General features: G+C 44.0%; 1 protein-coding gene across 1 annotated transcript; it reads right to left on the reverse strand.

Annotated features, from left to right (window-relative positions):
• Window positions 1-45094: 45094 nt before the first annotated feature.
• On the reverse strand, window positions 45095-89728 carry MCM4 (minichromosome maintenance complex component 4). The gene is made up of 17 exons (XM_075826263.1): window positions 89621-89728; window positions 81314-81387; window positions 71870-72034; window positions 71607-71770; window positions 71427-71528; window positions 69162-69257; window positions 68941-69036; window positions 67398-67536; window positions 52296-52516; window positions 51234-51354; window positions 50504-50763; window positions 48592-48957; window positions 48277-48404; window positions 47971-48178; window positions 47002-47230; window positions 46029-46162; window positions 45095-45536 (listed from the first exon to the last, which is right to left on the reverse strand). The coding sequence occupies exons 2-17, from the start codon at window positions 81381-81383 to the stop codon at window positions 45444-45446; spliced, it is 2592 nt and encodes an 863-aa protein (XP_075682378.1). The 5' UTR covers window positions 81384-81387; window positions 89621-89728; the 3' UTR covers window positions 45095-45443.
• Between the last annotated feature and the right edge of the window lie 54451 nt (window positions 89729-144179).

A 144179-nucleotide genomic window follows, 5' to 3' on the forward strand; every position in this document is an offset into this window, starting at 1 on the left:
GCTCAGTTGACGCTATTCATTGCAGAGCAGTATACTTTCACCTTATATACACAAAAAAATTACATAATCACATGAAATTGAAATTAAATAAAAATATATAGTTTAGACATCCATATAAAAAGTGATGATAGACAGTCCCTATTTTGGATTTAGAGATCCATAGGGCAGTCAATAATTTATTTAACATATTGAGATATGTGAACGGGTCATATAGAGATGAATTTGTCTCTCTTCACCAGAAAAAAAACGGGATCCTTTACAAGGGGATGCAATTTCTGGAGGATGCTGAGTATATAATGATGATTATTACTATACAAAATGGTCATAGGTAAATAGGAATTACAGCTATTTGTGCGGCTGCTTTAGGGATAAAATATCAAACTTTCTGGTGTTTTATACTACGAAGTGCAGTTTTCTTTGAAAGACAGATTTACCTCTGTCGCTAACTCAATCTCTGATATAAAATATGGAGTATGGAGATACACCTTGTCTGCTATCACGTGTTGAGAGCTATCCATCAAAAGATGAAACTAAAGCCTGAAGGGATCATTCGAAAGCAGATGATTCCTTATAGGGATCGTTATAGGAAGGTGTTCGAGATTGAAAATTCTTCATGGGTGTTAGAGAAATTAAAAGTCTGATAGATGAATTTCAAGAAGGGGAAGGAAGAACGGTGAGCGAAGATGGAGAGAAGAAATCAGGAGCTGAAGGCGGATGGTCCCGTAAGTATAATTTATCTTTAGCCATGTTAGTTGGTATATATTATTTTACTTGTTAAGTAGAATATTTTTTTTCAGATAGTTAATACTTTCTGATTAATTCTTCATTTCTTTATTCTCTAAACATGCTTCTTTTTAGTATTTTCATTTATTTTTAAATACATATTTATTTTTGGGTATTGGTACCTCAGATCTACTTGACTTTACTCACGGCACACCTTGCCCCTCCTCGGCATCCTGCTTTAACTTCTCCTTCTCCTGGCAGGCTGTCAGGGAGGGAGAACAGTAGTAATACACCGTGTTCCAAATTATTATGCACATTGGATTTAAGTGTCATAAACATTTAATTATTAGTTTTTCAATTAAACTCATGGATGGTATTGTGTCTTAGGGCTCTTTGGATCATTGTAATCAATCTCAGACACCTGTGATAATTAGCTTGCCAGGTGTGCCTAATCAAAGGAAAACTACTTAAAGGAACAGTGTTACCACAATTTTTTTTTAATATGTTAAAGATGTTAGTGCTTTATTAAAAACGTTTGGATTAATTTGTGTGTTTGTGTGTTACTTTTTCTTATTTTTACACTTTTTCTTCCCTATGGGGGCTGCCATTTTTTTTTCCATTTCTGTATGTGTCGATTAACGACACATACAGACATGGAATACGGCAGCCACAGTCCCATAGGGACTGCGAACGGGGCCCGTTCCATCCACTTCAATGTACGCCGTCTGTGTGGGAACGGCGCATGCGCCGCTCCCACACAGTCCAATTTGAAATGCGCGCCGTCCGGCGCCATTTTCCTGTGGACCGGAAGTCGCGGCCGGACAGTAAGATTACTACTTCCGGTCGCGGCTTCCGGACTTGTGCACTTGAACCAGCGGCAGCAGACGAAGCGGACGGGCAGGAGGGAGCCGCGGCGGCAGGAGCAGCTAAGAGATTTCTATGTATGTTCGTGTTTGTGTGTGTTTACTACTGTATGTAAACCTACTACACTGTGTGTTAGCTCAAAAAATGGCGACACACAGTGTAGGAGGTTAGACCGTTCAATCCCCTCGTTTATCCCGGCACTAGCCAGGATAAAGGAGGGGGGGATGCTGAGAGCTCACTAGAGCGAGGGCTTTTTACCCAATTTTGCAGCATAAAGCAATGTTGCTTTACCACATGCAATGCTGCAATTTTGGGAATGGCTCCATCTAGTGACCAGCAATGGGAAATATTATAAATTAGAATCCAATTGAATCCAATTTATAATATTTCCTGACTCGTGAAAATAAATAAATAAATAGAACAATGTTTAATCACCCACACACTAATTGTTTAACTAAAAAAAAAAAAATCATGTTTTGCTGCCAACACATTCCCTTTAAGAAGGACATTCCACATTATTAAGCAGGCCAAAGGTTTCAAGCAATATGCGAAAGAAAAAGGATCTCTCTGCTACCGAAAAGCGTGAAATAGTGCAATACCTTGGACAAGGTATGAAAACATTGGATATTTCAAGAAAACTTAAGCGTGATCATCATACTGTGAAAAGATTTGTGGCTGATTCAGAGCACAGAAGGGTTCGTTCAGATAAAGGCATAATGAGGAAGGTTTCTGCCAGACAAATTAATAGGATTAGGAGAGCAGCTGCTAAAATGCCATTGCAAAGCAGCAAAGAGGCATTTGAAGCCGCTGGTGCCTCTGGAGTCCTGCCAACCTCAAGGTGTAAGATCCTCCAGAGGTTTGCAGGTGTGCATAAAGCTATTATTCGGCCACCCGTAAACAATGCTCACAAGCAGAAACGATTGCAGTGGGCCCAGAAATACATGAAGACTAATTTTCAAACTTTGTTTACTGATGAGTGCCGTGCAACCCTGGATGGACCAGATGGATGGAGTAGTGGATGGTTGGTGAATGGCCACCATGTCCCAACAAGGCTGCGACGTCAGCAAGGAGGTGGCGGAGTCATGTTTTGGGCTGGAATGATGGGGAGAGAGCTGGTAGGCCCCTTTAGGGTCCCTGATGGTGTGAAAATGACCTCTGCAATGTACGTAGAGTTTATGACTGACCACTTTCTTCTGTGGTACAAAAAGAAAAACCGTGCCTTCCGTAGCAAAACTATCTTCATGCATGACAAAGCACCATCTCATGCTGCAAAGAATACCTCTGTGTCATTGGCTGCTATTGTAAAGGATCTGTCAGGCACATCTTCTGTGTCAACGCCCATAGGTAATCAGTCTGCACCTGCTTCTATGTCTGTGAGACTGACTCCATCTTCCACCACTCAGGATGGCAGGCTTAGGAGTGGGAGAGCCTATCACAGCCTGGCCAGACGGAGCTAGCTCCCGCCCCCCTCTGTCTATTTATACCTGCCTTTCCTGTTCCTCCTTGCTTGTGATTCTTCTCTGTTTGTTTCCTGGCCCTGCTGCAGCTTCTTGTACTACTGATCCTCTGCTTGTGATTGACCTTGGCTTTTCTGACCACTCTTCTGCTCTGCGTTTTTGTACCTCGCTCATCTCCTGGTTTGACTCGGCTCGTTCACCTCGCTTGTTGCTCACGGTGTTCCCGTGGACAACTTCCCATTTCCCTGGCTTCTTTGTACCCTTGTCTGTTTGTCTGTCGTGCACCTATTGAGTATAGGGACTGTCGCCCAGTTGTACCCCGTCGCCTAGGGCGGGTCGTTGCAAGTAGGCAGGGACTGAGTGGGGGCAGATTAGGGCTCACTTGTCTGTTTCCCTACCCCGACATTACAGCTATGGGCATAAAAGGAGAGAAACTCATGGTGTGGCCCCATGTTCCCCTGACCTCAACCTTATTGAAAACCTTTGGAGCATCCTCAAGAAAAATATCTATGAGGGTGGGAGGCAGTTCACATCAAAACAGAAGCTCTGGGAGGCTATTCTGACATCCTGCAAAGATATTCAAGCAGAAACTGTCCAAATACTCACAAATTCAATGGATGCAAGAATTGTGAAGGTGATATCAAAGAAGGGGTCCTATGTTAACATATAACTTGGCCTGTTAAGTTTTTTTTGATTGAAAGAACTTTTGATTTCTGTAAATATGACCTCCTGATGCTGCAAATTCAACAAATTACCATTTTAGTTCTCTTTACAACCTTTAAAATGTTTTGATCTCTGTTGTGCATAATAATTTGAAACAGTGCATTTTGAGTTTTTTACTTCTAAAAAAAAATCTGTTATCATTAGGAGGTTTGTTCAATAAAATTTGCATTATACTCCAACGGTTGATGGCTTGAAGATTATACTGACTGTCATTTGCATCGACTATTTAGGAAAATCAGCGAAAAATAACATTTGAATAATAATTTGGAACGCGGTGTATATATATATATATATATATATATATATATATATATATACACACACACAGTCCATGAACCGCAGATTACTTGTTCTTTCTTGCTTGGAATTTCTTCCTCTTGAGTGGCGTCAGCAGGTCTTTCCAGTGGCCGATCCAATTTTAGCAATAATTTGAAACAGTGCATTTTGAGTTTTTTACTTCTAAAAAAAAATCTGTTATCATTAGGAGATTAGTTCAGTAAAACTCGCATTATACTCCAACGGTTGATGGCTTGACGATTATACTGACTGTCATTTGCATCGACTATTTAGGAAAATCAGCAAAAAATAACATTTGCATAATAATTTGGAACGCGGTGTAGAGATCAATGGCAACGGATACCTATTTTTCACCATGATCTGGTTGAGACCCCGGTAGTCGATGCAAGGATGCAGAGAACCATACTTTTTCTCTTGACGAAGAAGAACCCGGCTCCTGCCGGGGAGGGAGACTTCCGTATGAAGCCCCTCTCCAAGTTCTCTTTGACATGGACAGAGTCTCTGGCAAGGAGAGAGGATATACCCTACAACGGGGAAGGAAAGCACTAGGAACTAGGTCGATAGGACAGTAATATGCCCGGTGTGGGGGCAGCGTCTCCGCCTCTTTCTTGCTGAAGACGTCAGAAAATGCAGAATAATGACCAGGCAATCCTGCTGTAAAGGATCTGCCAGGCACAGCGGGGTTAACTCCCAGAACTAATCAGTCAGCACCTGAGAATACTTCCCTGAGACTGACTCCTGCTTCCACCATTCAGGCTGGCAGGCTTAGGAGTGGGAGAGCCTATCGTAACCTGGCCAGACTCAGCTAGCTCCCGCCCTTGGTTCTATTTAAGCCTGCACTTCCTGTCCCTCGGTGCTTGTTATTGCTTGTGTTTCCCTCCTTGTGGTTTCCTGGCCCAGCTACAGCTCCTGCTATTTTTGATCCTGCTCCATACAGACCCTGGCTTACCGACTACTCTTCTGCTTTTCGTTTTGTACCTCGCACACTCCTGGCTTGACTCGGCTCGTTCACCACTCTGGTTGCTCACGGTATTGCCGTGGGCAACGGCCCCTTTTCCTTGCTTGTGTTCCTTGTATGTTTGTCGTGTTTGTCGTGCACTTACTGAGCGCAGGGACCGCCGCCCAGTTGTACCCCGTCGCCTAGGGCGGGTCGTTGCAAGTAGGCAGGGACAGAGTGGCGGGTAGATTAGGGCTCACTTGTCCGTCTCCCTACCCTCTGCCATTACATAATAACAAGCCCATACCTAGTCTACCCCTGGTCCCTGACACCACTATGGATCCCCGTGAGACCCTGGCTCAGCAAATGCAGGGTCTCTCCCTACAGGTCCAGGCCCTGGCTCAGAGGGTCAACCAGCCTGATGCTACCCTGGTAGTTCCCCTCACCGCACCTCTTGAACCCCACCTCAAGTTGCCCGACCGGTTCTCAGGGGACCGGAGATTCCATTTTTGGGTCAAATCCTCACTCCTCATGAATTCCGCATGGACCCCGCCAAGATTCAGGCTGTGGCGGAATGGGTCCAACCTGCCTCCCTGAAGGCGTTACAGTGTTTTTTGGGGTTCGCTAATTATTACAGGAGATTTATTGCTAACTTCTCGGTCATCGCTAAGCCCCTTACGGACCTCACTCGCAAAGGTGCTGATCTCCTCCACTGGCCTCCTGAGGCTGTCCAGGCTTTTGAGGTCCTTAAGAAGTGCTTTGTCTCGGCCCCGGTGCTGGTTCAGCCCAACCAAATGGAGCCATTTATCGTGGAAGTTGACGCATCTGAGGTGGGAGTGGGGGCTGTCTTGTCCCAGGGTACCAGCTCCCTCACCCATCTCCGCCCCTGTGCCTACTTCTCCAGGAAGTTTTCGCCAACTGAAAGTAACTATGATATTGGCAACCGCGAACTCTTAGCCATTAAATGGGCATTTGAAGAGTGGCGCCACTTCCTGGAGGGGGCTAGGCACCAGGTAACGGTCCTTACCGACCACAAGAATCTGGTTTTCCTAGAATCTGCCCGGAGGCTAAACCCGAGACAAGCTCGATGGGCGTTATTTTTTACCAGATTCAATTTTTTGGTTACCTATAGGGCTGGGTCTAAAAATATTAAGGCTGATGCACTGTCGCGTAGCTTCATGGCCAGCCCTCCTTCGGAGGAAGATCCTGCTTGTATTTTGCCTCCAGGTATAATCATTTCCTCGATCGATTCTGATTTAGTCTCTGAAATTGCTGCTGATCAAGGTGCAGCTCCCGGGAACCTTCCTGAGAACAAGCTGTTTGTTCCCCTGCAATTCCGGCTAAGGGTACTTAGGGAAAATCATGACTCCGCACTATCTGGCCATCCAGGCATCCTGGGTACCAAACACCTCATTACCAGAAATTATTGGTGGCCTGGGTTGCCTAAAGACGTTAAAGCCTACGTCGCCGCTTGTGAGGTTTGTGCTAGGTCCAAGACTCCCAGGTCCCGACCAGCGGGCTTACTGCGTTCGTTGCCCATTCCCCAGAGACCTTGGACACATATCTCCATGGATTTTATCACCGATTTGCCTCCATCCCAAGGCAAGTCGGTGGTGTGGGTGGTGGTGGACCGCTTCAGTAAGATGTGCCACTTTGTGCCCCTCAAGAAACTACCCAACGCCAAAACGTTGGCTACCTTGTTTGTCAAACACATCCTGCGTCTCCATGGGGTCCCTGTCAATATTGTTTCGGACAGAGGGGTACAATTTGTTTCATTGTTTTGGAGAGCCTTCTGTATGAAGTTGGGGATTGATCTGTCCTTCTCCTCTGCCTTCCATCCTGAAACCAATGGCCAAACGGAGAGGACTAATCAATCCCTAGAACAATACTTAAGGTGTTTTGTCTCTGACTGTCAATTTGATTGGGTCTCTTTCATTCCCCTCGCCGAATTTTCCCTTAATAACCGGGTCAGTAACTCGTCAGGGGTCTCTCCTTTTTTTTGTAATTTTGGGTTTAATCCACGGTTCTCCTCCGTTTCACCTGGTAGTTCCAACAATCCTGAGGTAGAGGTCGTTCATCGGGAACTGTGCACAGTCTGGGCCCAGGTTCAGAAAAACCTAGAGGTGTCCCAGAGCGTACAAAAAACTCAGGCTGATAAAAAACGTTCTGCTAACCCCCTGTTTATGGTCGGGGATCTGGTGTGGTTGTCGTCTAGGAACTTGCGTCTCAAGGTTCCGTCCAAGAAGTTTGCTCCCCGGTTTATTGGGCCGTATAAGGTCATTGAGGTCCTTTATCCTGTCTCCTTCCGGCTGGAGTTACCCCCGTCTTTTCGGATACACGACGTGTTTCATGCCTCCCTCCTCAAACGCTGCTCCCCGTCCTTGGCTCCCTCGAGGAGACCTCCTGTTCCCATCCTCACCCCGGAGGGGGTGGAATTCGAGGTGGCCAGGATTGTGGACAGCAAGATGGTCCAAGGCTCCCTCCAGTACCTGGTCCATTGGAGAGGATACGGGCCCGAGGAGAGGACTTGGGTACCCGCCCGGGATGTTCACGCTGGGGTATTGGTCAGGAGGTTCCACCTGCGTTTCCCCAGTAAGCCAGGTCCACTTAGAAAGGGTCCGGTGGCCCCTCATAAAAGGGGGGGTACTGTAAAGGATCTGCCAGGCACAGCGGGGTTAACTCCCAGAACTAATCAGTCAGCACCTGAGAATACTTCCCTGAGACTGACTCCTGCTTCCACCATTCAGGCTGGCAGGCTTAGGAGTGGGAGAGCCTATCGTAACCTGGCCAGACTCAGCTAGCTCCCGCCCTCGGTCTATTTAAGCCTGCACTTCCTGTCCCTCGGTGCTTGTTATTGCTTGTGTTTCCCTCCTTGTGGTTTCCTGGCCCAGCTACAGCTCCTGCTATTTTTGATCCTGCTCCATACAGACCCTGGCTTACCGACTACTCTTCTGCTTTTCGTTTTGTACCTCGCACACTCCTGGCTTGACTCGGCTCGTTCACCACTCTGGTTGCTCACGGTGTTGCCGTGGGCAACGGCCCCTTTTCCTTGCTTGTGTTCCTTGTATGTTTGTCGTGTTTGTCGTGCACTTACTGAGCGCAGGGACCGCCGCCCAGTTGTACCCCGTCGCCTAGGGCGGGTCGTTGCAAGTAGGCAGGGACAGAGTGGCGGGTAGATTAGGGCTCACTTGTCCGTCTCCCTACCCTCTGCCATTACACCTGCCAAGGACCAAGGCAGAGGAGGCTGAACCAAACAAATCTAGGCATACCACGCAACAGTTGAGATACTCGGAGCCCCACTGGAGAACCTCTACAGAATTCCAGTCCAGGACTGGGGCATGTAGTCGTAGCCAAGGCAGACCCAGCAGCACGTGGTTGACGGCCTTGGGCAGGACAAAGAACAAGAGGACCTCGGAGTGAAGGGCTCCCACTTGGAGCCTCAGCGGCTTGGTTACAGCTATAATTGGGACTGGCAGAGGTAGTCCATTTACAGATGCAACCATCAACGGCCTCTCCAGAGGGGTAGTGGGCAATTGGAGAAGATCCATCAGGTCTCTACGAATGAAATTAGCAGATCCAGAGTCCAGATACGCAGAGACCCAATGCGTTTTCACGCCGGACACTATTGTCACGGGAATGGATAATTTAGACGAAAGTCCTTCTTGACCCAAGGTTGTCTCTCCCACCAACCCTAGGCTCTGGGGCGTTTGGGGACACAGACGCACAAGATGGCCTCCGAGGCCGCAATATAGACAGAGTCCCGAGATGCGTCTGCGTTGTCTCTCCTGGGTAGATAGCTTAAACTGGTCCGTCCTCACAGACTCCTTAGGAGGATCGGCATCTGAGGACATCAGGGGTTGCTGCAAAGTAGAGACTGGACTAGGGAGTCCTTTCTCCCAACGAGCTTCTTGGAGCCGTTCTCGGAACCTTATATCAATCCGGGCGGCCAGAAGGATGAGGTCATCCAGGGTAGATGGTAGATCTCGGGTGGCAAGTTCATCCTTAATCTTAGGAGACAGTCCCTGCCAGAATGTAGCCACCAGGGTCTCATTGTTCCACAACAGTTCTCCCGCCAAGGTGCGGAAGTGGATGGCGTTCTCGCCACGGAGGTGTCTCCCTGGCATAGGTTTAGCAAGGAGGTGGCTGCAGTCGAGACTCATCCAGGCTCCTCAAACACCGTGCGAAATGTCCGGAGGAACCCCTGGTAGTCACGGCTTTCTGGTTCTTGTCTCTCCCAGATAGGATTCGCCCATGCAAGGGCCCTACAAGTGAGGAGAGAGACGATGAAAGCAACCCTTGTGCTCTCAGACGAAAATTCCCTTGCATACAGGCTAAAGTGGATCTGGCACTGGTTCAAAAATCCACAGCAGGTCCTTGCGTCTCCATCATAGGGGTCAGGAAGTGGCAAAGAAAATCGGGAATCAGGACTGCCAGGAGGTGTAGTCAGAGGATCCGTACTGCCAGGAGGTGTAGTAGGAGGACCGGAATCTTGCACCTCCAGCCAACATGCAATAATATTCAAGGTCTGCAGGAATTGGTCCTGTTGAGACCGGAGATCTAGCATATTCGCCCGCATCACTTGTGACATCATCATGGTCTTGGATTGACCAGCAGGGTCCATGGCCTGAGCATACTGTCACATTGGGTACATGGACCCACTGGGCCATACCGCCATGACGGTATGGCAGCTGGCCAACAGGACACAGGTCACAGTCTATAGTTCGTATAGTGTACCTGTGGTAGCTCAGACAGTAGCAAGCAGTGGCGTAACTACCGCGGTAGCAGCCGTAGCGGCAGCTACGGGGCCCGGGGCTTGAGGGGGCCCATGCCACCAGCCGACACGCACCCCATATGCCCGGTGGCGCCGCTAGCAGCCGTTATGGCTGCTACAGCGGTAGTGCCGCTACTATGGGGCCCGCACCGCCGAGCCTCCAAGTATGGGCTGGGCGACACAGGCCCTCTCATGCCTGTAGGTGTCGCTAGCACCGGAGGGGGCCCAGGTGCTAGCGGCAGCCAAGTACATGCATTAGCACTGAATGGCCGGGCATGTTGCCCGACCATCCAGTGCCTTAAAATGACGCTGACTGGCTAGTGGCGCAATGACATAAACGCGCTGCTTCCATGCTTGGAAGGTGCTGATTGACGGGGAAAGTCATTCTGCCCTGCCAATCAGCGTCATTGGACGACGCTCGTTCAGCTCCAGCAGATATGCTCAGAAGAGAGCATGTCTGCATCGCCAGTGAACAGCGTGGGAACGGGATCATGTGAGTATGTCAAGTTTATATATTTTTTTCTCATATAAATGTGAGTGGCATTATCTATAGTGGGGTGGTCTATCTACAAGGGGGGTCGTCTTTATGTGGGCCATTATATACAGGGGGGTCCATATGTGGGCCACTATATACAGGGGGTCTATATGTGGGGCACTAGCTACAGGGGAGGTCTGTATGTGGGGATGTGGGGCACAATCTACAGGGGGGGTCTATATGTGGGGATGTGGGCCACTATATACAGGGGGCTCTATATGTGGGGCACTATCTACAGGGGGGTCTATATGTGGGGCACTATATGTGAGACACTATACGGGGGTGGGCTATATGTACAGCACTACCTATAGGGGAGCTATTTTTTTTGGGGTACTTTCTATAGGGGTGGGCTATATGTGGGACACTATATAAAGGGGTGGGTTACCTGTGGGGCACTAGCAGCAGGGTGGCTATATGTAGTGCACAGTCTACAGGGGTGGGCTATATGTGGGACACTATATACAGGGGGAGCTATATGTGAGACACTATCTACTGAGGTGGGCTATACGTGGCTATTATAGTTAGAGGTGCAGTGTATGGTGCTTTATTATATTTAGAGGTGTTGAGAATTGTAACTTTGTTTATAGGTGCAGAAATGTTTTAAAGGAACAGTGTCATCACAATTTTTTTTTTATATGTTAAAGATGTTAGTGCTTTATTAAAAACGTTTATATTTATTTGTGTGTTTGTGTTTTACTTTTTCTTATTTTTACACTTTTTCTTCCCTATGGGGGCTGCCATTTTTTGTTCCATTTCTGTATGTGTCGATTAACGACACATACAGACATGGAATACGGCAGCCACAGTCCCATAGGGACTGCGAACGGGTCCCGTCCCATCCACTTCTGTGTACGCCGTCTGTGTGGGAACTGCGCATGCGCCGCTCCCACACAGTCCAATTTGAAATTGGCGCCGTCCGGCGCCATTTTCCTGTGGACCGGAAGTCGCGGCCGGACAGTAAGATTACTACTTCCGGTCGCGGCTTCCGGACTTGTGCACTTGGACCAGCGGCAGCAGACGGAATTTTGCAATGCTGCAATTTTGGGAATAGCTCCATCTAGTGACCAGCAATGGGAAATATTATAAATTAGAATCTAATTTATAATATTTCCTGACTCGTGAAAAAAATAAAAAAAATGTGAACAATGTTTAATCACCTACACACTAAATGTTTAATTAAAAAAAAAACAACATGTTTTTCTGGCAACACATTCCCTTTAAAAGTGAGAAGCTGAAGACATCTGAGCGGAAAACTGCAGAAATGGGTCATGGCCGGTAGAAATCCATCATAGAGGTCTGGACCGGAGGGAGAAGAAAAGAACTAGAATCTCAGACGTCACCGGTGAGTCACTTAATGTAAATGTTTATTCTGCCTCTAATCAGTATTGTAGTCAGTGTGTGATCTGCAGCGAGAACGTTATGATATGATTTTTTTTTGTGAAACAGCATCTCCCAGCATATCCTTACCATTGTTCGGGCCATGCTGGGAGCTGTAGTTTTACGCCGTACAAACCTATATGGCAGGGGTTGCACTAAATTGAGCTGTATTTGTTCTGGTGTTGTATATATGTACTGATCTTCGTTCTGATGCTGTATGTAAGTACTGAGCTTGGTTCTGGTGCTGTATATACGTACGAGATTGGTTTTGGTGCTGTGTATATATGTAATGAGTTTTGTTCTGGTGCTGTATATATGTACTGAGCTTGGTTGTAGTGCTGTATTTATGTACTGAGGTTGGTTCTGGTGCTGTATTTATGTACTGAGGTTGGTTCTGGTGCTGTATATATGTATGGGCTTTGTTCTAGTGCTGTATATATGTACTGATCTTGGTTGTGGTACTGTATGTATGTACTGAGCTTTGTTCTGGTGCTGTATATATGTACTTAGCTTTGTTCTAGTGCTGTATTTAGGTGCTGAGCTTTGTTGTGGTACTGTATATATGTCAGAGCTTGGTTCTGGATCTGTACTTTATATAGGATATATTTATAATAACAAAATTGCAGGGCAGATGGAATTGTTCTCAATACATTGTAAATTTAATAGGAATCTGTCAGGTAGTTTTAAAGAGGCTCTGTCACCAGATTAAAAATGCACTATCTCCTACATCATTTTATCGGCGCTGGAATGTAGTTAACAGCAGTGTTTTTTTATTTTTAAAAACAATCTTTTTTCAGCAAGTTATGACCTTTATTACATGTATGCAAATTAGTTTCTTAATGCCCAAGTGGGCGTTTTTTAACTTTTAACCATGTGGGCGTATTACAAAGAAGTGTATGACGCTGACCAATCAGCATCATACACTTCTCTTCATTACACCGAAGCTTGTTTCACTGAATAGCGTGATCTCGTGTGACGTCACTTCCTCCAACAGGTCCTTCGTCTCTAGGGAGTTCTATATGCTTACCTGCACTGTGTGATGCTGCCTCCTCTGCTGCAGATCCGACTACTAACTTCTCATACGCCTGGAGACGATTTATGTTCAGTCTTCAGACGCAGGGATGAAGGACCTGTGGGCGGAAGTGACGTCACAGCGTGGTCTCGCGAGATCACGTTGTTCAGTGAAACAAGCTTGGGTGTAATGAAGAGAAGTGTATGATGCTGATTGGTCAGCGTCATACACTTCTTTGTAATACGCCCACTTGGTTAAAAGTTAAAAAACGCCCACTTGGGCATTAAGAAACTAATTTGCATAAATGTAATAAAGGTCATAACTGCTGAAAAAAGATTGTTTCTCAAAATAAAAAACTCTGCTGTTAACTACATTCTAGTGCCGATAAAATGATAAAAGAGATAGGGCATTTTTAATCTGGTGACAGAGCCTCCTTAACCCCTTGAACCGCCACCATGCAGTAATACATGACCTGACAATATTTCCAAACATTCCCTTGTATGTTTTTTTCAGATGCAGCAAAATGCTTAAAATCCACTTCTAAAACGACACACACTATATGCTAATTACTCATTAGAGGGTCATGGGGAAGTGCCGCTATCCTGAAGAGTCACATAGTCCTGCCTCCAAACCCACCTTTCCATGTTTGAGTGACATCTCCCTGGCTGATACAACTTTCTCGGATGCGCCATTGCCTTGTGCCACTATACACAAAGGGGGGGGGTGCTGTGTGGCACTATACACATGGGGGGAGTTGCAAGGCACTATACACATGGGGGGACTGTATGGCACTATTTACAAGGGGGAGGGCTGTGGCTCTATCTACAGGGGGCTGAGTGTGGCGCAATCTACAGGGGTCTGTGTGCTGCACTTTCTACGAAGGCGGGGCTGTGAGCACTGTATACAAGGGAGTGGGGCTGTGTGGCACTAAATACAGTGGGAGGTGTACAGCGCTATATACAGTGGGGGCTTTATGGCAATATCTACAGGGGGGCTGTATGGCACTATCTACAAGGGGGAGGTGGGGGCGCTATCTACAAATGGGGTGTTACACTGTCTATAGGCGGGGCTATATAGCACTGTCTACAGGGGGGCTGTATGGCACTTTCTACAGGGGGCAATATTTATAAGGGGGGCTGCTTGCGGCACCCGGGGGGGGCCCCGGTCAAGAGTTTGCTATGGGGCCCAGTCTTGCATGTGTTACGCCCCTGGTAGCAAGACAGTTTCGGCTGGGACTAGGCAGCAGGCAGGCTCCAGGGGTGGTGTAGCAAAACAGATGTGGTGTACAGCACAGCACGACTTCAGCTCAACACGGTACTTGACCAGGATAGCACGGATACAGGATACTGGTAGCAGGAATGGGAAATACTGAGAACTGGGAAACACTAGGAGACCATTTGCTTAGACATACTTGGATAACGACAACAACGCTCAGGCATTGCAGGGAAGGGCACAGCCCTTCTTATAGCCCAGGGTGCTCTGGCAGCAATCAGCTCAATTTCCCACCTGTGTGTGCTTTGGCTCCTTAAGTCTGGACTGAGCTCGCGAGTGCACCCTGGTGGTCACTGTGGAACAGGACGGCCGCATGTGCAGACAACTCTGGAGTGAAGGGTGTCGACTGGATTGGAGGAGTTCGTGGTCAGCGACCACGGACGTTACAGTTACTAAATGGGGAAATAGGATCTGGACTCTCACACGCTCAGCCGCTCCCCATCTTGCCAGGTGAGACAACTGACCAGCTATATAGTACTATAGGTGTTAAAAACAGGAAATCCCATTATATTGCATCAAGGGCCTTAGCAGCATCTAGTGGACTGCAAATTAGTGAACAGTCGGCGGAGATTAATGGCTATGGCTTTGCGAGGTATAAAGCCCTTCTGGTCCGGATGTATCAGAGACAGTAAAACCATATGAAGCCGTCTAGCCAAAAGTTTCACCATGACTTTAATGTCAGTCTGGAGGACTGAGATGGGGCGGTAGGAATCGCATAATAGAGGGGTTTTAACCGGTTTAGGCAGTACTACTATCGTTACTTCCCTCATTGAACGGGGCAGTTCACCAGAGTCCAATGCCGCCTGGTAAACATCCAAGAGACGGGCAGCACGAGCTCTGTAAAATTCAATAGGCAGGCCATCACTACCGAGTGATTTAGACATCTGGGAGGACATGTATTCCAGAATCTCCTGTGCAGTAATGGGGCCATCTAAATATTCCCTGTGGTCAGGCGATAGCGAGGGAAGAGTTATTTGATCTAGATATTTAGCAATTTCTGTGGAGGTAGCAGAGATGTGTGAGGAATCTAATGTTTCATAATGAGTGAAAAGTGGATAAAATTACCTGTGGGTCAGAGGACTGGGTACCGTTTGAAACTTTGAGCCGTGATATCACAGGGGGTTCCCTATCAACCTTGGTTATACAGGCCAAAAGTTTACCACTTTTTTCGCCGTGTTCATAATATGTTTGGAAAAGAATGATCGTTTGGAAAAGAAAGTCTTTTTTTTGTTGTACAAACGAACTTTGAAAAGCCATTCCGATTTATGATCCCCAGTCGGATCATTGATATACTGGAGTTCAGCTGCCAAACCATCATTAGCCATTTGGAGTCCATTATGTGCCAAACCTCTCTTCAAATCATTAATTGCCACACGTGCATATGCCTTGAAGGAGTCTCACACAACCAAAGATGAAGCACTGCCGTCATTGTCAAGAAAAAACTCATGCCACTTAGTCAGGAAAAAGTCACATGGGGGAGAATTTTCAGCCAAAAGGAGTTTTTGTTTTTTGGGGGGTATATTTGGGAGCCTAACACGCAGATGACCAGGGGAGTTACATAGTTTGTACGGTTGAAAAAAGACACATGTCCATCAAGTTCAACCAAGGGATGGGAAAGGGGAAGTGGGATGGGAAAGGGGAAGTAAAACATTTCTACACATAGGAGCTAATATTTTTTTGTTCTAGGAAATGATCTAAGCCTTTTTTAAAGCCATCTACTGTCCCTGCTGTGACCAGCTCCTGCGGTAGGCTATTCCATAAATTCACCGTTCTCACAGTAAAGAAGGCTTGTCGCCTCTGCTGGTTGAACCTTTCTTTTTCCAGACGGAGGGAGTGCCCCCTTGTTTTTTGAGGGGGTTTTACATGGAACAGAATTTCACCATATTTTTTGTATGTGCCATTCATATATTTATATAAGTTAATCATGTCCCCCCTTAGTCGTCTTTTCTCAAGGCTAAATAGGTTTAGTTCTTTTAATCTTTCCTCATAACTTAGATTCTCCATGCCCCTTATTAGCTTCGTTGCTCTTCTTTGTATTTTTTCCAACTCCAGGGCATCCTTTCTATGAACTGGAGCCCAGAACTGGACTGCATATTCTAGATGAGGCCTCACTAATGCTTTGTAAAGTGGCAATATTACATCCCTGTCCCGCGAGTCCATGCCTCTTTTGATACACTACAATATTTTGCTGGCCTTTGAAGCAGCTGATTGACACTGCATGCTGTTATTTAGTTTATGATTTACAATTACACCCAGATCCTTCTCATCAAGTGACTCCCCCAGTGTAGCTCCCACTAGGACATATGATGCATGCAGGTTGTTCGTACCCAGGTGCATAACTTTACATTTATCTACATTAAACTTCATTTGCCAAGTGGACGCCCAAACACTTAGTTTGTTTAAATCTGCCTGCAATTCACAAACATCTTCCATAGTCTGAACTATATTGCATAGCTTGGTGTCATCTGCAAAAATAGAAATAGTGCTATTAATCCCATCCTCTATATCATTAATAAATAAGTTGAATAATAGTGGTCCCAGCACTGAACCCTGGGGTACACCACTTATAACTGGGGACCATTCAGAGTAGGAATCATTGACCACAACTCTCTGGATACAGTCCTTGAGCCAATTCTCAATCCAATTACAAACTATATTTTCTAAACCTATAGTACTTAATTTACCCATTAGACGTCTATGGGGGACAGTGTCAAATGCCTTTGCAAAGTCCAAAAACACTATATCCACAGCGGCCCCTCTGTCTAGGCTTCTGCTTACCTCTTCATAAAAACAAATCAGGTTGGTTTGACAGCTTCTGTCCTTTGTAAAACCGTGCTGGCTGTCACTTATAATACTATTTATTGTCACATAATTCTGTATATAGTCCCTCAATAGCCCCTCAAACATTTTCCCCACAATTGATGTTAAGCTTACTGGTCTATAATTACCTGGGGAAGACCTAGAGCCCTTTTTGAAAATAGGCACCACATTTGCCCTGCGCCAGTCCCTTGGCACTATACCAGTCATGAGAGACTCTCTAAATATTATGAAGAGGGGGACAGAAATAACTGAACTAAGCTCCTTAAGAACTCTAGGGTGTAACCCATCTGGTCCCGGGGCCTTGTGTACATTTATTTTATTTCATTTAGCTTGCACCATATTTACATTCATCCAATTCAGTATATCAACTGATATATTAACAGCACTGGCAGCGGCTACATCAGCTGCTCCTTCTTCTGTTGTATATACAGAGAGGAAGAACCCATTTAGTAACTCTGCCTTCTCTTGATCCCCTGGGACCATCTCCCCATTACCACTATCTAAGGGTCCTACATGTTCAGACCTTGGCTTTTTTGCATTTATATGCTTGAAGAATTTTTTTTAGGATTTGTTTTACTATCCTTGGCCACCTGCCTTTCATTTTGTATTTTTGCTGATTTTAATATCTTTTTACAGATTTTATTAAGCTCTTTATATTTTACAAAGGCTACAGCTGTACCCTCAGATTTGTATTTTTTAAATGCCCTTTTTTTGTCACGTATTGCCCTTTTTACAGAAGGTGTAAGCCATGTGGGGTTTAATTTTAGTCGTTTATACTTGTTACCTGCAGGAATAAATTTTGCACTATAATTACCCAAAGTAGATTTGAAAATCTCCCATTTATCCTTTGTCCCATTATTTAACATTAGTTCTTCCCAGTCTATATCCTGAATTGCAGCCCTCATCCTGGGGAAATTGGCCTTCTTAAAATTAAGTGTTTTTGCCCTCCCAGCCTGTGTTTGTTTTTTACAGTATAGGTAAAATATTACTATATTATGATCACTGTTACCAAGGTTTTCACGAACATTGACATTCCCAACAAGCTCTGCATTATTAGAAATGACAAGATCCAACAGAGCTTCACCTCTAGTCGGGTCTTCCACAAACTGGCCCATAAAATTTTCCTGCAACAGGTTGAGAAAATGTCTCCCCTTTGCAGTTGAAGCCGAACCATGACACCAATTAATATCCCGGTAGTGATCTGAAAGGGGCCTGGAAAGATACTCCGCAGAGTCCACAGCTGTGAGGAGGGAAGGGTGTACTAGCATTAAGTCAATACGGGATAAAGCCTCAAATTGAGGAGTGAAGCAAGAATATTGTCGGGTATGAGGGCTTATAATTTTCCAGGCATCCGTAATATTGAATTCTAAAAGGGGCTGGAGGGAGGAGGGAGCCGGAGTTTTGGGATCTTGGCCAGGGCGGGGGAACTTATCTAAATGCTTATCCCAGGTGGAGTTAAAATCACCCAGCCAGATACTAGGTACAGACAGGTGACTGGTTACAAACAAGATCGCATTAATAGTGGCAAGGGAAAAGGGAGGAGGAACACAAACCCCTATCAGGAGAAATGGTTTATGACAGTGTATCAAAACAAATTTACCACTCGGGTCTGAGGATATATCTACCAGTTGAAAGTGGATAGAGCGTTTTATCAATATTGAGACACCCCTGGCCAAATTAGCGAATGTGGAACATATGACCAACCAATACAAGGTCTATTTAGAAGACGGAGCTTGTCATCCATCATGTGGGTCTCCTGAAGGCATATAATATCACAGTCATGCTTTTGTAAATACCGAAACACAAGGGCTCTCTTAATGCGGTTGTTAAGACCTCTTACATTCCACGTTAAAAAAGACACAATGTCAGAAGACATGGTAAAGGGCAAATGTGCAAATCCAGGCCCAGCCGTTCGGGACGGACCAGAATATGAGCAGCATAATATAGCTGAGAACTGAAAAAAATTAGAAGCGTGACATGAATTGTGGAAACAAACAAGTAAAACAAGTCCTCTCCCCACCCCACTATCATGCATGCAGGCATGAAGTCTTGGATCCCTTAAAGCAAAAGTAGTCACAACAACAGTAGCACAAACCACAAGAAGTAACTTTCAAATAGCATGTGACAGAAGGGTGCAAGGGCGCAAACCCCCCCTAGTAGAAAAAGAATACAGAAAAATGAATGTGTCCATACGGTAAACGAACGATCCACAGTTCCTTCATAGAACGTCAGAGACTAGAAGTACTCCAGAAGCTTGGAACCGCAGGGCAGTAGAGATAAACAGCTATAAATGTGAGCAATTAAACATCCGGATGACAAGGAGAACCAGCTTGACCATGAGGACAAGTTTCCAACTACTCGAGGACTCCTTTTGGAGTGGTGAAGAAACGCAATCTGCTATCCACCAAAACTTTGAGCTGCGCAGGGTACATCATAGCGTACTTGAGATCAAGTTCTTTGAGCTTTTTCTCGGCGGTGAGGAATAAAGTTCTCTTCTTCTGGACCTCAATGGAGATATCCGGGTAAACTGAGATCTGTGAGTTGGCATATGGAATTGATCCTTTTTCTCTTGTGAGTTTAACCCCTTGACGCATTATCACGTACATGAACGTGATAAGTGTCATATGGAGGTATAGAGGACGCTCATGGTCTGAACGCTTTCCATACCCTGCAGGTGTCAGCTGTGTTTTACAGCTGACAGCCCAGACTAACGGCTGGGAACAGAGATTGTGCTGTTCCTGGCCGTTTAACTCCTCAAACGCTGCGGTCAATTGCGACCGCAGCATCTGAAGCGTTGAAAAGAGAGGAACAGCCCCCTTCCGACAGCTCATTGTTATGCCCACACCGCGATTGTGGGGCGCCGATGGTTGTCATGACAGCCCAGGGGCCTAATGAAGGCCCCCAGGGCTGCCTTTTGTCTGCCTATGTTAAGCCGAGTCTCTGGCATGGCTGAACAGAACGCCGTAAGAATGACAATATACTGCAATACATTAGTATTGCAGTGTATTGTACCAGCGATCTAAAGATCGCTGGTTTAAGTCACCTAGGGGTACTAATAAATGGTGTAAGACAAAAGTTTAATAAAGTTATTAGAAGTGAAAAAATACAAAAATATTAAAGATTCAAAAAACCTTTTCCCAGTTTTACTCTAAAGTAATGTAAAAAAACCATAATTGGTATCACTGTGTCCGTAAAAGTCTGAACTATTACAATATACCATTATTTAACTCGTACAGTGAACGCAGAAAAAAAGCCAAAAATGTAATGCCAAAATCGCTGTTTTTTGGTAAAAAATTAGTAACAATAAAAACTACAGCTCGTCCTACAAAAAATAAGCCCTCAGACCGCTCAATCCATGAAAAAAAAAAAAAAGTTATGGCTCTCCGAATGTGATGAAACATAGTTAAATAGTTTGTACGGTTGAATAAAGACACATGTCCATCAAGTTCAACCAAGGGATGGGAAAGGGGAAGTAAAAAATTTCTACACATAGGAGCTAATATTTTTTTGTTCTAGGAAATTATCTAAGCCTTTTTTAAAGCCATCTACTGTCCCTGCTGTGACCAGCTCCTGCGGTGACTATTCCATAGATTCACAGTTCTCACAGTAAAGAAAGCTTGTCGTCTCTGCAGGTTGAACCTTTCTTTTTCCAGACGGAGGGAGTGCCCCCTTGTTTTTTGACAGTGTAGCTCCCTCTAGGACATATGATGCATGCAGGTTGTTCGTACCCAGGTGCATAACTTTACATTTATCTACTGTACATTAAACTTCATTTGCCAAGTGGACGCCCAAACACTCAGTTTGTTTAAATCCGCTTGCAATTCACAAACATCTTCCATAGTCTGAACTATATTGCATAGCTTGGTGTCATCTGCAAAAATAGAAATAGTGCTATTAATCCCATCCTCTATATCATTAATAAATAAGTTGAATAATAGTGGTCCCAGCACTGAACCCTGGGGTACACCACTTATAACCGGTGACCATTTAGAGTAGGAATCATAGACCACAACTCTCTGGATACGGTCCTTGAGCTAATTCTCAATCCAATTACAAACGATACTTTCTAAACCTATAGTCCTTAATTTACCCATTAGACGTCTATGGGGGACAGTGTCAAATGCCTTTGCAAAGTCCAAAAACACTATATCCACAGCGGCCCCTCTGTCTAGGCTTCTGCTCACCTCTTCATAAAAACAAATCAGGTTGGTTTGACAGCTTCTGTCCTTAGTAGAACCGTGCTGGCTGTCACTTGTAATACTATTTATTGTCACATAATTCTGTATATAGTCCCTCAATAGCCCCTCAAACATTTTCCCCACAATTGATGTTAAGCTTACTGGTGTATAATTACCCGGTGAAGACCTAGAGCCCTTTTTGAAAATAGGCACCACATTTGCCCTGCGCCAGTCCCTTGGCACTATACCAGTCACGAGAGAATCTCTAAATATTATGAAGAGGGGGACAGAAATAACTGAACTAAGCTCCTTAAGAACTCTAGGGTGTAACCCATCTGGTCCCGGGGTCTTGTGTACGTTTATTTAATTTAATTTAGCTTGCACCATATCTACATTCATCCAATTCAGTATATCAACTGATATATTAACAGCCACTGGCAGCGGCTACATCAGCTGCTCTTCGGTTGTATATACAGAGCGGAAGAACCCATTTAGTAACTTTGCCTTCTCTTGATCCCCTGTGACCAACTCCCCATTACCACTATCTAGGGGTCCTACATGTTCAGACCTTGGCTTTTTTGCATTTATATGCTTGAAGAATTTTTGGGGATTTGTTTTACTATCCTTGGCCACCTGCCTTTCATTTTGTATTTTTGCTGATTTTATTACCTTTTTACAGATTTTATTAAGTTCTTTATATTTTACAAAGGCTACAGCTGTACCCTCAGATTTGTATTTTTCAAATGCCCTTTTTTTGTTATATTGCCCTTTTTACAGAAGGTGTAAGCCATGTGGGGTTTAATTTTAGTCGTTTATACTTGTTACCCTTAGGAATAAATTTTGCAGTATAATTACCCAAAGTGGATTTGAAAATCTCCCATTTATCATTTGTACATTGACATTAGTTCTTCCCAGTCTATATACTGAATTGCAGCCCTCATGGGGAAATTGGCCTTCTTAAAATTAAGTGTTTTTGCCCTCCGAGCCTGTAGTTGTTTTTTACAGTATATGTAAAATATATCTATATTGGGATCACTGTTACCGAGCTTTTCACGAACATTGACGTTCCCAACAAGCTCTGCATTATTAGAAATGACCATATCCAACAGAGCTTCACCTCTAGTCGGGTCTTCCACAAACTGGCCCATAAAATTTTCCTGCAACAGATTGAGGAAATGTCTTCCCTTTGCAGTTCAAGCCGAACCATGACACCAACTAATATCCCGGTAATTAAAATCTCCCATTATCACTACAGTACCAGCCTGTGCAGCCCGGTCCATCTGTTTATATAGCTGAACTTCCATCTCCTCAGTTATATTGGGGGGTCTATAGATTACACCAAAAGTAATTTTTTCAGTGTTTACCTCCCTTTGTAATTCCACCCACAAGGTTTCAACCTCCTCACAATCTTCACCCTCTAATGTCTCGTTCACACTCACCTTCATATCGCTTCTCACATACAGACATACACCACCACCTTTCCTATTCGCCCTGTCTTTCCGAAACAGTGTAAAACCCTGTAGATTTACAGCCCAATCATGTGAAGAGTCCAGCCATGTTTCAGCAACACCAACTATATCTATATTTTCTTTCAGTAAATGTGAAAAAACGGGGGTCCGCGCACAAAATATAAAATAAATAAATAAATAAAATATAATAAAAACCCATATAAATTTGGTATCACCGTAATCATATTGTGCTGCAGAATAAAGTTAAGTTGTCATTTTTACCGCACAGTGAAAGCAGTAAAAACGAAATCCAAAGAACCATGTAGGCACTGCACTTTTTTACAATTTCAGCCCGCAAGTAATTTTTTTTTCAGTTTCCCAGTACATTATATGGTACTTTAAACAAGCCCATTAGAAACTACAACTCCTCTCGCAAACAATAAGCCCTCACACCGCTTTATGAATTAACGCGGGGAGTGAAAAATGAAAACTAAAAAATGAAAAATGGCTTGGTCCTTAAGAGGTTAAGGATAGTGTCCCTGGCAGAGCTCCCGGAGGTGGTGGTTTGGACAAAATACGGTGCCCCCTCTCCATTGCAAACATAACTGAGAATTTCTCTCTGCCGAAGGTGGTAGTGAGCAGAGTTTCTAAGAAGGATTCAGGAAAGGAGACTTCTGAACTCGCTGGCAAGCCTATAAAGCGAAGTTTACAGCACCTCTGTCTGTCTGTTCTCTTGATTGTCCAGATGCTGATGTAGTCTAGTGAGGCCCTGTTCAACATCTCCAAGACGTCTAGTGAGTGGTGGGACTTGGTCCACCAGAGTACTGATGATTCTCCAACTCCGTCACCCTTTCTCTAGTGTGCTGTGCATCCTGGCGTAGCAGAGAAATATCATGTTAGATGACAATTGGGACAGGGAGATGATGGTGTAGTGGGTAGGAGATAATAATGGAGGGTGGATGACACTAAAGAAGACATTATACTAGGGGGATGATAACTGGGGGAAAAGAGGATATCTGAAGGGAAGGATAGAGGAAGGAGAGAGGATACCTGGGGGAGGGGGAGAGATCTTTAAGGCTATGTACACCTTTTTTTTATACAAAAAAGTTTATTAGTGTGTGTTATGAAACTTCATAAATGCCCCCCTCCCCTGGCTGCCACACACAGCCCCCCTGTAGATAGTGTTCCCCTGTAGATTGTGCCATACAGCCTTCCTTTAGATAGTTCCATATCCCCCCACCTCTCCCTTGTAGACAGTACCATACATCCCCCCACCTCCCCCTTGTAGATCGTGCCATACAGCCCCCACGTCCCCCTTGTAGACAGTGGCATGCAGCCGCCACCTCCTCCTTGTAGACAGTGCCATACATCCCCCCACCTCCCCCTTGTAGATCATGCCATACAGCCCCCTACATCTCCCTTGTAGACAGTGCCATACATCCCCCGCCTCCCCCTTGTAGATCGTGCCATACAACCCCCACCCACCTCCCTCATGTAGACAGTGCCATGCAGCCCCCACCTCCTCCTTGTAGACAGTGCCATACAGCCCCCCACCTCCCCCTTTTAGACAGTGCCATACAGCCCCCACCTCCCTCATGTAGACAGTGCCATACAGCCCCCACCTCCCTCATGTAGACAGTGCCATACAGCCCCCACCTCCCCTTGTAGATTGTGCCATAAAGCCCCCCACCTCCCCCTTGTAGACAGTGCTCCCAAAAAAAAAAAAAGTTGCACTCACCGATTAACTTTTTTGCTCCACGACAGGATCCTTGCGTCGGCCGGGGTGATCCTGTAGCCTAGTACAGAGTTTCCCAACATTTTTGGACTCGAGGCACCACTGGAAAAATACAATTTCCTCAGGACACCCCTATCAAAAATTGTTTAAAGAAAGACAGAAAACGGCTAAAAACAAGCACTACACTCGTAGGGTATGTTCACACAGCGTTTTTTGCAAGGCAAAAAAAATCTGCCTCAAAATTCCTTCAGGAACTGACAGCGTTGCTTGACCTTTTTTTTTTGCGTTTTTTTAAGCCGCTGCAGCTAATGCAAAAGATGCAGGGAAAAAAGCACCAAACGAGCGCCGCAGGTATTTACTGCCCCCTATTAATTTCAATTTGAGGTCAGAGGTGGAAACCACTTGAAGACCATCAGCCCCCCACTCTCATCAAAATAATCATCGGCCCCCCACTCACAGTAAAATCATCATCAGCCCCCCCACTCACAGTAAAATTACCATCAGCCCCCCACTCACGGTAAAATGACCATCAGACCCCCACTCACGGTAAAATAACCATCAGCCCCCCACTCACAGTAAAATGACCATCAGCCCTCCACTCACAGTAAAATGACCATCAGCCCCCCACTCACAGTAAAATGACCATCAGCCCGCCACTCACAGTAAAATGACCATCAGCCCGCCACTCACAGTAAAATGACCATCTGCCCCCCACTCACAGTAAAATTACCATCAGCACCCCACTCACAGTAAAATGACCATCAGCCCATCACTCAGATTCCCCCTGTAGGTAGTGCCAGACAGCCCCCTTGTAGGCAGTGCCACACAGCCCCCTTGCAGGTAGTGCCACACAGCCCCCTGTAGGTAGTGCCACACAGCCCCCTGTAGGTAGTGCCACACAGCCCCCTTGTAGGTAGTGCCACACAGTCCCCTAGTAGGTAGTGCCACACAGCCCCCAGGTAGGTAGTACCACACAGTCCCCAGGTAGGTAGTGCCACACAGCCCCATGGTAGGTAGTGCCACACAGCCCCCTGGTAGATAGCATCCCCTTCCTGTAGATAGCGGCACTATAGCTCCCTGAAGGAGCGGAATCCCCCTGTGGCCGGGGATTCCGCTCCTGGAGCGCTCCGCTTAATGTCTCTGTCCATATATGGACAGTGACATCAGGGGTAACTCCTGAAGCAGAATCCCCGTCCACAGCGTTGCCGATGCTGTGAACGGGGATTCCACTCCAGGAGAAGCCCCTGTCGTCTGTATCCATTTATGGACAGTAACGTCAAGAGCTTCTCCTGGAGTGGAATTCCCTGGTCACAGAGTCGGCAACGCTGTGGACGGGGATTCCCCTTCAGGAGTTGCCCCTGATGTCACTGTCTATATACGGACAGAGACATCAAGAGGAGCGTACAAGGAGCGGAACCCCCAGCCATACAGGGGTTTCCCTTCAGGGAGCTACAGTGGCGCTAGTAGATTGCAGAGCAGGGGGATACCTCCTTGCTCTGCTATAGTACGCCGCCGGCCATGGGGGGGCCGTATCGACGGGCATCATGCCCGGTGTCGCCACCCATGCTACTTCCTGTTCTCCCAGAAATTCCCTCCTTCTTCCCCCACTGAGCCCTGGCACTGTCTCTCCACCTTGCCCCCTGATACCCACCAGCTGTCTCTGCCCTGCCCCTCCAAATAGACCCTAATATTTTGCTTTTTAGAGCTGCCTTACCTCCCACCCCTATACTTTGTGCCCGCCCCAACAGTGAGGGGGGCCCCAGACTCCTTGGCTGTATGGGGCCCAGAGATTTCTGATGGCGGCCCTGGGCTTCCATACATGGCCGACCAGGAAGCCATTGCTAGTCCTCCTGGCTGCCATAGCAACCATCGGCACCCCGCAATTTCTCACGGGGGGCTTGTGGGGTGCAGAGGGAGCCACCTCCGTCAACCACTTAAATGCCGCTGTTGCTATTAACAGCAGCGATCGGAGGTAACTGCGATCACCGCCATTGCAGTAGGATGTCGGCTATATATTACAGCAGACACCCGCTGAAGATGAAGCGAGCACTGCTCCTGTTCCCGCTTCATCTTCAGGACGTTACTGTAAGCACATTTGCAGGTACGCACTGCTAAGGACGTACAGTAACGCCCATTTGTGTGAAGGGGTTAAATAATGTGTGCGTTTTCTTCTGTCCTAGTAGGAAAAGTGTGTGTTGACCCTTTGGTGTATGCTGCCTCAGGACTCATGGAAAGGAAAATTTTGGTATGTAAATTTGAACTATATATACTATAATGCAAGTTGTTTTTCTGGGTCTTTCTTGACCTTGGAGGGAAGGAACCAGTTTGGTGGAGGGGTTTTAAACTCCAAATAATATCCTGTTTTTATAATACTTCGGATCCACTGATTTGCAGAGGTTTTCCTATTTTAAAAAAAAATAGGGATAGGTGACCTCCTGCCCGACTCCCTCTGGCATCATTGCTTGTGATCTTTATATTTTGGATCATTCCGGGGTCTGAAAAGGAATCCCTTGTTCTTCCTAGATGAGTGGGTAAAATAGGAAAGAAATGGATCTTCTGGAGGCGCTGCTGCGTGGAACGGTCAAAGTAGAATCAAAGAAATTCGGTCCGATATAAATAATGTTTTATTTAGAGCAGAGTGGCTACGCGTTTCGACGCCGGACTGGCGTCTTCATCAGGCTGGATGAATTAACAGGAGATGAGCAGGTATATATACAAATATTGGGATGGTCATGATTGGACCAATTCAGACAGGGCTGCTAAAAAAAAACGCCAAAAAAAGGCAGGTTAAAGTTCAGAGCAGACAGGTAAAGAATCAACACAATTGCAGTGTAATGACATGGTGTGCTAAAACCGATCAAACAAAGCAAGGTAATGTGAGAAATACATGATAAGAACATTGGTATACAGAAAATTACATAATTGATGCGGGAAGTACATGCAGGGAATTGGGATGAAAAAGTTTAATAAAACCATACAGTAACAGTTAAAAAGGATAATATATATGAGACATATTGGTACCTGCTGGATTTGAATACGTGGGGACAATCTATGTGTCAAAAGTAAAAACAGAAACGGCCGTAGCCAGGGCGACTCCAAACAGTATGGGGGCCGACAGGGTTCAAATAACGATGGAACGCATGGTGGCACGCAACCGCGATGGATCGCGTAGCGTTGCCCGGATGATACAGAGGAACGGAAGGCTGACAGAGCGCAATGTAAAGGCAATGAGCAGTAAGTGACGAATTGCTACATTTGAATGGATACATATTGGAGAGGGAAAAATGAAAGATATTAAAATGATGAAACTATTTATAATAATAAAAAATGTTATAATTGCTTTCGTGTCAATTTGAACGTTGCTAGGTAACGCAGAACACATCTCAGTGACCAAGACAGCCCGGTCGGGCTACGGAAGCCGGGGATGGTCAGAAAGGAAGAAAAGAGAACGTAACATAAAATTTATGTATAATATGAAAAAGTCTTTTCAAAGTAGTTAAACTTGCGTATTACAATAGGTAATGATCAGTAGGGTAAAAAAGAGATGATATGTAAGATATATAGGCAGTACATATGTTTAAAACTGCATTAAAAAATGTTTATAAAAAGACAAATTTATCTGTTTGATTTTGAACAATAAAATAAATGTCAGTTAGTCCAATGAGGACTCAGAGATGTCATTTAGGCCCCCTGCGTGCAGTGTTTGCATTTTAAATATCCAAAAGTTTTCTCTTTGTTTGAGTTTACTAAACCTATTTGGGACATCTGGATGGATATTCTCGATAGGTGTAATGGTGATTTTACTAAATTGACAGTCATGTACCTGTGCACAATGACGGGAAACGCGATGTTTTAAAAAACCAGTGTTGACATTGAATCGATGCTTGTTTACTCTAGTACGAAGGCATTGCGTGGTCCTGCCTATGTATTGTAATTGGCAAGGGCACTCCATTAGATAGATCACGTATGAATTGCCACAGTTGAGGAATTATTTAATTGTAAAAGTTTCCTTGGTGACCGTAGATGTATAGGTATGTTTTTTATGTGTGATATTGTTGCAGCAAAGACAGCGTGAGTGACCACACTTGTAGGAGCCAGTAAGATTGGAGAGAAAGTTTGTCCTAGGGAATTTTGAGGTTTTGAAATCTGATCCCTTTTGAGTAGATTTTCTATTGAACTTCCTGGGACAAAAGGAATCAGGTGGTCTACTCTGGGTAGGGAATCCCTTTCTCCTATCTGAGGCTCTCTCAAGGAGGTTGTCCAACAAAGGACTAAACAAAAAATACCCAGAACATGGAATGGAGCAAATCTTCCCCTTTGAGCCGGTCTCCTTTCCATCTTTTCAGCCAGATAGCCCTTTTGGCTGAATTTGAAAGGACCGCAGATCTAGCCAACAGGCGGACCAAATCAATCAATGCATCGGCCAAAAAATCTGCTACCTTAGATGGTACTTTTCCTGGCATGAAAGGATCTGCTCTTTGGGAGTTTTGTCCCTAATATGCAGTTCTAACTATGAGATCCAATTTAAAAAAAAAAGACCTAACCACACAGGTATCAGCAATACCTGGTTTGAAAGCCCCTGTGGGCTATTTTAAAATAATAGTCTGCTTTAACTAAATCGGATCAGAAAGGGAGCCCAGATCTTCAAATAAGGCTACTATAGATATTAATAGATATTTTGGCTACTGGGGCATCTAGCCTAGGAATATTATCCAAATGTTTGCAGACTTCTTCCTCAAATTGATATTTCCTTTTTAGGATCTTAGGTATGCCAAACTTTGTCGGGATTTTTTAACTCGCGTTTTATAAGGCTGGCCACATTTTTATGGATGGGAAAGGTTCTCAATTTTCTCGGTCCAAGGCTCTCAAACGTAATATCTTGGCCCGACCGGGGTTCCTTGGGGTCATCAATAGTCATCAATTAGTGGCTCTGACTGTCTTAAGGAGCAGATCCACATCCTCAGCAGAGAACAGATACTTTCCTTCCCAGTTTTCAGAGTTGGCAGAAGAGCCTAGCTTTCCCTCTAACACCTAATTTTCTTCGCTAGAAGAGTCAGATACGCATGTCCTGCCAAAAGAGGTAACTTGGTAAATCCTGCTTCTTCTTTTGGGACTTAATGGAATTCCTAACCTCAGCCCGTACCATATCTTTCGTACTAGAGGCAAGGCTAGTGGATTCGACTGCAATAACTTTTTCTAAACACTATCGACAATCTTTGTATAAGAAGCTGCTAGTTTGTTACACACAACACACTCCTTATTACGAGACGGAAGCACCATAGTGTGTCGGAAGCCGCGGAACGCCGAGCCATGCGTTCTGGCTCCCACTGAAGAGAAAACATGGAGCCGGATGACAACACAGGAAGATACCATTTCCCTCCAGAAGAGATCCCATCTGCGGCAATATCCGGACCACCTATGCAGAGTGAAGCGGTGCCCAGGAGAGGAGTAACCTGCCCTGGCTCAGGATTGCTCCTGAAGAGACTTACGCCTTTAAAGTACCCCTAGGAGTCGAGGTAACTACCTGCTAGGGAATCTGCAATCCAGGAGAAGTGTTCATCAACAGGAAAATCCCATCCAGAGGACAAGAAACCTGAATGGGTATGTGGAGGTGTGTCCTTTTTTATATCTGGCTTCCTATCCAGCAAATGGGATGTCTCTCCAGGGTTGCAGTCATAGGTGAAGGGGTAAATATATATACCGGTGGACTCCTGGTTCCCACCGGCCCTTCTTACAAGCTACGTTCACTTCCGGACACCGAAAACCTTACGGTTGCAGTATTTTGGGCTCCCCAACGTCACTTCTATTCGCTCGCAATAGATCCTGCCTGTACCTGAATAAGATGGCTGTGGCTATTCTGGGCCCAGTACTGTCCATCCTCACCGGGAAGGTTCAGCACACCAGGTTTAGCTCTGTTTTGGCTTGCTAAACAAGTGGTTTGAATATCAAGTGGCGTTACAAAACCGGATTGACTTGCTGTGTTCTTGTGCGACAAAGTGTGGGATATTCTTCCTTCCTGCTGACCAGCTGACTAGGGGGAGGGGTTATCTGGTCCCAGGTGGTATATATTAGCACTCAGGACTCTGTAGAGCCTGCTCTGTTTTGGCTTGCTAAACAATTAATTGTAGATCAAGTGGAGTTCCAAAACCGGAGTTAAAGCCCTGTAAGTACTCTTTTCTTTTACTTTAACAACTGTTTGATTTTTTTTTTTGTAACTGGGATAATGGACAGCAAGATTGGAGGTTTTCTTCACTGCAAAGTTTGCCATATGTATGCACGACTGGAGCCGGAGTTCCAGGGTGAATACCTCTGTGGTAGATGTGAGCATGTTGGTCACCTGGAAGCTCGCATTAGAGATCTGGAGGAGCAGAATGCAACACTGAGGGCGATAAACAATCTTGAGCGGAGCATGCTGCTCACTGAGCACGCAGTTAGTGGGGCAGAACTGGAGGGTGAAGACATGGGTCAGCAGGACCAGGCAAGTAGCTGGGTTAATGTAGTTAGGGGCAATAGAAAGGGGTCCAAGAAAAGGAAGGGCAATCCTGTTTCTGATATCCCAAGCAAAATTGTGTCGGTCTCAGAAATGGCAGCACTAGTGGATACTGATCTCCCTAACAACCGGGAGAACATCCCAACTAGTAGTCGACGGGATGGTAATGCAGGTAAGGCACGACAATTGGTAGTTGTAGGGGATTCTATAATCAGGAAGACTGATAGAATAATTTGTCGCTAAGACCGCCTCAACCGAATGGTTTGCAGTCTCCCTGGTGCCAGGGTTCGGCATGTGGTGGAACGGGTGGATAAATTACTGGGAGGGGCTAGTGATGATCCAGCTGTCGTGATCCATGTGGGTACCAACGACAGAATAAATGGTAGGTGGAGGAGCCTTAAGAATAATTTTAAAGAACTAGGCTACAAGCTGAAGGGAAGGACCTCCAAGGTTGTATTCTCAGGAATACTGCCTATGCCATGCGCATCACAGGAAAGACAGCGGTAGCTCAGGGAGTTAAATGCATGGCTTAAGTATTGGTGTAGAGGAGAAGGCTTTGGGTTCGTAGAGCACTGGGCTGACTTTTCATTGGGGTGCAAACTGTATTCTGCATATTTGCACCTAAATGGAAGGGGGTCCGCTGTGCTGGGGGAGAGAATTCTAGCTGGGGTGGCAGAGTATTTCAACTAGGGTTGAGGAGGGAGGTCAATGTAGAAAATAAAGGGGTAGTCAGGTTAGAGAGGGGTCAGACTATATTGGTGGGGGAGAAAGACTGTGGGGAGAGGACTAGACAACTGGATAAGGAGATCCTTTTGTTACAAAACAGCAGTGAAAATAAAAATGCCCAAATAATCACATTTCTGATACTGAAAGTGAAAAAGTGAAAGGCAATTTAAAGTGTATGTTCACAAATGCCAGAAATCTAGCAAGCAAAATGGGGGAGCTGGAGACCTCGATACTGGAAGAAAATATTGATATAGTTGGTGTAGCTGAAACATGGTTAGACTCTTCACATGACTGGGCTGTAAATCTACAGGGTTTTACACTTTTTCGGAAAGTCAGGACAAATAGGAAAGGCGGTGGTGTATGTCTGTATGTGAGAAGCAATATGAAGGCGAGTGTGAAAGAGACAATAGAGGGTGAAGATTGTGAGGAGATTGAAACATTGTGGGTGAGACTAGAAAGGGAGGTAAACACTGAAAAAATTACTTTTGGTGTAATCTATAGACACCCCCAATATAACTGAGGAGATGGAAGGTCAGCTATATAAACAGATGGAGCAGGCTGCACAGGCTAGTACAGTAGTGATAATGAGAAATTTTAATTACCGGGATATTAATTGGTGTCATGGACCGGCTTGAACTGCAAAGGGGAGACATTTCCTCAACCTGTTGGAGGAAAATTTTATGGGCCAGTTTGTGGAAGACCCGACTAGAGGTGAAGCTCTGTTGGATCTGGTCATTTCTAATAATGCAGAGCTTGTTGGGAACGTCAATGTTCGTGAAAACCTTGGTAACAGTGGTCACAATATAGTTACATCTTACCTATACTGTAAAAAACAAACACAGGCTGGGAGGGCAAAAACACTTAATTTTAACCCCTTCCCGACATTTGCCGTATGGGTACGCCATGGAAAGCTATGACTTCCCGCAAATTGCCGTATCCATACGCCAAATGTTTGGCACCGGTTCAGAAGCTGAGCCGGTGCCATCATCGCCGGATCTCAGCGGTATCTTACAGCTGACATCTGGCTGTAATGGCGGGGACCGAAATTAGCTTCGATCCCCGCCATTAACCCCTTAAGTGCAGCGCTCAAACGCGAGTGCTGTACTTAAGGTGTTTGCAGCTCATCGGAACCCCAGCAATGGAATTGCCAGGGTTCCGGTGGCTGCAATGGCAACCGGAGGCCTAATACTGGCCTCCCGGTCTGCCTAGCATGGAAGCCGGTCAAGATCCGCGCGGCGGCGCAGCCTGATCGGCTTCCGTAGCCGCCGGCAAGATGGCGCCGGCTCAGGAGCTGATCCGGCGTCATCAGCGATGGAAGTCAGCTGTATGTTACAGCTGACATCCACCTGTAATGCCAGAAACTGGAGCTAGCTCCGATCCCTGCCATTAACCCCTTCGATGCAGCAATCTAATGCGATTGCTGCATCGTAGCGGTTACTAGCAGATCGCCAGCCCTGACAGGCAATCAGGACTGGCAACTGCTGCTATGGCAACAGGAGACACAATGGCCTCCTGCTCTGCCATTACGAAAGCCGATTAGGCCCCGCCGGGAGGCGAAGCCTAATCGGCTTGCTGTCAGTGAATAACTGACAGATCTAATACATTGCACTACGTAGGTAGTGCAATGTATTAGAAAAAAAACATCAGACAGTTGGAACTTCAAGTCCCCTAGTGGGACTTGAAAAAAAGTGTAAAAAAAAAGTATAAAAAAAGTGTAAAAAAAAGTGAAAAAAAGAAAAGTTTGAAAACAATAAAAGTTTCAAGTAATAAAATAAAACACAATCGCCATTTTTCCCTTATCAAGTCCTTTATTATTGAAAAAAAGAAATAAACCATACGTATTTGGTATCGCCGCGACCATAACGACCTGAGGTATCAAATTATTATATTATTTATTGCACGCGGTGGTGCACAGCGTAAAAAAAAACCCGTAAAAAACGATACCAGAGTTCCTGTTTTTTGGTCACTTTGCCCTACAAATATTGGAATAAAAAGTGATCAAAAAGTCACATGTATCTAAAAATGGTACCTAGCCCAAGAAAGGGAAGGATCCTCTTGACCCGGGGTCCTATCGTCCTATATCATTGATAGACCAAGACCAGAACTTACTCTCAAAAATTTTAGCTAATCGCTTGGCTATGTATCTACCTACATTGGTGGGAAAATCCCAAGTGGGCTTTGTAAAGGGTAGGGCAGCAGTGACTAATCTGCGTAAGGTGTTGACGGTGCTAGAAACAGTCAGGCATGATCCCCAGCCAGGTACCCGATCGGCACTCTTGGCGCTAGATGCAGAGAAAGCTTTTGATAACATACAGTGGGAATGGCTGGGGATAAGATGAATGTCCAAGCAGCCTTTAGGATCTTTTTGAAAGGTGTCTACACTAATCCCCAAGCTCTTATTTTATTCTTCAGGATTTCTGTCGGCTCACTTTCACTTGTATAAAGGGACCCGTCAGGGATGTCCCCTGTCGCCACTATTATTTAACTTAGCACTGGAACCTATGGCTAGATTTCTGGAGGAGTCCGCAGTGTTCAGAGGTATTCAGGTGGGGTCTTTGGCAGTTAAGTTAGCCTTGTTTGCTGACGATGTTATACTTTTTATGTCAAATCCTCAAGAGCACTTGCTCCCGGTTTTTCATTTTTTGCAGGACTTTGGCCAATGCTCGGGGAACAAAGTCAACGTAGCTAAAAGCGAACTGCTGGAGTTGGATAAACTATTACCTAGGACCTTTTGGCAATCTTTGGGATGTGGGATATCTCCGGTTAAACACTGCATTACTTATTTAGGCATTAAGATAGGGAAGGTACCTGAAACACTGTACAGCCTGAATTATCCACCGCTATTTAAAAAAATACAGACGGAACTCACCAGATGGTGTCAGTTGCCGTTATCCCTTTTGGGGAGGTGCCACCTGCTTAAGATGGTTAGTTTCCCCAGACTGTTATATCCCTTTCAAACACTCCCGTTCTTGCTGAAACATGTGGATGTCTCCAAACTGAATTCCTCATTTACAAAATTTATATGGGCAGGAAAGAGGCATCGCATTGCACTCACTAAGCTCATGATAGGCAAACATGAGGGGGGACTGAAGTTTCCTAATATCAGGGGATACAATGTGGTATGTCTCTTTCGTCATGTAGTGGATTGGCTCCATGAAACGAGCCATTATTCCAACTTAGATCCTGAAAGGGCGTATGCCTCACCCTGGAACTTGAAAGCCTTGTTGTACTGTAGAGTTGCTTCTCTTCCATGCCATCTCAAAACCTCCATTGTTCTGAGAGATACAGTCCTAGCCTGGAAAGCGGTTCGTAAATTCTTTCACCTGCCTCAACTGCTCTCTAAACATATGCCGTTGTGTGGACACCCGGAATTCCTACCGGGAGTAGGCAGTGGGGATAGATTTACCTCTTAAGGGGATGCAGGCATTAACAACGCAGGGGACCTTATGCATACAGAGGAAAGGAGATGGTTAACCGGGTCGGAAATCAACACTAAACTCAGACCCTGAGGGCAGATTCAGACGAACGTTGCGTTTTTGCGCGAGCAAAAAACGCTGCGTTTTGCGCGCGCAAAAACCACTTGACAGCTGCGTGTGTCATCCGTGTATGATGCGCGGCTGCGTGATTTTCGCGCAGCCGCCATCATAGAGATGAGGCTAGTCGACGCCCGTCACTGTCCAAGGTGCTGAAAGAGCTAACTGATCGGCAGTAACTCTTTCAGCACCCTCGACAGTGAATGCCGAACACAATAGCGAGAAACCTTTTTAAAAAAAATAAAAAGTTCGTACTTACCGAGAACTTCCCTCCCGGCCGTTGCCTTGGTGACGCGCCTCTCTTGACATCGGGGCCCACCTCCCTGGATGACGCGGCAGTCCATGTGACCGCTGCAGCCTGTGCTTGGCCTGTGATTGGCTGGAGCTGTCACTTGGACTGAATTGTCATCCCGGGAGGTCAGACTGGAGGAAGAAGCCGGGAGTTATCGGTAAGTCAGAACTTCGTTTTTTTTTTTTACAGGTTCATGTATATTGGGATCGGAAGTCACTGTCCATGGTGCTGAAACAGTTTAACTCTTTCAGCACCCTGGACAGTGACTATCTCCTGACGTCGCGTACCGGAAATTGTTACGCCTTTTAGGCACACAGCGTGGTATCATACACAGCTTCTGGCTGGCACGTTAGGAGGCTTGCAACTTCAGTCCAGATAGGAGATAGACGGGGCGTTGTTACTCTTTGATGACCTAAGTCGTGTTCAGGGATAGGGGAAGTCATGTTTTTTTCAGTTGCTATGCGGATCGCACCATTTGCCATGATTGTATGTTATGCTATGTTAGTTAATTTTATTTTGTGTGCAGTTGCGTGCTGTTCACTTATGACGCAACCTTTATGTGAAATGTTTATAAGAAAATGTGAAAATTGTTAATAAAAATGATGTTTAAAAAAAAAATTAAAATGGTACCTATAAAAACTATAGCTTGTCTCGCAAAAAACAAGCCATCATATAGCTCCGTCAACAGAAAAATTAAAAAGTTATGGTTCTCAAAACTTGGCGACAGAAAAAATACATTCTTTTTACAAAAGAAATTTTATTGTGCAAAAAGTTGTAAAACATAAAAAAATTCTATAAATTAGGTATCGCCGGAATCGTACTGACCCGCAGAATAAAGTTAACATGTAATTTATAACGCATGGTGAACGCTGTATAAAAAAAAACTAAAAAAGCTGTGCCAGAATTGCGTTTTTTTGTTTACCTGGCCTCCCAAAAAATAGGATAAAAGGTGATCAAAAAGTCGCATGTACCCCAAAATGGTACCAATAATCGCTACAGCTCGTCCCGCAAAAAAACAGCCCTCATACCACCAAAAAATAAAATTTGTTATGGCTCCAATAAGTCAGGAAATGAAAAATATGCAGTTGTGCCCGAGGAAAACATTTCTTCTGTTTCAAGAGGCGATTTATCAAGGACCTAAAATTAGGGAACCAGGAAGGGGAGGGCCCAAACATATCTGCTGGAAGCGAGGGTGCACGTATTATAGCAGGACAACACTTTGCCAGCAAAATTCCCCAAACTGCAAAGGTGCGGAGTGTGGACCAAAAGGGGCATAAGAAAGGATGCCATATATCAGTGCGACACCGGCCTGTGCAGAAAGGATTGCTTCACAGCGTAACACACATCTACGGATTATTTTATTGTTTTTTTACCCCATTATTATACCACCTGACTAGGCCCCTGATGTACTCTGCCCAGCTTACATGTACCCCCACATTATAAATGGAAACGCCAGTAATACTCAAACAAATCTACTACCAAGCAAAATCCTCTCTCCAAAAGCCAAATGGCGCTCATACCCATCTGAGCCCTACAGTGTGCCCAAACAGCAGTTTCCTTCCACATATATGGCATCGTCCTACCCGGGAGAACCCTTTTAACAATTTTTGGGGTGTGTGTCTCCAGTGGCATAAGCTGGGCATGAAATATTTGCCACTGAAATGGCATATCTAGGGAAAAATATAAATTTTTAATTTGCACCATCCGCAGCGCATTCATTTATGGAAAAGACCTGTGGGATGAAAATGCTCACTACACCCCTTAATAAATGCCTTGAGGGGTGCAGTTTCCAAATGGGTTCACTTCTAAGGGGTTTCTTTTTATTATTTCACATCTGAGCCTCTGCAATTGTGAACCAATACTTTGTAAATCGCCAAATTAGCCCTCAATTTCACATGGTACGCTTTCACTCCTGAGCCTGGTCGAATTTCCAGGCAAAAGATTAGGGCCACATGTAGGGTGTTTTTAAAACCGGGAAACACCGCATAATAATTAGAGAGCTGTCTTGTTATGGTGGCACATGCTGGGCACCACATATTGGCATATCTATGGAAAAAATCCCATTTTCACTCTGCAACATCGAGTGCACACTAATTTCTACAAAACACCTGCAGGGTTAACATGCTCACTACACCACTAGGTAAATGCATTGAGGGGTGTAGTTTCCAAAATTGGGTCACTTCTAGGGGGTTTCCACTGTTTTGGTCCCACAGGCACCCAGAAACCATTCCAGCAAAATCTGCACTCCAAATGGCGCTCCTTCCCTTCTGAGCCCTGCCATGTGCCCAAACAGCAGTTTATGACCACATATGGGGTATTGCCGTACTCAGGAGAAATTGCTTTACAAATGTTGGGTTCTTTTTTTCCTTTATTTGTTGAGAAAACAAAAAAATTTGCGCTAAAGCTACATCTTATTGAAGAAAAAGGATTATTTTTATTTTCACTGCCCAATTCTAATAAATTCTATGAAACATCTATGGGGTCAAAATGCTTACTACACTCCTAGATGAATTCCTAAAAGGATGTAGTTTCCTAAATGGAGTCACTTTTTGGGCTTTTTCATTGTTTTGTCCCCTCGGGAGCTCTGCTAAATGTGATCTCCAAAAGCCAAATAGCGCTCTTTCCATTCTAAGCCCTGCCGTGTGTCCAAACAGACGTTTATTACCACATCTGGGGTACTGTTTTACTCGGGAGAAACTGCTTTACAAATTTTGCGGCGCTTTTTCTCATTCAGTCTTTGTGGAAATTAGGAAAAATTAGCTAAACCTACATTTTCTTTGAAAAAAAATGTAGATTTTAATTTTCACGGCCTACTTCCAATAATTTCTGTAAAAAAACCTGTGCGGTCAAAATGCTCACTATACCCCTAGATAATTTCCTTGAGGTGTGTCGTTTTGGGGGATTTCCAATGTTTTGGCATCGCAATAGCCCTCCAAACCTGACATGGTGCCAAAAATATATTCAAATAAAAATAAGGCCCCAAAATCCACTAGGTGCTCCTTTGCTTCTGAGGCCGGTGCTTCAGTCCAGTAGCAGGCTATGGTCACATGTGGGATATTTCCTAAAACTGCAGAACCTGGGCAATAAATATTGAGTTGCATTTCTCTGGTAAAACTTTGTGTTATAAAGAAAATTGGATTAAAAATTAATTTCTGCAAAAAATATGAAATTTGTAAATTTCACCCCTACATTCCTGTGAAAAGTTTAAAGGGTTAAGAAATTTTATAAATGCTGTTTTGAATACTTTGAGGGGTAAAGTTTTTAAAATGGGGTGACTTTTTTGGGGTTTCTAATATAGAAGGCCCTCAAAGCCACTTCACAACGGAACTGGCCCCTGTAAAAATAGCCTTTTAAAATGTTCTTGAAAATGTGAGAAATTGCTGTTAAGTTCAAAGCCTTGTAACGTCCTAGAAAAATAAAAGGATGTTCAAAAAACGATGCCAATCTAAAGTAGACATATGGGGGATGTTAGTTAGCAACAGTTTTGTGTGTTATAACTGCCTGTCTTACAAGCAAATACATTTAAGTTGAGAAAAATTCAATTTTTTGCAATTTTTCACTAAATTTTGGTGTTTTTCCACAATTAAATACTGAACATATCGAGCAAATTTTGCCAGTAACAAAGTCCAATGTGTCACGAGAAAACAATCTCAGAATCGCTTGGATAGGTAAAAGCATTCCGAAGTTATTACCACATAAATTGACACGTCAGATTTGAAAAATGAGGCTCTGTCAGGAAGGTCAAAAGTGGCCAAAGAAGGAAGGGGTTAAGGCCAATTTCCCCAGGATGAGGGCTGCAATTCAGGATATAGACCAGGAAGAACTTATGTCAAATAATGGTGCAAATGATAAAAGGGAGATTTTCAAATATACTTTGGGTAATTATAGTGCAAAATTTATTCCTATAGGTAACAAGCATAAACGACTAAAATTAACCTGTTGCGTACCTGCGCCACAATAGTACGGCACACGCCGCTCATTGAAGCGGACCTACACCGTACTATTGCGGAGCAGGAATAAACGGTCACTATGTGAAATCACATAGTGATAACGAAATGGCGGCAGCTGTCATTGATAGCTGACCGCCTCTGTTGCCGGGCTGGGGACAAATCTGCATGCCCCCATACCGGCGATTGGTGTGATTGGTCAGTCTTTAGAGACCGAATAATGACAGCCATCTATGACGTAGGAAACAGGAGAAAGCTCCGGTCACCATCTCTGATCTCCTCATTTCTGTGAGAACTGTGAGGAGATCGGAGAGATATATAGCGTTCCTAGTAATATATTTTTAGCATATTTAGTGCCCATCTGCCATTTTATAGCTCCCATCAGCCCTCAGTACTAACAATAGAGTGAGAGAGTGTGAGAGAGAGAGAGAGATATATATATATATATATTACACACACTCTTCTTTAATCCCTATTAGGACCCACCAGCCCCCTTTAGTGCTCACTATCAGCTCATTATAGTGCCCATCAGCCCTCAGTAGTAACAAATATATATAAGAATTTTCTTTAGTGCCCAGCAGTATATATGACCCCTTTAGGGCCCATCAGCCCCCTTTACTGCCCATCCTTTAGTGTTGCTGTAGAGCCTACCAGCACCTTTTATCGTCCACCAGCACGCTTTACTGCCCACCCTTTAGTGACGCTATAGTATCTGCCAGCGCCCATTAGCATCCACCAGCACCCTTTACTGCCCATCCTTTAGTACTGCTATAGTCCACAAGCACCTTTTAGTGTCCACCAAGGACCCATTGCTGCCCACACTTAAAGGAACAGTGTCATCACAAATTATTTTTTTATATGTTAAAGATGTTAGTGCTTTATTAAAAACGTTTATATTCATTTGTGTGTTTGTGTTTTACTTTTTCTTATTTTTACACTTTTTCTTCCCTATGGGGGCTGCCATTTTTTGTTCCATTTCTGTGTGTGTCGATTAACGACACATACAGACATCGAATACGGCAGCCACAGTCCCATAGGGACTGTGAACGGCTCCCGTCCCATTGACTTCAGTGTACGGCGTCTGTGTGGGAACTGCGCATGCGCCGCTCCCACACAGTCCAATTCGAAATTGGCGCCGTCCGACGCCAATTTCCTGTGGACCGGAAGTCGCGGCCGGACAGTAATATTACTACTTCCGGTCGCGGCTTCCGGATTTGTGCACTTGGACCAGCGGCAGCAAACGGAGCGGACGGGCCGGAGGGAGCCGCGGCGGCAGGAGCAGGTAAGAGATTTCAATGTATGTTCGTGTTTGTGTGTGTTTACTACTGTATGTAAACCTACTACACTGTGTGTTAGCTCAAAAAATGGCGACACACAGTGTAGGAGGTTACACCGTTCAAACCCCTCGTTTATCCCGGCACTAGCCAGGATAAAGGAGGGGGGGATGCTGAGAGCTCACTAGAGCGAGGGCTTTTTACCCAATTTTGCAAAGCTGCAATTTTGGGAATAGCTCCATCTAGTGACCAAAAATGGGTAGTATTATAAATTAGAATTAATTTATAATATTTCCTGACTCGTGAAAAAAATAAAAAAAATTTGAACAATGTTTATTCACCCACACACTAAATGTTTAATTTTTAAAAAAAAAAACATGTTTTTCTGGCAACACATTCCCTTTAAATGACGCTATAGTGTCTGCCAGAGACCGTTTGTGCCCACCAACACTGTTTACTGCCCACCCTTTAGTGCCCAATAGCACTAGTTCAACCTCACCCACTACTACCATATATTTGAGTAGTAGTTTTGTGGGGTTCTTTATTTTTATTTTTTTTGCTTTATCTTCATTTAAAAAAAATATATAATTCAAATGGCACCTGAAAACCATTCCAGCAAAATCTGTACTTCAAAAGCCAAATGATGCTCCTTCCACTGTGAGCCCTGCCATGTGCTCAAACAGCAGCTTATTACCACATATGGGCTATTTCTATAATCAGGAGAAAATGCTTTACAAATGTTAGGGTGCTTTTTCTCCTTTATTCCTTGTAAAAATTTGAAAATTCTATGTTTTTGCAGAAAAAAAAAAAAAAGGTAGATTTTCATCTTCACAGACTAATTCCAATAAATTCAGCAACACACCTATGGGGTCAAAATGCTAAATATACCCTTAGAAAAACTCCTTAAGGGGTATAGTTTCCAAAATGGGGTCACTACTGTTTTGGTCCCTCCAGTGCATTGCAAACGTAACATGCCACCGAAAACCATTTCAGCAAAATTTGTGCTCCAAAATCCAAATGGTGCTCCTTCCCTTCTGAGCCCTGCCGTGGGTCTAAACAGCAGTTTATAACCACATATGGGGTATCGCTGTAATGAGGAATTGCTTTACAAATGTTGGGGTGATTTTTCTCCTATATTCCTTGTAAAAGTTTGAAAACTGTTTTTTTTTTTTTTGTTTTTTTTCATTTTTACAGACTAATTCAAATAAATTTAGCAAACAATGTGTGGGGTAAAAATGCTAACTACACCACTAAAAATATTCCTTGAGTGGTGTATTTTCCAAAATGGGGTCACTTGGGGGGGGGGGGGTGTTTCCACTGAAATGTATTAAAATAAATAAAAATAAGGAGGCCCCACCAAAATACACTAGGTTCTTCCTTGCTTCGGAGGCCTGTGTTTCAGTCCAGTAGCACACTAGGGCCACATGTGGGATATTGATAAAAACTGCAGAATCTGGACAATAAATAGAGTTGCATTTCTTGGGTAAACTGTTCTGTGGTACAGAAAAGAATGTATCAGAAATGAATTTTGGCCAAAAAAAAATTAAATTGGTAAATTTCACCTCTATTTGGCTTTAATTCCTGTGAAACGCCTGAAGGGTTAAAACACTTTCTGAATGCCGTTTTGAATACTTTGAGTGCAGTTTTTAAAATGGGGTGATTTATGGGGATTTAAAATATATGGGCCCCTCAAAACTGAACTGGTACCTGTGAAAATAGCCTTTTGACATTTTCTTGGAAGTGAGAAATTGCTGCTAAAGTTCTAAGCCGTGTATAACATCCTAGAAAAATAAAAGGGCTTTCAAAAAACGATGCAAACAAAGTAGACATATGGGAAACGTTAATTATTTTGTGTGGTAGAACTATGTTTTACAAGCAGATACGTTTAAATTAAGAAAAATCCTAATTTTTGCAGTTCTTCGCTAAATTTTGGTGTTTTCACAATAAAATCCTGAATGTATCGACAAAATGTTACCACTAACTTAAAGTATAATGTGTCACAAGAAAACAATCTCAGAATCGCTTGGATAGGTAAAAGCATTCCCAAGTTATTACCACATAAAGGGAAACGTCAGATTTGAAAAAATGAGCTTGGTCCTCAAAGGGTTAAACCCCACATGGCTTACGCCTTCTGTAAAAAGGTCAGTACAAGGGAAAAAAAAAAGGCCATTTAAAAAATACAAATCTGAGGGTACTTCTGTAGCCTTTTTAAATTATAAAGAGCGTAATAAAATCTATAAAAATGTAACAAAATTAGCAAAAATACAAAATGAAAGGCAGGTGGCCAAGGATAGTAAAACAAATCCACCAAAAAAATATTCAAGTATATAAATGCAAAAAAGCCAAGGTCTGAACAAGTAGGACCCTTAGATAGTGGTAATGGGGAGTTGGTCACTGGGGATCAAGAGAAGGCAGAGTTACTAAATGGGTCCTTTAGCTCTGTATATACAATAGAAGAAAGAGCGGCTGATATAGCCAGTGCTGTTAATATATCAGTTGATATACTGAATTGGATATGGTCCAAGCTAAATTAAATAAATGTGCACAAGGCCCTGGGACCAGATGGGTTACAACCTAGAATTCTTAAAGAGCTTAGTTCAGTTATTTCTGTCCCCCTTTTCATAATATTAAGAGATTCTCTGGTATAGTGCCAAGGGACTGGCGCAGGGCAAATGTGGTGCCTATTTTCAAAAAGGGCTCTAGGTCTTCCCCAGGTAATTATAGACCAGTAAGCTTAACATCCATCGTGGGGAAAATGTTTGAGGGGCTATATACAGGAGTGTAACAAAAAAAATATTATAAGTGACAGCCAGCACGGTTTTACTAAGGAGAGAAGCTGTCAAACCAACCTGATTTGTTTTTATGAAGAGGTGAGCAGAAGCCTAGACAGAGGGGCCACTGTGGATATGTTTCTGGACTTTGCAAAGGCATTTGACACTGTCCCTCATAGACGTTTAATGGGTAAATTAAGGATTATAGGTTTAGATAGTGTAGTTTGTAATTGGATTGGGAATTGGCTCAAGGACCGTATCCAGAGAGTTGTGGTCAATGATTCCTACTCTGAATGGTCTCCGGTTATAAGTGGTGTACCCCAGGGTTTAGTGCTGGGACCACGATTTTTCAACTTATTTATTATTGATATAGAGGATGGGATTAATAGCACTATTTCTATTTTTGCAGATGACACCAAGCTATGTAATATAATTCAGTCTATGGAAGATGTTCATGAATTGCAAGCAGATTTAAACAAAGTATTCGGGCGTCCAGTTGGCAAATGAAGTTTAATGTAGATAAATGTAAAGTTATGCACCTGGGTACCAACAACCTGAATGGTAGAAGCAGAATAAAGTAGAAGCATTTTCATACAGTAACGGGTCTGTGTTTTTGCTCCTCCGAGCTGCTCGTATTCATAAATTTATTTTTAAGAAGCTAATTTGGAGCTGGATGGAACTCAAGGCGAAGTGGGTTGCTAAATTGCACTCACACCTTCTTTAATGTAAAATCTATGGAATAGTCTACTGCAGGAGCTGGTCACAGCAGGGACAGTAGATTGCTTTAAAAAAGGCTTAGGGCCTGTTCACATCACCGTTCGCTTTCCGTTCCGGGGTTCCGTCGGGTGAAACCCGCAACGCAAAGTCAAACTGAAACCACAGCTTCCGTTTCAGTCACCATTGATCTCAATGATGACGGAAACATTGCTAATGGTTTCTGTTAGTCACCATTCCGGCAGGTTTCTGTTTAAACAACAATATCAATAGCAGAGTCGACTGCGCTATTGATTGTGTCGGAAAAACAAAAACCTGCCGGAATGGTGGCAAACGGAAATCATTAGCAATGTTTCCGTCATCATTGAGATCAATGGTGACGGAAACGGTGGTTTCAGTTTCACTTTCCGTTGCGGGGTTCACCCAACGGAAACCCCGGTACAGAAAACGAACGGTGATGTGAACAAGCCCCTAGATAATTTCCTAGAACAAAAAATTATTAGCTCCTATGTGTAGAAATTTTTACCTTCCCTTTTCCCATCCCTTGGTTGAACTTGATAGACCTGTCTTTTTTTTCAGCCGTAGTAACTATGTAAGGCCCCATGGACACGACTGTGCCCGCAATTGCGGGCCCGGCCGGCCACCGACTGCCACCCGCATAGGAGCACGGCCCGTAAAATAGGACATACTCCATAATTCCCGGCATGGTTCTACGGAACGGACAGCCATACGTAGCGCTACGGAAAGGTGTCCGCGTTCAATGAATATGAATGGGTCCATTTTTGTGACCGGCAATTGCGGTCCGCAAAAACGGAGGTTTTTTTACTGTCGTGTGCATGGGGCCTAACACTGGACACCCACAGGACATGGTTAGATCCCAGAAAAAAAATTTGCCAGGCTGGAACAGCAACCTATGACTCCCTAATTTTCTCTTCAACCAGGACCACATCAGGTTACCTACAGATCTCCTCCAAGGAAAGAAAACTAAGCACAAACACAATTACCCCTCCCCCCCCCCATCACATCCTTTATGGTTGTCTTCCAGACTACCCCCTGCCAAATTTTTTAGAAAAATATATGATTGGAGTGCTGCGTTACACTGTATTCCTAAATATCTAAAGTTTTTTGTAATGTTGATACCTCTTCCACTTTTGAAAAATAAAAAGTTTGAAAAAAAATAAAAAAATCAAGACAGTCATATTTGCAAATGTTTATTTTAGTAAGAAACATTCAGAAATCACCTTTTTCCTCTAGCATCTACAAGAATGTAGCATTTGAAGAAAAAAATAAAAAAATTGTTATCCTGTAATTTTATAAACAGTGCTTTGCTTAGTAGCCTAAAACAGTTCCACATAATGAACTATGGCAAGCCACTTGTTATTGTGCATGTTATGAATCAACTGATCTATAAAAAGCAAAATTCATATGTACATACACCGATATAAACCCATTACACTGACAGGGATAACTCCCTAGAGTGTTCCAAAAGCTAGTATGGATTCTTCAGCAAGAAGGAATAGCAGCCAACATCATTGCTGAAAAACATTTTACAACAAGCGAACAGTCTTCCCAGTCACTGTTAAATAGTCTTCATCTGCCAGCGCATGCAAAGCTTCTTCAAACATGTCCTTTGTAATTGCCTGAAGATTTAAAAAAAAAAAAAAAAAAAAAGTGAGGTTTGGTAATTCTTGTTCATATCAAGCCTGTCCAAATGGTTTCAAAAGAAAGATGCAAGACCATCTTACTGCAGAAAACATAAGGACCAACAAGCTAAGGCCATCAGGCGGCGCAACTTCCAGACAACTTATGTCAGATTTGAGAAAATCAAAATATTGGAATAACTTTTTAAAGAGTACTGACAAATGATAATGTACAGGCGCAGATTTCCTTATCACACCAAAATGTCGTTACACTTTTAGACCAGTCCTGAGAACACAAGGACTTTGCCCTCAGGATAATACTTTATTAAACATGCTAATTATTTTAGCCGTTGTAAATTATTTAAAGACAAAATGATTTTGTATTTTGAGGGGGGGGGGGGGGGTCGAACTTATTTAAAATGTGAGATTTGTCATTGGAGATTTTACAAAGCTTTAAAAACATTAAAACTGTAGAGATGAATTTTCACTTACTACGTCAGACTGCCCTCGAAGATCCTCAAACAACTGCTGGTACTTCAAGGCTGGTGTTTTGCCTTTAGACTGGATCAGTTTCTTTAGTGCATGAGCCAGTTCCTCTTTGCGTTTGCGAGCTGTGGCACTCATTCCTAGAAAATAGAGTTCAAACGTAGGTTAGAAAAAAAAAACAAAAAACACTTAACTAGTTGGTTTCAGTTTAGCAAAGGAAAATTAGCCTAAGGGCGGATTCAGATGAACGTGAGCGTTTTGCGCGCGCAAAAGGCACTTGACAGCTCCGTGTGTCAGCCCCGTATGATGCGCGGCTGCGTGCTTTTCGCGCAGCCATCATTATGACACTCTGTTTGGATGTTTGTAAACAGAAAAGCACATGGTACTTTTCTGTTTACATTCATTCTTTTACTGATGTTGCGCGAATCACGCGCGTCCCACGGAAGTGCTTCCGTGTGGTGCGCGTGATTTTCACGCACCCATTGACTTCAATGGGTGCGTGATGCGCGAAAAATGCAGAAATATAGAACATGTCATGAGTTTTACGCAGCGGACTCATGATGCGCAAAACTCACGGACAGTCTGCACTGCCCCATAGACTTGCATAGGTCCGTGCGACCCGCATGAAAACCATGCGGGCTGCACGGACGCAAATCACGTTCGTGTGAATCCCCCCTAATGCGGGCAAAACAAATTTATGCATGGTCTGAATAGAATCTGTACATTAGCCCATCAGAGGAAATTCTATGGGAAAGGCTCTTAATGTCACACTTGCTTGTAAAGACTTGAGGTCTGCTAACCAAACACTTACGCCGGTAATAGACCTGAAATGGCTGTTGCCCAAATGATTGCTTAGGCAAGTTCTCTCTGCTGGTTCCATCTTTAAACATGCGGTTTTCACCTCTGGCATCCGGTGGGAGAAACCATGGGAATGTGTTGGGACATTAGTGTCAAGGTACCCCCCACTAATAGCCTTTACCTGTAGTAAGAATTGAGATATCTACAATGCCAGTTCTTGGATCAGTGGCAGACTGTTTCAAAGCTTCACGATGAAGACGTTTCGCCTCTTCTACATCGATGGTCTCCACTTTACTGGAAAAGCGTACTTTGGCATAGGCTTCAGAAAGACGAATCAGAGATTCTAACTGCCTTGGATAAGCAGATACCATTCCACGACCACTGCCAATCTTTCTCATGTCTACATAAGCCTTTGTAAAAAAATAAAATATATATACACATATCAAAACGGGCTGAGATTGTAGAAGGCACATATTTTTTACCCCTCGCATTCTAAACAAACCTACAAACTAAAGTAGAAGAGCATGCATTGTAAAGCGCTCATTTTTTTAGTGCAGCAAAAATAATTTACATAACCAATTATTTTCCAAGTAGCAATACCTCCTGTTAAAGATAGTTTGCTCCTTAAAAAAAGAGAACCAAAAAACAAAGAAAAACAAAACAAAACATCCACGTTTGCACTTTTTTTTTTTTTTTCTTTTATTTATAGCATGCTGAATTTAACAGAATGCTGCATTTAACAGCTCTTCCAACTTAATTATATGGGACTATAAAGCCAGTTAACAGGTTGCAAAACTCATCATTTACTAGCTTCTGTCAGTGCTGTTTGTACAAAGCTCTACTCCCCTAAAAGCAATGCTATGGAGAATGCCATTCTTTTCTGTTGAATTTCTTGCAAATTAAAATCCGAGCTATACAGAGTACAGGAGAGAACTCCATGCTCTTCATTGTCCATTACGGATTCATAAAAAACAAAGCTGTAATTCAGCCGTGTGCAAGAGGCCTTATCAGCTTTTCTGTGTGAAACGTTCTTTGTGGAGCAAGCACTAATGTAAAGTGCAAGAATTCATTCCTAAAAGCATCAATATTCTGAAGACATGCCCAGCTTTAGTAGTGGAATTGCCCTATAAAATTGTTTAAAAAGTATTACCTCAATGAGAGCTTGGCTGGCTTCCTCACTAAGTCTTGGATGGACATAAGTGCGAGCATATGCAATGTAATCTTTTAATACGGCCATATCCAGTTGCTCCTCATTTAACTGCTCCTCACTTTGGTAGTACAAAGCCACAAGATGGTGAGCCAGGCGCCGGTCATAGGCCTCATCTTGTGGATCCAACATCAAGAATATAAGGTCAAATCTAACAAAAACAAAAAGTTACAATTTTTCTCTTTAGAAACAGCAGAACAAGAATGTTTTAGAAACGGTCACATGCAACCAGCGAATTTACCAATTTACCTTGATAAAAGGGTGTGCGGAAGTTGGATGTTCTCTATTGTAGTTTTCTTTGGATTCCACTGAGATTCCACAGGGTTTGCAGCAGCTAGGACAGATGTACGAGCATTTAGCTGACATATAATGCCAGCCTGAAGAGTGGAGGGAAAAAAAACACGAACCTTGTAAGCATAAAGGCATAGGGTGTCGATAGTCTGTAATGTGCACAAAATCAACTCATAAGAAAATGTGTTTGTCCTTACATACAACGAAGAACATTGGTTTAACCCGATGCTTAATAAAAAAATGCTCTCGAGCTGTACGCTTCTGCACACTTACCTTAGCAATTGATAGGGTCTGCTGTTCCATGACTTCATGAAGTACTGATCTGGTACTCTCATTCATTTTGTCAAACTCATCAATGCAACAAATGCCATTGTCACTTAGCACCAAAGCTCCCGTTTGGAGAACCAGCTGTCTTGTCTCTGGATCCTTCATCACATAGGCTGTTAAACCCACAGCACTGGATCCCTTACCAGAAGTATACTGGCCTCTAGGTACAAGGTTGTACACATACTGTAAAAGTTGGGATTTACTAGTGCCGGGATCACCACACAGAAGAATATTAACTTCAGCTCTGAAATTTCCTCTTCCTGTATGACTGAAATCCTTGCGTGTGCCACCAAACAACTGCAGCAAAATACCCTGCACAGACAGATTTGTGTTAAAAGCAGATAAATTGTTGACTACAAACATATTAAAGGTGGAAAGACGTTTCTCTAAAGGGGTATTTTTTTTTTTGTAACTAGTAAAACTATTGTATTCTGCATCAAGCAGTTAATGAAGGATACACAAAATATTAACATGCGGTCTTAAGAAAAAAAAAAAAGAAAAAAAAAAAAAGATAGATGTCTTGACAGAGTAGATGAATTTAACATTAATTTAATTTGGCTTTGCTACTTGTTCTAAAGCGTACCTAATTAGGTGACTTTTTAAAATAAGCTGTCGTGTACGTACAGGAGGACGAGCACTGACCATTATATGACTTGTTTCCTGCATTTCTTAAAGCAGTTCTGTATTAAATATTTCTAATGGTCAGTTTTCCCTTAACCGATTGCCGACACAGGACGAGAATGCTCGTCCTGAGCGGCGAGTACTTGGCGCATTAGGACGAGCATTCTCGGCCTGTGTGACAGCAGTCTGTGCGCACGATCGAGAGCGGGGCAACGGCTGTAATACACAGCCACGGCCCCGCTCTGACAGCGGAGAGAAGAGAACCATCCGCTCTCCGCCATTAACCCTTTGAATGGCGCAATGAAATATGATCGCAGCGTTCAAGGAGAGGGGACTGCACTTTGATCGCGTCACAGAAGATAACTGTGATGCAATCAAAGCCCGTAACTTGTATGGCCAGACAACCCAGGGTCCATTGAAGGACCCCAGGGCTGTCTGAACATATTTCCGGTTGTTGGGGCATACTGAGGTGTGCCCTAACAACTGCCTGTGTACAATCAGTACACAGGCGAATGTACTGGCATATAGATCTATGCCAGTACATTAGTTAAAAAATAAAAATAAAAATGATAAAAGGGATTTATGGGATTAAAAAAAAAAAAGTTTCAAAGTTGAAATGAATGTAAAAAAAACAAAAACACATTTTTTTATAATAAATAAACTTGTTAAAAACAAAGTCTCATACAACTACGTCGTACAAGAAAAAAAAAAAGTTAACAAAAAGAGTTTACAAAAAATTGTTCCATTCAAGGCCAAAACTGGCCGTGTCCTGAAGGGGGTTAACTCCGCTCAAGCAGGCAGAGGACTAGCCGCTATGATGTCCCCCCATATATAGCCCAGATAACAGAAGATCCTGCTCCGCTCTCACGTTCTTGTGATTAAGGTCTTAGCAGCAGAATCCAGAACGTACGTACTGAATTCTCTGCTCCGTACTGCTGTATAAAGTCCTCCTTGCTGCTGCTGAGCACTGGCGAGTGATCAGTGAAGGAATGAGGAAGAGGAGTCTGATAAGTTAGGTAATATTCTGTAATAAGATATATTACAAAGTTTCTTATCTTCGCTTGTACTATGTCAGGTTTAGTTACACATGGCCTGAACGTTGAAATCAATAGCTTGTAAAAGAAACTCTTAATACTGAACTTGATCTTTTTTTTTTTTTCTAAATAACGGTTTGTACTGCAGTAATGCTAATTTTATATGTAGTGATGTAGATAGAAATGGTTTAGAATAGACAAACCTTTTTTATGTCTTCATGTTCATATATACTTGGTGCCAGAGCACTGGAAAGCCGCTCATAGATGTCAGGCTTAGCAGCCAGTTCCTTCAACATCTCTATACGTTCCTCAGTGAACATCTTATGCTCAGCGTCCTCAACAATTCCATGTAGACGTTTGGAGTCCGTCTTCCGATAATGGATGACATCAATATGAGTCTTATATACAGACTTTACATTTCTGACTTTGGGGTTTACACGAATGGGAACTGCTCTGTAAATACCTACAATTAAACATGTAAAAAAAGTCTAAATATATTATATACAATAACAAAAGAAAGAAGATGTATAATGCTCCACGGATGTGAACAATTCATTTTTAGATGTATGGGTATCTGTGCCCCAGAATTATGTAAACGCATATACAACAAACAGCATTAGAACCTGCCCAACATAGAAAACAGACATGAAAAACACTCATGTCATAATTTACACATAGCAGTAGAGCTGCTGCTTCTACACGCAGCTGGATCGTGGTTTTGCAGCAGTCAGTTTGAAGGAGTGGTTCTAGGAGACGTTCCTAAAATTGTTTCTATGGAAAACAGCATTGCATGTGACAACGGATCGCAGTATTACATGCAGTATTCCTGGTCTGCATTCTTTTCTGTACATAACCATTAAAGGGTAATTAAGACTTTGTCAAAATAGAAATATTACAATTTGTGAGTAAAACGTTGCAGGCCATACTACATACCTGTTACATTGACCCTATCTCCTGGCTGCACTTTATCCACCAAGTCATTGTGTGAATATAAAATGATAGTGTGAGGAGTTTGTCCAGCCGGCATATCTTCAGGAGACTCTTGTAGTTTTATCTAAAAAATAGAAAAACACTAATAACAAAACACATACTATAGACAGAGCTCTGATACGTAAGAGTCCCAATAGATGTGGTACACAAGGACCAGCTGAGCTTTCACCCTTTTAATCTAGACAAATGTTTCCGTTCACTGAAAGCAGAGAAATCTAAATGCAATTTAGAATATGGCCCCCCAACATATACCTACAACGGAAGGCTGCAAAGTACTCCCGAACTCTCCTGGCAGAGTGTTAACTAAAGCATTGTGCCCGGGGAAGTTCCTGAAATCACTGTCCAGATACTGACCATGATATCAAGAGCTTTAAGATTAGTTCACACAGTTTTTTTACGCTGATTTTGTCACAAATCGGCACTAAAAAAAAAACTGCCAAATCGTGCCCCATTGATTTTAATGGGAGGTAGAGAAGTTTCCCGGGTGGGGAAAAAAACTGCATGTTCTTTGTTCTTTCTTGCTGTGGTTTCCGACTGACCTCCCATTGAAATCAATGGGAGACAGAAAAAAGCTGAGGCACCCATTTGAGCGTTTTTCGCCCGCAGTGCAAAATCTGCCTCAAAATTGCTGAACGAATTCGGAGGCAGATGTTTTTCTGCCTGCAAAAAAACAAACAAGGCCTTAAGTCGCAGCTGGCAGGCAGAGTATCGAAAACGCTCTACCTAGGGGAAGCTCCTGACGTCGCTTCTTGCCACACTACCTGATGCTCTTCTCAGAAACTCCAGTCCTTGAAAAGCTCCAACGAATAAACTGAACATATACTTGTAATGGATTACATATGGTGGTATCCAACAAAAATGCTACTGCGCTATTCCATCCTTCAAAAAAAAGGTATACCGATTTGTCAGGATGATGGAGCCCTTTGGTCACGTTAAGCCTGTACGCTGGCATATACGTGGTGTGCAGGGTACGTAACGTTTTACATTGAAAATGAGAAGACCTACCATTTGTTTATCTGAAAACAGGGAGCGATTGTGAATCAATGCCATGCTGTGTGTGGTGTTACAATGTTTGCAGACGGATGGCTCTGCAATGCGGCCTCGGTCAATCTCCACTCTTGTGCTAAAAGCACAAACTTGACATTTAAAGAAAGCTTCTTGCATTTCTGGGATAATCTGTGAAGTCCTGATGACCATTCCACCAATTGTGATCAGCTGATCAATATCTGAAAAGCAATTTAGAAACAGATTTATAAACCCTTACATATAAAAAATAAAAAAAAAATTAATTGCCATTTAAAGATAAAGTCCGGAGAACATCAATATAAAGTACTAGAAAACATGTTCGTTGGATTTAATGTTGCAAATATTCCTGCATTGGAGAATTCCCAACGTATACGTCAAACATAGGCCGTGACGGAAGCCTGACAGAGACACCTTTCACCCATAGACTATAATGGTATTCGTTTAACGAATACATGATAAAAAGTAGTCGTGAGAGCTCACGATTTAGTCGTTAAACGGTTACCAATATAGTCTGAGTGACATATGGCACTGTTAGGCAGTCGATTAACGCACAGGATTGAAAGGCATCCGTTTAACCATTATGTCATGGAAAGCTATTAATAGTGCCATGACTTATCCGTTTAACAGTCGCCATACAGTGGCAACAGGCTATAAATTTTATTTTTAATGAAAACAAAGTAAACAGTTAACCCCTTTCTGACATTTGTCATATGATACGTCATGGAAAGCTAGTGCTTCCCGCATTTTGCCGTATCCATATGACAAGTGGATGACACGGGCTCAGAAGCTGAGTCCATGTCATCATCCCCTGGTGTCAGCAGCATGTTACAGCTTGGTAGCGGGGCCTAAACTGCTTCTGTAGCGGCTGGCAAGGCGGTATATGTGCTTAGTCTACAGTGACGTCTTTTGGCGTCGCTGTAGAAGAGACTGATGAGCGCTCATCCTCTAAGCTGGAACTGTAACGAACACCTCCTGATTTTAGAGTAGCCTGCTGAAGACAGCTGGGGTCAGAAAACATTCGGACCTCAGCTGTTTAACCCTATAGGGAACTCCCCTCTTTGATCACATCAATGGGTTTCCAGTGATGCGATCAAAGAGCAGGGAATCCCTCTGCAGTCAGGCCTGCAGTGACACAGTATAATGTATTAGCATACAGGACTATGTAAATACAGTACAAGTAAAAAATAAAGTTATGAATGAAGTTATCCCTTAACCCCTTCCCGCTCCTTGACGTACTATTACGTCATGGCAGCTGTATCGTTCGCGCTCCATGCCGTAATAGTACGTCTCGGGAGTAACGGCCGTTTCGGCCGTCCTCCCGACACATACAGGAGCTGTGACGCTGCTGTCTTGTTCAGCAGCTGTCACAGCTCCAACAGCGGGGACCGATCGCTGTGTCCCCGCTGATTAACCCCTTAAAAGCCGCGTTCTATAGAGATCGCAGCTTTTTAGGGGTTAAGCTGCCATCGCCGGCCTGCTACGCGATAGCGGCCGGCGATGGTGACTATGGCAACCGGACACCAAACAATGGCGTCCGGCTATGCCATAGACGGAAGCCTAGTGGGTCCTGACAACGTCAGGACCCACTATGCTTGCTGTCAGTGAGTAGCTGACAGTTCTAATACACTGCACTACGCATGTAGTGCAGTGTATTAGAATAGCGATCAGAGCCTCCTGCCCTCATGTCCCCTAGTGGGACAAAGTAATAAAGTGAAAAAAAAGATGTGTAAAAATTAGAAAATAAAAGATTTAAAAGTAATAAAAGTAAAAATCCCCCCTTTTCCCTTATCAGTCCTTTATTATTAATAAAAATATATAAACAAACAAATAAACTATACATAATTGGTATCGCCGCGTCCGTAACGGCCTGAACTACAAAATTATTTCATTATTTATCCCGCACGGTGAACGCCGTAAAATAAAATAATAATAAACCGAACCACAATCACAATTCTTTGGTCACTTCACCTCCCAAAAAATGGAATAAAAAGAGATCAAAAAGTCGCATGTACCTAAAAATGGTACTGATCGAAACTACAGTTCGTTACGCAAAAAATAAGTCCTCGCACGACTTTATTGATTGAAAAATAAAAACGTTATGGCTCTTAGAATAAGGTAACACAAAAAGTGAATGATTGTTTACAAAACGTATTTTATTGTGCAAACGCCATAAGACATAAAAAAAAACTATAAACATCTGGTATTGCCGTAATCGTATCGCCCTGCAGAATAAAGTGAATATGTCATTTATAGCGCACGGTGAACGCTGTAAAAAAAAACGAAAAAAAACCAATAGTAGAATTGCTGTTTTTTAGTCACCACGCCACCTAAAAATAGAATAAAAACTGATCAAAAAGCCGCATGCACCCCAAGAAAACTACAATGGATTCCTCAAGGGGTCTAGTTTCCAAATTGGGGTCACTTTTGGGGGGTTCCCAATGTTTTGGCACCACAAGACCTCTTCAAACCGGACATGGTGCCTAATAAAAAAGAGGCCTCAAAATCCACTGGGTGCTCCTTTGCTTCGGAGGCCGGTGCTTCAGTCCATTACCGCCCAAGGGCCACATGTGGGATATTTCTCTAAACTGCAGAATCTGGGCAATAAGTATTAAGTTGCGTTTCTGTGATAAATCCTTTTGTGTTATAAAAAAAATGGTATAAAGAGGATTTTCTGACAAAAAAAAAATGTAAATTTCACCTCTACTTTGCTCTAAATTTCTGTGAAACACCTAAAGGGTTCATAAACTTTCTACATGCTGTTGTGAATACTTTGAGGGGTCTAGTTTCTAAAATGGGGTATTTGATAGGGGTTTCTAATATATGGGCCCCTCAAAGCAACTTCAGAACTGAACTGGAACCTAAAAAAATAAATAAATGAGGCAATACTTCGCTTCTTACATTATACTGATAATGAGCCGTGCCCACCCCGAGATGACCCCAGTTTTGACCGTTTGTATAAACGGAGACCCCTATTAGACCGTTCCAGTGCCCGGTTTTCCCAAGCATACACCCCCGAGAAGTGTATTTCTATTGATGAGTCCCTGGTACATTTTAAAGGGAGGGTTCAATTCCGCGAGTACCTGCCGGGTAAGAGGGCAAGGTATGGCGTGAAGATGTATAAGCTGTGCGAGAGTGCATCAGGGTATACCTACAGGTTTAGGATATATGAAGGAAAGGCCACCCCCAAACCAGACTGCATCCTGGACTACAATAGGTACATGGGAGGGATGGACTTGTAAGATCAAGCCCTGAAGCCCTACAGCGCCATGCGGTGAGGTATAAGAAGCTGGCCGGGCACATCATACAGATGGCTTTGTACAATGCGTACATGCTACGTCGATGTGCAGGCCAGACGGGAACTTTCCTGGAATTTCAAGAGGTGATTATCAAGAACCTAATCTTTAGGGACCAAGAAGGGGGGGCACCCAGTACTTCTGGAAGCGAGCCCACACGCATCGTACCAGGGCAACACTTTCCAGGGGAAGTTCACCAAACTGGCAAGAAGGGAAAAAGTCAAAAGAGGTGCAAAGTCTGCTATAAGAGGGGGATAAGGGAGGACACAATATATCAATGTGACACGTGTCCCGAATAACCAGAGCTCTGTATGAAAGTGTTTTAAAATTTATCATACATCCCTTGGTTTATAATTTACCCCAATTTTACTTACCCTGATGCACTCCGCACAGCTTATCCCCCCTCGTCTTTCCCCTCTGGGCCCTGCTGTGTGTCAAGGCAGCTGATAACAGCCACATGTAGGGTATTGCCATACCCGGGAGAACCCACATTACAGTTTATGGGGTATATGTCTCCGGTCAAAATGGTCACTACACCTCTAGATGAATGCCTTAAGGGTGTAGTTTTTAGAACGGGGTCACTTCTTGCGGGTTTCAACTGTACTGGTACCTCAGGGGCTTCTGCATACATGACTTCGCACTAGAAAATCCCGAGTAGGCCAAATGGTGGGCCTTTCCTTCTGAGCCCTCCCATGGGCCCAAACGGCAGTTTATCACAACAAATGGGGTATTGCGGCACTCAGGACAAATTGCGCAACAGAATGGGGTATTTTGTTTCTTGTGAAAATAATAAATTTTCAGCCAAAACTACATATTATTTGACAAAAATAATTTTGTTTTCATTCCCAGCCCAATTCAAATAAGTTCTGTGAAGAAACTATGGGGTCTAAATGGTCACATTACCCATAAATGAATTCCTTGAGGGGTGTAGTTTCCAAAATGGGGTCACTTCTGGTGGGTTTCCATTGCTTTGATACCTCTGGGGCTCTGCAAATGTGACATGGCACCCGAAAACCAATCCAACAAAATCTGTACTCCAAAGAACACACAGCGCTCTTTCCCTTCTGAGGCCTCCCATGGGCCCAAACGGCAGTTTATCACCACAAATGGGGTATTGCCGCACTCAGGACAAATTGGACAACAAAATTGAGTATTTTATTTCTTGTGAAAATAAGAATTTTTGAGCTAAAATGACATATTATTGGAAAAAATATATTTTTTTTAAATTCCCAGCCCAATTCAAATACGTGGTGTGAAAAAAATGTGCGGTCAAAATGGTAACAACAACCCTAAATGAATTCCTTGAGGGGTGTAGTTTACAAAATGGGGTCACTATTGGGGGATTCCTACTGTTTTGACACCTCAACACCTCTTCAAACCTGGCATGCTGCCTAAAATATATTCTAATAAAAAAAGAGGACTCAAAATGCACTAGGTGCTTCTTTGCTTCTAGGGCTTGTCTTTTAGTCCACGAGCGCAGTAGGGCCACATGTGGGACATTTCTAAAAACTGCAGAATCTGGAAAATACATATTTAGTAGTGTTTCTCTGGTAAAACCTTCTGTGTTACAGAAAAAAAAATGAATAAAATTGAAATTCAGCAAGAAAAATGAAATTTGCAAATTTCACCTCCACTTTGCTTTAATTCCTGTGAAATGCCTGAAGGGTTAAAAAACTTTCTAACTGCTGTTTTGAATACTTTGAGGGGTCTAGTTTTTAAAATGGGGTGTTTTATCAGGGTTTCTAATACATAGGCCCCTCAAAGCCACTTCAGAACTCAAGAGGTACCTTAAAAAAAAGGCTTTTGAAATTTTCTTAAAAATATGAGAAATTGCGGTTTATGTTCTAAGCCTTGTAACGTCCAAGAAAAATAAAATAATGTTCAAAAAACGATGCCAAACTAAAGTAGACATATGGGAAATGTGAACTAGTAACTATTTTGGGTGGTATAACCGTCTGTTTTACAAGCAGATGCATTTAAATTCTGAAAAATGCAATTTTTTCAAAATTTTCTCTAAATTTTGCAATTTTTCACCAATAAACACTGAATATATCGACCAAATTTTACCACGAACATGAAGCCCAATGTGTCACGAGAAAACAATCTCAGAATCGCTTGGGTAGGTTTAAGCATTCCGACGTTATTACCACATAAAGTGAAATATGTCAGATTTGAAAAATGGGCTCTGAGCCTTAAAGGGGTATTCCGGAACTAAAAAATTACATTTATTTAAATAAAACAATGAAAAAGATATAACTTTCCAATGTACTTACGTTTCATCAGATGGCTGTAGCGTCGTATATCCTCCTCCGTCGCCGTCCCCTTAGCAATGCAAAATCTGCACTTCCTGTGCAGACCCGTCCATTTGGTCTTCTGCCTTGCTTCCGGTTTCCGGCTTACACGCTGTACGGTTACGTCAAAAATGACGTAACCGTACCACGTGCTTCTTTATTGAATTAGAGCATGCGTGGTGAACACACTCCACCGCGCATGCTCTGTGAAATTATGTGGCTGCGTCTTCAGCGGCCGTGTATATTACACTGCGCATGCGCAAGGTTGAAGGTGTGTAGCGGTGTGTATACGAAGTTGCAGGAATAACGGCCGTTTCGGCCGTCTTCCCGACAGGTGCAGGAGCTGTGACAGCTGCTGTCTCGTACAGCAGCTGCCGCAGCTCCTACAGCGGGGACCGATCGCTGTGTCCCCGCTGTCTAACCCCTTAAAAGCCGCGTTCTATAGAGATCGCGGGTTTTTAGGGGTTAAGTTACCATCGCCGGCCTGCTACACGATAGCGGCCGGCGATGGTTACTATGGCAACCGGACACCAAACAAAGGCGTCCGGCTATGCCATCGACGGAAGCCTAGTGGGTCCTGACAAAGTCAGGACCCACTATGCTTGCTGTCAGTGAATAGCTGACAGTTCTAATACACTGCACTACGGATGTAGTGCAGTGTATTAGAATAGCGATCAGGGCCTCCTGCCCTCAAGTCCCCTAGTGGGACAAAGTAATAAAGTAAAAAAAAAAGTTAAAAAAGATGTGTAAAAATAAGAAATTAAAAGTTAAAAAAATCCCCCTTTTTTTCCCTTATCAGTCCTTTTTTATTAATAAAAATATATAAATAAACGATACATAATTGGTATCGCCGCGTCCGTAACGGCCTGAACTACAAAATTATTTCGTTATTTATCCCGCGCGGTGAACGCCGTAAAAGAAAATAATAATAAACCGTACCACAATCACAATTGTTTGGTCACTTCACCTCCCAAAAAATGTATTAAAAATAGATCAAAAAGTTGCATTTACCGAAAAATGGTACTGATGGAAACTACAGTTCGTTACGCAAAAAATAAGTCCTCGCACGGCTTTATTGATGGAAAAATTATAAAGTTCTGGCTCTTAGAATAAGGTAACAAAAAGTGAATGATTTTTTACAAAACGTATTTTATTGTGCAAACGCCATAAGACATAAAAAAACTATAAACATCTGGTGTCACCGTAAGGCCGAGTTTACACGAGCGTGTGCGTTTTGTGCAAGCAAAAAGCGCGGCGTTTTGCGTGCGCAAAAAGCACTTAACAGCTCCGTGTGTCAGCCCTTTATGATGCGCGGCTGCGTGCTTTTCGCGCAGCCGCCATCATTATGACACTCCGTTTGGATGTTTGTAAACAGAAAAGAACGTGGTGCTTTTCTGTTTTCATTCATCCTTTACAGTGCTGTTGCGTGAATCACGCGCGTCCCACGGAATTGCTTCCGTGCGACATGCGTGGTTTTCACACACCCATTGACTTCAATGGGTGCGTGATGCGCGAACAGCGCACAAATATAGGACGTCGTGCGTTTCACGCAGCGGACATACGCTGCGTGAAAATCACGTACCTGTCTGCACGGCCCCATAGAGTAACATAGGTCCCTGCGACGCGCGTTGCAAAAACGTATAATACGCTCGTGTAAATGAGCCCTAATCGTATCGCCCCATAGAATAAAGTGAATATGTCATTTATAGCGCACGGTGAACGCTGTAACAAAAATAGAATTAAAAAACAATAGAATTGCTGTTTATTAGTCACCGCGCCACTTAAAAATAGAATAAAAACTGATCAAAAAGCTGCATGCACCCCAAGAAAACTACAATGTATTCCTCAAGTGGTCTAGTTTCCAAAATGGGATCACCTTTTGGGGGTTTCCACTATTTTGGTACCACAAGACCTATTCAAACCGGACATGGTGCCTAATAAAAAGGCGGCCTCAAAATCCACTAGGTGCTCCTTTGCTTCTGAGGCCGGTGCTTCAGTCCATTACCGCCCGAGGGCCACATGTGGGATATTTCTACTGCAGAATCTGGACAATAAGTATTGAGTTGCGTTTCTCTGGTAAAACATTTTGTGCATAAACTTTCTAAATGCTGTTGTGAATACTTTGAGGGGTCTAGTTTCTAAAATGTCGTGTTTCATAGGGGTGTCTAATATATAGGCCCCTCAAAGCCACTTCAGAACTGAACTGGAAGCCCAAAAAAAATAATTAGGCAATACTTCGCTTCTATACGAACTAGTTAGCGATTCACAGTGTGATGAAGTAAGGGGAAGCAGCGCTTATACGAGCGGTGCACCCCCTTCAAACAGCCGATGACTTTTCAGTTCACAGGTAGCAGAGTTACATGATGGGGAATTTGTTTTCCTGTTGTGTAACTCTGCTACCTGTCAATGGAAAAATCAGCTGCCAGAGTGAAAAATGTTTCCACACAGAGGAGTACCGCAAAGAAACACCTGGGAATCAGACATGATGGACTAACATTTTTCCCTGTGGTGGATGACTTTTCAGTTGACAGGTAGCAGAGTTACATGAAGGGGAATTATTTTTCATCGATGGCTAGTTAGGAGCGCTGCTTCCCTTTAGTTTTTTCTTGCTCACTGTGAATCTCCGACACAGGATGCAGCGGCGATCCACAGGTATTGCTCCTTTTATCCCAATTCACATGTTAGAATTCAATTTTTTTTATTTTATATATATATATATAAAATACAGTATTTAAAACTAAGACTGTATAAACAGTTAATATACATTTAGAAAACTTATAATTATAAAGACCAAACTTTACGTATCATCATATAGGGTCAGTGTTGTTTAAAAACGCAGATATCCAGTGATTTCAGCTTGTGCTAGCAGTAATAGAATGAGAGCACCAAAATGAAGACTGGGATTGCAGAAGTTAGTAGAGCTGGGTGTAGTAGGCGGAGCAAGTGCACTGCTGCATGCACATTGCATGCTGGGACTAGAGCAGTGCATGCAGGGAGGAGAAACACAGGAAGAGAAGAGGAATGAACTTACTGAGCAAAACAAACCTCTCCAGGTAAACAATAGGGAGTAATGTTACTAAAACCATTTATTATCAAGAAAAAGCTAGACAGAGTGCACTAATATCTTAATAGAGGAACATTGCATTGATTTAAGAAATAAAAAAAAGTATTGGAAAACCCCTTTAAGGCCAAAACTAGGCTGCGTCCTTAAGGGGTTAACCCCTTCCCGCGCCTTGGCTTAAATGCATGTTCTGGTGAGCAGTAACTTGGCGCACCTGGGCGTGCAGTTACGTCCGTGCTTTAACAGTTACCTGCCACACGGCGCTACACCGCAGCGGCGGTTAACTGTGCAGGGTGTCTGACCTGCTCTCCCCGTTGCCGATCAGCAGCCAGTCGCTGCTGAAATAGGCAATTAACCACTTCGAAGCGGCAGTCGATTGTGATCGCCGCATTGAAGAGGTTTACAGCAGATCGGCAGCCCCCCACATGCATTTGCGGGGGCTGGCGATCCTTGACACTGCAACCGGAGGCCAGACAATGGCCTTCGGGCTGCCATGCACAAAAGCCTATGAGGACCAGCCGGAGGGTGTGTTGTCGTTTGGCATAGCAAGCAGGGTAGCCCGCTCTATGCATTATCAAGGCGTCACAAATAGGCTTTTACCTGGCTATATACATTGCGCCTCATGACTTACACACTATCCCTCCATGTTTCACACACTTGCACCCCATTATCCATTTATTTTCATTTAGGCACTTTACCTATTACTGCCCCCTATATTTCACTTATATTATTATCACTTGCACATACACTCTTCATTTATTATTTTTTACTACACATCCCATGCACCACACGCCACTCCCCTCAACACTAGTGGGAGTGGCTATTTAAAAATAAATAAATAAATAAAATAAAAAAAAGTAAAAAACAAAACGCTAGAATCACTATTTTTTGGTCACCACTCTTCCCAAAATATACAATACAAAAAGTCGCATGTACCCCAAAATGGTACCAATAAAAACTATAACCCTTCCAGCAAAAAAAAAAACAAGCCGTTACAAAGCTTTTTGACTGAAAAATAAAAATAAAAAAAGTTAAGGCTCTCAGAATAGGATGACAAAAAATAACTTTTATAAAGAAGTGATTTTATTGCGCAAACACTGCAAAACATAGCAAAAACTACATACAAATGGTATCGCAGTAATCATATCGACCCGCAGAATAAAGCAAAATTCCTCAAAGTTGGTTTGTCTGTTGTGATTCAAATCCTTTATGCATATTTTCTATGATTTCATTAGGGTTCACTTGATGGGTGACCCTACTCTTCACATTAGAGATGCCTGTCAGATTAATTTCTAAACTGCAGTCTGTCTGGTATAAATATAAATGAAGCACCCTCTAGCGATATAGACTGCTTTTTGGCAGCTATATATTGGGTTAATGTATATCGGAGAAAGTCTACAATGTTTCCATGACGACCGGACGCATGCACGTCTTTGCTAATTGAGATGCTAGTACGTGATAACCCCGGTTATAACTGATCGATCGACTCTTATCCATTAGCAGTGATGTTTTAACTGTGATCTGTGTCCAATACATAGTATTATATCCCCATGCTGTTGATATATCCGCTTTTCGTATCTCTAAGGTTACTAGGGACGCAGTGCGTCCTAACCTTTTCTGATTGGCTGCCGAGGAAGGGGGGTGCGCCTCAGTCCTGACAGGTCATGAGTGACGTGTTGTATCAGGATTGGCGGTGGGCCGTGGGAATGTCAGCAGAATGGGAGGGCTGGAGCCTGTTAAAAGACCGGCACCTCTCCGGCTCGTGTGCGATCTTATTATCTTAATCGTGCACGGGCCGGGAGGTTCACCAAGCACAGAACTGTGCGAGCCGGCAGAAACAATACAATTAATCCCTGATGATGCCCCACAAATACCAGTGGGTGCAGAAACGCGTTGGATTAGCGCGAATCATTCAGCAGGCTGGGTTCAGTAATTATAAAATAATAGGAGAGGCTGGTCTAAGGGTGAACTTTAAATATCAATGCAATAGACCTGTCTCTGCTGCTGACCACCCTGCTGAGCCTGTTGTAATTTGGCTATGTGAGCCCATTTTAACAATTATTAAAATTCATTTTAAATCGTTCTATCCAGGCAGTAAATGTACAATTTAACGGAACGGAAACAATATCTAGTCACACTATTATATTATAAAATGGTCATATAGCCCAGGGTGAACATTGTCAGAATTGATGGTTCTTTGTCACCTTGCTTGCCAAAAAATTGAATAAAAAGTGATCAAAAAATAAATAAAAATAATTCAAAAATCGCATGTACCCCAAAATGCTACCAATGAAAAAAAAACAGATTGTCCCGCAACAAATAAGCCCTCACACAGCTCCGGTGAAGAAAAAATAAATAAGTTCTGGCTCTCAGAATATGTCTGATGCAAGATATGCAGTGTTCCAAAAGCAGATAAGATTGGGCACCATTTATCAGTGCGACACTGGCCACATATCTGCGGATTATTATTTTACGCCATTATTATACCCTGATGTACTCCGCACAGCCTACATGTGCCCCCGCATTATAAACTGAAATACCACAAAACGCCAAACATAACGACCACCAAGCTAAATCTGCGCTCCAAAAGGCAAATGCCACTCCCTCCCTTCAAAGCCCTACAGCGCGCACAAACAGCAGTTTACGCCCACAGATCTGGCATCGCCATACCCAGGAGAACCCAGTTAATACTTTGAGGTATTTTTCTTCAGTGGCACAAACTGGGCACAACATATTGTGCACTAAAATGTAATATCAGTGGAATATTTTAATTTTCACTCTGCACCATCCACTGCGGATTAACCCCTTTGCGCACCACGACATGATATGCTATGTGTGGAGGGTGATGTATGGAGCGGGCTCACGCGCTAAGCTGACACCCAGAACTAACGGACAGGAACAGCGACGATAGGAAAAATGACAATACAATGCAATACATTAGTATTGCAGTGTATTGTACCAGCGAGCTACTGATTGCTGGTTCAAGTCACCTAGGGGGGGGACTAATAAAATGTGTAAAAACAAAAGTAAATAAATGTTTATTAAAGTTTTTCTATAATAACGAAAGTCCCAAAAAAAAACAACAACTTTTCAAATTTTTTCTACAAAGTAATGTAAAAAAAAAAAAAAAAAAAAAAAAAAAAAAAATCTACAAAATTGGTATCGCTGTGTCCGTAAAAGTCAGAACTATTACAATATACCATTATTTAACGCACACGAGAAATAAAGAACAGAAGAATCGCTATTTCTTGGTCACCTTGGCTCTACCAAAAAAATTGAATAAGTGCTCAAAAAGTTGTATGTACCAAAAAAATGGTACCAAGAAAAATTACAGCTCGTCCCGCAAAAAATAAGCCCTCCCACCACTCTATTGATGGAAAAATAAAAAAAGTTATGGCTCTTGGAAAGCGGGGAGCGAAAAAGAAATTGTTCAGTCCAGAAAGGGTTAATTACTTTCTAATGAAAAAAACATTTATTACCACATTGGGGTATAGCCGTACTCGGGAGAAATTGCTTTACAAATGTTGGGGTGCTTTTTCCTCCGTTATCCTTTGTGAAATTGAAAAAAATGCAACATTTTAGTGGAAATAATGTTGATACTCATTTTCACAGCCCAATTCTAATAAATTCTACAAAAGACCTGTGGGGTCTAAATGTTCACTATACCCCTATATAGATTCCTTAAGTGGTGTGGTTTCCCAAATGGGGTCACTTTTGAGGGGATTCCACGGTTTTGGCCTCTCAGGGGCTTTGCAAATGCGACTTGGCACCCGTAAACCATTTCAGCTAAATTTGAGCTCTAAAAGCCAAATAACGCTCGTTCCCCTCTAAGCCCTGCTGTGGGTCCAAACAGCAGTTTACTACTACATATGGTTCCGTAATAGGGAGAAATGGTTATACAAATGTTGGGGTGCTTTTTCTCCTTTATTACAATTAAAAATGGCTAGGTTATTTCAGAAAAGTATATATTTAGCTTTACAGACTAATTCCAATGAATTCAGCAAAAAAAACGATAGGGTCAAAATGCTAACTTTACCTCTAGAAAAATTCCTTGAGGGGTGGTTTCCAAAATGGAGTCACTTTTGGGGGGGGGGGTTTCCACTATTTGGTCCCTCCTGTACATTGAATACGCAACATGGCACTGAAAACTATTCCAGCATACTCAGAAATCCAAATGGTGCTCCTTCCCTTCTGAGCCCTGCTGTGGGTTTAAACAGCAGTTTATTACCACATATGGGGTATTGCTATAACCTGGAGAAATTGCATTACATATGTTGGGGTGTTTTTTCTCCTTTATAAAAAATGTCTAAGTTTTATCAGAAAAGAAAGTAGATTTTCATCTTCACATACTAATTCAAATCATTTAGCAAAAAAAAACAAAAAACTGTGGGTTTAAAATGCTAACTAAACCCCTAGACAAATTCCTTGAGGCGTGTAGTTTCCAAAATTGGGTCGCTTTTGGGGGTCTTTACTGTTTTGGCCCCACAAGACCTCTTCAAACCTAACATGGTGCCTAAAATATATTTAAAAAAAAAAAAAAAAAAAAAAAAGGAGGCCTAAAAATCCACTAGGTGCTCCTTTGCTTCTGAGGCCTGTTTTTGAGTCCATAAGCAGACTAGGGCCACATGTGGGATATTTCTAAAAACTGCAGAATCTGGGCAATAAATATTGAGTTGCATTTCTCGGGTAAAACCTTCCGTAAAGAAAAAAAAAATGTATTACAAATTAATTTTGGAAAAAAAAAAAATATATTCTATTTGTAAATTTGACCTCTACTTTGCTTTAATTCCTGTGCAACGCCTAAAGGGTTAAAACACTTTGAATGCTGTTTTGAATACTTTGAGGGGGGCAGTTTTCAAAATGGGGTGATTTATGTGGACTTTCTAATATATAAGGCCCTCAAAGCCACTTCAGAACTGAACTGGTCCCTGAAAACATAGCCTTTCGAAATTATCTTGAAAATATGAGAATTTGTTGCTAAAGTTCTAAGCCTTGTAACGTCCTAGAAAAATAAAAGAATGTTCAAAAAACTACGCAAACATAAAGTAGACATGTGGGAAATGTAAACTAATAACTATTTTGTGTAGTATTACTATCTGTTTTACAAGCAGATACATTTAAATTTAGAAAATGCTAATTTTTGCAAATTTTCTCCAAATCTTGGGTGTTTTTACAAATAATGAATTTATCGGCCTAATTTTTTCACTAACAAAGTACAATATGTCACGAGAAAACAATCTCAGAATCACTTTGATATGTAAAAGCATTCCGAAGTCATTACCACATAAAAGGACACATGTCAGATGAAAAATTGGCTTCGCCTTGAAGGCCAAAACAGGCTCAGCCCTGAAGGGGTTAATGGGACTTAAAAAAAACAAAAAAAAACGCATTATTTCGCATAAAAACTATGATTGCCCTTACACTAAATAAAAACAAAAAACCTACACATTTTAGGTATCTAAACGACCGTAATAACCTGAAGAATTAATCTAATGGGATATTTAGTGTGAAACGTGAACGGGATAAAAAAATACACAAGAAAAGCGATGCAGAGAATCGCTTTTACCTATATTCATGTCGTAAAAATAATTTTCTTCTACCTTTAAACTGAGAAAAAAAATACAATTTCTCCTGCATAAAACAAGGCCTCATACAGCCACATCACTGAAAAAAAAAAATTGCTGGTCATTAAGACCTTTTCAGGCCCGGTCATTAAGTAGTTAAAATAAATACTGAGCAGCTAAAAACTAAATGAGCCCACAGTTCGCCCAATAGTCCTGATAGTATCCTTCTCCTAAACGTCCTGAGGAAAGGTGAAAATGCAGTAATACTGGTGTAGCAGGTCAGTGAAATGCTGGGCTCTGCAGTTCTACAGATGTCTCCCTCTTTGTAGGCTTATGGTTACATCTGATTTGAGCTGGAGACAACACAGTAGCACCGCCAGTATTTTGAAAAAAACACAAGGCTTATGTTACGCCAACTCAGCCCTGACTTGGCGTGCCACGTTTTTATATGCGGATTTTAAAAGTTTGTTTGCAAGTACAATAAACCTGGTGTTTTTTTTTGCAAAAATACTGGCAGTGCTACTTTGCGTTGTCTCCTTCTTAGTAGGCTTATGGTTACATCAGATTGAGCCGGAGACATCTGTAGAACTACTGAGCCCAGCATTTCGCAGACCTCCGCTACACTAGTATTACTTGATCTTTACATTTCCTCAAGAAGTTTAAGAGAAGGATACTATCAGGACTATTGGAATGACTGGATTCATTACGTTGTTTTGAGCTGCCGAGTATTTACTTTAGTTTATTTAGGTATTAAGAGTTTTTTTTAGGACTACTCTGAACTTCGCCTGCTCTGACCTTTTTTAAAGTGTACGCAACACAACGAATATGTATGTGTACATATTTGTATTTCTGTTTATGATTTGTTACATTACCTTCAGGATTCAGACTTCTCATATTTCTAGTCTTTAAGGCATTGTAAGGTCTCACTTGGATCTGATGCTCCAAGATAGAATCAGGGTAACGCTCGAAGAAAAGCTGGTTAACGGCCATATCGAAGGTCGGAATAACTTCCTATAAAAATAATTAGAGATGAATCATGATCTCCAAACTGAGATACATAGGAGACAGAACTAAAGGAGGAATTTCTATTCAAGCTAAATTGTTATTGTCCAACATGCCAGAAGCAAGAATTGTTGGCTATCGCCAACTCCGTAGCGATTGTGGCAATTGGTAATGACCAACAATCCAGCTATTTTAACACAGGAGCTCTAAAATAATGTTTCTAGAAAGAGGCCATCAGTTTCAATGGCAACATACATAATAGAAACAAAGTGATCAATGTTCACACTGCCATTTTGTCAGATTTGACAGTTTGGCCCCATGCACACGACAGTAAAAACGCCCGTAATTACAGGCCCATAGACTTCTATTGGCCACGGGTACCTTCCAGTTTGCTTACGGGAAGGTGCCCGGGCCATGGAAAAATATAGAACATGTCTATTTCAGGCCGGAATTACGCCATGGGCAGGCCCATAGAAGTCTATGGTGCTCCCGTATTTACGGGTGGCTACAAGTGTGCACCCGTAATTACGGGAGCGTTGCTAGGCGACGTCAGGGGATAGTCACTGTCCAGGGTGCTGAAAGAATTAAACAATCAGTGCTGGATAGAGAAGGGACTGCACTGATCGGCAGTAACTTTCAGCACCCTGGACAGTGAAGACCGCTGGACAGTGAGCACCATGCGCGGCGCTCATAATGTTGCCTTCAAAAACATGCAAAAAAAAAAAGGTTTATACTTACACAGAACTCCCTGCTTCTTCCTCCAGTCCAGCCTCCTGGGATAATGTTTCATCCCATGTGACCGCTGCAGCCAATCACAGGCTGCAGCGGTCACATGGACTGCCGCATCATCCAGGGAGGTCGGACTGGATGTCAAAAGAGGGATGCGTCACCAAGACAACGGCCGGGGTACGTATGAACTTTTTCTTTCTATCACTGCGGAAATTCTGCCCGAAAGGGCTGCCCCTTCTCTCTATCCAGCACAGAGAGAGAGAGAGAGAAGAGGCTGGCGATCAGTGCTGGATAGAGAGAAGAGGCTGGCGATTAGTGCAGTGAAATATCGTGTAAAGAGAAGCAGAGAAAACGGGTCCGTAAATCAGGTGGAATACGGGAGAAAAAATACGGTCGGGTGCATGGCGCCTAAGAAAAGAAAAAATTGCAGACGGCATGACAGAACCACTAGTAAGTCAATGAGGTCTGTCAAACCTGTTGTGATCGGTCATACGACAGATCAGGCACAGCAGAGTGGTTTATGAACAGAAGCCACAACGCAGATGTGAACTTAGATTCATTCACCTACTTGGTTGGCTAAACACAACATGTGTTGTATGAAAGAATTAACAAGGGTACAGCCAAGTTAAAAATTTCCAAACTTATAAGAAGTCTGGTTGTTTTATTTAATGCATGATTGATTACCTGTGGATAGCAAACTAGCTGTCTATACAGATCTTGGTCAAATGTCCTTAGATGCCCACAATCGACATTTAGGAATGGGTCTCCAACCACATTTATCTACATGGTTTAAAGTAAAAATAAAAAGCAGGTTAGGGGACAAAGGTAGAATAGAATCATGAAGGTTAAAATTCCAAGTTAAAATCAAAATACACACTGAAGTAAAAATAAAATTTTCAATTTACCTCTTCAAGACGCTGCATGTAAATTGGCTCATTTAAATCCAAGCCAACATTTTCCTCCTCTTTGGCAGATGGGTCAGTGAAGCGATGGATAAAACGCTATGCAAAGAAAAAATAGTGTTAAAAGATTTAAAAAAACAAAAACCAAAACGGAGTCTGTATCAGTTACTGCATCACACAAATGCTACATTAAACAAAAACATTGGCCATCGATATAATAGAGCTTATTTTAGAACACTATTCTCTCGTCAAAACACTTGATTTGGGAAAGTAAGAAACAAAACACAAAAAAAAAAAAAAAAAAAAAAACACATTTCTTCAAGGGAATGGAGGAACCAAAGATCAACCCCTTAATGACCGGGCCTGAAAAGACCAGCTAAATTTTTCTGTTTTTGTCTCTGACTTTCAGCAGCTAAAACCTTTTTATTTTTTCATTGACGAGGCTGTATGAGGACTTGCTTTATGCGAGAAAAATAGTATATTTTTTTCCACGCAGATTGGGGGTAAAAAATATATCTTTTTTTACAGCATGAATATAGGAAAAGGCGATTCTCGACATTGTTTTTCTTGTTTATTTTTTTATCCGGTTCACGTTTCATGCTAAATTACCTGTTAAATTAATTTGTCAGATTATTACGTTTTTTTACTTTTAATGTATTAGCATACGCCTGTATGCTAATACATTATAATGTGTCACTATGATACAGGCTGCTGTTAGGGCAGCACATAGTGTGCTCGAACAGCAGGAAAATGGAACAGACATCCGTGGGGTCCTTTGTAGGTCCCCAGGGCTGACTGCAGAGGGAATCCCGGTGATGCGATCAAAGAGGGGAATTCCCTTTGATCATGCCGCGGGCACGGACCGCGGCGATCAAAGGGGTTAAAGAGGCTCTGTCACCACATTATAAGTGGCCTATATTGTACATGAAGTGATCGGCGCTGTAACGTAGATTACAGCAGTGTTTTTTATTTAGAAAAACTAATTTGACAGAATTATGACCTATATTAGCTTTATGCTAATGAGTTTCTCAATGGACAACTGGGCGTGTTTTACTTTTCGACAAAGTGGGAGTTGTACAGAGGAGTGTATGGCGCTGACCAATCAGCGTCATACACTTCTCTCCATTAATTTACTCTGCAGATAGCGATTTAGCTATATCGCTATGTGCAGCCACATAGGACACTGCAGTAATGTTAGTGTGTTTGACAATGAATATACATTACCTCCAGCCAGGACGTGATGTCTATTCAGAATCCTGACCACTTCTGTAGAGTCTCTGCGATTTACAGCATTGCAGGCGTAGTCTCGCGAGATTACGCTGCAAGAGGTCATTCACAGCGAGATCTCGCTGTGCTGTGAATCACAGAGACGCTACAGAAGTGGTCAGGATTCGGACTACATATCACGTCCTGGCTGGAGGTAATGTATATTTATTATCAGGACACTGCAGTAATGTATGTGTGTGTGTGTGTGTGTGTGTGTGTGTGTACATAGCGATATAGCTATATCGCTATCTGAAGAGTAAATTAATGGAGAGAAGTGTATGACGCTGATTGGTCAGCGTCACACTCCTCTGTACAACGCCCACTTGGTCATATAGCAAAACACGCCCAGTTGTCCATTGAGAAACTCATTAGCATTAAGCTAATATAGGTCATAACTTAGTCAAAAATGATCGTTTTTCTAAATAAAAAAACACTGCTGTAATCTACATTACAGCGCCAATCACTTCATGTACAAGATGGGGCACTTATAATGTGGTGACAGAGCCTCTTTAAACAGCTGGGGTCTGAATGTTTTCCGACACCCCAGCTGTGTTCAGGACGCTGCTCTGAGATCAGGAGCTCACACGAGCGCTCATCAGCCTCATCTACAGCGACACCAAAAGACGTCGTCGTAGACTGGGGACCTGCACCGCCTCACGTCAAGAGACGGTGGGCGGTCGGGAAGGAGTTAACACTGGTTCCCTGAGACAGTCATACATTCACCTACCAGGCAAGTGAGGATTACACCCCTGCGTGCGTCCTCTAGATTACCGTGGAGTTAAAAGAAAATCTGTCACTAAGGGCATCTAAGTAAACATGTACGCAGGTACTAATGCACCAACTGATCAGCTTCATGGACTTCCATTGAGGCTGCATACAATATGCCTAATAAAGGCCTCTCTCAGACGGTTTGCCTATGCGTAGACCACATGGTCAGATCAGAACTCCGGGAACAAGTTAAATGCTGAAAGCTAAGGTAATGGTTCTTCAGTGTTAACTCACCTGGAATTTCTCCCTGCATGTAATGACGTTGACATCAGTTCCCCAAATCACCAGCTTTTGTTCTGTGAATTGTTCACTTGTCACTAGCTCCTCTACAGCTGGCTGCAGATAGGGGAAAAAGTATATTGTAGAAAAATAAAAAATTATGTAACAATGTCGCTACATTGTGACGGAACCCACCTGGTCCGACTGCAGATCCACCTGCTTGAGTTTACGAGCTGATCCTAAATCAGGCCTTTGCCTAGCAGGTGTGCCTCTCATACCACTCCTAGGAGTTCCCTCCACTCTAGAACTTGGGGTTCCATATGTTAAAGGAGAGCTCAAGTCAAGTTCACTCTGCACAGCTGCAATATTACAAAAGTCACAGGTTTACCTTTTTTTTTAAAATGTATGATTTAATCATGTTGAAAACACATTATAGAACTGCAGAGCCCAAAACATACCAGAATGTCTTGATGGTGCTGGGCTAGAGAATAGCAGTTCTTGTCCACTAGGACTCTGGACATCACCAGATGGTGAAGTTGGCATGGGCAGAAGTTCACCAATTGATGTGGAGTCCTCAGTCCTTCGTCTCTGTGATGGAGGAGAGTGAACTTCCTCACTGCGAGCTTAACCCCAAAAAAAAAACAAAAAAACAATTATAAGCAATGGAGGTTTCATATTTATAGAAGAATTTACATCACATCCCACCTCCTGCCGTGTGTACTATGGTTCACGTCTCAGGAAACTCTACTAATAATGGAATACTAAGGCACATCATACACAACAAATTAAATGTGTGCTCCCGACTTAACTGCACAGCAAAAACACATCACACTTGCACAACTCAATTTCACATATACATATTTGGCATCAATTTACAGGGCTTTTCAATTGTAACATTTACAAAATCCTAGACATTATGAGGCTATAGAAAAGATTTGTTTAAGAGGCCAATCTAGAGAACCTCCGAAAACATGCACAATATTAATTACACAGCCAAGACTTTTAGTTGCTTATGATGCTTAAAAAAAAAAAAAAAAAAAAAGGAATCTAGGACAACGTGATCTTCTGATTACAAACTTTACCAATGTAATATTAACATTTATAAATTGACTGTCAGAACCTCATTGACACTGGATCTAATAAATTCTTAGAATCTGTTCACATCACATTTGGTGCTTACACCAGAAAAACCTACCAACATATGCAACGGACGTATAGCCCAGACTTGCAGGGAGTCGGTCACCAGAAATTGGCCCATCAAAGAAGCAGCAATATATAGTGTAGCCTCACCTGAATAGAACGCTGCCTTCGTTTTTTAGATGAGTGGCTCCGTTGCAGCAATAACTTTTATGCAAATTAGTTTTTTTGGAGCAAGGAGGGTGTCACCGTTGCTCCAAACAGCTCTACCTTCTATCCCCAGTCCGCCCCTCCCTTCCTTTTTTGATTGACAGGACCAGGCAGCGTAGAAGCTGTAATTATCACATTAATTTTCCCCACGTGACCAATGCCACATTTCTCATCTTGAGAGATGTGGATACAGAGTGCCCCAAGAGAGTTCATTAAGTGTACTACTGATCATTTCCACACTTAGCCAGCAATTGGCTTTTAGAGTCTATGGTTGCCGCATTTATAACCATGTACTACTGTTTGTACGTAGAGTACAGCGGGGTCAGTCACATGATGGAGTCGTATAGTCAACAAATCTGTGCAACTAGACTTCCTGTCCCCCGTCAGAACTAAAATCTATGAAAATCTCAGAACTAGCGCGACGGACCAGAATGTATATTAGCGAGTGTACTCACATACTGCAGTGAGTACAATGCAAATGATTTTTGGTCCCCAAATCACCCCTTTAACCTTGTGCTAGTCTTGGCCTTTAGGATACAGCCTTTCAAATCTGACATGTCACTTTAAAAACTGTAAAAATGCTTATACTTATCCAAGTGATTCTAAGATTGTTTTCTCCAGACAAGTAGTTTTAGTTACTGGTAAAATTTGGTCAATACATTTCTTGTTTATTTGTAAAATACACCAACATTTTTAGAAAATAATTTCAAAATTAGATTTTTTTTTTTCTGCTTGTAAGGCCTCGTTCACATCTGAAACCACTTCAAAGGGGGAAGCGCAATTACCACCCAGAGTATTTTGGTAAAAACCAGGTAGGTGTGTTGATAGGCCGAACGGTACTTCAAAGTGCAGGAAGCATTGATGGGACGGGCAAATAAGGACGTGTAGGAACGCAGCGTTTGTGTCCACAGTAGAGAGAAAAATTCCCCTGAGCTACGGTAGTGATGACAGAGCGAATGGACTCCATGAGAAAACTACGAGGAGGCATGGACTGGAAGACTCAGTTGGGGGATAGTCTTAAAAATTCGATTTTATATCCGGAGGAGACTATTTCCCACATCCTGGTGTCCGAGGTGTGATAGAGCCAAACATCCTTAAAGTACAGAAGCCTGCCCCCCACCTGAGACTCAAGTGGGGGCGCATCTACAGGCAGAGATGGCTTTACCCACAATGGGTTTTGTAGCCTGAGGTCGGGGGTGGCAGGAGGGACGGAACTTAATGGAGGACTTGTTCTTGGGAGTTACCCAGATGTTTGTGGACCGAGAAATCTGCAAAAGGAAAAAACGAGATCCCAGTTTCCTAGAGGTCGTGGCTCAATGTACCCAAGCCTGAGACTGAGGAGTGCGCTCTCCACCTGCTTCTGAAATTATATCATCCAGGGGGGTCCTGAAGAGTTGGGAGCCTACAAAAGGAAGAGCCGTTCACCACCACATTGAAGCAGTATTTAAGTTAAGTCGTTCTGCAGATAGCGGACAATAGAAGACAAGTGAAGGCCACACTGCGTCTTGCATCCAGGTACAGACTTTGCACAAATATTTGGTGGCACTAGACAACTGATGAGATGTCCACTAAACCTTCAGTGGATACCCCAGAGAGAATACCATGGGAAATCCATTCAGTGGAGGATCTCCTGTCCCAAGTGGTAGCAAAGATTGGTCTCAAAGTCAAGTAAGTAGCTTCAGAGGACCTAAAAAAAAAAAAAAAAAAAAAAAAGGCAGTCCAAACGATCGTCAAACTAAGCTGTAACCGCCATGAGGATAGTGGTAATCTTGGCTAGACGAGAGACAGGAGGACCCACCATTAGCCATTTAAAAAAAGGGAATATCTTCCCGAAAAGGATACAGAAGTTCCAGATATTCTGAGTGAGAGGGAAGAGACTTCCGAGACCGTCTAGGTCAGTGGAAGGAGACCATCTCAGATGAGTGAGACAGTTCTGAGTCAGTGATCTGTAAGGTGTTCCAAACAGCTTTGATAAGACGCCCTACCGTAGGTGACAGTCTGGAGGACTACTCCTCATCCAGTTCAGAGTTGGAATCTGAAATTTCTCCCTCAGACAATCTGCCTAGGAGGGTAGGAAGTGCAGACTGCTTTCCTGAGGGATAACCAACGAGATAGGACATACAGAAAAAGGGTGCGAACAGGCATATGTAACCCGTATTTGGGGCCTGCCATGTGAAGTAGACATGGATGGGGAGTCCAAAGAAAACTAGCCGTAGGGCTGGACCAGGGTGTCCATCATGGACTGGGTGACATTAGTGAGGTCACCAACGGCCCAAGAAAGGGAATGTACCATTCCAGTTCGGCACTACGCGTTGGCAATGCTGTGAGTGGATAGGCTAGCTACGGATGCTTAGTTTAGAGGCTGGCATGCATTGAACATAGGAGTAGGTTAGTCGCACGAAAACTTTTGCCTGCAATGGAGCAAGAATCGTGAGTTTACAACAAATGCCTGTTGGGAGGATTCTCCTCTGGTGTCGGACATGACAAGTAGAGGAGTCACTATGTCCCACTTCAAACTGGTAACAATGAGCCTACTTAGATACTGCAATAAGGCAAGGCAGTCACCTCACTCAAATGGGTGGAATGGCTGCCCAAGGCTACTTAGGTTCTGCTAGATAGCTCCCTGACTGCAATTATACTAGCTCAGGGTCTTGAATGACAGTCTGAGGGAAAAATTGATGCCTAACGGCAGATCCTATCTGATTCCAGAGTGTGGTGCGATCCTAGAGCTCACAGCAGCAGGTCCTGTGTCACCAGCTGATTGAAGAGTACAAAAGGTGGGAGACCTGCCCCTTCTGTACAGAGAATGGGTTCCAATAGTCACGTAGTGACTGCAGTAACCGCTAGGAAGAACTGGCTGATGGGATCCATGCCCCCTAAACGCAGGAGGTTTATGGAATAAGCAGAAGACAAAAAAAGTCATTCGGGAAAGCAGATCGGGAGTGTGGAATATGGTGCATCTGAGCCAAGCCCTAAGAGAAGCCCTAGCTACCAAAAGTGGTGCATGTACTAGGCGACGTGCCAACAATGCGACAGGTACACGACAATTCCCCTTTTCTAGTAAGGGGAGTGGGAGCGCAGGAATGAGCAAAGTTATCCTGCTGGGGTGTCTGCCTCCTATAGACACTTCGCCAAGGCTGTCCCCCAAAGAGACAAAACGAGAAAAGATTTACCAACACTTTTTACTTTGGTCACAGTAAGGCTTCTGAAATCTCCCTCCTGTAACATCTCCACATGAAGTTTTATAGCTCACCATTTCTGTGTCTTTCATTCACTTTAAAAGCCATGTACAACTTTGAAAAAGAGTTAATGTGTATCAGGCCTCATGCACACAACCGTAGGATTCGTACGTAATTACGGTCCCAATCACTTTTACTGCCCACGGACACATTCCCATATATTTATGGGAAGGCGTCAACGCCGAAGAACGCCTCCGCAAAAGATAGGACATGTCCTATTTATTGCTTTTTACGGACAGTGCTCCCATACTTTATATGGGAGCACAGCCCGCAAATGCGGGCTGCTTTCCATACGGGCCATGTGAATGGCGCCTTAGTGTGATTTGTGCAACTTTGTAATTACATTTTATTTAAAATTATTTTTACTTTGAGATACAGCTGCTTCGTTTCCTGTATAAAGAGCAGCTGTATCTAGCGCGGAAACCTGTATCTGTCAGGTCAGCGGCACTGACTGGTTCGGGTGAAAGCGGGTCCCGCATGTCTGACACGAAGGCTCCACCTGTTATCGATCACATCTAAGTTATGAACTTAGATGTGAACAATAACTGCTCGATACTGCATACCCCCTGACACTGAACCAGTCAGTGTGGCTGACCTGACGGATACAGGTCTCAGCGCTAGATACATCTACTCTGTATACAGGAAAGCAGCTGGATCTCAAAAACGCAATATTTTTAAAAACGTAATTGCATAGTTGCACCAATCACACCGATACACAATTTTATTAAAAACAAAAAGTAGTAGGTATTAGACAGAGTACTTGGGACTTGTAGGCTTTTTGTGTGGTAGTTTTCACCCATCTCGCTAGAGCCTCTCTTTCCTCTATTCTTTCCACCATACGGGACAAATAGATTTTTATCTAGTCTCCAAGAGGAGGTTCTTTCCAGCTAATGAAGAATTGTTCGCCTGACATCCAGGCAATGGAACTTTTCTTCTTGTTGATCTTTTGGATCTGGACAAAAAGGTAGAATAATTTCTTAGTCTCTATGGAAGGCAGTAGGCACTTTCGGAATAAAAGTAGTGTCTAGTTTTAGAATGATCTTGTTTTTTTGAATTTTTAGGTAGGGTTCTATGACCGAAAGAGATTAGAGTTCTCCAATCTTTCTCGCTGATGTAATAGCGACTAAAGATGCAGATTTTAGCATTAAAAATATGTATATTAATTGAGTCGAGAGGCTCAAAGGGAGGGTACCGATTTCTTTAGGGAAGATTTCAAATTTAGAAATTGCTTGAATGAATCTTCTGATCCACCTATGTTCAGCGAAGGGAGTATTTAAAAAGTTGCTTAGAGCTGAAATTTTCACTTTTAAAAAGGTACTAAGGCTAAGCCCTTTTTTGAATCCTGATAGTAAAAAATCTAGGCCCTTCGCGATGTTCGGAAGAAAGAATGGGGATCCTTCCAAATTTGTTGATAGATTTGAGGTAATTTCTTTATGGCTTAGTAAGATAGTTGAAATTACCTCGTCTGACAGACCGTGGTTCCTCAGGATCTGCCTTTCAGGATCCAAGCAGACAACTTCAAAGCTTCTACTCCTTGAAAGAATAAGGGACCTTGGGAGAGAAGGTTCTTCTTGACTGGGAGCAGGATAGGGTCTTCCAATGCCAGGTACTTTAGGATTGAAAACCAGCTTCTTTTTGGCCAATAGGGAAGAATGATAATTTGTGTCAAAACGTCCTGGATTTTCCTTAACACCACTGGTATTAGAGGAAATGGACAAAAGGCATATGCCAGATCCATGTCCCAGGGTTGGGATAATGTGTTTTCTCCCAATGGGTTCTCTCTGAGATTTTGGGAGAAGAATGCATCTACCTGGGAGTTTTTTTCTCATGGCAAATAGATCTACTTTGGAATAACCCCACCTTTGGGTTAGGGACTGAAAAATTTTCCTGTTCAGGGACCATTTCCCGTGGACTATTTTCTTCCGGCTAAGGAATTCTGCCGATAGGTTCTCTAGGTGGACCGTGGAGACCGATAGGACATTTTCTTCTGACCAACTGAAGATTTGTGCAGAGAGGGCTTGTAGATGAGCGTGTCTTGTTCCCCCCTGATGGCGAAGAAACGACTCTGACGTTGTGTTGTCCGATGAGATTCTTACATGCATCCCTTTTATGATGGGCATAGCTTTTATGAATGTTTCCCATACGGCTTTTAGTGCTCTGAAGTTTGAGGACATAATCATCTGAGCAGGCCATGTGCCCTGAAAATGCTGGTCTTTGACCACAGACACCCAGCCATGTTAAGCTGGCATCTCTGGTAATTACCACATATGAAGTTTTCCATGGGACCCCCTTTCTTATGTTGTTTGGGCAAAGCCACCAGTGGAGAGATGACTTCACGGTCTCAGGAATCCGAATTTTTGAATTCAAGGAGTCTGGTTTCCGATCCCACTGGGATAGGATTAAATTCTGTAAGGGTCGGGAGTGGAATGGACTCCACAGAATGAACTGTATGCAAGACGTCAAACCCAACATCCGCAATCCTCTTATGGAACAGATGTTTTTCCCAAAAAATTTCCTCACTTTGGCCTGTAGAAGTATTTGTTTCTCCCTTGGGAGGAAGGAATGTTGGAGGGAGGAGTCTAACCGCACTCCTAGGAAGATCTTCTGTTTTTGTTGAGGAAGACTTATTTTCGAAGTTGATTATCCATTCCAATTCCTGTAGTGAGGAAAGAACCTGCAACCGATGGTTGTTTAGTATAGACGGTGTATCTGCTGTCAGCTGGAAATAGTCTAGGTATGGGATGATCACAATGTTTTGACTCCTTAAAAATGCCAAAATCTCTGCCATAATTTTTGTAAATATTCGGGGGTCAGAGGAAATGCCGAAGGGGAGACAAATTGGAAGTGAAGAACGGAAGGACCGCCCTGAATTGCGAATCTGAGGAATCTTTGGTAAGCTGGGTGGATAGGGACGCGATAGTACGCATCCTTTAAATCTATTGTACACATTGATGCTTCTTTCTGTATTAGAGGAGTCGATCTGATAGACTCCATTTTGAACCTGCGATTTTTCACCTATTTGCTCAATATTTTCAGGTTGATAGTCTTGTACGAACCATTTGGTTTTTTGACCAAGAAGATTTTTGAGTAGTGGCCCTTGAATCTTTCGTTGTGGGGTACCGGAGTAATCGCTTTTAATTGTAGAAGTTTCTGAATGTCCAAGAAGGAATTGATGGAGATCTCTTGATTGGTACTTTGTTAATAGACCACATCTTGAGCCACAATGCTCTCCTAGCAGCATTTGACAGAGCCCCATTCCTGGCAGCAAATCTAATGGATTCGGCTGATGAGTCTACCAAGAATCCCGTTGCCATTTTTAGTAAGGGTAGAGATTCTAATATATCTTCTCTTGACGTTTTCATCATTAAATGGGCCTCCAGTTGGTTTTACCAAATAAACATCGATCTTGCTACAGACATGGCAGCAATATTTGTGGAAATGAAAGCGGATGAGGATTCGCTTGTTATTTTCAGCAGTCAGTCTGCTTTCCGGTCCATGGGGACCTTTAACTGAGAGGATTCTTCTAAGGGGATTGCATTGTTTTTAGCAAACCTAGTTACCGGGACATCAATCTTTGGGATCTCATCCCAAGTTTTCGTGTTTTCTGGATCAAAGAGAAGTTTGCTTTTGAATTCTCTTAAAATGAAGTGTCGTTTTTCAGAACCCTCCCATTCTGCTGTTACCATTTTTCTGAGATTTTCATTCACCGGGAAAATATATTTGTTTTTCTTTCCGTCAGGTCCCCAAACATTTCATACTGGATGAAATGGGGTTGGTTTTCTTCTGGGATATCCATGGTCTCCCGTATTGCAAGGATTAAGGTATCAGACATATCAGAAGAAAAGTAAAAAAAATTCTCCTGTGTGGATGGGGTTGACGGTAAGAGTTGCTCTCCTCCTAATTCACCCTCCGATAAATAACATTCCTGCTCAGAGTCAGACCCCTCAGACGGTGGGTGGGCACCATTTTTGTTCTACTTCTGTCAGGTGTGTGACGGAGTTTCTTGAGGAGGGGCGAGGGAGGCTACTGACTGACTCACTTCCTCACGAATAATAGCCCTCAGTTCAGACCTAGACGTAGGCGGTTCTTTCAGTAGTTTTGTGATACAATCCTGACAACTGTTTCTTATGCGGTTCTATCAATTTTTTTCCCATAAGTCGCACATTTTTTAATTTTCTTTTTAGTGTCTGTTTGTCTCAGAGAGGAATCTTTATCCTAGAGAAAACAAAGGCAGATAGAGCGAGGTTTACTTACATACGGAGTTCGAAACCCTTACCCCAAGGGGGAGACTCACATGACCCTGGGACATATCTGGAATTCCATCAGAACGAGGTAGTTCCATCACCTCAACAAGCAAATAATACAATATCCAAGTCAAAAGATATATGTGCTAAGGCTGTATATATAAATCCATGTTAGAGGTATTAGCTCTAACACATACCTGTGCGGGTCCCTTTATATGCAGGTGTTTTTTGAATTTCCCGCCTTCCAAGATGGCCACGGACCGGAAGTAGCCCGGCGTCATCTCTGGTGATGCGGCTACTCCATGAGATGCAGCCGCGGCGACTCGTCACTTCCGGCTACACGGCCGCTAACTAGGATACTTCAGGCGCTCCAAAACTGTGGATCTCGCAGCCCCTCAGCTGAAGCCTGGACTTGGGAATCCCAAACCAGCACGCTACCGGAATCCAGCCTAGGATTCCTAAGGTAGGCGCTTCGGTTGAGGAGCTAAGGGACCTCTCTTTAGAGAAGTATTTAGCCTAGGCACATAGGGAGAAGGGAAAGTACGTGGACTCCCCGATCTCACCCCCTGCTTGAATTCTCCAAGAGCGATCTCGCTCTGCTCCTGACCCTGTATGGACAGGAAGAACACTGGCAAGTGGGTGGTGGGAAGGGCCTTTTAACCTCTGTCTTCCTGTCCCTATAGAGGTCAATAGGGCAACCTCCTGTGGTGCTGTCATGAGGGATATACTGGAAAAAGACGTTTTCAAAAGGTGTACATAGCTTTTAATTGAGAGTGATCAAGGCGTGACAACTTCTTTACAGTGAATCTGGTGTTCGGATCAGTGGGTGTCCAACCACTGCTCAGTATACCATAAAGTTTATATATTTTATAAAAATGCAATAGCATTAGAAACTTATAAGCTGTGCAAAAAATTAAGTGTTTTGCAGGCATTGCTCACACTGAGTTTTTACATTCAACCAGAGCGTAGACCGAGACACTGAAACCTACCCCATTGTGTGAAATACTACATAGTGGAATCAGAATACAGCAGAAAATCAAAGGCACACATCCTAAAATAAGTAATTACTCACGAGTTGGAGGATTGCTGCCTCGTCCACGTTTGTTTCTTCTGCGGCTTGGTGTTGATGATGGGGAAGACATGGTGCTGGAAAAAAAAGAAATGAAAAGATTTTTACACAATATAGAAGCATACTATCATATTTCCAAGGATGAAATGAAGGGGGTTTTCCACTTTATATAAATATAATTAATCGCTGTATAAACTAGAAGATAAACAACGCCCTAATATACTTTGGGTTTTAATTCCTTACTATTTTCTAGATATTGTTCAGTGAGTGAGAACACTTGTTTGCATAGAGGATATAACAACCTAGACCTGCTCTCAGCTGAGAAGTGGATATAATTGTACCCTCTGAGCTAAACAGCCTCAACTCTTGACTGGTACATTGTAGTAAACTACTTAGGCCCCAAGCACACGAACGTGCTTTTGCAGCCGCATTTCCCCCGAAAATCCATGGGAGAATTACGGCCCCATTCATTCCTATGGCGACATGCACACGAGCGTAGTTTCCACGGTCCGTGCATGGCCCCGGAGCCCAGAAAGAACGGGCAAGCCTTATTACGGCCGTGTTCTGCGGTCTGGGCACATTGAAAATTTTGCAGGTAGCGCGCGGTGACACTCCGTGGCCGGCCGACCCGAAAATCATGGCCGTGCACATGGCTACGGTCGTGTGCATGAGGCCAAAATGTAGCTGCTGATGTGTTTAGCTCACAGATCACTGCCTGGACTGCATACAATTGTATCTACTTCTCAGCTCAGAGCCAGACTAGGTATGTGCAGGTTTGCTGCCTCCAGACGTAAACAAGGACATAAGATTATACATAAAATTTATTTTTATCAAATTACCATAATTTGTATTTTTTAAAGAATAGTGTTTTATTCACACGTGTTAGATTATTTTTGGGGTGTATTTTACACCAAATTCCATACACTATACATGTGAATGGGGTTTCCCTAATGATTGCGCAGGGAAAAGAAAAAATCCACCAAAATAAGTAGCATGCCACTTATTCCCGCAGATGATCCGCAAGGAAAAGCCAGTAGAATAAACTGCACTTCCGCTGCAGAAATCCTAGATAAGCCTCAGATTTCTGCCATGGATCCTACAGTAAGCGTCAGATTTGCCTAGGGCAAATCCAACCTGTGTGAACATGGCCTTATTGCAATCACAGCAAAACACAATGTGCAAATACACTCTAAGGCCGGATTCACACGAGTGTGTGCGTTTGCGCGCGCAAAATGTACATAACAGATCCCGTGTGGCAGCAGCGTATGATGCGTGGCTGTGTGATTTTCGCACAGCCGCCCTCATTATGACACTGTTTGTATGTTTGTAAACAGAAAAGCATGTGGTGCTTTTCTGTTTTCATTCATAGTTTTTACGGCTGTTGCACGAATCACACGGAAGTGCTTCCGTGTGCTGCGCGTGATTTTCACGCACCCATTGACTACAATGGGTGCATGATGCGCAAAACACACACAAATATAGGACATGAACGAGTTTTACGCAGCGGACACACGCTGCGTAAAAATCACCGACTGTCTGAACAGCCCCATTGACTAACATAGGTCCGTGCGAGGCGCGTGAAAATCACGTACATTGCACGGACGTATTATACGTTAGTCTGAATAAGCCCGAATTATAAGAGGAGGCCCCAACAGAAAACGCGTATGTGCCACCAATAGATTCATACAAGGCTAGAGCGTTTTATTGTCGCTAGAAAGCATAATTCTGACAAAATAAAGTAGCTACTATTTCACCTCTTAGAGTTATTTCCAATTTAGACATTAATCGCACATCCACATCTGCAGCCGCCTCAACAGGTGAAAACCTTGGGGTCGGGCAGCCCAAGTTTTCTATATAGGTGTATCTATCATACATTTATTTATGGCAGATCGTGTGGATATGTTATAAATGTTAAAGTTGGGAACACCCCTTTTAGAAAAGCTCTATTTTGGGCCTCAGGACTGAGCTCTGTTTTTCATTACCAAAAGAGAAATTTTCCCAAGAGTTTGTATTTTTTTTTCCAGGAGAAGTTGTCGTTTTCATTGGCATCATTTTGGGGTAAATATAATTACGGGTGGATTCACATTGCATTTGCATTATCCGCTTGGCATATGCACCAGCACATATGTTACTCGGCAACATCTCACGTACAGTTACGTCGCTGCCACCAAGGGGTTAGCGCATTGTCACATAACTGTACATGACAATGATGGAGCAGGCTCAGAAGCAGCCCACGCCATCACCAAGGGGTGTCAGTTATATATTACAGTTGACGCTCTGCTGTGACGGCATGGACCGGACTGAGGTCTGATCCCCGCCGGTTAACTCCTTGGATGTCACAGCAAATTGCAACCACAGCATCAAGGTGCTTTGGTTGGTATGGCAACCAGAGGCCTCACAATTGAATCCTGGTCTGCCAAGCACAGAAGCATATAAGGCCCTGCCTTCAAGTCCCCTAGTGGGCCAAAAAAAAAAAAAAAAAATGTAAAAAAAAAATTAATAGAAATGTTGTATAACAAAAACAAAAAACAAGAGTTTCACGTTTAAAAATAAAAGCCTCTTTTGGCCCATAATACGTTTTTTGTTAAAAAAAAAAAAAAAAGTCTTCAGAACTATATTTGGCATTGATCACTGAGTAGTGGATAAATACGCATCCACTGCGTCAAAAATAATTCACTGAAAATAATTGGAATGGATATAAGTAAATTAAGATATAACTCTTACAAAATTGATATCTTCATTTACGTATATCTGTTCCACTTTCTTTCAGTGAATTACATATTTGGTATTGCTGCGTCCGTAACGACCCAAACTATAAAACTAAAATTTTTCCCAAACAGTGAACACCGTAATAAATAAAAAGGTGACTATTGTGCAAACGCTATAAAACAAAAATGATATACATTTGGTATCACCATAATTGTATCGACGCACAGAATAAAAGTTAATGTTATTTGTAGTGCTTGGTGAAAGCCATTAAAAAAATATAAAAACCAGAATTGCTGTTTCTTGGTTACCTTGCTTCACAAAAAAATAAAAAACAAAGGGAAAAACAAAAAAAGTCGCATGTACCCCAAAATAGTACGAATGAAAACTACAGATTGTCCTGCAAAAAAAAAACAATTTGCCGTTACACAGCTCCGCCGACAAAAAAATTAAAGCGTTATGGCTCTCAGAAAATGACAACACAGTGTTCCAAAAGGGGAAGAAGATTGGATACCATTTATCAGTGCGACACTGACGAAACATCTATGGATAATTATTTATTTACCCCATTGTAATTCCACATTATTATGCCCTGATGTACTTTGCTCAGCTTACATATACCCCCACATTACATAGTAAAATACATAGGGCTCCTACGATCCTACCTCAGAGCCCTGCAATTGTCGGCCAATGCTGCAGAAATCGTGAAAATGACCTCAAATGAGCAGTGTTTTTTCACTCCTGAACCCTGTTGTATGTCCAGGAAAAAGAGTAGGGCCACATGTAGGGTGTTGTCTAAAGCCAGGAAATACGGCATAATAGTTTGAGAACTGTCTTTTTATAGTGGCACCGGCTTAGCACAACGTATTGGGCACTGAAATGACATCTGTGGAAAAATTAAAATTTTCGCTTTGCACCATCCGCTGTGCATTAATTTCCCATTTAAAAAAAAATAAATATGCATGAGTTGTCAAAATGCTCATTACACACTTTTAAAAAATGCTTTAAAGGAGGTGTAGTTTCTAAAATGGGGTCACTTCAATGGGGTTTCCACTGGACTCTTGTACCTCAGGGCTTTACAGATGTGGCATGGCGCTTTAATAGCAATATCTGCGCTCCAAAAGCCAATTGGTGCTCTTTCCTTTGAGCCCTGCTACATGCCCAAACAGCAGTTTATGACCACATATAGGGTATTGTCATACTAGGGAGATATTACATTTTGCAGAGTTTTTTCTCCTATTACCTCATGCAAAAAGGAAAAAAAACTTGAGCCAAAACTACCTATTTTTGGAAAAACATAATTTTTTTATTTTTACTGCCTAATTCTAATGAAATCTTTGAAACACCTGAAACACACTCATTACACCCCTAAATGAATGCCATGAGGTTTCCAAAATAGAGCATCTTCTTAGGAGTTGCCCCGGTACATCAGGGGCTCTGCAAATGAAACATGGCACCCAAACACCAATCCAGCAAAATCTACAGGCCAAATATTGCTCCTCCCATTATGAGCCCTGCCGTGTCTCCAAACAGTAGTTTACGACAACGTATGGGGTATTGCCATACTAGGGAGAAAATCCCTTACAAATATTAGGGAGCTTTTTCTCCTTTTTTTCTCATTTTCACACCCAATTCAAATGAATTCAGAAAAAAAAAAAAAAAAAAAACCTATAGGGTTAAAATGCTATATGAATTCCTCGAGTGGTATAGTTACCCAAATAGAGTCACTTTTCAGGGGTTTCCAACGTTTTGGTACCTCTGGGTCTTTGAAAATGTGAGAAATTGATGATAAAAGTCATAAGCCTTGTAACATCTTAGAAAAATAAAAAAAGATGCTCAAAAACTAATGGCAACTCAAAAGTAGACATCTGGTAAACGTTAGGAGTCATGCACACGACAGCAGTTTTGTGGCTGCATACGACCCGCAATCGCAGAAAGTATAAAATGCTTGCTTTCCTATGGGCCATTGCCCGGAGAGCAAAAATAATAGGACATGTCATGATTCGGTTCGCATTGGCTGTCCGTGCTCACTGAAATGAATGCATATCTTGTGTGTGCAGTCAGTGGCTGCGGATGACACTCCATGGCCCGTCTGTGCCATAATCACGGACCGTACACACCGCTACAGCCGTGTGCAGGAGGCCTTTACGAGTTACTATTTTATGTAGTATTACTGTCAGTCTTACAAGCATATACATTTCAATTTAGAATAATGAAAATGTTTCCAAATTTTCTCAAAATGTTGGTGTTTTCTACAAATAAACACAATTTAGACCAAATTTTTCCACTAACAACGTACAATGTGTCACAAACTCTTAAATCGCTTGAACAAGGCCGCATTCACATCAGCGTCGGGATTGTGTTTGTGGTTTCCGTTGAACCTTTCCATCAGGGGAATCCATGAACGGAAAGCCAAACGGAAACCATAGCTTCCGTTGCAAATGGTTTCAGTTGGTCTCGGTTGTGTAAAGTTTCCGTTTTTTTTTTTGGCGGAAATAGTGCAGTCGACTATGCCATTGTTTCCGCCAAAGAACTAGAAACCTTACGGAACGGAGACCATTTGCAACGCAAGCATTACCATTGAAATCAATGGTAATGCAAACGGAAGTTATGGTGTCTGTTTGGCTTTCCGTTCATGGGTTCCTTCCGACGGAAAGGTCTAATGAACGGATCCACGACGCTTATGTGTACAGGCCCAGGCAAACCATTCCAAAGTTATCACATAAAGGGACACGTCAGATTTGAAAAGATTGGCTTTGTCTCCAAGGGGTTAAACTTTCATAAAATGTTTGTCCCACTAGGGGACTGGAAGCTCCCAACATTTGCACTGTGCTCCACCAAGATGTACAAGACTGCACTGCAAAATAACATGCGAGAAGCATATAGCAATTTCATCCAATATCAGATTGCAATAAAAGTAGGGTGACGTTTGTAATTTCACTGTTGTTTTGGAGGAACATTCTATTTTAACCCCTTCCTGCTACAGCCACTTTTGACCTTCCTGACAGTCTTATTTTTCAAATCTGACATGTCATTTTATGTGGTAATAACTTTAGAATCGCTTGGATAGGTAAAAGCATTCCAGAATGGTTTTCTCGTGACACATTGTACTTTATGTTGGTGGTAAAATTTAGTCGATGCGTTCAGTATTTGTGATAAACACCAAAATGTAAATGTATCTGCTTGTAGAAAAAGATAGTAATACCATACAAAATAGTTGCTAATTAACATTTTCCATATGTCTAATTTAGATTGGCATTGTTTTTTGAACGTCCTTTTATTTTTCTAGGACGTTACAATCCACAGGCGGCTTCCAGAAATTAGTGTGCACTCTATGTTAGAGTGAAAATGTCAATTTTTCCATGGATATGCCAGTATGTTGTGTCCAGCTTTATTATGCAGTGTTTCGCAGTTTAAGGCCTCATGCACACGACCGTATTTTTGCCCACCCGTAAATACGGGACCTTGGTCACATGTTTTCGACCCGTATTGCACCAGTATTTACGGACCCGTATTTACGGGCACGTTTTTGGCTGCAAAATACCACTGCACTAATCGGCAGCCCTTCTCTCTATCAGTGCAGGATAGAGAGAAGGGACAGCCCTTTCTGTAACAAAAGTTAAAGAAATTCATACTTACCCGGCCGTTGTCTTGGTGACGCGTCCCTCTCTTCACATTCAGCACGACCTCCCTGGATGACACGGCAGTCCATGTGACTGCTGCAGCCAGTGATTGGCTGCAGCGGTCACATGGGCTGTAACATCATCCCAGGAGGCCGGACTGGAGGAAGAAACAGGGAGTTCTGGGTAAGTATGAACGTCTTTTTTTTTTTTTTTTTACAGCTTTATCTATATTGTGATTAGTAGCCACTGTCCAGGGTGCTGAAACAGTTACTGCCGATCGTTTAATTCTTTCAGCACCCTGGACATTGACTATTTACCGACGTCGCCTAGCAAAGCTCCCATAATTACGGGTGCACACACGTAGTCACCCGTAATTACGGGAGCCCCATAGACTTCTATAGGCTGCTCGTGCCGTAATTACGGCCTGAAATAGGACATGTTCTATCTTTTTCAACAGCACGGGCACCTTCCCGTAAGCATACGGGGAGGTACCCATGGCCAATAGAAGTCTATGGGCCCGTAATTACGGGAGTTTTTACGGTCGTGTGCATGGGGCCTTAGAAACGCCCTACATGTGGCCCTAATCTTCTGCCTGGACATTCGACCAGGCTCAGAAATTTAAGAGTACCATGTAAAATGGATGCCTAATTTGGCAATTTACAAAGTATCGGTTCACAATTGCAGAGGCTTCGATGTGAAATAAAAGAAACCCCTGAGAAGTGACCCCATTTCGGAAACTACGCCTGTCAAGGCATTTATTAAGGGGTGTAATGAACATTGGTCTTTTCCATAAGTGAATGCGCTGCGGATGGTGCAAAGTAAATATTGCAATTTTTCCCTACATATGCCATTTCAGTGGTAAATATGTAGTGCCCAGCGTGTGCCACTGGAGACACATTCCAAAAAATGTTAAAAGGGTTCTCCCAAGTATGGTGGTGCCATATACGTGGAAGTAAACTTCTGTTTGAGCACACTGTATGGCTCAGAAGGGAGGGAGCACCATATGGCTTTGGAGCGTGGATTTTGCTTGGTAGTAGATTTGTTTGGAGTTAAGATGTTTCAGTTTATGATGTGGGTGTAAGCTGGGCATACATCAGGGGCATAGTCAGGTGGTAGAATAGTTGGGTTAAAAAAACAAAAACACAGTAGAATAAGGTGTGTTACCCTGTGAAGCAATCCTTTCTGCACAGTGTCGCACTGATAGACGGTGACCTTTCTTATCCCCGTTTTGGTACACACTCTGCACCTTGGGGAGTTTTAGCTGAAGACACCTAAAATGCAGCGATCGCATTTGATCGCTGCATTTAAGGGGTCAATGGCAGGGATCGGAGCGAACTTCGGTCCCCGTCATGACAGCAGGGTGTCAGCTGTAACATACAGCTTACATCCAGGGATGGTGGCACCGACTCCGCTTCTGAGCCCGTGTCATCCATTTGTCGTATGAATACGGAAAATTGCAGGAAGCACTGGCTTTCCATGACGTATCCATACAACAAATGTCTGGAAGGGGTTAGAAGATGGAAATCGCATTGGGTTACTGTGTAAACTAACTACTGCAAGTGCTTTTTATAGAACAGTACTAACAGACAAAAAAAAAAAATATTCTATTTTTGTGCACTACTGGAGCCCGGCTTTAATTCAGGTCTCCTAGAGTACAGTGCAATCCTATCTACTCATCCATATATTGAGAGTCTTACAGTAGTTACATGGGAATACCATAGAGAACAAGGGGACGTAACTATAACTAGGAGTGAGTCTGCTCGAATACCACACATAAAAAAGCGCTTTGCTATGTACACTTCCATGGTAAGACTATTACATAATTACTGAACTAAAACTAGCGATGCCAACTGCTGGGATTTATAGATGTGGAGCAAGAAGACACATAAGCCGACTCCAACGTTTCTTAATGTAAATTCTGATATTAGACACTATTGCATACGGACTGCTAACAAATATATCTCCCTCCCCAGACACTGACCTGTGGACCCGGGAGCGCTAGCAGCAGTTAGAAGTCTCTCACGTTGTTCTCCCCCTAAAGATCTTACTCCCGCCAGAAGAATTCGCGCCAATCGGAACGTCACGTGACAATTTTCGCGGGGATTTTCATCTACGTACACTAACTGGATGGAATGTTCCATACTAGCAGGGGGTTATTACTTAAACTTTTAGAAAAATTCTAGCACAAAAACACGGAATGGTGAGCAGCAATGGGATTGTAATAATACGTTTATTGAAATATAAATAGTCAATCATTTCCATAACGTTTCAATGAAAATATGTCAAATAGCACGTATCCTTTATTTCACTTAATGGTACAGTCACCGCGACATCAGACTTCTGCTGACAACAAAGCTGTATCTGCTGGCCACGGTAGTGGGCAGGAAATGTGAGCGCCTGCCAGTTCCGGTGTCATTGTGAAGGCTGATCCATATTTACTTCATTTGAAAAGTTACGAGATATATATTTTTATTTTCTTATTTAAAACATATATTATACATCAGCGAGCCGCGAAATGACTAACCAGACACTTTCCTCAGTGATACTTTAGGGTATATTCACACGGGAGTTTTTTGCAGGCAGAAAATTCTGCCTGGATAAATCAGCTCCGTTTTTTTAGGCCATGTTCACACAGTTTTTTGCAGGCAGAAAATTCTGCCTCAAAATTCCGTTTGGAATTTTGAGCCAGATTTTGATTTGCCTGCACGCCGTTATCCGCGATTTTTTCGCTCGCGCCCATTGACCGCCACAAGCAAAAACTCGAAATACGCTTTCTCTGCCTCCCATTGATGTCAATGAGAGGCCGGAGACGTAAACGCCAAAAAGATAGGGCGTGTCGCTTTTTCCAACGAGCTCGTGGGAAAAAACGCCTACGGCCTCCCATTGAAATCAATGGAAGGTTTTTTTTGGCGCGTTTTCCGTGTCAAAAAACTCATTGTGAACACGGAGCTTTTTGCAGGCAGAAAATCTGTCTCAAAATTCAGTTTGGAATTTTGAGGCAGATTTTGTTCTGCCTGCACGTCGATTTTTGTGGTGCGTTCCGCTCGTGGCCATTGAGCGCCGTGGGCAAAAAACGCTTTCTATGGCTCCCATTATTGTCGATGGGAGGTCAGAGGCGTAAACGCCCGAAGATAAGGCCAGGGTTGCCAACCTCCACTTCAGAAATTTCCGGACAACTGAGCTAAAAATCACCGACAGACCAACATTTTTACGAACACATTACAAAATCAAGAGTAAGGCCCCATGCACACGACCGTAGATTTAGTTCGTAATTACAGACCCTTTCATTTCAATGGCCGTAGAAACATTCCGTAAAAAATAGGACATGTCCTATTTTTTTTATTTTATGGGCCATGCTCCCATACTTTACAATGGGAGCACGGTCTGCAAATGCGGATGACTGTCCGCAGCCGGCCGTGCCCATAATCACAGATTGTGATTACGGGCACGGTTGTGTGCATGGGGCCTCAGTGATAATAAGGAGCATAACTAACACCTTTTATAAGTGATCACACAAGTGGGATAGTAAAAAGAAGAGGACGGGCACAACTGAAGTTGAATTAAAAAACGATTAACCCCTTAATACCGAAGGTGTTTTAAACCTTCGTGACCAGAGCAATTTTCGCAGTTTTGCTATTCACAGATGTAACGCAGTATAACTCTGTATGTGTTTTATGTATCGATGTGAATTTTGCACTGTTTTCTTGGGACATGCATTGCTTCCTTTTTGTGGTATATATGTATAGGTAACATTTTTGTTACTTTTTTTATAGCCCTGGAAAGACAGAAAAAAATGAAAAATTTTGATTTTTCATCATTTAAAATGTAACAGTTTGAAAATAAAAGTAATTGTATCATACAAATATATTGAAATATATTTTTTAATTTATCCTGATCATAAGGACACCTGACTTGGAGGTGTAGTTTACTTTTTTTGACCAGAAATATACTATAAAACATAAGTGCCCCTTTTTTCAATTGCGCACTAAAATGTCTTAATTTCGTTTTTTACACCATGGTAGTAATGTATGGGTAATGGACTTGAAGTCCAATAAATAATGGTAAAAAAACATTGTGTTCTACAAACTAGACACTCTAAAGTCTATTTCTAGCGGTTCAATTTCCGTTTTAACCCTTCACACTTTTTGGAGAATTTGTCCAAACTTGGGCCAAAAAAATGTAAATTGCATTTTTTTTTACAAAAGTTGCACTTTTCTTTAAGCCATTTCGAAACACCATATGACATACTGGTAAAAGTGACACCTTTCCACATTCTGCTATTTCTCCCGTGTACGGCGATACCAAATATGTGTGTCTAATCTATTATATGGACCCATTATAGGGCATATCATAGAAGAAGGAGTCCATTTTGGCTTTTGGAGGCCTTTTTACACCAGAGCTGATTTTAGGGAACCACGCTATATTTGCCGTGGTACTGCAGGTCATTTTAACAAGTATAAATGTCCTGCTAATATTCATCTAGGGGTATAGTGATTATTTTTAATAGGTGGAAAGAAATAAATAATATTTTTTTCCAGAAAATACAGTATTGCTGCATTTTTACAGTGACACATCATCCAATAAGCAACCCTTCCTTTTGGTTCTCCCTACACATACAGTGTGTGTAAAGGATCTGCCAGGCACAGCTTCGGGGTTAACTCCCAGAACTAATCAGTCAGCACCTGAGAATACATCCCTGAGACTGACTCCTGCTTCCACCATTCAGGCTGGCAGGCTTAGGAGTGGGAGAGCCTATCGTAACCTGGCCAGACTCAGCTAGCTCCCGCCCTCGGTCTATTTAAGCCTGCACTTCCTGTCCCTCGGTGCTTGTGATTCTTTCCTTGTGGTTTCCTGGCCCAGCTTCAGCTCCTGCTATTTTGATCCTGCTCCATACAGACCCTGGCTTACCGACTACTCTTCTGCTTTTCGTTTTGTACCTCGCACACTCCTGGCTTGACTCGGCTCGTTCACCACTCTGGTTGCTCACGGTGTTGCCGTGGGCAACGGCCCCTTTTCCTTGCTTGTGTTCCTTTGTATGTTTGTCGTGTTTGTCGTGCACTTACTGAGCGCAGGGACCGCCGCCCAGTTGTACCCCGTCGCCTAGGGCGGGTCGTTGCAAGTAGGCAGGGACAGAGTGGCGGGTAGATTAGGGCTCACTTGTCGGTCTCCCTACCTCCTGCCATTACAGTGTGAAAGTAAATGAGTTAATAATGTGGGTAATATCACGGTCTTTGCCTTCATAGATTCTAAAGGCAGATGTGTAGCCTGTACCGCTCTCACAGAGCTTGTAGATTTTAACCCCATATTTTGCTCTCTTTGAGGGGATGTACTGGCGGAATGAGAGCCTGCCTTTATAATTCATCAGCGATTCATCCACCGCTAGGTTTTTTTCGGGGTTGTACACCGGCATAAATGACTCCTCCAAAGTTTTTATCCGGGGCCTTATTTTATAAAGGCGGTCATGGCCTGGATCACTACGTGGGGGGCTGGTGATTGTCGTTAAAATGAAGGAAGCGGGGGGGGCGTGGCCTGGATATGGCGCTGGTGAGACGCGTGGTGTGAGAGCTCCGGTGTCCTGACTGACTTCCAGCCCGATTAACAGCGTCTAACAGCACTTTACATCGCACTAATGCAAAGGGGAACACGCAGTAAAGCTACCACACCGGCAAGAAGTGACCAAGGGAGAACGAGAGGCGGCATCCCCCACTATTTTACGGACCCTGGGTCACCTGCTTCCTCGCCTCAGCAAACCAATATCGCGTCCCGGGGTGCGGCCGCATCTGCAGCGCCTCCAGGAGCGAGATCGTCCTCGGAGCTGACACAAGACTTTCCATCTCTCCTGGTCCGGGGTGAGTCTACCATGGTCCCTTCACAGGGCATTGAGTGGGGTCCCGATATGCTGGCACTCACGTCACAGATGGCAGCCATTCCCACTAAAACGCATATGGAGGGATATATTTCCCGCCTTGAAGCGGTGTGCAAAACAGAGATACGTTCTCTGAAAGAGGACATCTATCATATTAATACTGCTGTGGCGGCCATTGAAGTAACCACGCAGACACTTCAACAGCAACAGGTGTCCCAACAAAGTTTATTATATCAGCATTCTGCTCACATTCAATTATTATTTGATATGGCTGATGACGCTGAAAATCGCAATAGAAGGAATAACATCAGAGTTAGAGGTATCCCTGAAGCTACAGGACCCCAAGATCTCATTCCTACATTGACTGGGATATTTAACACGTTATTGGAAAAACCGGTCGACTCCCGGTTGGAAATCGATAGAGCGCATCGCACCCTGGGCCCGAAAAGCACAGACCTGGCGAGGCCACGAGATGTAGTGTGCAGGGTATACTTCTTTCAAATTAAAGAGTCCATTATGCGTCAAGCGCGTAACATGGGTGTTTTGGACTTTGATGGTGCTCCGATGCAATTGCTTGCAGATCTTTCCCGCTCTACACTGGCAAAGCGGAGAGCATTAAGGCCGCTACTAATGGCACTTCGGGAGAAAGATATTCCGTATTCGTGGGGATACCCGTTTCAATTGCAAGTTTGACGAGGATCGACTACCTATTCGGTGTACTCCCCAGATGACATCCCTGAGTTCCTGGCTGCCTTGGACTTGCCTCCTATTGTTATTCCAGATTGGTCATTTTCTCCGCCATTGACACAGCGCCTGCCACGGCGTAACTCCAGCGTGGAGAATTACTCGGCTCCGGCTCGCCGCTGACGACTTCAGGCTCCGATAGTCCCAGAATCAACTCGTTTGGAACCATGATGTGAAACAAGTCTCTCCCATGGCCTCTTAGGACTTCCTTGATCGTGATGCTGTTTTTTGAGGCCAGGGGTAATGTGTTGAAACAGTCCTGTCCTAAACATGGGATTTATTATGTTGCTGTTTCTCTTTTTCTCCAGATCTTGAGTTACATAAATATTACTTGTCATGTTGCATTATGGTTTTAAAGGCTCTGAGTGGGAGCAGGTAGTTACAGTTTGGGCGCGACGATGATTTTCTCTTATTGGCTGCCATGCTCTAAGATGAAACAGTGGGTGGGGGGAGCCCGAGATGTAATGGCTTATCGCCTTGAATTTACTAATCCCTCTGACATCATACGCCCCTAGCTCGGTATTGATGGTCCCTTTGAAGGGTTCGGGAGATAGCATATGCCATGGTTAAGACACCCTCCCCCTCTCGATGGGTATATGGTTTTCTCAAGGAAGGGTCCCCTCAGTTGTAGCAGGGGAGAGATAGCTAGAGGGTTCTTCATCCTTCAATACCTACCCCTTATTCCGTGCTTCATGTGGGGTGTCTATTCATTGCTACTCCCTCCACCTTCCTGACAGGGCTCGTTGTATTGCATTATGTTCTGGTTTCTTCGCTTGTACGTGATAATGTCATACATTGGTGTGGTTCTTTTACAGGCGCCCTTTAAGGGCTAAACATATCATTGATCTGCCGTAGTTTTTCTGTTTTCTTTTTAATATGGTGGATGTTTATATCAATGTTCTCGGGCTTATGGAAGTTGGTTGGGATCATCCTTCTTCCATAGTTCAGTCAACTCCGTACGTAGGTGGTGTTCTTCTACCCATTGAACACTTTACAAATACTTCTCTCCCCTCAACTTAGTAGTTTTGGGGCTGGAACACCGTCTGTGGTGATTTCCATAGTGTCATAAGTGTTTTCTATCTCTCTTTGTTTTTTGTTTGCTTTTCTTCCCTCCCTCCCTGCCCCACTCCCTTCCCCACTTGTCGCCGTCCTCTTTCCTGATGAAGTCCCTAAAATGCTGCTCATTAAATGTACGCGGATTCAATACGCCGCAAAAACGCTCTCAGATTTTGTATCATATGCATAAGCAGCGTGTCCAGATTTTGTTTCTACAGGAGACGCATTTCAAGAGTGACCATGTGCCTACTTTGACTCATAGGTACTATACACAGTGGTTCCACAGTACCAACCCGGAGACTAAGTCAAGAGGAGTGAGTATTACGATACATAGATCTCTTCCGGTTTCTATTGTGGAGACCCGATCTGATGCTCAAGGGCGCTTTTTGTTTGTGAAACTTCAGGTCTGTGGGAAACTGTTCACAGTGGCTAATCTATACCTCCCTAATCATGATCAGGTGCGCATTTGCAGGAGCTACTTGACAGAACTTGCTAACTTTGCAGAGGGCCTCTTGATCACAGCTGGTGACTTTAACTTCGTCTTGGACTGAGTTATGGACTCGTCTTCGGGCAGGTCCTCGGTGGCAGCTTCACAGCTATCTGCTGTAAAGGATCTGCCAGGCACAACTTCTGTGTCAACGCCCATAGGTAATCAGTCTGCACCTGCTTCTATGTCTGTGAGACTGACTCCATCTTCCACCACTCAGGATGGCAGGCTTAGGAGTGGGAGAGCCTATCACAGCCTGGCCAGACGGAGCTAGCTCCCGCCCTCTGTCTATTTATACCTGCCTTTCCTGTTCCTCCTTGCTTGTGATTCTTCTCGTTTGGTTTCCTGGCCCTGCTGCAGCTTCTGAACTATTTGACCCTGCTTCATACTGACCCTGGCTTGTTGACTACTCTCTTGCTCTGCGTTTGGTACCTCATACACTCCTGGTTTGACTCGGCTTGTTCAGTACTCTCCTGCTCTTCGTTTGGTACCTCGTACACTCCTGGTTTGACTCTGCTCGTTCACCACTCTTGTTGCTCACGGTGTTGCCGTGGGCAACTGCCCCATTTCCCTTAGCTTTGTGTTCCCTTGTCTGTTTGTCTGTCGTGCACTTACTGAGCGTAGGGACCGTCGCCCAGTTGTACCCCGTCGCCCAGGGCGGGTCGTTGCAAGTAGGCAGGGACTGAGTGGCGGGTAGATTAGGGCTCACTTGTCTGTTTCCCTACCCCCATCATTACATCTGCCCTTAAGGCTAAACTTTTTGCCATGCAGCTGGTGGATATTTGGAGGATACTTAACCCTCAAACAAAGGATTACACCTTTTATTCTCCGGTCCACGACATGTATAGCAGGATAGACATGTTCTTTCTAAGTCATCACTTATTGTCCTGGTCCCCGGTGTCTCAGATTGGTTCTATGATCTGGGCCGATCATGCGCCAGTTTTCTTCTCGCTGCAGTTCCCGGGTGGAGGGGCGAAGGAATGGCATTGGAAGCTAAATCCTCTTCTTTTAAAGGATTCGGTATGCCAAACGACTGTCACCTGTTCGATCTCCGAGTTCCTAGATCATCACGCCTTGGATTCCACCCCCCTACCGACACAGTGGGAAGCACTGAAGAGTGTTGTGAGAGGCATCTTTATCCAACAAGGTTCCAGACTAAAAAAGGAGAGAGCTTTTAAAATGAAGGAGTTGCTGTCTCGTAGTCAGTCCCTGGAGTCCGCTCATAAACAGTCCCGACAGCCTCACACGTTAGCGGAGTTATCAGAGGCCAGGAATTCCTTGAGAGGGTTGTTAGATCAGGCTCAGACCTCTTTCAGAGATCGTGCTAGGAGTTTCTTTTATCAACACTCTAATAAGTGTGGCAGAGCACTAGCTAGAGCGCTCAAGCCACGGGTCCCCACCTCTTATATTCCAAGGATTAAGACGTGCTCGGGCAACATTAAACATAAGCCAGAAGATATAGTGCAAACCTTTCGGGAGTATTACCACTCCTTGTATAATCTAAGGGGCCCGTTACAAGATATGTCTCCTGCTGCACTGCAAGGGAAAATTGACCAATATGTGGCTAAAACGGCGTTGCCAGAATTGGAAAGGGCTGAGACTGACGAGTTGTGCGCGGATTTCTCCGAAACTGAAATCCATGGCGTCATCATGTCTGCCCCGTCGGGTAAAAGTCCGGGTCCGGATGGTTTCCCGACGTCCTTTTACAAGGCTTTTCTTCCGCAGCTCCTTCCCTTTATGACTAGGATATTCAACTCGGTCACGTCAACGATGCCCTTCACCCCGCAAACGTTAGAGGCTACCATCACGGTTATACCTAAACCAGGGAAGGATCATTCTATCTGTGCCAACTACCGCCCGATTTCCCTAATAAATGTAGATGTTAATCATTATTCCAAGGCAATTGCAAATAGATTGGCGCCTCTTCTTCCGAGAATCATTCATACCGATCAAGCGGGGTTTGTTCTCCGGAGAGAAGCGAGAGACAATACCAATAAAACTCTTCTCTTGATGTCTCACGCGAAGAAACTGTCCATACCCACTTGTCTAATCTCGGTGGATGCAGAGAAAGCTTTCGACCGGGTCCACTGGGTATTCTTAAGATCGGCCTTGCAACAAATGGGAATTGGCCCGGTAATGATAGAGAGGATCCTTTCTCTATATCAGAAACCCATGGCTAGAGTCAGGGCCAACGGACTCTTCTCCACGGTCTCTACAGATTGCTAACGGAACCAGACAGGGTTGCCCACTGTCCCCATTACTATATGTTATCACAATGGAACATTTGGCAGTGGCTATCCGTAAATCTCCGGATATCACCGGGATTCGGGTAGACCGCGAACATCATAAACTGGCGTTATATGCAGACGACCTCTTACTATTCATTACTAATCCTGTAATTTCCTTCCCGGTTCTCATTCGGGAATTTGAGGAGTTCGGACGGGTTAGTAATTTCAAGGTCAATTACACAAAGACGGAAGCGCTTAATGTCTCACTTCCACAGGGGTTGGTCGATCTTCTAAGATCATCCTTCTCTTTTAAATGGCAAGCGATATCTATCAAATACTTGGGGGTTCAGATTCCCGGTACTCTGGCGGATCTGTACTCCCTCAATTATCCTCCCTTAATGCAGCGGACGCTGAAAAATCTACAATCTTATGACAGAGCACAATTGTCATGGTTTGGACGTATTAATGCCATCAAAATGGATATCCTCCCTCGGTTCTTGTATCTATTTCAGGCTATCCCTGTTCTGGTTCCTCGGACATATTTTAAGACTTTAGAGGTAGCATTTCGTAAGTTCGTCTGGGGCACTCTGAGGCCTCGCATTCGTTTGAGCTCATTGTCTCGCCCTAAACTGAAAGGTGGAGCGGGACTCCCGGATTTGGGGACGTATCACCAAGCTGTTGTTCTTTCTAGAGTGATAGATTGGTTTCATAATGGCACCAAAAAACAATGGGTGGGGATTGAGAGGTCCTTCGTGGCGCTCTCTCTGAGATCGCTGCCGTGGATTTTGCCGGACCATCGACCGGCCCTTTCGACCCTTCCTATGCTTACCCACCACTTTCTCACTCTATGGGACAGATCGATGGTTCGAAAGGGGCTTTCCCACAGACCGGGGCTTCTTAGCCCTCTGTTTGATAACTCTGAGTTTCCACCAGCTGTTAACAAATCTACCTTTTTGAGCTGGACCGCTTCGGAGGATACAAGGCTGTGTCAGGTGATGTCGGATGGGGGTCGCCTCCCTCTGTTACATGTGTTGAGAGAGACCTGCCCGGAGAGGACTCTTTCATGGTTGGAATATGCACAATTGTCTACCTTCCTGCACTCGGCCCTGCCAGATGGTATGTGTATCTCCACGACCACGTCCTTTGAGTCGCTGTTGCTTTTACAAGAGTCACCTACTCGTGTGATTTCCAGGATGTATGCCATCCTCTTGGAGACTTCTGTCACTCAGCTACCTGCATATGTTAGCGCATGGGAAGAAGACCTAGGTTTCTCTATATCTTTGCTTGATTGGGACAGGGTTTTCCTCCTGACCCATAAACTGCCTATGGCATGCTATGCCCAGGAGAAAATTTTTAAAATATTGAGCAGATGGTACCGTTGCCCGCAGATCTTGCATAAAATGTACCCAGAAGTGTCAGATGTTTGTTGGCGGTGTGGCAACGAGTCTGGCACGATGCTGCACATATGGTGCCCGGTGTTGCAGACTTTCTGGAAAGCGGTATTTGACATCTATGCATTGATGGAGAGTACTCCTATCATACCTACTTCTCAGATGGCTCTCTTATCCATGATTCCGGGTCCTCTGCCAGGCATAAAAAAGGGCCTACTCAGGCATTTTCTGACGGCAGCACGGACAGTTATTCCTAGATATTGGAAGACTTCTGCTGTACCTACGATTGGTGAATGGGTTGCGGAAATGGACCTACTGTGTAGAATGGAGTCTCTTCTTGCGGAAGACAGGGGCTGCTATGATACTGTTCTTTCTCTGTGGAACACATGGTCATCCTTCAAATCTGGTCCTCATTTCTCAGACTGGTTGAGCTAGAGAATCCCATATAGTGGTCTGTATGGCCAGGTCCTAATTGGGCTATCTTCATAAATAGAGGCGGTTCGATATTCCTCTTGTGGTAATATCTCTGCTACTAGCGCTCATTATATTCCTCTTCTTCCTTCCCCCTCTCTTCCTTTGTCCATCTTGTACGTTCTTTCGCTTTGTCTTCTTTTGGGTTGTCTCAACTTCTCCTCTTTTCACCTGTTTAGGGAGGGGTTGGTCACTTTTCAAAATGTGTTTCCAGTCAGGAATTATGTGCCTTGCAAATATAGAGGGGCACTCTCTGCCTCATATGCCATGTGCCTGACTGTATATATTTTTCTAATGTAGGTGACAACCGCCCCTGAGTAACAAGGATATTGTTGTATATAAGCATTCGCTTCTATCTATATGATTTGATATGATATGTTATGTTATGATTGATTACGAAAGTATTCCTGCACTTTGTTCTTGTTTGTAAACTTTGCAATAAAATCGAAATTATGAAAAAAAAAAAAAATGAAGGAAGCGCATTAGCACTTCATATCGGCTTCTGGTCATAACGGCTGGAAAAACAGGTGTGGCATGTGTAGGGCTTGTTGCCCAATATGACCGGATTAAGGGCTTTTTCACTAACCCCATGTTGAGGATGACCCCTACATTTTTTTTAAGTTTGCCTGTATTTGTGGGGTGCCACTTCTTTGCATAGGAGGACGTTGGCTTTTCAGCAAAGAATTGGCGAGCATACAGATTGGTTTGGTTAACAACCAGCTCCAATAGTTCATCTGTAATGAATATGTTAAAAAAATCGAGGGCCGTAAAATTTTCCACATTAATATTTGTCCCTGGTGTGGCAATAAATTCTGGGATATTAGGGGAAAATGACTCTGTGGGTACCCACGCAATATATTCTGGGGGAATAGAGTGGGCCGTGTCTTGTGGTACTTCTGCGACATGCCCTGTGCTTGTGGACTCTGCAGCGACACTTGAATTGCAGAAAGCGTATCACTGTCGTCGCTATCACTGGTAGACAACATTTCTACCTCGGACGCGGTTTCTGTATCGCTTTCATCAGAGTCAGAAATTAACATGGCGTATGCCTCTTCCACCGTGAACCTTCTATGGGCCATTGTAATTACACACACGTACAACAAAGACTGTAACCAGACGCACACGCAGACAAATTTTATTATTTTTTCCTTTATACAGACAAAAATACACGGACTCCACAAAAAACTGATGACGAACAAACACGTAGATTATAAAACTTATTTTTTTACATATATTTTTTTTAAACTTTTTTTTTTTGCACAAAAAAAATACACAGACCTCACACACGTACGCTACACAAAAACCCTAAGCTAAACCTAGACTAAACCTAGGCTAACCCTAGACTAACTCTAGAATAGAACCTAGAATAACCCTAGACTAACCCTAAGGGCGCGTTCACACGTGGCGGAATTGCTGTGGAATTCCGCTGCGGACAGTCCGCAGTGGAATTCTCCTGCGGCCGTTTTTTACATTTGTTTCTAAATATTTTTAAGCAACTTAGTTCAGACATTGCGGAAAACTCTGTTGCGGACCATAGGCTGCGGTGCAGAATTTTCTGTCCGCAGCATGCACTGTCTGTTGCGGAGAAGAAGCGGAATTTCACTGCGGATTTCAGCCTTTGCAATTCAAAAAATGAAATCTGTGACAAGTCCGCTGTCTTTTCTGCAACGTCTGAATTACCTGTCAAATATGCAAATGTTGGTGCAGATTCGTTGCGTAATTGCTCCAAATCTGCACCAACATTTGCAGCGGAAAAACTCCGCCACGTGTGAACGTGCCCTAAGGCTATGCCTAGCCTAGGTATACAATTGAAGTTTATATAAAGTTTATATATTAGATTTATTGTAATTTGGTGTCACAGTAAAATTCTCTCTGTCTCTTCTCATACAAAGTAACAAGTGTGAGGAGAGACAGATAAGAGAAACACTTCTTTTTTCATTTTGTGATCGATGTGAATGGTTCTCACAGTGATCACATGAACGGAGACCATTGTTTTTGGTCTCCGATCATCACTCTGAAGCCAAGGCTGTTGCTAACAGCCTTGGCTTCAGAAGCAGATTACCCGATGACCGGGAAAACCGCTCCTATGCGGCCCCCTCCCGCCCAAACCACTCAGATGTCGCGCTTGCTATTGATTCCCACATCTGAGGGGTTAAAACTGATCGGAGCCCTAAGGCTAGAATCTCCACACCAGGCTTTCTGTCTAAACCATTCCGTCTATGTAAAGGTACAAGACAGGGGTGCCCGCTATCGCCACTGCTGTTCAATCTGGCTTTGGAGCCGCTGGCACGTTATCTGGCGTCATCCAATTTATATACGGGCATAAGGGTGGGGGAGATGGAGGTCAAGGAAACGTTGTTTGCAGATGACATCTTGTTATTTCTCGCAGACCCCCTTAAAGATGTTCCGCGTATCTTCCAGGCATTGAACGACTTTGGGAGCTACTCAGGGTACAAAGTTAACACGTTAAAATGCCAGTTATTAGATTTGGGAACGCAGGACCCAACATATAGGCGGTCCCTAGCCTCCCTGGATGTTGAGATGGCTAAGTCAAACATTACTTATCTGGGTATTAAAGTGGGTCGGGCACCCAACTCGCTGTATGATCTAAATTATCCCCCCCTTATACAAGATATCCAAGCAGATCTTCTGAGATGGCACAGTCTACCTCTATCACTGATGGGAAGGAGCTGTTTGGTCAAAATGTCAGGATTTGCGAAATTACTCTACCCGCTCCAGACTATCCCACTTCTGGTCAAGCACTCAGATATCAATACACTCAACTCATCATTTACCAAATTCATATGGGGGGGGAAGAAACCAAGAATAGCGCTCACGAAACTCATGATGAGGAAGGCGGAAGGAGGGGTCAATTTCCCTAACATTCGGGGTTATAACCTGGCCTGCTTGAGTAGACATCTGCTAGATTGGAAACACAACACAGAGTTCCACTCCAATACTAGACTGGAGAGACAGCTAGCAAAACCTTGGGATCTCATGGCTCTGGTACACACAACGTTCACTTGTCTCCCAAAGATCGTCAAGAAATCATCTCTGTTACGAGATACCATCATTGCCTGGAAGGTATTGCGCAAACACTATAACCTCTCTTATCGCATTTCAAAACATATGCCCTTATGGCAGCACCCAGAGTTTGCAGCAGGAAGATCTAACAAGCTAATGTCAGAATGGAGGGAGAAAGGGGTAGCGACTCTGGGGGATATGTTCCACGCGCAGGATAAGAGGTGGTTAACCTTGCAGGAGCTCCAGAATAAATATGTTTTTGTTCGGCATCAGCACTTACAGTACTTACAACTAGTTAATCACTGTAAAACTAAACTAGCGGATGTAGCGGATGAGGTCCCCCCCAACCTGTTTGATTCATGGTTCACGGACAATCACAGACACTCCATTTCCCAATTATATAGTACACTCAGACCAACACTAGTGAAGATGTCCCCGGGGCAGGCCTTTGGGAGATGGGAAAAACTGTTTAATTTACCAGGCATTGAAAAGCATATTGAAAAAGGGCTGGTGGATTTCAGGGCACACGTGCACAACGAAAACTGGAGGGAAACTCATCTGAAGATCATTCACCAAGCAATATATGCATTTACCCTGGCCCCCTCCGCCTCACAACCAGATAGGAAAACGTCATGCCCTAGATGTAATATCTCAAAGACAGACATGTATCATGGCCTTTGGGCGTGTGCACATATTCAGCCATTCTGGGGGGAGATAACATCCTTATTGCAGCAGGTGGGCAGGTTCCATGGGAATTTAGGGCCAATGGAGGTCTTATTCCATATACAACATGATGGAGAATTAGAAGAGACAGAAACGACACATTTAGCTCCCATGGCCCATGCCACACTGATAGTGGCAAAGAGGTGCATACTCCAAAACTGGCTGGTAGCTGAAGTACCGACTCAGAACATGGTGGTCCAGGGGTTGAGGAAACTGTTTTATCTAGACCGCATTGGTATATTACAGAATAAAGACACGCAGAGCAAAAAATTCTTTGAGAAATGGAAGCTTTTCCTCACAAAATATTTCACCAGTGAAGAACGAAGGGACATCATAGATCCGTTTACGGGAACGTCATGGTACTTGATTGAAGATCTTAAGGGCATTTTAGGGGCACTGAAAATATCACGGGAGTAAAGCATATATATCCACTGGGATTTCTTTATTCTTGCGGACTAGCTGCCTGAGTTGGTGAACTGCTTCACGAAGCTCCAATTGTTATGTATGCTCCAATTTCTTATTTGTTCTGTGTATTGTTTAGTTATGTAAGTTAGGCAGATATGCAAAGTTATGTAACAATGTTTACAGGAATACCCGACAGGTGGGGTTAAAGGAAGGGAAGGATAGAGGAGATAGAGGAGATGAAGGAGGGCTGATAGCCCATGGGGAATAACTTCCAAGATCAAACCTAGTTTGCTGGGAAGCATTCACTATCACATGTTCATTTATACATTTTTTGTAATGTTTATTATTATGGCAATGCATTACTGTATGATTTGTGTTTTTTTTGTGTGGTGAAAAAATTCAATAAAAATATGTTTAAAAAAAAAAAAAAAAAAAAAAAAAAAACTGATCGGAGACCACTGCAGTGTTTATTTCTGCCGGACGCTACGGACGGCAGAAAAAAACCACTGGGTTTTTGCGGACTGTCCATAAATTTAGGGCATAAATAGGGCATGTCCCTTCTTTTTCCCCGAGACAGTTTTTCCACTTTTACACTTCTCTCCATTCATTTATTCTGCAGATAGTGATCTTACTAGATCACTATGTGCAGCCACATACACACACTAATGTTACTCAAGTGTCCTGACAGTGAATAGACACCAATACCAGCCAGGACGTGATGTCTGTTCAGAATCCTAACACTTCGGTAACGTTTGTGTGAGATTTACAGCACATCAAGCGTAATCTCGTTTTAAATGACAGTTTACAGCGTAATCTCGCGAGATTACGCTTGCTTTGCTGTAAATCTCACACAAACGTTACCGAAGTGTCAAGATTCTGAATAGACATCACGTCCTGGCTGGTAGTGATGTATATTCAATGTCAGGACACTTCAGTAACGTTAATGTGTGAGTAAGTAGCTGCAAATGTAAATGAATGGAGAGAAGTGTATGACACTGATTGGTCACTGATTGGTTAGTTTCATACACTTCTCTCCACAAAGCCCACTTGGTCAAAAAGTTGTCCATTAAGAAAGTCATCAGCATAAAGCTAAAAGAGGTCATAACTCAGTCAAAAATGATTGTTTTTCTAAATAAAAAACACGGCTGTAATCTACATTACAGCGCCGATCACATTATGTAGAAGATAGGCCACTTATAATGTGGTGACAGAGCCTCTTTAAATGCATCATATAAGAAAAAATTAGCAAAAGGTATATACCATGTGATACGATTTGCAGGGCCTGAGGCTGCACATGACCCATGAATTTAAAGGGAAACTGATCACATTATGTACAAGATAGGGCACTTATAATGTGGTGACAGAGCCTCTTTAAGACTCCTAGGGGGACCAGTAAAAAAAAAAAAAAGTTAAATACAGTAAAATAAAGTTTTTTTTAATATATAAAAATATTAAAAGTTAAAAGTGTCACTTTTTTGGTCACATCATCTCCCACAAAAAATGGAAGAAAAAGTGATAAAAAAAAGTCTCATGTTACCCAAAATGGTACCAATAGAAACTACAGCTTGCCCCGCAAAAAATAAGCCCATTTATTGATCAGTATGAGCTCAATAGATGGAAAAATAAAAAAGTTATGGCTATCAGAATATGGCGCCCCACAAATAATTGTTTTTACAGTTTTCCACTACATTATATGGTACAATAAATAGGCAGTGAAAATCTACAACTTGTCCCGCAAAAAAGCAAGTCCTCTTACGGCTATATTGATGGGAAAATAAAAAAGTTATGGCTTTTGGAAGGTGGGAAGGAAAAAACTAAAGTGAAAATCCGAAAAATGGCTGCTGTGGGAAGGGGTTAAACTTCTCAGAATTCAGTTAGTGGAAAACTATTTTACATCAGTTTATTTCCGATTGCCTTCAGTTTGTCAGTTTTTTCCATCCAGATAGCATTAACCCCTTAGGGGACAGCCTGTTTCGGACTTATGGACCAGGCCATTTTTTTCAAATCTTACATGTGTCACTTTATGTGGTAATAACTTCAGAATGCTTTTATTTATCCAAGCGATTCTGAGAGTGTTTTTTCGTGACACATTGTACTTTATGTTAATGGTAAAATTTGGTCAATACATTCAGTGTTTATTTGTGAAAAACACCAACATTTTAGATAAAGTTTGCAAAAATTAGCTGCTTTCTAAATTTTAATGTTTCTGCTTGTAAGACAAATAGTAGTACCACACAAAATAGTTACTAGTTAACATTTACCATATGTTGACATCGGTTTTTTGGACGTCCTTTTATTTTTCAGGGATGCTACAAGGCTTATAAGTTTAGCAGCAATTTCACATTTTCAAGAAAATTTCCAAACCTATTTTCGTAAAGAACAGTTCAGTTTTGAAGTGGCTTTGAGAGCCCTATATATTAGAAATATAAATAACCATAAATAACCCTATTTTAAAAACTGCACCCCTCAAAGTATTCAAAACAGCATTTAGAAAGTTGCTTAACCCTTTAGACATTTCACAGGAATTAAAGGAAAGTGGAGGTGAAATTTACAAATTATTTTTTTTGTAGGAAATTCATATAAATAAAAAAAAAATTCTGAAACACAAAAGGTTTTACCAGAGAAACGCCACACCAGCAGTGACTAGCAAGGAGGGAGGTTGTGTGTTTGGGAGCTGCTGTGTGTGTGCTGTGAGTGTGGACCACACCCGGAATCCAGGGAGTTTCCTTTCTTTCACCAGCCCAGGTTTCTATCACCTGCCTGGGCTAAGGAAGCTTCCCTGAAGGAGGCTCCATTCATACATGGAGCCTCAGACCTCTACCCCCTGGAGCATGCAGGCGGGGGGTAGGGGGTCTTCCCAACCTGCTGGGAGCGTGCAGCCAGCATCAGGGGTGAGAAGGTCATCCCGTGGAAAGATCTGTGCGGCCCCCCCTGATGCTGGGGCTCTGGAAGGAGCCAGGAGGAGAGACATGGCGGATCATCCAGGTGGAGGACCAGAAGGCCCAGCAAGGCCAGATGCCAGACCTGAGGACCAGAGCACGGTAGAGGAATGGGGGCTACTGCGGTCGGGAGAGTCGGTGGAAACCTTCAGCTCCCGCCTAGCTGCCCGGCTGGAAGAATACCGGGACCTCGGTAAGTCCCTGCGGCGGCTGCGGGAAGATCTGGCGGCCGTAAGGGGACGAGCAGCTAAAACATCAGGCGCCAAGAGGTCCCGGTATAATCTACAGGTAAAGGAAATACTGGAAGAAATTAATATGGTGGAGGAGAGAAAGATGGAGATTGTGGTCGGTGGGGGAGCCTTCGGGGAGAAATTGGAGAATGATGAAAGGTTTTCCCTGATGGCGTCCCCCACGCAAAGTAATGAAACCCCCTGCAAAAGGGGAGTAAAAGTATTGGCTGCTAAAGGTGCAGTGGAAGCTGCAGAGAAGGAGGCCGCTAAATTGGAGGCCGCTAAATTGGAGGCCGCAAAAATGGAGGCCGCAAAAATGGAGGCCGCAAAAATGGAGGCCGCAAAATTGGAGGCCGAAAAAATGGAGGCCGCAAAATTGGAGGCCACTGAAATGGACGAAAGTGTGGAGAGGACGCCAACCCGGGAGGAGACGGGCTCGGAGGACCCCTGGGAAGGCAGTAACGGAGGGGCAAGTGGGGAACTTACCTGCAGCCAAGGTGTGCATGACATTGAATCGGGCAGTGGGCACCCCCCGGGGTTGCTCACGCAAATACGGCTGCAGGAGTCCCCAGTGTCCCTCCAGAACTTTACTTTTGGAGCGGAGTTGCCACCAGAGGAGGACAAAGTGCAGAAGAAAAAGTTATGGAAGTTAAGGCGGAAGAAAACAAAGGCGAAGACAGGTGGGGTATCCTATAAATATTCCTACCTGTCTTCCTTGCGTTCCGGACCGGGTGAGAGCTCGGTTCGGGACGCAAACCCCGCAAATCCCCCAGCTCCGGCCTCTGCAGTGGGGTCGTGGCGGGTATGTGGGCAGAAAGATATGGTGCTGGTTTTGAGCAATGTGGCCAAGATGGCGCCAGACGCCGTCTCCTGTAAAGGAGGTGGTGTCGATGGCCACGTGGCGCTAGGGGGCGTGTCCCCGTGTCCGGCGGATGGGGAACCTCAGAAGCCGGTCTCTGGCGCAAGCCGGAGGCCGGGGGACGGGGGGAACTGGAAACCGGATGTGGCGCCGGAAAACCGGAAGTCTGCTGGTCATGTGACTCGGCCAGCAGACGCACCAGAAAGTGTTGCGGCAGCGAGTGGTGGCGGTAGGAGAGGCTTCGGCACTGCTGGCCACCCCCCGACGGGAGGGGGGGGTGGTTTGGTGCCGGGAGTGGCTCTAGCTGTGCCTGCGGCCCCTCCATCTGCATCGCCGCAAGGCGGTGGGAGGGGTTTAGCGGGCACGGGGGGTGACGGCACCCCTCCTCCCGAACATTGCATTGGTGGCGCAGCAGAAATGGAGGTCGGTGAAGCGGAGGGTGCTGAGGGATTGCCGCCTGAGATATCCGGCGGCGCCCCAGAAGTAGCGGCACCTGATGATGTGGAGACCCCAAAAACAACATATAAAAAGCCAGTGGACAAAAGGAAGAACTCCGTAACCAGCCTGGCCGGTATGAAAGTTGTGGAGAGGAATGTAAGTGGAAATGTAAATATTGATGGTAATGTTAGTAGTGTTGGTAATATTGTTGGTGGTGGTAATGTTGTGGATATTAATGTGGGTTGTAATATTGTGGGGGGAGTGTCAACCAGTGGCGGGCCGGATGCTCCTTCTGCCAGAGCGCCCGGCAGGTCGTATGCGGGCGTTGTGGTGGGGGGACCGTCGGCCCACCCATCCTCATCTTCTGGGCCCGGGGACGGCAGTTTGCAACAGCGCCTCCTAGAAGCCTTAAGGGAGGGGAAGCAGACGATAACAGTAGGGGGAGTGCAGAAGGACCTATCCTTTTGGATAAATAGGTATGGTCTGGATGCCTTCCGAGAGAGACGGGGAGATCAGTGGTCGCTCCCAACAACCGGGCCGGCCGTGGCCAGGAGGAATGTGGTCCGTCTCCAGTGGCGTGGCAATGATGCGTGCCCTCCTCGTAAGAGGGTGGTGGAGCTGCTGCTGGAGATGGGCTTCAAGGCGAGTGACATCTACGCCTTGATACATCCTCATGGTACGGCTGAGTTTGACATCAGCTTTGTTCAGCCGGGGGGCCTTGAGGTCTTCTGGGGGAACTATGAGCTGGTGAAAAGCGAGCCCGGCTGGCGAGGGTTTGCTGCGCAAGCAATCTCTCGCCAGAATGGTCTCAGGAAAGTGACCGTTCTTACCCGTAACGAGTCGCTTTCCTGTGTGGACATCATGACCTGGTTGGGAAGATACGGTGAGGTAGCAGAGATGCCACGGAAGAGCTGCGATGAGTTTGGCATCTGGTCGGGAGCCTGGACGTTTATGGTCAAACTTAAGCGTCTGGGGCAGACGGTGTCCCACATACCATCATCTGCTTTCTTGGGAAGAGATCGAATCCTTGTCTTCTACCAGGGGCAGCCGAAGCTGTGTCACCGGTGTGGCGACCCCTCACACTTGAGCGCAAGCTGCACTGTGCAGAAGTGCGCTCATTGTGGGGGGGTAGGCCATCTGGCCGCATCGTGTGAGCAGATTAGGTGTAACCTGTGTGGTGACCTAGGTCACCCTTTCAGTCGGTGTCCGCGCTCAGTCGTCAATGTCTGTTCCAACCCTACGGAGAATGTAAGGAGGGAGGTCTCCGTGGGCGAGGGGGTGGACAGAGACGATAGAGCCCAAGAGCAAAGGATGAACGCCAGGAGGGGACCCCCTTCTCGTCAGAGAAGGGCGGAAAAACGCAGAAGGGAACGAGAGCTGAGGAGGACCCAGGAAACTGGGGACTCCTCTGGCTCGGACCTGGATGCCCCCCAGGATACTGATGCTCTTGGGGGGGCCGTACTGGACGAGGAGATAAGGAGGATAGAGAGAGAGCAGAGGGCTGAGGACTCCCAGTCCTCCCACTATGAAAGTGTGGAAGAGGAAGGGAGGTCACAGCCTAAAACAAAACAGGGGACACCGGGTAACATCAAAACAGGGCTAAAAACATCTGGCCCTGCCCCGGCCAAGGAAGGCAAAACCTGCACCCCCCTGGTGTGCTCCCCCAACCGATACCGTGTTCTCATGGATATTCCAGACCCCCAGGCCGGGGGGGAGAGCACGGTAGGGAGTCTAGGTGTCGTTGAGCCTCCTCTTCTGCGGGGGCCACTGTCCCCGGGGGAGGGGGTCGGCCCGGACCCAGGAGATGAGAATGGGAGGGGGGTGGTGGAGGTTATGGACTCCTCAAAAACAAAAAAAAGAGGTAAAGAGGGTGAGGGGTCCTCCTCAGAGGAGAAAGCAAGGGGTGGGAAGAAGAAAACCATCTAACTCAATCATTTATGATGGCGGCACCCACTCCGTTGACGCTGGCATCGATTAACGTTGCCAGCATTAAGTCGAATATGGCTAGATTTGCAGCCTTTGATTTTCTCGGCCGGGTTGAAGCTGACGTTTTGTTTTTGCAGGAGACCAGACTGTCACTTTTGGCAGAGGTCGTGAAAGCTAGGAGGGAGTGGCGACGTGGGCCCTCCTACTGGTCTCTTGCGGCTGAGCCATATAGCGGGGTGGCGGTACTTTTTACCGCACCGGTCACATGCCGGCGGATGATCGAGTTAGAAATGGGGCGGTGCTTGATCTTAGATGTTCTCATGAGGGGACAAGAACTAAGACTTATCAACATCTACGGTCCCCAGACAAAGTGGGACCGGAAAAGTCTCTTCATGAGGATTAAGCCCTTCCTTTTTACAGGCCGACAAGTCATTTTTGGAGGGGACTTTAACACTGTCGTTAGGCCCCAAGACAGAGGAGGTTCCAGAAAGGTACTGGCCTATGATAGTGTCGAGTTGAATAGAATAGCTAGTGATGCTCGCCTGGAGGACATCCACATTCGGTATACCCCAGGCCACTCGGGGTTCACCTATCATAGTGGTAGTCGTAGGTCCAGGATAGACAGGTTTTTTTTAAAGGAGGACGCCATCTCTTCGTCAGTGTCCGTCGTTGAGGTGGAGTTCTCCGATCACTGTATGATTATTTTTTCTTTGAATGTTGCAGAGTCCCTCCAGATGGGAAGAGGTATATGGAGGCTGAATTCTACTCTCCTGGAAGAAGCAGAGATAAGACAGGCCTTCGAGGATTTTCTTCAGAGCCAGGTACCTTTATTGGATCTAGGTGGTACTAAGTCTGAGTGGTGGGAGGTGTTCAAAGAACGGGTGGCTGAGTTTTTCCGTCAGATCTCGTGCCTCAGGTCTATGAGCAGGTATCGCCTGTATCAAGACATGAGGAGGAAACTCGAACATCTAGTCTCAACCGGAGGTAGCCGTGAGGAAATCTCCGTGGTGAAAGCTCTGCTCAAAAGATGCCAATATGATAGGCACACGTCTTTGGTTCTTGAACGGGATTTCGGGAGGTACCGCTCGCCCGACCCTTACAAGAACTGCAAGATGTCAGTGAGTCGTAAGGTGGTGACAGGACTGGTAGATAGTACAGGCTCCCTGATGAGATCCAAATCAGGGATCCTGGAGGTCATCAGATCCTTTTATTCGCAGCTTTTGGGTGAGCAGGATCTAAACCGAGACGAAATGTCGGCTTTCCTGGCTGAAACCATCCCTGAGCCAGGAGCAGACCCCTCGCTTGGTGTTTTGACAGAGTCGATCAAGGAAGAGGAAGTGATGCTGGCGATTGATGGGTTGGCCATCAAAAAGTCGCCAGGCCCAGATGGCTTAACATCTGAGTTTTATAAGGCTTTTAAGGGAACCTTAGTTCCCCTCTTGACTGCGGTTTTTAATGAGTGCCTCTCCTCGGGCGCTCTGCCAAAGTCAATGGGCAAGTCGGCCTTGATCATTCTGTCAAAGGGTAAGGATTCGACCCGTATTGAGAACTGGCGTCCCATAGCGCTCCTCAATACGGACAGAAAGGTTCTCGCAAAAGTACTGTTTAATCGGCTGGTGAAGTTTGCACCCCGGCTCCTTTCGTCGGCCCAGCATTGCTCTGTTCCAGGCCGTAGCACCTTTAGTGCTGTCCTCAGTGTCAGAGAGGCAGTGGAGCAGGGACATTCTGGCCGATGGGAGGGGTACATGCTGTCCTTGGATCAGGCCAAAGCTTTTGACCGGGTGAATCACAAGTACCTATGGTCAGTCCTTCTGAGGTATGGCCTACCGGGTGAGTTCGTTAATTGGCTCCAGACCCTATACGCTGGGGCTGAGTCTTTTGCACTGGTGAACGGTTGGACTGGAACCCCCTTTGAGGTTGGGTCTGGTGTCCGCCAGGGTTGTCCCTTAAGCCCCTTGCTGTATGTTTTTGCGATCGACCCCTTTCTTAGGCGGCTCGATCGTGGGCCATTGGCGGGGGTGGGGATGGACTTGGAGGAGCCGGAAGCCACTCAGAGGGTGGTTGCGTACGCGGATGACGTCACTATCTTTGTCTCCTCGAGAGGGGAGGCAGAGTGGGTGATGTCAGAAGTTGAGCGCTACTCACGGGCATCTGGGTCCAGGATCAACCGGGACAAGTGTGAAAGTCTCTGGCTGGGGGGAGGGGATCCTAGTTTTGATCTCCCGGACACCCTCCCAGAGCCCAAAGGGTCTGCTAAAATCTTAGGCATTGAATTTGGCCCGGGTGATTACCCCAAGAAAAACTGGGAAGGTAGGCTATCAATAGCTGCCCAGAAGGTTGGCCAATGGAAGGGATGGTCTTTGTCCCTTAGGGAAAGGGTTCACCTGGCCAAGGCTTACCTGATGCCCATGTTGCTCTACCTTGGCAGCGTGTGCATGTTGCCAGAGCCTCTCTGGACTCGGGTCTATAGCCTGTTCTTCCAACTGTTATGGGGAAACAGGCTTAACCTAATCAAGAGGGAGGTTACTTACCTACCGAGGAAACTAGGTGGGTTAGGTATGGTTAACCCAGTGGTGTTTCTAGTAAACACCTTCATTAAAATTAATTTGGCGAACCTCTTTGAAAGAGAAAGGGCTCCTCTGTGGATATCCTCCTGCAGGGGATGGTTTCGGCCTTTCTTCCAGGAATGGGAGACAGGAGGCCAAGCGAAAGACCTGCGTGTACCCCATGGGCACCTCCCGGCTTATGCCGCCCCGGTTCTGAAGGTTGTTCGTCGGTGGGGTCTGGAGGCGAGGGAGATCAAGACCATGTCGAGAAAATTTCTTGACAGAAAGGTCTTGTTGACCTGCTTCCAGAAGCCCCTGGCGCTCAGGGACTGCCCAAGTAGCGACCTCGGGGTGGGATTAAAACTTTTAAACTCTGTGAGGATTCCCCAGAAGTTTTGGGATCTGGCTTGGCGCTGCTTCCATGGGAGGCTGTATGTAAGGGGCAATCTGAAGTTTAGAAACTCTGATGAAAGAGGTTGTCCTCGGGAGGAGTGCGATGACACGCTGGAAAGCATGGACCATTTCTTGCTTCAGTGTCCCTTCAATGCAGAGGTTTACAAACGGGTGGGTGCCTCCATCGGTTGGCCCGGTCTGACCAACCTCTCCTACGCTGGTTGGGCCTATGGGGCATTCGGAGACCTGGGTGGAAGGGATCATTGCACTTCTTTTTTAGTTAGTTTAGTGATCAGGTATTTCACGTGGAACGCACGGTGCTTAGTATCGACTCAGTGTAAAATCCTCCTGGAGGACGAGGTGTGTAGGAATATCATGGGTGACCTGGTGAAGGTCCGGTCTCTGGAGGTTGAGAAACTGGGTGCATCCAAGGCCTCTCGACTTTGGAGGGGCTTCAATTTTAGGGTGCCCTAGGTGGAACCAACCTTCAGGGGGAGGGGAGGGAGTGCCCCTGGGTATTAGACTGGAGGTGGGGGTCTGCACCTGGCCATGACACCGGGAAATAGCGATAGGGACAGAATGAGAGACAGCAGGAGGGACAGATTAGTTTATAAAGTAATAAGGGATAGAGATAGGGCAAGCAGGATAGGTTTAGCGATAGGGACCGGGGTGGTGGTTGGGGGTTGGCTTTGGCCTCTGGTCTGGTGCTCTAGGGGGGCTTTCCTCTCTCTCTCCTCTGGTGATGGGCTGAGTAAGCACAAGTAGGTTTTTGTTTTGAGCTTTTTGGAGACAGAAAAAGGGCTTACAAGCAGCCAAACTTAGGTTTTCGGGTTTATGTATATAGTATGGTATTTGGTTATAGTTATGTGTCGATATGGTGTATAGGTCTATGCATGGGTTTGTGTGAATGTTTAGGTAAGATGGGCAGTAGATAGGTGGGGTGGGGGGCCTGGGGGTGTGCCCAGCCTGATTCTGGACTACGTGGACGTGAGGAGGACATGAGACGTGGGATCGGGCTGGTTGGGTGATGTGTTGGGTGGTGGGGGCCAGCATCTGAACTATGCGGACATGGAAGGACATGAGGCGTGATGCTGGTTGGGGGAGGTGATGGGTGGTGATGGATAAGGTAGTATGTACAGGGTTAGGTATGAATGTGGATAAGTTAATAAAAAGAAAAAAAAAAAAAAAAAATAAATAAAAATATAAAAAAAAAATGTAAAAAAAAATAAAAATAAATTTAAAAAAAAAAAAAGAAAAAAAAAAAATTTAAAAAAAAAATCTTTGTTTTTTGGGGTTTGTTTTGTTGTTTTTTATGTTTTGTTCTTTTCTTTTCATTTACATGGTGCACTGAAGTAAGTGCACCATGAGATGGTAACTTTTATTTTTAGAGTTTATTATTATTATTATTTTGTTTATTTTTATTATGATTATTATTTATTTTGTTTTATATATGTGGTGTTTTGTTTTTTTAGGGGGCCATTGGTTGGCACATGGTTTTTAAGAGTATGTTGTATATAGTGTTATAGTTATGTTTTTTTGGGGTTGGGGGGGTTTAGGTGTGTGTATGAATGAGTATGGGATCATAGTTATGTATGCATGGGGATTTATGTAAGAAGGGCCAGGCTGGGTAAATTGTACAGAAATGTACATAAGTTTTGTTTTGTTTTGTTGTGTTTGTTTTGTAAATACCGTTTATTTTGTAATGTTTTATATTTTTCTATTAAAAGAGTACCAGAGAAATGCAACTCAATATTTATTGCCCAGATTCTGCAGTTTATAGAAATATTCCACATGTGGACCTAGGGTGCTACTGGACTGAAACACAGGCCTCAGAAGCAAAGGAGCACCTAGTGGATTTGGGCCTCCTGTTTATTAGAATATATTTTAGTCACCATGTCAGGTTTGAAGAGGTCTTGCAATGCCAAAAGTTTGGAAATCCCCCAAAAGTGACCCCATTTGGGAAACTACCCCCGTCAAGGAATTTATCTAGTGGTATAGTGAGCATTTTGACCCCACAGTACGACCGTAAAAAATCTCCGTAATTGCAGCCCGAAAATGCGGTCGGAAGCCGGCCATGCATGCAATCGCGGGCCATGATTGCGGGCACGGCCATGTGCATGAGGTCTTAGGCTATGAAAAGCTAAATTTTTTCTGAAAAACATAGTCATGTTTACAAGTAGTAAAGGTGAAAAAGCACCTCAACATTTGTAAAGCAATTTCTCCAGAGTACGGCAATACCTATATGTGGTCATAAACTGCTGTTTGGACACACGGTAGGTCTCGGAAAGGCAGGAGCGCTATTTGAAATACAGATTTTGCATTTGCAGAAACCCTGAGGTAGCAGAGTATAGTGGAAGCCCCATAGAATTGACCCCCAGAACTTTTTTATTTTTTTGCCAACCGAGCTGTGTGAATGCTTATTTTTTGTGGGACAGTCTGTAGTTTTCATTGGTACCATGTTGGGGTACTTGCGAATTTTTGATCACTTTTTATTCCTTTTTTGGAAAGCAAGGTGACCAAAAACCATCAATTCTGACATTGTTGTTTATAGTGTTCACCGTGCGCTATAAATGACATATTTAATTTATTCTGCAGGGTTGATACGATTACGGCGATACCATATGTATATAGTTTTTTTTTAAAATATTTTACAGTGTTTGCACAATAAAATCACTGTTTTTTAAAACATTTATTTTTTGTGTCACCATATTCTAAGAACCATAACTTTTTCTGATTTTCTCTTTATACTTCTGCATTTATATGCCAGGTGTTTGGATCACAACACTAAGGCCTCATTTACACGAGCGTGTGCGTTTTGCGCGCGCAAAAAACGCTGCGTTTTGCGCGCGCAAAAGGCACTTGGCAGCTCCGTGTGTCATCCGTGTATGATGCGCGGCTGCGTGATTTTCGCGCAGCCGCCATCATAGAGATGAGGCTAGTCGACGCCCGTCACTGTCCAAGGTGCTGAAAGAGCTAACTGATCGGCAGTAACTCTTTCAGCACCCTCGACAGTGAATGCCGAACACAATATACACCAACCTGTGAATAAAAAAAGACTTTCATACTTACCAAGAACTTCCTGCTTCCCCCAGTCCGGGCTCCCGGCCGTTGCCTTGGTGACGCGTCCCTCTCTTGTCATCCGGCCCCACCTCCCAGGATGACGCCGCAGTCCATGAGACCGCTGCAGCCTGTGATTGGCTGCAGCCTGTGCTTGGCCTGTGATTGGCTGCAGCTGTCTCTTTGACTGAACTGTCATCCCGGGAGGTCGGACCGGAGTTATCGGTAAGTCAGAACGTCTTTTTTTTTTTACAGGTTCATGGATTTTCGGAGCGGAAGTCACTGTCCATGGTGCTGAACCAGTTTAACGCTTTCAGCACCGTGGACAGTGACTGTCTCCTGACGTCGCGTACCCGAACATTTTTTACCGGTTTCGGTCAAAACGAGTTTGGCCGAACCCGGTGAAGTTCGGTGCGCTCATCTCGAATTTGACACTCCGTTTGGATGTTTGTAAACAGAAAAGCACGTGGTGCTTTTCTGTTTACATTCAGGAGTTTGACAGCTCTTGCGCGAATCACGCAGTTCGCACGGAAGTGCTTCCGTGCGGCATGCGTGGTTTTCACGCACCCATTGACTTCAATGGGTGCGTGAGTGCGCGAAAAACGCACGATTATAGAACATGTCGTGAGTTTTTTTCTGCGCACACGCGCTGAGCGCAAATCACGCATCGTCTAAACTGCCCCATTGACTAATATAGGTGCGTACGACATGCGTGCAAAGCACGCGCGTCGCACGCGCGTATATTACGTTCGTGTAAATGAGGCCTAAATGTTAAGGGTTTCAACTCACCTACTAAGGGCTACCAGGTGAATGAGTTTGCTGCTGCAGCTAACCCACTTTTTGAAAGCTAAAGTTCCAAATCTTCCTAAATCACCTTACACTACATGGTTCCATTCATGCAATGATAGCGGCAAACGTAACAGAGTCAGTATAGCTTCCCGATCTGACATTCCCTTTGAATTGATCTCCCAGATCGCAGATAGAGCAGGCCGCTTTCTTACCATAAAATGTAAAGTGGCGAACACTTTGATACCATTGGGAACTTTTAAGACCCAAACTCAGGTTTGATTCCTTGGCTGTCTGCCACTCTAGAAACGTTCCCAGTTCTCAGAGGGCCTAATGCTCCTGGGAGGGGACTTTAATATTACCCTAGAGTCTATTCTTGACTCCTCTACGGGAACCTCAGTTCACAGCTACTCAGGCCTAGGGAAAATCTGCACTCTCTTAACCTCTTTACATTTGATTGATGTGTGGAGATCCTTTTACCCCAATACTAGGGACCAGTGGCGTAACTATAGGGGTCACAGCCCCCACACCACATCAATGAAAAGTTACTATAGTAACTGGGGCCTATGTAATAAACTACACGGGCCCCTGATACTATAGTAACTGACAGTACTTACCCTCACTTTCCGGAGTGCAGCAGAGGTTCTGACGTCACAGCGATGTGCGCAGCGCATGACGTCACTACGCTATGCGCTGCGCACAACTTCCCGACACTTGATGGAGTAAGGGCCTCTGATGCAGCCGAAGAGTAGGGTAAGCCTTCATTCCAGTCACTTTTTCACACTGAATTGCTGACACGGATGTGAGCAATTAAGGGAAATGAAGGGGAAGCAGCGCTCATACGAGAGTCGGACCCCGACCCATTAGCTATTGATGGCCTATCCTGAGGATAGGCCATCAATGTTTAGGGACTTGACAACCCCTTTTACTGTATAAGATTACTGTCTGCTGGACCCTGTATCTAAGTCTACCTTATGTCACGATGCAGGGTGTGGACCCACTGGGCCGTTGGCAGCTGGCCAATCAGGTACAATACAATATCTATAGTCTAGAAAGGGTACCTGTGGCAATGTAGACAGTAGCAGTGATTCAGGCTTAAGATGAGGCTCCGGCAGCAGGTAGACACCCGGTGGGTGTAACGCAGTAGATGCAGCGGAAGACACAACTCGACTTCAACTCTAGACGGCTCAGAGGCATGGTAGCACAGGATACAGGCAGCAGGAACGGGTAACACTGGGAACTGGAAAACACTAGGAGACCATTTGCAAGATAAACTAAGGTAACACAACAATGCTCCGGCAATGATCAAAAGAGGGCAGAGCCCTTTTTATAGTCCAGCAGCATTCTGGGTTGATAGTAGATTCACTGCAACTGGAAGCGTACTGGCCCTTTAAGACCATGCACGCGTGAGTGCGCGCGCTTTGCGGGAGACAGTCACTGAACCAGGAAGTGAGTGTCGGCGTCTCTCAGGAAGGAGATGCCGCCGAGAACTCACACGTCCATGGCCGCAGCCATCAGAGGGTAAGTCAGAATGACGGTCCGTGGCCATAAATGTTACAGTATCCCCCCTCTTATGCCCCCTCTTTTTAGGGCCAGAGTAGGAAGCTCCTTCACGAGGACAGCGGCATCAATGTTCTCCTCTGGCTCCCAAGACCTCTCTTCTGGACAAAATCCTCTCCAATCCACCAAATAAAACGTTTTCCCTCTCACTTTCTTGGTAGCCAGGATCTCCCTTACTTTGAAAGTTCCTGATGAGCCGATAGGATCCACTGCGGAACTAGGAGTCCTGGAGTAGCGGTTCAGGACCACAGGCTTCAGCAGGGAGACATGGAAGGAGTTAGGGATCTTGAGGGTAGGAGGCAGCCGAAGCTTGTAAAATACAGGATTAATTTGCATCAGAATCTCGGAGGGTCTGAGGAACCTGGGAGCAAATTTGCAAGACGGAACCCTCAGCCGGATATTCCTGGAAGACAGACAGACCTTTGTACCTGGAAGAAATTGGAGAGGTTCTCGTCTTCTAGTGTCTGCCTTTCTCTTCATGCGGTCCACCGACAGCAGAATAGAAGATCGGGTCTGTTGCCATATCTGCAGAAAGTCCTTCAAGGTAGAGTCAGCTGCAGGCACCTGGGACATAGTAGAGACAGCAAGAGGTATTCGAGGATGTTGGCAGTAGACAATGAAGAACGGACAGGAGGTGGTGGACTCACTAGTATGGTTATTATAGGAGAACTCAGCCCACGGGAGCAGCTGCACCCAGTAATCATGCCGCCTGGAGACAAAGTGCCGCAGATAGTTCTCCATAATCTGGTTAACCCTTTCGACTTGACCATTGGACTGAGGATGATAGGCCGAGGAGAAGTCCAACTTTACACAGAGGAGACCGCAGAGTGCTCTCCAGAACTCTGAGGTGAGCTGGACACCTCAATCCGAGACAATATGCAGAGGCAAGCCGTGCAGACGGAAGATGTGTTAAACGAAGAGATTAGCCAGTCGAGCAGCAGAAGGCAGGCCAGTCAGAGGAACAAAATGAGCCATTTTAGAAAATCTATCCACCACCACCCAGCCCACACTGCATCCAGCAGAGATGGGCAGATCTGTGACAAAGTCCATTGCAATATGTCACCAGGGGGCATCAGACACAGGCAGTGGCTGGAGTAGACCGGCTGGTCTGGAGTGGGCAACTTTATTTGCTGCGCATACCGCACAGGAGGAGACAAAGTCTGTGACATCTTTGGGCAGCGTGGGCCACCAGAACTGACGGGCAATTAGGTCTCGGGTCTTACGGGCACCCGCATCACCTGCCAGCTTGGAACTGTGATTCTTCCTCTGTCTGCCAGGCGTACAAAAGTCCTTCCCAGGGGAATATCTCTAACTAGCAGAGGGTTGACAGAGAAGATGCAAGAAGAATCAATAATATTCTGTGGGGACTCCACAGTGTCCTCTGTCTCAAATAACCTAGACAAAGCATCAGCCCTCACATTCTTGTCGGCAGGTCGGTAGTGGAGCTCAAACAGGAACCCAGCAAAGAACAGCGACCACCTGGCTTGACGAGGATTTAGCCGTTGGGCCGTCTGAAGATAGGTCAGGTTCTTGTGATCCATGAAGACCAGGATTGGATGAGCTGCGCCTTCCAGTAGGTGTCTCCATTCTTGCAGAGCCTGCTTGATGGCCAGTAACTCCCGATCCCCAATCGAGTAGTTGCACTCTGCAGGATAAAAAAGCTTGGAGTAGTAGCCACATACCACAGTCTTGCTGTAAAGGATCTGCCAGACACAGCTTCTGTGTCGATGCCAGTGGTTACTCAGTCTGCACCTGCTCCTAAGTCTGATAGAGTGACTCCTTCTTCTACCACTCAGGCTGGGAGGCTGAGGAGTGGGAGAGCCTATCACAGCCTGGCCAGACGGAGCTAGCTCCCGCCCTCTGTCTATTTATACCTTCATTTCCTGCTTCTCCTTTGCCTGTGATTCTGCTTGTTTCCTGGCTCTGCTGCTTGTACTATTTGTCCTCTGCTTCATATTGACCCTGGCTTTACTGACTGCTCTCTTGCTCTGCGTTTGGTACCTCGTACACTCCTGGTTTGACTCGGCTCGTTCACTACTCTTGTAGCTCACGGTGTTGCCGTGGGCATCTGCCCCTTTTCCCTTAGCTTCTTTGTACCCTTGTCTGTCTGTCTGTCGTGCACATAGTGAGAGTAGGGACCGTCGCCCAGTTGTACGCCGTCGCCTAGGACTGGCCGTTGCAAGTAGGCAGGGACTGAGTGGCGGGTAGATTAGGGCTCACCTGTCTGTCTCCCTACCCCGTCATTACACTTGCCTTTCAAACCTCTCTGGAATAAAAGTGCGCCGACAGAGGAGGCATCCTCCTCCAACAAAAACTGTAGGGATACATCAGGATGATGAAGGATAGAGGTTGACGTGAAGGCCTTTTTTAAAGTTTTTAACGCGGCTTCTGCTTCTGGAGTCCACTCCTTGGTATTCTTGCCCTTTTTGGTGAGAGTAGAGATGGGAGCTGTCAAAGAAGAGAAGTTGGGAATGAACAGCCGGTAGAAGTTGGCGAATCCCAGGAAGCATTGTATGGCCCTTAAGCCTTGAGGGCGTGGCCATTCCAGGACAGCCTTTACCTTCTCAGGGTCCTTCTTGAAACACAGCGGAGGCGTTACATAGGCCAAAAGGCATAACCAGGCATTCGATGTGCCTATCACGTGTATTAAATGCAGTTTTCCACTCGTCACCCTGACGAATCCGGATTAGATTGTAGGCCCCCCACAGGTCCAGTTTAGAAATTTTTTTGCCCCCCCATATGCGATCAAACCGTTCAGAGATCAAAGGCAATGGGTATCTGTTCTTTACCGTGATCTGGTTGAGGCCCCGGTAGTCAATGCAGGATCGGAGGGATCCATCTTTTTTCTTGACAAAAAAAAAACCCGGCTCTGGGGATGATGATTTACGTATGAAGCCCCTCTCAAGATTCTCCTTAATGTAGGTCGACATAGAATGGGTCTCCGGTAAGGAGAGAGGGTATACTCTACCGCAAGGAGGAGACGAATCGGGAATCAAGTCGATAGGACAGAACCAAGCTCAGTACATAAATACAGCTCTAGTACCAAGCTCTGTACATATATACAGCACCAGAACAAAGCTCATTACATATATACAGTACCAGAACACAGCTCATTACATATATACAGTACCAGAACCAAGCTCAGTACATAAATACAGCTCCAGTACCAAGCTCTGTACATATATACAGCACCAGAACAAAGCTCATTACATATATACAGTGCCAGAACAAAGCTCATTACATATATACAGCACCAGAACAAAGCTCAGTACATAAATACAACATCAGAAACAAGCTCAATACATATATACATCCCCAGAATACATATATACAGCACCAGAACACAGCTCATTACATATCTACAGTACCAGAGCAAGGCTCAGTACATAAATACAGCTCCAGAACCAAGATCATTACATATATACAGCACCAGAACAAAGCTCAGTACATAAATACAGCTCCAGAACAAAGCTCAATACGTAAATACAGCCCGAGAACCAAGCTCAGTACATATATACAGCACCAGAACCCAGCTCATTACAGATATACAGCACAAATACAGCTCAATTTTGTGCAACCCCTGCCGTGTAGGTTTGCACTAAATTGTTTCCAGCTCCCAGCATTGCCCAAACAATGGTAAGGATATGCTGGAAGTTGCTGTTACAAAAAAAAAAAAATCATATCATATCATAATCATACCACCCATCATCTCGCTGCAGATTATACAGTGACTACAGTGCTGATTAGAGGCAGAATAAATATTTACATTAAAGAGGCTCTGTCACCCCATTATTAGTGCCCTATCTCCTACATAAGGAGATGGGCGCTGTAATGTAGGTGACAGCAGTGTTTTTTATTTACAAAAACAATCTATTTTTACCAGGTTATTAGCGATTTTAGCTTTATGCTAATTCGTTTCTTAATGCCCAACTGGGCGTGTTTTTACTCTAGACCAAGTGGGCGTTGTACAGAGGAGTGTATGACGCTGACCAATCACCATCATACACTTCTCTCCATTCATGTAATCAGCACATAGTGACACTGCGTTGTTAACTATGTGCTGTCTTATACTGACACATTAACGTTACTGAAGTGTCTTGACAGTGAATAGACATTCCTTCCAGCCGGGACGGGATGTCTATTCACAATCCCGACACTTCGGCAACATTTGTGTGGGACTTACAGCAGAGCAAGCTTAATCTCACTGTAACCTATCATTTACAGCATGATCTCTGGAGATTACATTTGCTCTGCTATAAGTCCCACACAAACGTTACCGAAGTGTCGGGATTGTGAATAGACATCCCGTCCTGGCTGGAAGGAATGTCTGTTCACTGTCAAGACACTTCAGTAATGTTAATGTGTCAGTATAAGACAGCACAGCGTGAACAACGCAATGTCACTATGCGCTGAGTAAATGAATGGAGAGAAGTGTATGACGCTGATAGGTCACTGATTGGTCAAGCGTCATACTCTTCTCTTTACAACGCCCACTTGGTCTAAAGTAAAAACACAACTAGTTGGGCATTAAGAAACTAATTAGCATAAAGCTAAAATCGCTCATAACGTGCTAAAAATAGATCGTTTTCTAAATAAAAAACATTGCTGTCACCTACATTACAGCGCCCATCTACTTATGTAGGAGATAGGGCACTTATAATGTGGTGACAGAGCCTCTTTAAGTGACTAACCGGTGACATCTCAGATTCTAGTTATTTTTCTCCATCCGATCCAGACCTCTATGACTTCTCCCGGCCACAGCCTATTTCTGCAGTTTGCCGCTCAGATGTCTTCAGCTTCTCACTTTTCAAACATTTCTATACCTATAAACAAAAATAAAGTTCTCATTATACCTCACACTATGCCCCTAAATATAATAGCGCCATACACTGCACCTCTAATTCTAATAGCACCATACACTGTCCCAAACACACACCATGCCCCCTGTAGATAGTGCCTCCCATAGAGCCCCCAGTAGATAGTGCCACCCATATAGCCCACCCCTGTATATAGTGTCCCACATATAGCTCCCCCTATAGTGCTCCACAGATAGCCCACCCCTGTATATAGCCCCCTGTAGATATAGCCCATCCCTGTATATAGTGCTCCACTTATAGCCCACTCCTGTATATAGTGCTCCACAGATAGCCCACCCCTGTATATAGCCCCCCTGTATATATAGCCCACCCTTGTGTATAGTGCTTCACATGTAGCCCACCCCTGTATATAGTACTCCACATATAGCCCACCCCTTTATATAGCCCCCTGTAGATAAAGCTCCCCCGTAGATAAAGCCCCCCCCGTAGATAAAGCCCCCCCATAGATAAAGCCACCCCCTGTAGATAAACCCGCCCTGTAGATAAAGCCTTCCCTTGTAGATAAGGCCCCCCTGTAGATAAGGCCCCCCTTTAGATAAAGCCCCCCTCGTAGATAATGCCTTACACTTTTTTATTAGGATGAAAAAACAAACTAAACAAACTCACCTTAATCTTGTTCCAGCGCCTTCCGGCGGCAATGGAGACCTGCTCTCTTCTGTGCAGGTCTCCTGGGGTTGAACGACGCAAGTAGCACGATGACGTGATCGCGACGATTGCGTCTATGAAAGGCGCTGATTGGCAGGGCAGAATGACATTCCCTGTCAATCAGCGGGACATACCCCTGGCCTCCCGGGACAGCGGGACACCGCCCGGAATCTGGGACTGTCCGGCTGATTTCGGGACGGTTGGGAGATATGAGATAGATAATAGATATGAGATGGATAGATAGATAGATAGATAGACAGATATGAGATAGATAGATAGATAGATTTAATGGAGAAATGTGTTTTTTATTACCACTATTACTATTGCGCATAGGGGGCGAGGGGGGGGGGGAGCCACAAAAATAATGTGCCTGGAGACGCAAGAGTTTCTAAAATCATGAAATAATGTCATTTATTTTATGATTTTAGAAACGCTAGTGTTCCCAGGCACTAAATTGTTTACACTGTGTACTCACCACTGTCCTGTGTTTTCTTGTCCTCTGCAGTGCTCTGCTCCGATGTTTCTGCTCCCTCTCTCCAGGCAGACTGCTGCATCATGGACGGTGCGGTGCTGGCGCCCCCTCTAAGTTGCGCCCGAAGCACATGCCCCAGACAGCGGTTGAGACACTTGGGACCCCACTGGAGAGCCTCTCCGGTATTCCAATCCAGGACTGGGGTGTGTAGACGGAGCCAAGGCAAACCCAGCAGCACAGGGTTGACGGCCTTGGGCAGGACAAACAGAGAGATGAGCTCGGAGTGAAGAGCTCCCACTTGAAGCCTCAATGGCTTGGTCACTGACAAAATTGGATCAGGCAACGGCAGTCCATCTACCGAGGCAACGGTAAATGGCCTTTCCAGCAGAACAGTGGGCAAATGAAGCAGGTCCACAAGGTCTTGGCAGATGAAATTGGCTGCAGTGCCAGAGTCCAGGCAGGCAGAGACCGGATGGGGCCTCTCGCCTGCGATGATGTTCACAGGAATGAACAGTTTGGAGGAGAGTTCTCCATTAAATGCTGTATCGCCCAGGGTTGTCTCCCCAACCAATCCTAGGCGTTGGCGTTTTTGGGCTACTGGGGACAAAGACGCACGATATGGCTAGCGAGACTGCAATATAGGCAGAGTCCAGAGGTGCGCCTGCGCTGCTTCTCCTGGACTGACAGTTTAAGCTGGTCCACCTGCATAGGGACCTCAGGTGGAGCAGTAGAAGAAGGCAAGAGGGGTTGCTGGAAGTTGTGCGCCAGTCTAGTAAGCCATCTCTCTTGTCGAACTTCTTGAGATCTTTCCTTGAGCCATATGTCCACTCGAGTGGCAAGTAGAATCAGGTTGTCCAAGGTAGATGGTAGATCCCGGGCAGCAAGTTCGTCCTTGATCTCGGGTGATAGGCCATTCCAGAAGGAAGCTACCAACGCCTCATTGTTTCAGGACAGTTCTCCTGTCAGGGTCCGGAACTGGATGGTTTACTCGCCCACGGAGGCGTCCCCATGGCGAAGCTTCAGCATAGCAGTGGCTGCCGACGAGACTCGTCCAGGCTCCTCGAACACTGTACGGAATAACTGCACGAACCCATGGAAGTCTTGGGTCTCGGGTCCCTGACGTTCCCAGATTGGGTTCACCCACTCGAGGGCCTTGCCAGCAAGTAAGGAGATAATGAAGGCAATCCTGGCTCCGTTTGAAGGAAATGCTCTGGCGTGCAGGGTGAAGTGAATATGACACTGGTTAAGAAATCCCCTGCACGCGCTTGCATCTCCATGGAAACGAGGTGGCAGTGGCAGTGAGAACCGAGGATCAGAACTGGAGCTGCCAGGAGGTGTAGCAGGAGGTTCAATTGCAGAAACTTGAACAGGAGCAGAGAAGGAAGCAGCTACCGCCCCAAGCTGCTGGGCCATGGAATCTACTGCCACAAGAAGTTGATCCTGTCGTGCTCGCAGATCCTGCAGGTCCGCCTGCATGGCTTGGGAGGGTGACAGACCTTTGAATTGACCAGTGGGGAGCATGGCCTGACCATACTGTCACGATGCGGCGTGTGGACCCACTGGGCCGTACCGCGTAGCGGAAAGGCAGCTGGCCAACCAGGTACAATAAAATGTCTATAGTCCAGAAAGTGTACCTGTGGCAATGTAGACAGTAGCAGTGATTCAGGCTTAAGATGAGCTCCGGCAGCAGGCAGACACCCGGTGGGTGTAACACAGTAGATGCAGCGGAAGACACAACTCGAATTCAACTCTAGACAGCACAGAGGCACGGTAGCACAGGATACAGGGTACAGGCAGCAGGAACGGGTAACACTGGGAAATGGAAAACACTAGGAGACCATTTGCAAGACAAACTAAGGTAACACAACAACGCTCAGGCAATGATCAAGAGGGCAGAGCCCTTTTTATAGTCCAGCAGTATTCTGGGTTGATTGCAGATTCACTACAACTGGACGCGTACTGGCCCTTTAAGACCGTGCACGCGTGGGCGCACGCGCGCCCTCCGGGAGACAGTCACTGAACCAGGAAGTGAGTGCCGGAGTCTCTCAGGAGGGAGATGCCGCCGAGAACTCACACGTCCATGGCCGCGGCCGTCAGAGTGTAAGTCAGAACGACGGTCCGCCGCCATAGACGTTATACCTTAGGCTTAGATACAGGGTCCAACAAACAGTATCACACATGCACATGGGCCCTGTATCTAAGGCCCTGTTCACTATGCCGCTGCCCTCCCATTGAGGGGTTCAGTCTGAGGTTTCCGTCAGGTTAACCAATCAACGGAAAGGCAAATGGAAACCTCAGCTTTTGTTTGCATCACCATTGATCTTAATGGTGATGGAAACTTTGCTAATGGTTTCCGTTTGTCACCGTTGTGAACGGGTTCCGTTGTTTTGGCGGAATCAATAGCGCAGTCGACAATACAAAACAACTGAATCCTGTCACAGCGGTGACAAGCGGAAACCTTTAGCAACGTGCATTTGGCATTATACTGTATGGGGGCATCTGTGTGGGCATTATACTGTATGGAGGCAGCTATGGGGGCATTATGCTATATGGGTGCAGCTCTGAGGCATTATACTGTATGCGGGAATTTGTGTGGGCATTATACTGTATGGGGACATCTAAGGGGGTATTATACTGCATGGGGGTATCTGTGTGTGCATTATACTGTATGGGACAGCTGTGGAGGCATTATGCTGTATGAGGCCAGCTATGGGGCATTATGCTGTATGGGGGAATTTGTTTAAGAATGACACTGTATGCGGGCATCTGTGTGGGCATTATACTGTATGTGGGCATTTTTTCCGGCTTTATACTGTATAGGTGCATCTATGGGGCATTGTACCGTCTGGGGGTATTATACTGTGTGGAAGCAGCTATTTGGCGTTGGGAGGCACTATGGGGTATTATACTGCGGGGGGCAACTATAGAGATATTATACTGTGTGGGGCGTTCTATGGGGGCATTATACTGTGGGGTGGCACTATGTCAGCATGATACTGTGTGGGCTGAACCTGGTGTGTATGGACGGGGTTAAAGGCATGGCCTAATAGGGAAAAAATTTGCTGCGCCACATTAGTTGTCCCTCTATGCGATACTCGAAAGTTGGGAGGTATGACAAAATGTCTCTCTCTTAACTGCCTCTGGGCTGGCACTTCCACAGCCCACACAAGCAATGTTCTCCCCAAAGTCTCTCTCTCTCCTTACGGGATGCTCTTTTTATTTGGGCCTAGTCCTACTCAGGCCAGAAACAAGCGACCATGGCAACACAGGTGGCCACCCATCACATAAACAGTTTCTACTTCCTGATCCAGCTTCTCACTGTTCTCTGCTGCCACCTGCTGCTCAGTCACAGACGCCACACACACACACGCACGCACGCACACACACGAGACACCCAGAACTCACAGGGGGAAACACAACCAATGTACAATAGAGAACAAACAAACTTGCCACACACAATACAAAGCAAATCAAAGCACATAGATACAAATGATACAAATACAATTTAACTTCTTTGGCACTGCAGCCATTTTTCATTTTTTCTCCCATTATATCAGAAGCCATAACTTTTTTACTTCTCTGTCGACATAGTCGTATGCGGGTTTGTTTTGCAGGACTTGTACTTTTTAATGTAACATATAATGTATTGGAAAGCTGAAAAAAATGTGGGGAGGAGTGGGGAAAAAAACAGCGGTTCCTCTTTTTTTTAGTTTCCTTTCTTTTTTTTCTTTTTTTTCAACTTAAGTTTTTTATTGATTTTTCCAACATCAGTCAGTACATTACTATGCATAAACAGTGCATAAATATTAAATACATTAACCCCTTAATGACCGGGCCATTTTGCACGTTAATGACCAAGGATTATTTTTTGTTTTTTCATGTTCGCATTCCAAGAGTCGTAACTTTTTTTTTATTCCGTCTACATAGCCGTATAAGGGCTTGTTTTTTGCGGAACAAGTTGTATTTTGTAATGGTACCATTTTTAGATGCTTATAATATATTGATTAACTTTTATTAACTTTATTTTAGGAGAAAATTGAAAATAAGCAGCTATTCCAGCATTAATTTTCACGTTATAAATTTACGCCGTTTACTATGCAGCGTAAATAACATGTTAACTTTATTCTATGGGTCGGCACGATTACGGGGATACCAAATATGTAAAGGTTTTATATGTTTTCCTACGTTTGCACAATAAAAAATTACTTGTTTTTCCATCGCCGCGTTCCAAGAGCCGTCATTTTTTTATTTTTCCGTCTATGTGGCCGTATGTGGGCTTGATTTTTGCGGGCCAATGTGTCGTTTTCATTAGTACTATTTTGGGGTACATAGGACTTATAGATTAACTTTTATTTTATTTTTTATCGGGGGAATGCGAGAAAAGAGAGAATTTTGCCGTTGTTTTTTGCGTTTTCTTTGGACGCCATTCATCCGGCGGTTTAATTAATGTGTTCATTTTATTGGTCAAGTTGTTATGATCGCGGGGATACCATATATGTGTATGTGTTATTTGTTTTGACACTTTTACTGAATAAAACCACTTTTTGGGCAAAAAAAGTAGTTTTATTTGATTTTGACTGTAATTTTTTTTTTTTTTTCCACAAACTTTATTTAACTGATTGACATTTTTTTTTTAAGTCCCACCAGGGGACTTCACTATGCGATGTGCCGATCGCATATATAATGCTTTGGTATACTTCGTATACCAAAGCATTATTGCCTGTCAGTGTAAAACTGACAGGCAACCTGTTAGGTCATGCCTCCGGCATCGCCTAACAGGCAGTTGCTGAAGACAGACCTGGGGGTCTTTGTTAGACCCCCGGCTGTCATGGAAACCCGACGGCGACCCGCGATTTGTTTGCGGGGGCGCCGATCGGGTGACAGAGGGAGCTCCCTCCCTCTGTCAAACACATTAAATGCCGCTGTCACTATTGACAGCGGCATTTAATGGGTTAAACTGCCGGAATCGGAGCACGCTTCGATTCTGGCAGTTGCAGCAGGAGCCAGGCTGTGTATAACAGCCGTGCTCCTGCCGCTGATCGCGTGGGTACACTGGCAGTACCCGCGCCATCACAGGACGGATATATCCGTCCTCCTGCGCGAACTAGCAGCTGCTGAGGATGGATATATCCGTCCTTCGGCGTTAAGGAGTTAAGATCCAAGAAATGTACATCAAGTCACATAGAAAAGAAGTCAAGCATGTCTTTTTAACTTGGGATAGGGAGGGGAGGGATAGGGAAGGAAAGGGAAGCTTTCAAACTGGAGTAGGTAATTGGTCTCTGCAGTCCACAAATCGGCTCATCCATGGGCCCCATATATTGGAAAAGGCAACATATCTGTGATTCCTTAGAAAAAATAGGCGTTCATAAATACAATGGTTGGATACCCTACCTATTACTGCATGACATGAGGGAGATGTGGAGGATTTCCAAGCCTTGGCTATCAAGAGTTTGGTAGTGAGAAGCACATGGCCCACCAAGCACCTAAAATCACGTGGGAGATCTTCTAATCCTATGGACAATAGAGCTAGCGCAGGATCCTTGTTGATGGGAATTCCCAACACCGAGGAAATAAGAAAAAATACCTCCTCCCATAATTGCATTATATTAGGGCACTTCCAAAAAAATGTGAAAAATAGAACCTATCTGACCACATCCCCTCCAGCATAGGGTCGACGTGTGGGGATATATTTTTGCTAGTTTGGATGGTGTATAATACCATCTCATTAACACTTTATGATAGACCTCTAAGAGGTTCATACACAAAGAGGCTTTGATAGTCCACTTGATAGCCGCAGCCCACTGTTCAATAGTAAACACCTGTCCCAAGTCCTGCTCCCACCTCAGAAAGTGAGCCCGCTTGGTGATCTCCACATCTCCATTAAAGTAATCATACATGCATTTTGTAAAATTCAGGTCCCCTTTGCTAGGATTAGAAAAATTATCACATATAAATCGTGGTAGGGAGGCCGTACTGGTAGGAGATATCTTCAAATAGGATGCAATCTGCAAATACTGGAATATATCCCTGCCTGGAACCTGATATTTGGCTACAAGATCTAAGAATGATCGAAGACTGTCTTCATAATATAAATCAGATATATGTTGTATACCACACCCTACCCATGTCTGCACCCTCAAACCTGGAATCATCAATTCAAGAACGTTTAAAGAGGCTCTGTCACCAGATTTTGCAACCCCTATGATCCCGCCCTCATGATGCGCCGGGTTTCGGATCCACGTGACCGCGTCCTCTGACGCGATGACGTGCATCCGACCCTGGCCTCTCGTGATTGGCGTTTCTGGTAGGTGCGGCCACCGGCTTCACCACGAGGTAAGCGACCGGTAAACATGCAGCGAAACATGTACTATTACATGTTTATACTTGGGTTTCTCCCCCTTTCTTTTATTCTACGATCGGCTGGCCCATCCCCATATATAGTGGTATACACATCATTTAAAACGCTACCCCCAGACGAAGGCAGTTGCGCCGAAACGCGCGTTGGGGCAGACACATCGCCGTGCTTCCATCTGGTTGATCAATGGGTATGTGCTTGATGTTCACACATTTTCTTGCATTTATTCACTAATGTATTATTCATACTTATGCATTTATGTACCCTGATTATTAGATCATACCTTTTGGTTGTCATTATTGTACGTCAACTTCAGACGTTACCTTCCTTATATATTGTATGGCGGTTTGGTCTTTTTAACCTGTTGGTTTATGGATTCTTTTTATCATTTTGTATGTATATGTCATTTTGAATAAAATATTTTGCTCATTTTTCTAAATGTTCTTGTGCATTGGCATCTGTTCTCTTCTCGGTCATATATCATGCTTTGGATGCCCCATGGGTATACACCCCTGGATCTGGTTCATATTTAACATGCTTGCTGACAGCCGCATCTTCACTTTATTTTGAACCACTCTAGATCCATGCTGTGCTTTTTGGTCATACCCTATCTGCTATTGCAGCAGATCGGCGCTGCAATGTAGATTACAGTAACGTTTTTATTTTTTAAAAACGAGCATTTTTGGCCAAGTTATGACCATTTTCGTATTTATGCAAATGAGGCTTGCAAAAGTACAACTGGGCGTGTTGAAAAGTAAAAGTACAACTGGGCGTGTATTATGTGCGTACATCGGGGCGTGTTTACTACTTTTACTAGCTGGGCGTTGTGTATAGAAGTATCATCCACTTCTCTTCACAACGCCCAGCTTCTGGCAGTGCAGACACAGCCGTGTTCTCCAGAGATCACGCTGTGACGTCACTCACAGGTCCTGCATCGTGTCGGACGAGGGAGGACACCGGCACCAGAGGCTACAGATGATTCTGCAGCAGCATCGGCGTTTGCAGGTAAGTCGATATAGCTACTTACCTGCAAACGCTGATGCTGCTGCAGAATCAACTGTAGCCTCTGGTGCCGACACGATGCAGGACCTGTGAGTGACGTCACAGATCTGCACTGCCAGAAGCTGGGCGTTCTGAAGAGAAGTGGATGATACTTCTCGTCAGAACGCCCAGCTAGTAAAAGTAGTAAACACGCCCCGATGTACGCACATAATACACGCCCAGTTGTACTTTTACTTTTAAACACGCCCAGTGGTACTTTTGCAAGCCTCATTTGCATAAATACGAAAATGGTCATAACTTGGCCAAAAATGCTCGTTTTTTAAAAATAAAAACGTTACTGTAATCTACATTGCAGCGCCTATCTGCTGCAATAGCAGATAGGGGTTGCAAAATCTGGTGACAGAGCCTCTTTAAGGGTAAGGGGACTGGCTCTCCCCTTTCAATGGAGGAAGTGGCCGATAAAAGAGACAACAAAGCCTGCACAGAGACCTTTACTGTGGGGGCCACTGGCAGGGGCAAAGATGGTTTTACCGCATAAGCCAATAGAACAGTTCTAAGGGAATTAATGCTCATAAAATTTTGCTCAATGGAAGTCCAATTAGGCGGGGATGTCATGGAAATCCAGGCACATGTTTGCTTGATAATCAATGCTTTATGGTAGGAAACAATATTAGGCATCCCTAGCCCGCCTCTACGTCTATTAACGATCAGTGTGGATACAGCTATCCTCGGGTGATGACCTCCCCAAATAAACGTTCTAAGTTGTTTTTGAAACTTCATAAGAATAGGGGAAGGTATAGGAACCGATATAGTACGCAAAAAATACAAAATTTTTGGTCAAATAAACATTTTATAACAAACATTACGCCCCAGCCAGGAAGGTTCATATTTAGAAATGCTATTGAGATCTTCTTGAATAGAGAACAACAAGGGATCTAAATTTAACCTAGGCATCAAAGAAAGTGGAAACCCCACTTGGATCCCCAAATAAGGGATGGAAGTGTTCTCCCATTTGAAAGGGAACTCAGCCTGGATGACTCCTCTCAAGGTATGATTAATAAAAAGCCCTAACATCTGGGATTTCGTGGCGTTAATCTTATAATATGAGACTGTCCCAAACCTTGATATTACCTGCATTATTTCTCGGAGAGAAGATAGAGGGTCAGTAATAATCAGGATGACATCATCCGGAAATAGACCCAATTTATGTTGGCGAAATCCTACAGATATCCCTCTTATATTTATATTAGAGCGGATTGCTTCCGCAAAAGGTTCCATAACTAGCGTAAACAAAAGCGGTGAGAGTGGACATCCCTGTCTAGTCCCATTTGTGATATTGAAAGGTGTAGAGAGAGAACCACCAGATAACACCCTAGCTGAGGATGATGTATAAAGGGCTTGAATAGCCTGTAGTATAGGTCCCCCAAAACCAAATCTCCGCAACGTCGCAAAAGCAAATCCCCAAAGTATTTTATCGAACTCCTTCTCTGCATCCAAAGTAAGGAAGAGAGAAGGCGTCCTACTATCTCCCACTTTTGCTAAGAGATTGACAATACGTCTAGTGCCATCAGAGGCCTGTCGCCCCTTCGTGAATCCAACCTGGTCAAAATGTATCAGGGTGGGGAGAATATCTATTAATCGAGTGGATATCATTTTTGCGTCGATTTTCGTATCACAGTTAAGGAGAGATATTGGACGAAAGTTAGCTGGGGTAGTGGGAGATTTTCCTGGTTTGGGAATAGTGACTATCGTGGCTTGTAGCATTTCGTTAGGGAGACTTCCCGTTTCTAGAGCCCAGTTATATACCGCTGTCATATGAGGGGAGAGAATCGGTGCAAAAGCACGATAATACTCATTAGAGTACCCATCAGGACCTGGTGCCTTGTCCGATTTTAATACCCCTATAGTTTTGGCCACCTCTAAAGGAGTGATATTAGCATTTAGTAGGGACAATTGATCCTGCCCCAAAGACGGAAGTTGCACTGATTTTAGGAAGGCATTAATATTCAAGTCGGTGGGTTGGTGAGTAGACGGATCCTCTTTAAGATTATAAAGTGTAGAATAGAAGGCGCCAAATTGGTTAACTATATCTTGTGGGTGTATAATCTTGGATCCATTCTCCGGTGAGATCAAGTGAGGTATAGCAGATTTCAGGCGTCTATCCTTAATTCTCTGGGACATTAGTTTACTGGCTTTATTATATGAGGTATAATATGTCATACGAAGGGAAATAACTTTTTTATCATAGTCGTCTAGCAATAGAGCTCTAAGTTGACGTCTTAAGGACATAAGATCATCATGGCCAGACTGGGATTTTTTTTCTTGCTGTTGTATCTCAAGAGATCGTATCTGGTCCATTAGGGAGGTAAATTTAATTTTAGTTAATAGCCATCACATAAACTGTTTCTACTTCCTGATCCAGCTTCTCACTGTTCTCTCGCAGCTTTTTAGGGGTTAAGCTACCATCGCCGGCCTGCTACACGATAGCGGCCGGCGATGGTGACTATGGCAACCGGACACCAAACAATGGCGTCCGGCTATGCCATCGACGGAAGCCTAGTGGGTCCTGACAAAGTCAGGACCCACTATGCTTGCTGTCAGTGAGTAGCTGACAGCTCTAATACACTGCACTATGCATGTAGGGCAGTGTATTAGAATAGCGATCAGGGCCTCCTGCCCTCAAGTCCCCTAGTGGGACAAAATTATAAAGTTAAAAAAAAGTTAAAAAAAGATGTGTAAAAATAAGAAAATAAAAGTTTTAAAAGTAATAAAAGTAAAAATCCCCCTTTTTCCCTTATCAGTCTTTTATTATTAATAAAAATAGATAAACAAATAAACTATACATAATTGGTATTGCCGCGTCCGTAACGGCCTGAACTACAAAATTATTTTGTTATTTATCCCGCACAGTGAACGCCGTAAAAGAAAATAATAATAAACCGTACCAGAATCACAATTGTTTGGTCACTTCACCTCCCAAAAATTGGAATAAAAAGAGATCAAAAAGTCGCATGTACCTAAAAATGGTAATGATAGAAACTACAGTTTGTTACGCTAAAAATAAGTCCTCGCACGTCTTTATTGAAGGAAAAATAAAAAAGTTCTGGCTCTTAGAATAAGGTAACACAAAAAGTGAATGATTTTTTACAAAACGTATTTTATTGTGCAAACGCCATAAGACATAAAAAAACTATAAACATATGGTATCGCCGTAATCGTATCGCCCCGCAGAATAAAGTGAATATGTCATTTATAGAGCATGGTGAACGCTGTAAAAAAATAGAATAAAAAAACAATAGTAGAATTGCTGTTTTTTAGTCAGCACGCCACCTAAAAATAGAATAAAACCTGATCAAAAAGCCGCATGCACCCCAAGAAAACTACAATGGATTCCTCAAGGGGTCTAGTTTCCAAAATGGGGTCACTTTTTGGGGGTTTCCACTTGTTTGGCACCACAAGACCTCTTCAAACCGGACATGGTTCCTAATAAAAAAGAGGCCTCAAAATCCACTAGGTGCTCCTTTGCTTCGGAGGCCGGTGCTTCAGTCCATCAGTAGGCCCACATGTGGGATATTTCTCAAAACTGCAGAATCTGGGCAATAAATATTGAGTTGCGTTTCTCTGGTAAAACCTTTTGTATTATAGAAAAAAATTGTATAAAAAGGATTTTCTGACAAACATAAATATGTAAATTTCACCTCTACTTTGCTCTAAATTCCTGTGAAACACCTAAAGAGTTCATAAACTTTCTAAATGCTGTTGTGAATACTTTGAGGGGTCTATTTTCTAAAATGGGGTGTTTGATGGGGGTGTCTGATATATAGGCCCCTCAAAGCAACTTCAGAACTGAACTGGAACCTAAACAATAAATAAAAATGAGGCAATACTTCGCTTCTCCTAATGAGCAGTGCCTACTCCAAGACGACCCCAGTTTTGACCGTTTGTATAAACGCAGACCCCTATTAGACCGTTTCAGTGCCCGGTTTTCCCAAGCATACACCACAGAGACGTGTATTTCTATTGATGAGTCCTTGGTAAATTTTAAAGGGAGGCTTCAATTCCGCCAGTACCTGCCGGGTAAGAGGGCAAGGTATGGTGTGAAGATGTATAAGCTGTGCGAGAGTGCATCAGGGTATACCTACAAATTTAGGATATATGAAGGGAAGGACACCAGTGCTCAGCCCCCAGAATGCTCCCCCCCTTACTGGGAGTTAATGCAAAAATTGTGTGGGATATGGTGCACCCACTGCTGGACCAGGGTTACCACCTCTACCTGGATAATTTTTATACCAGCGTCCCACTCTTCAAGTGCCTCGCTTCCAGAAGTCCTGTGGCATGCGGCACTGCTATAAAAAAATCTGAGAGGCCTCCCTAAGACTCTGCTTGGGCAAACACTCAGAAGGGGTGAGAGCAGGGCACAATCTAGCAGCAACATATTGTGTGTCAAGTACAAGACAAGAGAGATGCCACACCAGTACCCATGTACCTGTACGAGGTACCAGTACAGAGACCCCCAAACCAGATTGCATCCTGGACTACAATAGGTACATGGGAGGGGTGGACTTATCAGATCAAGTCCTGAAGCCCTACAGCGCCATGCGGTGTGGTATAAGAAGCTGGCCGCGCACATCATACCGATGGCATTGTACAATGTGTACGTGCTACGTCGATGTGCAGGCCAGACGGGAACTTTCCTGGAATTTCAAGAGGTGATTATCAAGAAACTAATTTTTAGGGACCAAGAAGGGGGGGCACACAGTACTTCTGGAATCGAGGCCACACGCATCGTACCAGGGCAACACTTTCCAAGAGAAGTTCCCCAAACTGGCAAGAAAGGAAAAAGTCAAAAGAGGTGCAAAGTCTGCTATAAGAGGGGGATAAGGGAGGACATAATATATCAATGTGACATGTGTCCCGAAAAACTAAGGCTCCGTATGAAAGAGTGCTTCAAAATGTATCATACATCCCTAGATTTTTAATCTACCCCAGTTTTACTTACCCTGATGCACTCAGCACATCTTTTCCCCCTCATCTTTCCCTTTTGAGCCCTGCCGTGTGCCCAGGCAGCTGATAACAGCCACATTGAGGGTATTGCCATACCCGTGAGAACCCACATTAATTTATGGGGTGTATGTCTCCAGTAAAAATGCTCACTACACCTCTAGATGAATGCCTTAAGGGGTGTAGTTTTTAAAACGGGGTCACTTCTTGGGGGTTTCAACTGTACTGGTACCTCAGGGGCTTCTGCATACATGACTTCGCACCAGAAAATCCCCAGTAGGCCAAATGGTGGTCCTTTCCTTCTGATCCCTCCCATGGGCCCAAACGGCAGTTTATCACCACACATGGGGTATTGCCGCACTCAGGACAAATTGGGCAACAAAATGGGGTATTTTATTTCTTGTGAAAATAAGAAATTTTCAGCCAAAACTACATATTATTGGAAAAAAATAATTTTGTTTGAATTCCCAGCCCAATTCAAATAAGTTATGTGAAAAAACTATGGGGTCAAAATAGTCACAACGCCAATAAATGAATTCCTTGAGGGGTGTAGTTTCCAAAATGGGGTAACTTCTGGTGGGTTTCCATTGCTTTGATACCTCTGGGGCTCTGCAAATGCGACATGGCACCCGAAAACAAATCCAGCAAAATCTGGACTCCAAAGAACAAATAGCACTCGTTTCCTTCTGAGCCCTCCCATGGGCCCAAACGGCAGTTTATTGCCACAAATGGGGTATTGCTGCACTCAGGACAAATTGGGCAACAAAATGAAGTATTTTATTTCTTGTGAAAATAAGAAATTTTGAGCTAAAAACTACATATTATTGGAAAAAAATATATATTTTTTAAATTCCCAGCCCAATTCAAATAAGTTCTGTGAAGAAACTATGGGGTCTAAATGGTCACATTACCCATCAATGAATTCCTTGAGGGGTGTAGTTTCCAAAATGGGGTCACTTCTGGTGGGTTTCCATTGCTTTGATACCTCTGGGGCTCTGCAAATGTGACATGGCACCCGAAAACCAATCCAGCAAAATCTGCACTCCAAAGAACACACAGCGCTCCTTCCCTTCTGAGGCCTCCCATGGGCTCAAACGGCAGTTTATCGCCACAAATGGGGTATTGCTGCACTCAGGAGAAATTGGGCAACAAAATGGGGTATTTTGTTCCCTGTTAAAAGAAGAAATTTTGATAAAAAATTACATCTTATTGGAAAAAATGATTTTTTTTTACATTTCACAGCCCAATTCAAATAGGTGCTGTGAAAATACTGTGCGGTCAAAATGGTAACAACAACCATAAATGAATTCCTTGAGGGGTGTAGTTTCCGAAATGGGGTCACTTTTGGGGGATTCCTACTGTTTTGGCACCTCAACACCTCTTCAAACCTGGCATGCTGCCTAAAATATATTCTAATAAAAAAGAGGTCTCAAAATGTACTAGGTCCTTCTTTGCTTCTGGCGCTTGTGTTTTAGTCCACGAGCGCACTAGAGACACATGTGGGACATTTCTAAAAACTGCAGAATCTGGACAATACATATTTAGTAGTGTTTCTCTGGTAAAACCTTCTGTGTTACAGAAAAAAATTGAATACAATTGAAATTCAGCAAGAAAAATGAAATTAGCAAATTTCACCTCTACTTTGCTTTAATTTCTGTGAAATGCCTGAAGGGTTAAATAAACTTTCTAAATGCTGTTTTGAATACGTTGAGGGGTCTAGTTTTCAAAATGGGGTGTTTTATGGGGGTTTCTAATACATAGGCCCCTCAAAGCCCCTTCGGAACTAAACAGGTACCTTAAAAAAAAGGATTTTGAAATTCTCTTAATAACGATGCCTATCTAAAGTAGACATATGGGAAATGTGAACTAGTAACTATTTTGGGTGGTGTAACCGTCCGTTTTACAAGCAGATGCATTTAAATTCTGAAAAATGCTATTTTTTGTAAATTTTCTCTAAATTTTGCATTTTTTCACCAATAAACACTGAATATATCGTCCAAATCTCAGAATCGCTTGGATAGGTTTAAAGAGGCTCTGTCACCAGATTTTCAAACCCCTATCTCCTATTGCAGCAGATCGGCGCTGCAATGTAGATTACAGTAACATTTTTTTTTTTTCAAAAACGAGCATTTTTGGCCAAGTTATGACCATTTTTATATTTATGCAAATGAGCCTTTCTTTACTTTAACCCCTTAATGACCGGGCCATTTTGCACGTTAATGACCAAGGATTATTTTTTGTTTTTTCACGGTCGCATTCCAAGAGTCGTAACTCTTTTTTTATTCCGTCGACATAGTCGTATAAGGGCTTGTTTTTTGCGGGACGAGTTGTATTTTGTAATTGTACCATTTTTAGATGCTTATAACATATTGATTAACTTTTATTAACTTTATTTTAGGAGAGAATTGAAAATAAGCAGCTATTCCAGGATTGATTTTCACGTTATAAGTTTACGCCGTTTACTATGCAGCGTAAATAACATGTTAACTTTATTCTGTGGGTCGGCACTATTACGGGGATACCAAATATGTAAAGGTTTTATATGTTTTCCTATGTTTGCACAATAAAAACCCTTTTAGAAAAAAATTACTTGTTTTTGCATCGCCGCGTTCCAAGAGCCGTAACGTTTTTATTTTTCCGTCGATGTGGCCGTATGTGGGCTTGATTTTTGCGGGCCAATGTGTAGTTTTTATTAGTACTATTTTGGGGTACATAGGACTTATAGATTAACTTTTATTTTATTTTTTATGGGGGGAATGGGAGAAAAGAGAGAATTTTGACGTTGTTTTTTGCGTTTTCTTTGGACGCCGTTCATCCGGCGGTTTAATTAATATGTTCATTTTATTGGTCAAGTTGTTACGAACGCGGGGATACCATATATGTGTATGTGTTATTTGTTTTGACCGTTTTACTAAATAAAACCACTTTTTGGGCCAAAAAAGTAGTTTTATTTGACTTTGACTGTAATTATTTTTATTTTTTTTTCACAAACTTTATTTAACTGTTTTACATTTTTTTTTTTAGTCCCACCAGGGGACTTCACTATGCGATGTGCCGATCGCATATATAATGCTTTGGTATACTTAGTATACCAAAGCATTATTGCCTGTCAGTGTAAAACTGACAGGCAACCTGTTAGGTCATGCCTCCGGCATCGCCTAACAGGCAGATGCTGAAGGCAGACCTGGGGGTCTTTGTTAGACCCCCGGCTGTCATGGAAACCCGACGACGACCCGCGATTTGTTTGCGGGGGCGCCGATCGGGTGACAGAGGGAGCTCCCCCCTCTGTCAAACACATTAAATGCCGCTGTCACTATTGACAGCGGCATTTAATGGGTTAAACTGCCGGAATCGGCGCGCGCTTCGATTCCGGCAGTTGCAGCAGGAGCCAGGCTGTGTATAACAGCCGTGCTCCTGCCGCTGATCGCGTGGGTACAGTCTCAGTACCCGCGCCATCACAGGACGGATATATCCGTCCTCCTGCGCGAACTAGCAGCTGCTGAGGACGGATATATCCGTCCTTCGGCGTTAAGGAGTTAAACACGCCCAGTTGTACTTATGTCCAAGTGGGCGTGTATTGTGTGTGTACATCTGGGCGTTTTTACTTGTTTTACTAGCTGGGCGTTGTGAATAGAAGTGTATGATGCTGACGAATCAGCATCATCCACTTCTCTTCGTTACCACCGAGCTTCTGGCAGTTCAGACACACAGCGTGTCCTCGCTCATCCGACGCGATGAAGTTCCTGTGGGAGGAAGTGAGTGACGTCACAGCGTGATCTCGCGAGGACACGCTGTGTGTCTGTGAAACTGCCAGAAGCTGGGTGGTAACGAAGAGAAGTGGATGATGCTGATTCGTCAGCATCATACACTTCTATTCACAACGCCCAGCTAGTAAAACAAGTAAAAACGCCCAGATGTACACACACAATACACGCCGTTGGACATAACTTTAAACACGCCCAGTTGTACTTAAGAGGCTCATTTGCATAAATATAAAAATGCTCATAACTTGGCCAAAAATGCTCGTTTTTGAAAAAGCCGATCTGCTGCAATAGGAGATAGGGGTTTGAAAATCTGGTGACAGAGCCTCTTTAAGCATTCCGACGTTATTACCACATAAAGTGAAATATGTCAGATTTGAAAAATGGGCTCTGAGCCTTAAGGCCAAAACAAGGCTGCGTCCTTAAGGGGTTAAAAATTGCACAGCATTTTACAGTGACTTGTTGCGGTTTTGGAACATGTAGAATACATGTGCTTCATTTGTAAAAAAAACGAGCAACTGAAAACCATATTGGAAAACCACTGCAGTGCATGGTAAATCTGCGTGCGTCAAAAACATCTTATGTAAATGCATTACTAGGCCTTGTTTACACTGAGGAAAATAAATTTTTGTGAATTCCGCTTGTAAAATGCCTTTAATTGATTCCCATGGGAAATAGCCCATAAACTACAGCATGAATTTTCTTTACGCAGAAGTAGAAAACTGCATCGCTGAAGAAAAAATTAAGTGGTTTCTGTGCCATATTCTGCTCGAAAAAATTGTCAGAAAAACCACATGCAAATTAGCTTAATTTATTGGGGCTAATCTGCGTGCAGATCCACTGCAGCTGTAAGGTTATGCGCACACACAAAATCAAAAACAGCTGAAAATACGGAGCCGCCTTTAGGGTATGTGCACACGTAGTGACCAAAAACGTCTGAAAATACAGAGCTGTTTTCAAGGGAAAACAGCCCCTGATTTTCAGACGTTTTTTGAGCAACTCGCATTTTTCGCGGCGTTTTTGCGGCGTTTTTTACGTCCGTTTTTGGAGCTGTTTTCATTGGAGTCTATGAGAAAACAGCTCCAAAAACGTCCAAAGAAGTGTCCTGCACTTCTTTTTACGAGGCGTAATTTTACGCGTCGTAATTGCCGTACGACGCGTAAAATTACGCGTCGTGGGAACAATACAGCGTTATACCCATAGAAAGTAATGGGCAGATGTTTGACAACGTATTTGAGACGTATTTTCAGACGTAAAACGAGGCAAAAAACGCCTCGTATACGTCTGAAAATAGGTCGTGTGAACCCAGCCTCAAGGGAAAACAGCTCCTGATTTTCAGCCATTGTTTTAGCCACTCGCTTTTTTAATGGACGTTTTTGGAGCTGTTTTTCTATAGAGTCAATGAAAAACGGCTCAAGAAGTGACATGCACTTCTTTTCCGCGGGCGTTTTTTTACGCAGCCGTTTTTAAAAACGGCTGCGTAAAAAAAAGGCCCATTGAAACAGAACACCGTTTTTCCCATTGAAATCAATGGGCAGATGTTTGTAGGCGTTCTGCTTCTGATTTTTCGGACGTTTTTCGTCTATTTACGGCCCGGAAAATGGCCGAAAATAAGCCGTGCGAACATACTCCTACTGTAAAACTGTGGCAAAAACGAGAAGCTGCTTCGGACTTCTGCTGTGGAATTCCTGCCAAAACTATGTTGGATTTGTTCACATGAAAAATCCTCAGTGAACTTTGCCTTAGGTCCCCTATAGCGGCGTCTGCATGCGGCCTAAACCACACTCATCTGCAGTGACCAATGATCACACAATTTTGCCGATAATCGCCAGCAAAACCATGCAGCCATTGGCCACTGCATGTGAGCTGGATGCCGTTACGTGGGATTGTACCCTCAGCCCTAGGTGTGCCCCCTTTAGTACCCCTACCTCAGGTGTTTTCCCAATTTAGTAGCTCCGCCCCCCAGGGGCCTCTGTCTCGTAAAAACCTGCACGGACATAATCAAGCATTCAAACACGCCGATTTGTGGTCAGACCACACGTGGCCCTGCTGTGGTTTTTAACGCCATCACAACTGCAGTTTAGCCAACAGCAACCGCTTCGCAGTACAGCGAAAAACCATTTTGTTTGCGTATGAGAACACTTGAGACAATGATTTGATATAATATATTTTTACAACAAATGTAGGAAAATGATTTATTTTCGCAAAAAGTGATAATGATTAACAATCATTATCAATCCAGGATTCCACCTCTACCATTATTCTCTATACACGAGGTTGGCTTCTATTTCCTAGTTCTATGATTGCGGAGATCTTGACAGTCGTAGTTGGCAGCACATAGCGCCCTCTACCGCTTCACGGGTGTGACTGAAGTGATGTGAGCTCCGCCTTGGCCCTATACTGGTTTCCCGCCTCTCATGTCACAGCAGTGACCGCCGCCGCCGCTGCCATGTCGGCTCCCGGTACTTCCCGTTCTGATGGAGAAGATCGAGCTCTCAGCAGGCCGCCTGAGCAAGCTGGCGGTATTCTGGCCAAATTTCACGAACTTCACCGCCTGCTCGGCTCCGGGGATCCTGGGTCTTGTGAGGCAGCTCTCGGCCTCTTGCGCAGCCTGGGAGAGGAGTGTGTGATCGCAGCGCCGGGGAGCAATGTGCTGGGTGTGTGCAATAAAGAACCGGCTTTTCCATTGTAGAGTTTTCTCTAAACCTGTGATCCGGTCTCTAGGGCTGCATTGATTCATGGGTTGACTCTAATGCAGTGAACTTCAACATGTGACTCTCCAGCTGTTGTGAAACTACAACTCCCAGCATGCCCAGACAGAGAAGGTTATGATGGTTGCCGTTTCACAACATCTTGAGAACACCCGGTGCGGGTCACCGCTTGCCTCTGAAGTATTAGTGACGTTCATTAATTAGATGTCCCCTATCCTGTATGTCAATGGGAACACAGAGCAGACTTCTCTATTGTGTGCTGCTCTCTGATTCTTGTTTACCTGCTGGATTTATATTGATAGTTTTTATTACACAATATATAACTATTTAGCAACTTTCTAGAATGATCTCTTTGCTGTCAGTGAATGGCGACGTTGTCTCTCACAGCTGCGGTTTGTGACAGTTGTAGCCACTGTAGGTAATCCTCTTCGAGCACAAATCATCCCTCCTTATCGCTTGTCACAATGCATCAGTGTAGGTAACATGTGTCAATACAGAATACATGATGTAGGGATTATTGTAGTAGTAGAAACAACTGTAGCAAAACCCCAGCTGTTGGCAGTATTATGGCTGTATAGCATTTCAGC

Source organism: Rhinoderma darwinii, chromosome 5 (genome assembly GCF_050947455.1).
Source record: "Rhinoderma darwinii isolate aRhiDar2 chromosome 5, aRhiDar2.hap1, whole genome shotgun sequence".
NCBI classification, from domain to species: Eukaryota; Metazoa; Chordata; class Amphibia; order Anura; family Rhinodermatidae; genus Rhinoderma; species Rhinoderma darwinii.

Excerpts from the sequence above, each read along its gene's own strand:
- MCM4 (XM_075826263.1), bottom strand. The coding sequence starts at position 81,383 with ATGTCTTCCCCATCATCAACACCAAGCCGCAGAAGAAACAAACGTGGA. Across the intron at positions 71,529-71,606 it reads TGGATCTGCAGTCGGACCAG|CCAGCTGTAGAGGAGCTAGT; the intron begins GTGGGTTCCGTC and ends CCCTATCTGCAG. Across the intron at positions 67,537-68,940 it reads AGCTAGTTTGCTATCCACAG|GAAGTTATTCCGACCTTCGA; the intron begins GTAATCAATCAT and ends TTATTTTTATAG.